This window comes from Puma concolor, chromosome B3 (assembly GCF_028749965.1).
Source record: "Puma concolor isolate L17-30 chromosome B3, mPumCon1.1.hap2, whole genome shotgun sequence".
Lineage (NCBI taxonomy): Eukaryota > Metazoa > Chordata > Mammalia > Carnivora > Felidae > Puma > Puma concolor.
Window position 1 is genome coordinate 4,827,619 of NC_141672.1, and position 143,314 is coordinate 4,970,932.

The following is a 143,314-nucleotide window of genomic DNA, read 5'->3' on the forward strand; positions in this document are numbered from 1 at the left end:
CTGGGCCTCCCCGGCCTCTCCCACCCTCCAGCTTCCTCCATGAGAAAACCCACAAACAACAGAATTGGAGGGGCCTTTGGCACCTGCCATCCCCATGCCTCTTTTTATAGATCAGGAAACTGAGGTGCAAAACCCCAGCCCTGCGGCCGGCCCAGGACTCAGAGGCAAGGGGGGGGGGGCGCTGTTGCAAACATCCCTCTTCGTCCTCCTGAATCCCTGCCAGCTTGCACGACTACTTGGGGCTAAAGAGACACAGAAATGGAAAGACATGACCAGTGACCTCTAGAGGCTTGCAATCTGGGTGCTGGGGTGGGGACGAGGCGACAAAAGGTGGGGCACGATGGGGCCCGTGGCTCGGTGACCATAGGAGGGAGCAAAGGGCCCCAGAGGGCCAGGTGGGATGGAGACAGCAGGAAGAGCACAGGGAACAGCGTCTGCAAAGCCACGGACATGGCTGAGCTTGGTGGTTGCGGCCCGAACCCTTTCAGGCAGATGATGAGACCAGGCACGTGAATGTCCTCAGCAGTGTGCTGAATGTCCATCTTTCCCAGCGAGTTGCCTTGTCCCCCTGGAGGCTGTCTCCTCACCCGGCGGTGCCACTTTCACTGGAAACAGGTTTGCAGCCTCTCTTCTGGAACCTTCTCTAGGCCAGTAATGGTGCAGGGGAAGATGGGCTTCGTTGTTTTGTGGTCACTCGGATGGATGACCTGGGTTGGCCCGGCAGCAGCCCCGCTGGGCTTGGCTCAGAATGGCATCTGGCTGTTTCCACGAGTTGCCGGCTCTCTGAGGTCAGAGCCGGACCTGCTGAGGAGGCCACACAACGGGCTGTCTCCACAGGCACCCCCTCCCCCGAAAGGGGCCGAGGCGGGCGTCCCAGCCAGCCCCGGGGCTGCAGAGGGAAAAGCTGGCTGATAATGTCCCGGCCAAAAGGCCGGCATTCATTCTATCAAATGTCCTGGGAGACGAATACCAGGCAGGGCCTGAGGGTCACCGAGGAACCGGCTGCCGCTGTGGCTCCTGCCCCTCCCCCGGGGTCCCTGAGACGTCCCTCAGCCCTGGAGCCCACTCCCCGTCTCTGTGTCTCTGCCGCATCACTGTGGCTCTGTGGTCCCGCGATGCCTCGCCAGGCTGTCCCCGAGGTGGCGACCTCGGGCCAGACTGGAAACTGCCCAGACCACAGCGGTCCCAGGGCTAGTGGGTTTTCGGAGATGGGACGTTCATCCTCGTCGATGGAAGTGTAAATCCGGCCAAACCGAAAATGCGTACACAGCTTGGGCCGGAATCGACACTTCTAGGCCTCTAACTCCCCTGTGCCGTGGTATCGGTGACCGGGGGAGGGCGGGCCCGTGGATCCGAAGGCTCCTAATCAAGAGGGAGGTATGTCTGCCCGCATGCGCTGGGATGGACGGAGCTCTAAAATAAACAAGGCAAAGAAAGCGAGACGCCAAAGTCTGATACATCTTGCGTTTAAAAAAGGGTTAGAAATAGACGGTGATGCGCTCCGTGGGCGAATTCGCCAGAACTGCTGGTACCTGTTGGGAGCCCTCCTCTGGGTGCGTGTGTGCCCATAACTCACCGGGTCCTTCGAAGGCCTGGGAGGTGGGTATTACCTTTTGGCCACCTTTGCGGATGAAGACACCAAGGCCTGGGGGGGGGGGGGGGGGCGGTGAAGGGCCTGTTCGGGGGTGTGGGGTGCGGGCCGCGAGCCCGAGCCCCTGCGTGTTCTGTGGCTGGCGGTGAGGACTCGGGCGGGGAGGGGGCCGGGGGCTGTCGGCTTTCACCGCTGACCTCTTCCTCTGCAGGTTCTTTCCGGCTGCGGGCGTGACTTCATTTCGGGAAATGTCAACAGGGGCATTCTGGAAGGGTAATCATCGCTTTGAATTCCTTTACTGTGTCTTCCTGTGTTAAAGAGAGAAACGCGGTCGTGTCGTTTAAAAAGCCCAACCCCCCTTCCCCCACAAAGAGAACACCGAGTCTCTAGGAAGAGAACTGAAGACAGCAATGGGATTCCAGAAGGGGAAGCCGGGTCTCCGGGGGGCCCACTGGTGCTTGCTTACAGGCCAGTTCTATCTCCCATGGTTTCCAGAACACGGGAGGTGGAAGGCCCTTGAGCGAGGTCTATTCCAATGCCTCATTTTATGGGTGAGCAAAGTGAGGCCAAGAGAGGGCCTGCCTTGTTCTAGGTGTCCCCTGGGCCCATGTGGCCCCCATGCCAGGTCCAGGCCCACTGGGGGGCTTCCTTCATCCTGGTGTCTGTCCACTTGCAGAAGGGGGGTCTTCTCTTCTACCCAGGGTCCGCCCTGATGCTCTGAAGCAGAAGCTGGGGAGGTGGACACCAATTATTTCTCTGCCGTAGCTGCTCGGTAGCCGAGTCAAAGCTCCCAAGGAGCTATGTTGAGTCCCAGACGGAATGTGAAGAGTACTGGGTCTCCTGTAGGCCTGGTCCCCCACCGGCTGCCTCCCTTGTACCACCCCGGCTCCAATCCAGCATATGCTTGAGCCAGCAGTCGCTTCCCTGCACCTCGCGTGGCTGTTGCGAGGGTGACGTTGCCATCGGTGACACAGGTATCCCGGCAGCCTGGAGCGGAAGGGCCACTTCAGGCTCTCACGAGGGCCAAATTGCCGTGGGCGGCGGTGGGATGGGAGGCGACCGGCTCTGCCCTCGGCGAGCTCCGCGCCCCTGCCAGGGGACTCCTCCTCCCCCTCGGTTTCCCCATCTGTAGAACAACGGGGGTGGTGTGGACGACGTCAGGCCTTGACAATGGTCTTGTTCCTGGGCTCGCTCCCGCTTCGGGTTAGGGGGAGGACAGACCAGTGCGTCTCGGGGACCCTGGTCCTGTCTCTGTGAAGACCAGCTCACCCGATCTCTGGCCAGTCTCCTGACGGTCACCTGGGAAACAGGGGGCTCCGGCCCCAGGCCTCCTACTGGTTGGTGACCTTGGCTTTTAGACCCTTGGAGAAACTCAGTCATGGAGGGTACTCGTAAAGACAAAGGTCTTCATTTTGCAGAGAGGAAATCAGACTGTGAAGGGCCGTGAAGGCAGCAGCGTCTGTCCAGCAGCCCCCCTGCAAGACCTGGTTCGCATCCCATGTGCTTCCCTCACAAGGCAGACCCCTCACCCCCGGGGGCTGGACTTAGGGCAGCAATATTGCCCCGTCCCCACTGGAACCTTCCTTCATTTTTGATGCCCGTCCCCTTGCAAAGGGGGTCTTCTCTCCTATGTGGGCCCCCAAGCTCGATCCCTCATTTCCCCGAACCAGTCCTTCTAGCAGCTGCCTAACAAGGGAGGGCGCAGGTGCAGGGGCTGGGGTGACCAAGGAGCCTAGACTCCTTGGGAAGTGTGTGCATAGCCTGGTTCTTCCACAGTGATGGTGGGACGGACCCGGTGGCCCAGGGTCTAGAACACAGACGTGGTCTTGGCCATCTGTATGGGGCACCTGGCCCCTAGCTCCTCCTGGTCTCATTTGGGACCTCGTCTCTGGCCTCCACCCCGCGCACAGCCATGACCCCTGGGGACTGAGTGCGGACAGGGCTTTGGGTGTAGACCCGGTACTGAGTCAGACACACCTCCTGGGAAACTTTGTCCTGCCCGTGGCCAGGGCTGGTGGGGGGCACAGGCGTGGCCGGTCAGTGTAAGAATGCTACTCAGGCTGGCTTAAATAGGTGAATGCGCTGGTTCCTGAGACTAAGGTGTCCAAAGTTCATCTGGACCCAACGGCTCAAATGATGCCACCGCATGCGTCTGTCTTTCTGCACTCAGCTTTCCTCCAGACCCTTTCACTGTGCGGCGGGGCTTCCCCCACAAGGTGGCAAGGTCACTCCACAGGTCATTCTGCCATTCAGCAATCTCAGTGCCCACGCAGTGCCCGATCTGACTCTGATTTGGCCCGACCCTGCCCTTGGGTCCACTCCTGAGTGGACAACCAGTGTGCAGAGAAGTGGCAGGTGACATTGGGCCAGCCCCGCTCAACCAGAAGGACCACAGTGGGGAAGGGAAACCTGGGGTTTGGGGCCAACAGAAGCACAGATGTCTATACAGCACGCAAACCAGCACCAGTGAAGAGAGGGCTCTGGAGGGATAGCCAGTCTGTGGGGAGGCCACACATCACGGGGACAGGAAGACAGGCTGGCAGCCGCTCTCTCCAAGGCCCCACCCCCTCCCCGTTTCCCTGCGGACCCTGGCTTGCCACGCAGCATCGCTGCCCTGACTTGAGACAACAGAAGGCAGTGTGGACACCCCTGGCCTGGCTCGTCAGGAAGTCCCCGGCCGCTCTGTTGAGGCCATCTCAGTCATGAAGCAAACTTTGTCTTCACACACCAGGGCCGCTCAAGTTGCACAGGGCGCTTCTTTCTTCAGAGCGTGTGGGGGTTGTACTGGGTCGAGTCGTGTCCCCTCCCAAATTTACATCCACCCAGAACCTCAGAATGTGCACTTATTTGGAAGTAGGGCCTTTGCAGAAGCAATGAGGTCATGTAAGCCCTAAACCCAATGGTGGTGTCCTCGTGAGGAGCAGAGAAGAGACACAGAGGCTCTGGGCATGTGTGTGTGTGTGTGTGTGTGTGTGTGTGTGTGTGTGTGTGTGTGTATGAGACAATGGAGGCAGGGTTTGGAGCAGTGCAGCTACAAGCCAACGACACCCAGGGCCACCAGAAGCTGGAAGAGGCCGGGAAGGATCCTCCCCTAAAGCTTTCAGAGGAAGCGTGTCCCTGCAGACACCTTGGTTTCAGACTCGTGGCCTCCAGAAATGTGACAGAGTATCTACTGTATGAAGTCCGCCAGCTTGCGGCCACTCGTTATGGGAGCGCTAGGAAGTGAATACAGGTGTCTGGGGGGATCTGGGTGGGGCGACAGGCCAGTGTGTCTGGGCTAGAGGGCGGTACCAGGGCCGGGGTCCTCACCCTATGCCATTTTGACATTCAGTGTCAGTCCCTTCCCGGTGCTGCTGGGGCCCCTGTCACCCTTTTAAGGATGTGGGACCCTGCATCCCATCGTCTGGAGCCTAGCCTGCCTCCCATGTACCCACCTCTTCCCCAGCCCTGGTCTCGTCCAGCCCCTGAAACCCCAGGGCCTCCCTTCAGTGTGGGCTGATGAAGGGACAATGAGAGGCCCCTGGGGGCACAGAGGATTACTGTGGGGCAGGGGACGTGACCGAAAACCTGCGGTTTAATGCATGGAGACATCCCCTCATCTGCATCTGTGGGATCTCGGGGCCCCAGGCTCAGGTCCGTCTGATTCAGTTGCTGTGCTTAGTTCAACTTCTTGAAAGACTCCAACGGCTGGGGCTGGGCTGGAGCGTGGAGCTCTGTGCACGGAGCGTGGCCTGGAAGGCATCCTTGCTGGGTACCCACTGAGCCAACTGGGCTGGGGAAGGGGGCTTCTTCAGACAAGGTGAGGCATGACGGTACTAACACACAGCAAATGCTTAGCTCAGATTGCTGTGCTCCGCTGGATGCTCAGAATGGCGTGTAAATCACACCCTTCATGACTATCTGGGTTACATTCTCCAGTTTGCAGCCAAAGACACGGGCTTGCGTTAAACGCTTGCCATGTTTAACCAGCCAGAACAGAAGCCAAGAAACTTTCCGCCAGGTCTTACCAGGCTTATCAACTGGCTGTGTGACCTTGGGCCAGTCCTGTCCCTCTCTGAACCACTATGGTCTTCTCTTAAAACAAGGGGCTCAGGCCAGATGCTATCCGAGGGATTTCCTACTTCCGTAGGTCCATGACTGTAGTAGACTCCAAACTAGGTGTGCTTCGAACTAAAGTTCGGGGGCACGCTTTGAGCGTCTTGCTCGGAGTTGTAATTCAGCAAGCTCTGGGCAGGGTGGACAGGCAGACCTGGCCACAGGGTCCCAATTTCCCCTGGCACCTGCCGCTGTTGGGCGTTCTTTTGCTTTGGGGTTTTTGTGTCCTTAAGGATACGAACATTAATACACACTAAAGTAGAACATTGGAGGTTTACACTGGCAGAAAACTTCAGATGAAAATATATTGGGGGAGGTGCTGGGTAGAGGGCAGTGACCAGGGTGACAGGTTGGCGAGAAGGGAAAAAAAATAAAATGCATCCAAAGTCCAGTGAGCAGGGGGGCAGAAAGCAAGGGTGAAGGGAACACGAGGTGAGCGGGGCATGTGTGACAGCAAAGCGGGCCAGCAGCAGGATGGGAGGGCGGGGTCCCCACCCCTCCGAGGAACCCGCTCACCTCTGTGCAACCTGTCTGTCTGCCTTGCGAGGCCAGCCTCATCATCTCTGATTATCCAGGGCCCGACGGCCAATGGAGCTCAAAGAACTTTCTAGAATGCTTGCACACCTAGTGAAGAGCTGTCCAGCAGAAGCAATGCCCGGATGAGGCAGGTGGACAGATGGGAGCGCTCACTCATGGATGCTGAAGGAGAAGCACACACCTAAGCCGACCATCACGGGGGACCAGAAGCCCGGGTCTGTGGCACCTGCTTTCCAGCGCCCAGGTCCCCGGGGTCAGAACGAGCCTCAGAAGGCGTCTTGCACTGGCCCTAAGGGTGGCTTGGAGGGCGACGCTGGGTCAGCCGGTGCCGGGAAGCTCACTCCTGTATGTGGACAGTTTTCTTCACGGGACAACAGGCGTATGTGTGTGTGTGTGTGTGTGCACCTGCATGCATGGGGAGTGGGGGTGCAGGCGCCTCCCCACTGTGCGGTTCGAAGCCTCTGGCTGGAGCAAGCTTGGAGAACGACCCTGAGCCCCGTCAGCGCTTTAGGTTTCAGCTCCAGGGCCCGGGGGCTCTGCCGCGCAGGCAGATGGGCAGTGGAGGCCACAAGGAAGCTGTGGTGGGGTGTCCGCCGCTCTCAGTCTCCCCCGTGAGGCCCGAGAGGGAGGAAAACAGTAGGCCAGAACAGCTGGATCGTACAAGAGCAGCTTCAAAGCGATAAAAAGCTGTCAGATGAACCAAACAAGTAAAAGGGAAAATCCTTACAAGGGAAAGTTGACTCCGAAGGACAGATTGCAAAAGCCAGAGACGGGGCTGGCCCCGCAGAGCAGCCGTGGACGTGCAGGTCCCTCGGACACTCTGAACTGCCGCGACCTGCTGCAGCCCTGAGAGGCGGGGCGGAGGGGGCCGGGGTGGGAGAGGGGCCCCGCAGCGCCCGTGGACTCCTGGGTAGACAAGGCTGCAGGGCCAGAGACACCCCACCATTCTTTTTCAGTTCGTCTGCCACTTGCCCCTTGCTGTAGCCAGACCAGCTCCTTCCTGCTCCCCTGTACTGCACCGGGTCCCGGATCAGGCCTCTGCATGCACAGGTGCCAGAACATTCCTCCAGAGCTTTGCTGCCACCTTCGTTTTTGACACCACCTTCCCTGGCCACCTGGTCCACAGCTGCCTGCTCCCAGACGGCCCATCCCTGCCACAGCCCCCACACTGCCTGTCTGTCTCCCGCTAGATCACTGGCTGTGGGCGGGGATCTGGGTGTCTGGAGAAGGGCTCGGTCCCACAGAAGGTCTCTGTCTGTTTCAGGGGACAGGGAGCTTCCCTGCACGGCATCCTCCCACCTTAAGGCCATGGAAGATTCAGAAAGCCTGAAAAAAACTTGAGGGGAAGAGCCTTTCACAGACAACTTCCATCGGTTTCCAGTCTCTGTGTTTCCAGAAAATTCTATTACCTGGCTCAAGTGTAAGTGAGCCATCTGTTTCCTGATGTCCGTATACTGATTACAGGAAGGCTGCAGTGGTTAATGTGTGTGAAAGTAAGTTGCAAGTGTGTGTGTGTATGCATGAGTGTGTGTAAGTGTGTGCACGCATGAGGGTGTGTGTGTGTGTGTGTGTATGTACATGCGTGCGTATGTGCAGAAGATGTGAGGGCAGCTACTCCTGGTCTCACGTCTGACTTCATCACTGAAGTGGCGAGCGGCCCGATGGGGGGGTGCGGGAAGACTGTGGTTCTGCCCCCAAGGAGGTGGCTGTTCAAGGGAAAATGAAGTCAGCCCTCCCAGGACTGAGGAGGTGAAGGTGGACGGGGAATGATCGTCCTCCCTGCTGCCTGGGGGCCGTGGAAGACAGGAGCTCCGTGTCCCTCCCCCAGGGAGCAAGCCCCACACCCCAGGAGAGGAGCCATCCCTCGAGGGTGGTTGGGGAGAGAGCCTGAGGCCAGGGTCATCTCTGCCTGTCTGCAGGGAGGACGCTGGGCATGGACCCAGGGGCTGCGCATCAGGGGGAGTGTGACAGTGTTCCAAGGCCAGGAGAGCTGGCCTAACCCCAGCTCTACCCTTACTAATTGTGTGACGCCCCTCTGGTCCCCAGATACTCGATCAGCAACACGAGAAGAGCAGCATCCCCATCCCACAACGTACTCTTGTTGGGGTCAGTGCCAAAGCAACCAGCAGCCAGCGGAAGGTCCACGGGGGTGTGACCTATGACTTAATCAGGGCTCGGTCAGGGGCACCTGGGGGGCTCAGTCTGCTGAGTGTCCGACTTCGGCTCAGGTCATGATCTCATGGTGTGTGAATTCGAGCCCCACGTTGGGCTCTGTGCTGACAGCTCAGAGCCTGGAGCCTGCTTTGGATTCTGTGTCTCCCTCTCTCTGCCCCTCCCCTGCTCATCAATGTCCCTCTCTCTCTCTCTCAAAAATAAATAAACATTAAAATTTTTTTTTTAAAAATCAGGGCTCAATGGACACAGAGCTGGACTATACAGATCTGTGAGCCCTGAAGCCTGCAGTGGGGACCACAGAGGTGGCCCAAAGGGCAGCGGCAGGGGGAGAGTCCCACTGAGAGGCAGACTGGGGCCGGCATCCTGGCAGACAGACGGAAGAGACGGATGCTTGGGCACTTGGAGTCAGGCCCTCATTTTGTGCACGATCTCATTTGATTGTCCCCAGGAGCCTTGGAGGTGGGCACTGTCACCCCCATTCTAAGAGAAGGAAACTCAGCGGGGGGGGGGGGGGGGAGGGGAATTCCCCAGTGTCATGGCTCTGGGAATCCCAGCAAGACAGTCTGACTCCAGGGCTGGAATAGGGAAGCAAAAATAGCAGGCAGGGGCTGTGGGTGCCCCAGATCGAGTCCCACGCTCCCGCACCCCACAGACCCTCAGCTCTGAAGACAGTGGCTTGCAAACTCCGAGCTGCTGCCCTCTGGGAGCATGGGACCATTTTAGCAGGTGGCTGCCGCCACCGGGAAGAAACAAAACAGGATAACAAACGTCAGGGCTCACGATGCACGGAAAGAGAAGTATTCTTTTGCGAAAACGTTTGGTTACGCGTGCATGAAAAGTTCATCACTTATTTCATACGTAGCCATTATGCGTGTACTGAGTTGAGACGCACGATGCATTTCTTACCCCGGCCACGGTCAGCAAACTTTGAAAGCCACTGCTTCCAGCCTCTCTCTGTTCTGCAGGGGCCTCCGGGCCTTTGTTCTCCGAACAAGAACGCCAGTGCTGGGCGCAGGACAGGAGCCAGGATGTGCTAGAGGACTTCCGCAATGTGCCTCTGCCCGCACACCAATGTGGCTGGCTCGGCAGGGTGGCGGCACCACCGTGTGGGGTCTGACAGGTTGGGGTGTTGGTATTTGACTGCGATCCCACGGGGTTCCTCACCTGCAGGCTAGGGATGCTGCTGAGCTCCCCAAAGCTAGGCCTTCGAGGGCCCACACCAGGCTGGCCGGCTCTGAGAGGCGCTGTACCCCATGTGGTCACGGGGAACAGGCAGAGTGAGAGCTTCTCCTGTCGCTGAGCCATGTTAGTGGCAGGGGAGACTGTCTTGGGGGGGGGGGGTGGTGGCAAAAGAATGTCAGGGTAATGATGTTGGCAGGGCCAAGAAAGGCCAGGCTGGTTGGGACGCCTGCTGGGGAAGGAAGGGGTCTGTGTTCCCTCCTGCTGGTGGTGGGCACGTGGAGGAAAGCTTTGGGGTTGTCAGATTTGTTTTTCAATCAGGTAACTCACCCTGGCTGGGGGGTGGGCTGGCCCCACGTATCTGTTAGGCCTTGTCTGAATGGGTCTATTCCCACCACAGAGACTCAGACACGGGGCATAAACCCCGGCTGGCCGGCCCCAGTGCTGCAAAAGGGACCGTAGCTTCCCTGCGAAAACAGAACAAAACGAGGATGGAAACAATAAAAAAAAAAAAAAAAATCTCCAACACTCTCACACACCTAAATGTAGCTGCGTCTGGAATCAGGCGTGAGGTTGCACACGCGGTCGCCTGGCCTTTGTGGGGTGTGAATAAAGATGTCCCATGGTTGGCCTGTTCTCTGGGCTGTTGAGGTGACAAAGGAGCCTGGCGGGGGCAGGGGGGAGGCTTCTCTGGTCCAGACTTTGGTTAACTTTTTGCTTTGTGAGCGAAAATGACAAATGGGTCCCCGGTAATGCTGCTGAGTGGGCCAGCAGGGTGTGTTTAAAGGAGAGAAAACATCCTAAAAAGGGAGAGGGTCCTCCAGATGGGACTGAAACGTGGACATGGGGGCGGCAGGACGGGAGCTGGCCAGGCTGCAGGGGGTAAGGGGGTGGTGGTGGAGGGGGGCTAGGTTCTGTCTGCACAGCTGACCTGTCTGCTTCATTACCTCACCGCACCTGTCACAACTGTCAGGGGGCCCCTGTGTCTTCACAGGTGACCAAGCACCTGAAGCCTCACCTTGAGATTCACCCTCCTGTTGAGCGGCACCTGCCCTAACAGAGCAAAGCTGACTGCACCTCGACTATCCTCCAGTTTTCCAAGGGTCAATGAAACTGTATTTCCTGCACCACCCCCTCCCGTCCAGTTTACAAGGTATTCCTAAAAAGCAACAGGCAACGTGTTTTTGATTTTTTGAAGCTCAAAAAATTATTTGCCAGGAACACACAAATCGTTTGTTTTACTCTCTGGTACTTGCTTATCGACACAAGATCGCTGGAAAAGAACAAGGGCAACATTAGTTTAAACACTGATTTTTTTTTTTTTTCTTTTTTACGGCCATGGGGTTCCTGACCTCAGAACTTGTAGTTGGTTACATACTAGTTAAATATTACCATTTTGAACAAAACAAAACAAAAAAACCCCCAGATATTCCTTCGGCTAAAAAACCTGGTGACTCTTCCTGAGCGACGTTTATGTCAAGTGGAAGACGGTTCTAATTTTATCTGCGTTCAATAAGCAGATTAAAACAAATCATGAGGCTGAAGCTGTTTACAATTCTCTGAGCGGCTGAGGGAGAGAAAATCACCTTGAATCTAGCATTTTCTGGGCACACTGCAACAGCCAGGTCCCTCAGACCATCTGGGAAGGAATTAATTCCATCTATGTGTTAGTTTAATATGAAATTGTTTTATTTTGACTATATCTTCCTTCAGGCTATTAGGGAGGGGAAGAAAAAAACAGGAGAGCTGGAGAGAGACCACTTCCTTCCCAGCCTCTTCTTGGTTTGTGCTTTTGCCTTTTAAAGGTTTTACTTCTTCTGGTTGAAAAATGTATAAAATGTGTACTTGAAGTACCCCCCCCCCAAATTATATATTTTGAACACGACAAAATTTTATATCCACGGCACATTTTGACAAAAATATTATTAAAAAAAATACCGTTTGCTTTCGCCCCACTTAAATTGAAATGTCATTCTGTTTATTTCATATCTTCTCATCAGTTCAGTCTGCCATTTGTTAGATGTGAGAAAGTTCTGCAGACTATTCCAGAAAATATTTGAAAAGAGTAAACAACCGATCTGTAAAATTTCCACGGAAGCACGCTTGCTTAGGTGACGGGCTCCCGGGGGACGGGCCGCGCGGCGGGGGCGCCCATGGCCTCTCCTGGCCCGTCCGAGGCCGGCTCCTCCCGAAGCGCCGGGCGCCCTCCCGCCGTCCCCGCCGCCCCGGCCCCGCGCGGCCTTCCAGCTGGCGAGCCGTCTCCCTCTCTGCGGCGCATGGGGGGCCGTGGGGAGACCCCCGCGGGGGCCGGACGGGGGCGCGCGGCCTGCGGCGTGGGTCAGGCCGCGTCCCACCTGCTCCGCCGGGGCTCCGCGCGCCCGCAGCCGCCGCCGCCGCCGCCCGAGCGCACGGCCAGGGCCACCTGGCGGACCGTCCTGAGCTCACTCTGCCGCCGGGCTTCCGTTTGGCTTCCATCTGCCTCCCCCATCCTAACTGGTTCCAGATTTGCCACTTGAGAGGCGCGGGGACTCAGCCGAGCCTCGCTCTTGGCCTCTCGGGGACTCCAGAGCGATGAACCCGCGCGAGCGCAAGGCCGGGCCCGCTGGGGGACCGGCGGGGAGCGGGCCGTGCGGCCGGGGCTCCGAGCGCTGACTCCGCGGCCCCGGGCACCGGCCTGGCCTTCCCGGCGCGGGGCGCAGCGGAGCAGTCCGGGGGCCGCACAGCCTCCACCGGGTCGGGCAGCCTCGGGGAGGGGTCTTCAGGGCCTCCGGCCGCCATCGGGAGCCGGCGCAGCGGGCAGCGCTGCGCGCACCCTGGCTCCGAGGCCCTGCGCCCCCAGCAGCCACGACGCCCAGCCCTCCCGGGAGGGCGAGACCACCCACGCCGCCGCCGCCGCCGACGTGGGGACCCGGTTGTCGCCTAGGTCTGGGGGCGCTGCGGGTTGGGGGCTCCGCCTGGCCCCCGCAGCACCACCATCTGACACACTGTCCTCGGTGGGGAGATCCCACGGAGAACAGCTCCGAGCCTGCCAGACCCTCAGCGCCCCGCGCCCCCAGGCCTGCCTCCGCGGCTGGGCCCCGCAGGCGCCGGGCACCGGAGGGGGAGGGCCCCGAGGGCCCGGGGCGCTGTTCCAAAGGCCAGAAAATGGAAACTGTGCGAAAAGAATCCCCAAATCCGGCCGGGCCCCAAGCCCACCAGCTTACATAAAGCCCCAGGAGCCCGCCCGCGGCCTCCCCGCCTCGGGGTGAACAATCGGCGGGCGCCCGGCCAGGCTGCCCTGGGACTGGCACCACCACCGGCCCCCTGACCACGGGCCCGGCGTGACCCCGGGAGGGGGCAGGGGTCCCGGCCTCTTCCCACCATCTGCCCCGAGAAACATTTAACTGGCCTTTAATCACATTAGCAGCCGGCCCCAATTAGGGCCGCGGGAGGGGGAGGCAGGAGGAAACCGCCGCCGTGTCACTCGAGGATAAAGATCCTTTCATGCCCTGGGCCTGGCCGTGGGCAACGCGGCGGGCGCCATCCCCAGCCTTTGATTGCCGGCGCCTGGGCCTCGCCGACGCCGCCATCTCTTTACCCGCCCCCCCCTCCCCAGCCCCCAGTGTGCCCTCACCCTCGGGTGACCGCGTGGGGACGCAGGGCAGCGTCCGAGGCCCCGGCCCACGCCCGCGCGCCCACGCCCACGCGCCCACGCGGCGGAAGTCTGGCCCCCTGCGCCCAGCGCCTGCGCACCGGAGCGCTCCCAGGGGGCGGCGGGGGCTCGCAGAGGGCCCCGGGGACGCCAGCGCCCGGGCCGGGACCCTGGTAAGGCCACCGCCCACGGAGTAGTTCGGAGGGAGGGTGACCCCGCCACGGGCGCCCTGGGCAGGTCACCTGTGCTCTCGTGGGCCCCCTCCCGCGAGGGCCGAGCCGGCCCCGAGGCGGCTCCGGCCTCCTGGGCCCGGAGCGAGGCGCAACGGGCTCAGCAGGCCAGGCCCAGGCCCAGGCCCCGGGCGCGGGCCGGGCGCCGCGGTGGCCGGGCTCCTGGGGGTCCAGGCTGGGCGTCCGGTCCCAGGAGCGCGGGGACCGCGGAGCTCGGGGAGGCGGGGCCCGAGCCTGGGCCTCCCGTGCGCCCTGTCGAGGGGTGAGGGGCCCTGGCGCGCGGAGCTTACCCGAGGGTCGTAGCGGGGCGCGCTCTGGACGGGCCGGGGTCGTGCGAGGACAGCGGCCGCCCGCGCCGCCGGAATGCCGATGCCGCCGGGCCGAGACGCCCGGGGGGCCGCCCGGGACCCCCGCCCCACGGCGGCAGCTGCAGCCCGGAGCCGCGTGACCCCGGCCCCGACCTCCGGCGCTCGGCTGTTTGTCCGCACACAAAGGAGAACACTCATATTTTTCTTTCCCGGGCGCGGACTTCACACCCGCCCCACCTCCCCTCCCCCGAGCCGCCCCCCACCTCACCCAAGCCTCGCTGAGAACCGCTTTCTCTCCGCACCCCCCCCCCTCCGGTCCCCACTGTCGAATTCCATAGTTGTATTCGAGGATGTCAGCACAGCTTAGAAAGTTTCATAGAAAGTCAGAGAGCAATTAGGCCCTTTTATTGGAGTTTCGTTGGTGCCATGGGATCTTTTAAAGGAGCGCCTGAAGCACCGAACACAATCCCATTAAGCCGCCCAAACTCCCACAGTCCTCAACGGGGTCTCCGTACTTGGGCAGACTTTGGCTGGCTCGCCGGGGTGAGCCGCGGGGGCTCGGCTGCGAGCGGCCTGCAAGCGGCCCTCTCGCCGGGGCGCGCGGGGGACCCGGTGGTGCAGGGCCGCCGAGCGCCAGGCAGTGTCCCCGGCGCCCTGAGGCCTCCGCTCCCCCAGCTGCACCGAGCGCGGTGGAGACCCGAGGCGCTTTGGTGCCCTGACCCCGCAGTGCGAGTGTTTGAATGTTTCGAGCTCCCCGGCCGGCTTCTAGACGCGGAAACTTTTACTTCCCTCCGCTCCCAAATGGATCCGCTAACGTTTGGAAAACCGGCCGGAGACATGAACGCGTTGCCGAGAAAAAGACCACGTATGAGCAACGTTGGGGCTTAATTGAATTTTAGTGCCAAATTATAACTCCCTGAATGACCGCCCTGGGGTGAAGGGGGTGGGGGAAAAGGCAGTGAATGAAGGCAAGGCGATTCTAATGGAAATCCTGCCGTCCAGAAATGTGGTTCTGAGGCCACCCTCGCGTAGTGAGAATTGCAGCCTCCAAAGGCAGCCTAATTCCAAAGGGGTGAGGTTATCAGGCTGCCGGCTTTCATGTGGGAAAGCGGGGTTGACCCCAGCTTGAGTTGTGGTTTTGCGCTGATGTTCTTGTGTGTCATTTCACGAAGCAGGCAGCTCTTAACCTGGAGCATGGCTTTTCCTTTGTGATAGTAGAGGGTGATTTCTCTTCTTGCCAGTGAAAATTAATCTCTTCCTTTAGAAGTCAAAAAGGAAAGAAAGCAGGTGTTTTAAAGGAAGAAAGCATTTTCTTCTTAAAAAAAGTTAGGTAGTTGGTTGTCAAAGCAAAGTGCCAGTTTTAGAACAATTAGGAGTTTGCTGCTGGTGTATCATCACAGATGTTTATTCTATTAAATAGAAGTTCGTACCCGGTGGTTTCTGGATTCACTTTGGGAAGGGAGACTAGGTGACAGGCTCACAATTAAGGCATTATAATTCAGATGGCAATGAAATGGGCCTCCCTCCGTCACAGGGAAAACGGGCGGTCCAGTGGATCCACGAGGGGAACATTAAAAATGAGTGTGCAGGGGCGCCTGGGTGGCGCAGTCGGTTAAGCGTCCGACTTCAGCCAGGTCACGATCTCGCGATCTCGCGGGATCTCGCGATCTCGCGGTCCGTGAGTTCGAGCCCCGCGTCAGGCTCTGGGCTGATGGCTCAGAGCCTGGAGCCTGTTTCCGATTCTGTGTCTCCCTCTCTCTCTGCCCCTCCCCCGTTCACGCTCTGTCTCTCTCTGTCCCAAAAATAAATAAACGTTGAAAAAAAAAATTAAAAAAAAAATGAGTGTGCAAAATCGAATATTTGATTTTTGAGTGGTTTGTGTTAGTCATCAATCGTTTTGAAAATTTTCTCGAAGTTGCCCCTCTTTTCTCGTATTTCGTTGCCCCTCCTGGCCCTGCGGCTGCCAGCATCAGCGACACAACCTCTGCCCTCTCGTTCTGTGCGCACACCGCACGGTGGGCCAGCCGGCTGTCTGTCCGCATTTCCATTGCGTGACCGCATCCGGGACTCTCGTGGCCTGGGCGGGAAGGAACAGACAGCGGGCTTCAGGACCTGCGGGTCCCAGCCTCAGTCACTTCCAGCCTTGCCTTGAAAACCTTCTGCGTCGGCCACGTTGGTTTCTTCAGCGACTCTTTCTCTGGTTCTTGCCTCTCGGTTTCCCTCGCGCCCTCTGCTTCCCTGAAACCCTCTCCACCTGTCCAGACGGCACCTGTCAGACCCGGTTTCCATCTCAGACCCTCGTTGACCTGGCCTGCCTTGGGCTCCAGCGGGAGCCGTCTCCACCACCGGGTTCTCACGGAGGGCCTGGTGACACCATCTGTCTTTCATTGTCCTGTGTTGCTTTCTCATATTGTGGCTTTGGGAATGTTTCTGGTTGAGGAGAAAACAATGAAGGCCCCTTGAGAGCAGGTATCACTTTACACATGTCTTGGGGCTCCGTCAGGAGCCAGCGCCCAGAAAGTAGGCCACCCATCAGTCAATGGGGTGTCGATGTAGAAATCAGAATCACATTTCAGCCGGCAGGGAGGAGGAGCACAATTACAAATGCGCCCGTGCAGTTCGCCGAAGGCGCCGGAGAAAACGGACTTCTTCGTCGAACTCACAGGACCCGTCACTGGACTTTTTCAACCAACATCAAACTATTTAAATTAGATGGAATCTTGAGTTGTTTAAAAAATGAATATGACTCAGTCGGACTGCAGTAGAAAGCGGGGGAAAAACAAACAAAAGCAAATCCAGAAATCCAAACAGTTCAGTCTGCTTTGGATATTCTTTGATTTTCCCAAGAAAAGGAGCAGATTCCTGAGAAACAGGCGAGAAATTCGAAAAGTGCCTGTCATTGTCTCGGCGAAGGCACACGAGAACACCATGCCTCTAGCAGGTTACCTGCAGGCTGGGCTGTACAGGAACCCCCTCTCGGAGGCGGCCCCCACACCACCGCAGGTCCTACGTACTTCTGGAAAAGAAACAAAGTACCTTTCCGGTGCTGTCCCTGTGTCCCCGGAGGGGCTCAAGACACGCACCTTCTTCGGCGGCATCGGGGCTTAACGCCCATCGTGCTGGAACACCATCGATGGGGCTGGCTCTGAAGAAGTTGAAAAATCCCACCCTGGTCAATAGTGCATGATGAAATTAACAAGATAAAAATGACACATGAACAAACGCACTTGTGAAACTCTTCAGGGAACAAAGAGATTAGCATTTGCGGTGGTACAGGAAGAAATGGAAATGATGAAAATAACTCTCTCAGGGTTTTGAAGGGGGAGCATTTAGCATTTCAAGTTCAGTGAAAATGTGTTCACCGTTCTTGTATGAGCAAGGTATCACGTCCCGCCACTTAATCAAGTTAACTGAATCAGAAGCATGAGCGTTTAGGGGAGTGCTGTGGTTCTAAAGGGGGCCATCCCGAGAGCCTTCACCTTCAGCTGAGGAACTGGAAACTTCATTCCGGAGGATCAGCTTCTCAGCTCATACGTGCAAGTGCCAGTAAAACAATCCAAGGAAGAAGCAGGTGTACTGAACACAGAGGTGCATTTGGAGCACCGCCGGGGTGAAACCTACACGTGAGATTATTTTCGAGCTGTTTTAAAACTTGAAGACCTTCCTCCCTTTCTCCCCCAGGAAAAGTTTTAACAAGTGGATGGGGTGGTCTAAGCCCTTCCCAGCCGTGAAATCGTCTGACCTTCTTCTCGCTGTGTCTCTTCGACCAGGGACTTAGACTGGATGAGACACTGATCCTGTTTGTGTTATTTTCGGAGAGCGTTTTGATGTTCTGACATTACTCCCATTCAATAGTTTAAGAAAACATGTAGATGCAGGTTCGGTTTAAACTGGTTCCCTTGGTGTCTTTCTGGGGGAAAAAAGAGAAACGGAACAAAACTACCTACTTGAGACTTACGGTTCAATACAGAATTAATGCTGGGCTTTGGGCCAGTGACCTGGGGACCAGTGCTGTGTGTTTGGGTGTTTGTGAGAGATAGCTTTGGGTCAAGGCCAGGTTTCCAGTTTTAACCCCAAGTGCTGACCTCCTTTTTAAAATTAAAAAAAAATTTTTTTTTTTTTTTTTTTTTTTTTACCAGTTTAGGTGTTTCTCTATCTTAATTCTATGCCGGGTCCCTTCTTACATCAGACTTTGGCAACACTGCTCCACAAAACGTTTGGGACTGGATAGTTTCCAGAATTTGGACTTTTCCCCCCCCAGATGTTAGGAAGAGAATGAGTGTGTTATGTATAATGTATATAATGGAGTGTTCCGCAGCCCGGGACCACTCCCTTATCAGAGACACGGATGTTTTCACAGCAAACATATGAATATTCACCCTAAGCGGGAACAGAGACTCTAAGCAGCTTCACGTCAGGGTCGTGTGCTAAGTGTATGAAATCAACTTTCGTTTTCGGAGCTCTTTGGAGTTTTGGACGTTTGTGTGAAGGATCATGGATTTGGATTATGGCAGGACGCCCCTGCCCCCCACTCTTTTCCTTTAAACAGAAAAGGCACCAGTTCCAGGGTCCTTCAAACCCCTCTCCCATCGGTCAGTTTTCATCGTAGCTGGTGCCTCAGTGTTGTTTTAAGAATGCTTACATATTTTTAAATAGTTCACACACACACACACACACAATGGACTAAGGCCCTTGATTTAGTGGATTAAAAGCTCCCTGCACTAACACCCAAGGCTAATTTTCATGTCCTACCCTACGTAAGGACTGTCCACAGCGCCAGGGACAGTGCTGACCCACTGATGTCCGCGTCTCACCCCTCCCCATCAGAAAAGCCTCCCTTGCTTAAAAACACTGCACACGCCTTCATTTGCCTCTGACCCTTCGAACAAAAATAAACTGCTCATAACTAATAGAACCTAGGGTCCTAAGAGGTCCTTAAAATGATGACAGTTAGCCCTCAGCATGCGGACGGGACTCCTGCACGGGGTAGAGGGTTGGGTTACACAGCCTCTACCATCGCATCCGGCTTTGACTCAGTGAGTCTGTGTGACCTAGATCAGGGCTAATAATAAACGTCTGCTGTTTGAAGAGACGTTTTGCGCAGAAATAGTGAGCATTCTCATTTAGGTGGGAATGTGATGTATATTTTAATTAGTCCTCGTTTATTTTATAAGAAAGGTCCCAAGCTGTTTGTGAATTCGAGTTGTTTGTGAATTCGCATTTGGGGCCTCTATGCGCAAATTCAACGCACACGGGGGCCGTGTGCCCTCGGGAAGTGTCACGGTCCTCCGTCGGATGTCACACTGCTGGACACGAGGGTCCGACCTATAGGAAGTCGAGTGGCAGTCATGGGACCGACCGAGGACCCCAGTGCCAGCGTTCTGTTTGCACTGCCTCTTCAGGGTTCCATCTGGTGCTCAGAGCAAAGTGCTCCTGTTTTAGTAATGCACACTTTTGGGGTTCAGTATGTGTGGATTCCAGAGGTACAGGCTTCAAGGAGCTGGCAGCTTATGCTAGTAAGAGGGGAGAGACTTTGAAGGCCAGCATCCCCTGTGTCTAAAGGGCTGGGGGGGCGCCCGAGGGAAGAAGCAGGTATGTTCTGAAGCCCACACCCAAGGGAGAGGCCTGGCCACAGGGAGGTTTAAACCCCCTGCAGGTGAACTTCACCCGCAGCAGGGGACAGAGGCCTGTGGCAGCGTCCCATCTGAGCATTTCTCGTTCTTGCTCCTCTTCCCCCTGGAGACCTCAGGATGTTTGCACAACTTTTCACGTGTGGAGGAACCCTGCTTCTCCAGGACACGCCGATGGGGTGATCTCTGTCCCTAATACCTCGCCGGATTGCCGCAGATGAGTTCAAGTTCTGCGCACTTGGGTGGGCCTCCACAAAAGAGAAAGGCCGAGGGACAACCTTCCAACGTTTCCTATGCGGGGATGTTGGAAGGTTTTGCTTCACACCTTCAGGATCTCTGTGTTAGTACTGTCTTTAGCTCCTTCACTCAGTAAACGTTTACTGAGCATCCAATAGGCCCGAAGAGCTGACCCAGGCACTGCGGTAAATGAGGGGCTGACGGGCGGGGCTTCTGCCCCCCCCCCCCCCACAGGGGTTTACTGTCGGGGCCGGGGAAGACTTTTAACAACAGCAGCGTGCAACCCAGGCGTCTTTTTAATGCCTGCTGCTGTGTTTGCTGCTCGGAAAGGAAAGGAGCCTTCGGCAAACGTCTCCCGGAACTCTGCCATGTGCCGGGCGCCCTGTGAGGTGCTGGAGAGTGAGGGAGGGGGTCCCCATCTCCAGCGAGTTCAGGGCCTGGTAGGGAAAGATGGCAAGGCCGTATGAGTGTTGTCACTGGTAGGAGTCCTGGGTGGGGGGGGGGGACGCCTGCTGGGGGCGGTCAGTGCTGTGCACGGGGCGGGGGGGGGGGGGGACGCCAGGAGGAGGGAAGGCTCGCCAACAGCTGGTCTCTCCGGGGGGGACAGTAAACCCTCACTGGGGTTGGGGAGTGGGTGTGATGGCAGTGGAGAGGGGCGGTGGGGAGGTGGGGGGGCGTGCGGCCGGGCCGGTTCTCCACCCCTCCCCTCCGTTGGTCTGTCCTTGCTGAGTCACCTGCTCCCGCATGATGAGAATTCGGAAGGTTGAAGGTGTCCCGTCGAAGATGTTCTACTAAATTTAATTCCTATTTTATATGCAATGTTCCGCAACATGAGGTATAATTTGACATCTCTTAAAGAACAGTCTGATTTCCCAAATGTAGCCTGGGTGGCTGCTTCGGTGTCACATTAGCTTCCTGTTGAATAAAGATTTCGAGCGTGGAGTGCCAAGAAGCCGTAGGGACACGGGTCCCTTTTCCAGGACACCGGTGACCCGAGCCGCGGATTCGCAGTGCAGCTTGAATCTCCCCAAAGGCGAGCAGTCAGACAGCTAAGCTTGGGAGCCCCTTCCCTGGCCGGTTGCAAGGGCAGACCTCCCCTCCCGCTGCTCCCGCGTCTGGTCGGGGCCGGAGGGCTGGCCTGGCCTGCTGGTGCTCTCACGTTGGATTCCATTTCTGTGATTCGGAGGGAGGGGCGAGCGTGTGGACACGGCTGCTCCCTGGAGTCAGCGGGCCAGCTGTCCCCGAGGGGGATCAAGTGACTGCAGCCCCTGAAGCCGGTGTTCGGAAAGTTTCCTTATCCCCACCCCCCCCCACCTCTCGCTGGAGCTGTGGGTGCCCTCGGTGGCCGAGCAGCTGGTCAGGAGGCTGTGACCTCTGGCAGGCCTCATGCTTGGGCTCCAGGAGATGCCTGCCTATACGGTGACATGGATTTCTGGGCTCAGCCAAATGCATTTTTCTCTTTCTGTCTGTCTGTCTGTCCTTTTTTTTTTTTTAAATAGAGCAATGAGTTAGAAATGAGCTGTTCAATTCAACTGTTTTTTTTTTTTTTGCCTTCTCTTAAATTATTATTTTTTTAAAATGTGATAGAAAAAAATTTTTTTTTTCTTCTGGGCAAATTCTTAGGATTTAATTGCACTTAAAATTACGGAGCCTGTCAGAGCAAATTGCAGCTAGCATAGTTTTACCCGAGGAAACCAGTCCTGTGATTGTCACCACCGCCAGGCTTCTGAGAGAAAAGTTGTGGGAAGGACGATTTAAGTCTGCACGGTGAACCACACCTCAAATCAGTATTCAGCACCCAGCTCCTCGCGCTGAAAGGCAGGCCCAGGTTAGCAGCCATGATGTTGGAGGAACCAGGCTGGGATTCTTAAGGGAATCCAGAATTCCCCTCCTGGAAGAAGAAGGAGAGATGTCTACCCCACTGGTTTTTAAGTTAAAGCGGTGTGAGTTAATCTGTAATTTCCCGCCCCCCCCCCAAAAAAAAGAGCAGTCAGATGGCTTATTAAACACAGGAGAGCAGAAACAGTATTACCAGCTTCATGTAAAGTTGGATATGCTCTTGGCTCAGTGGGCTCCTGCTGATTCCCGGGGAGCAAACAGAATCGCTGCGCATCACATATGAGCACAGCCTTTTCTTTGACCTTGAGATAAGGGACCACCCTCGGGGTCTGCAAAGCTCACGTGTCCTCTCCCTCCCCCGAAACACTTCCTTCTTTCCTCCATTTTTTTTAAACATGGAGTTTTAAGATTTGATTGATTGATTTTAAATTTTATTTTAATTCCAGTGTTGTTAACATTCAGTGTTATATTAGGTCTTCCTTCCTCCACTTTCGATGAGTGAGCGTCTAGTGCTGAACAGATTTAATCTTGTGAAAGGCAGAACTTTCTGGAAGATACAAATTCACCTGACTTCGATCAGATAAAAGATAAGGTGAGACCGGACTTTGGTCTCTGGGGACAAGAGAGGACATAGTTTATATTTTTCCTTCCTTCCTTCCTTCCTTCCTTCCTTCCTTCCTTCCTTCCTTCCTTCCTCAGCACTCACACTGACCAATAATAAATCTCAACCAGATGATTATGTTTGGATTAATTAATTTTGCTTCAGAGAGAGAATGAGAGCAGGTGGGGGAGGGGCAGAGGGAGAGAGAGAATCCCAAGCAGGCTCCACGCTCAGCACAGAGCTCGATGAGGGGCTCGATCCCATGACCCTGGGATCGTGACCTAAACCCAGATTAAGTGTCGGACGCTCAACAGACTGAGCCGCCCACCTCAATCAAGCCACCGTTGAATCTGTAAAGGATGGGATGTTGTCTCTCTGTCATTTGGAATCATTTTTAAGTGGACTGTATTGCGTCCAGCAATCATTAATATAGAATTCATCTGTATTTTTTATGTAGGTCCCTATAGTTCAGCGTGGGTGAGGAAGAGCTCCCACCTTATGTGAAAAGTGCGGACTCGTTTCTGCCCTCTGCCATCGTGGTGAAGGTTTGTTGAGCAACGGACTGTTCCCTAAGGAGCAGGGTGCTCGCCGAGAACCTACGAAGAGCATGGGCGTGGAGGCTGACCGCCTCAGGTCCAGCCCCGGGATTCAGCTTGGAGCTGGGATGCGCAGGTCACTGGGCGCCTGCACCTGCGTTCCCTCATCTGCAGTGGCTGTGGGCATCAGCGTCCTCATCCGAGCTGTTGTAGGGACGAACCCGCGGACCCAGGTAAGGTCCTTCGCGCGGCGCCTGACACGTCGTAGAGGGTGTGATGTTGTGATCAGTTGTCATGGAGAAGACAGGATTTTACAAAAACAAAATTAGAAACGCTGAGGACTCTGGATATCTGTCTTGAAAGTGATGTGTACTTTGCTCTACTGCCATATTAAGAATATTAGCCTGGGGGCGCCTTGGGGGGCTCAGTCGGTTGAGTGTCTGACTTGGGCTCAGGTCATGATCTCGCGGTGCGTGGGTTCGAGCCCCACGTCGGGCTCTGTGCTGACGGCTCGGAGCCTGGAGCCTGTTTTGGATTCTGTGTCTCCCTCTCTCTCTACCCCTCCCCTGCACATGCTCTGTCTCTCTCTCTCTCTCTCTTTAAAGTGAATAAAATTTTTAAAAAATTAGAAAAAATCTTTTAAGAATATTAGCCTGTTATCTGTCGTTCATGTGATTATGTACAACCTCAACACGTGAGTCCTGATGACGTTTAAACATCTGTTGCCCGTGAACGCCGTGGGGTCACTAGTACGTGTGTGCTCGGAGTGCATACGCCTCAGGCGTTCTGCAGGCTGTTGGGTGGCAACAGTAGGGCTGGTATCAGCCTCGTGTCCCTACAGCTAACGTGAGCCGCAACACGACCACATACACCGCCAGTGAAGTCGGAAGGCTGTGTGCGCGAATGGGCCTCTCCGTTGGGTCCCTGCTGCGGCCACTGTGTACTCCACAGCGGAAAATGGGGACCTCAGAGGCTTGTTCTCCTCTGGCGCCATTGGGAATGTGGGAGGAAGGCTTCCTTCCTCTTCTTCCTGGCAGAAAGGGGCATCCAGGGCCCCCGAGCTGGCCAGTCCCGCCGCTGCACCTGGCAGGCGGAGTGCCAGGGTCAGGCTGGTCCCTTGCACCGGAAGGCACGAGCGAGGTGTGAGGGAAAGGACCAGAGACGACCTCGTCCTGGGGCCTCGGGCACGCCTCAGAAGCTTCTAAGGCTCCCGTTCCTTCTGTTGTGTGAAGGCTAGCTGATGTCACCAAGATGAGCTGCAGGGACCTGCCCTCCCTCTTCACAGGCAGGGCGGGTGACAGACGTCACTTGGTGTCATAAGAGCACGTCCCAGCTGAGAAAGAGGCAATCGCTTTCTGGAGCGGTTTTCTTTTATAAATGCCTCCAGCTTTTACAAAATGCAGCAGGACCTCCGATGTCAGTCGGTGATCATGTGAGCAGGCGTGTTTTGTCCAGTCCTGCCTTTCACAGATCTGTGTTTCTGGGTGTGTGGTTTTTCACAAATAGCTTCTCCCACCGTGCAGCTCCGTTCAGAGAAAGGGAAAGCGGGTTACACCCTGAGTCGTTGCCCCACATAAAGGCCCTTCCAACTTATATTAAATAACGGCAAGAGAGAAAAAAAAGACAGAGGATTCCCTACCCAATTCAGTCTGGAAAACAGAGCTAGACCATATAGTGAATGTGGTGGGTCTTTATTTGTTGAGCTTCGAATAGGCTCAGTATTAAAATATCTTGGGGCTCCTGGGTGGCTCAGTCGGTTAGGCGTCCGACTTCAGCTCAGGTCATGATCTCTCAGTCTGTGAGTTCGAGTCCCGCATCGGGCTCTGTGCTGACAGCTTGGAGCCTGGAGCCTGCTCCGGATTCTGTGTCTCCCTCTCTCTCCGCCCCTCCCCTGCTCATGCTCATGCTCTGTCTCTGTCTCAAAAATAAATAAATACATTAAAAGAATAAAAAAATAATAAAAAAATACAATCTCTTATCCCTACTATTTTAGAAAGTGCACACAGTATACTCCTATAGTATGCCATTGATTTACTTTCAGACTGTAAAATTAGGTTCAAATCTGTCCACTAAAAACCTTTCTGATGACCGACTTAAGGTAACCTGGTGAAAAATAGTGGCGATTCAGTCCGCAGAGGTAAACCGGCTTGCGTAAAATACTGTTAATGATCAGCTGTTTGATCTTGTCCTGGTATCCTTGAACGCTGGTTCGCTGTCTGATTTCATTCAACCTTTAAAACTGGTTTGTGGTGGGTACACATGTGAGTCTTGTTTATGAAAAGACAGCATTTTCGGTTGGGGCTCCGAGTAGGGATTGTGGAATAATACATCGTTACAGAATGCATTTTTAAAACGGCTTATAGATTTTTTTTTTTTCTCCTGGAGAGAACCTCGTGCTGGCATCTTGCACGGGGCTGTGAGCGTCCTCGATTCCTTCGTCTCGAAGCCGAAGGGACTGAAGCGATAATATCTTCGTTACCTGCTGACTCTCCCCGACGCCGCTCGGAAGGCTTCCCCTGCTGACTCCCTGGTTCCCACTATCAGTCTGGAGAGTTGGGTGCCCTTGTCATGTCCATCTTATCGGTGAGGGGACCTCCGCCCCGTGAGGCCAGATACCTCATCCGAGGCCCAGGGGGGACCCCATCAGAGTTCAGGAATGTGTGTGCTCAGTGATGGTATGGCACTGCTTGTCAGGACTGAAGAGTCTGGGAGTCCTTCATCTCCAGGGACAGCCTGTAGTGTTGCAGACTATGCAATAATAAACACGAACGGGAGTAGATTAGGACTATTGGGCTGATTTCACAATGGCAGGTGTTTTGAACTTCTGCTTGAAATACTTGTCCGTAGCAGGCGGCCTGTTCCTGCGGTGGGATTTAGGAACACTTGCCCAGTTTGGACACCGTCCCTGTGTGATGATCAGAGGACGTTTCCGAATTGAATTCGTCCTGTGGAAATTTAAGAAAGAGCTAATGTTATAATTATAGTACAGACTCTACGTACAATGCAAACTGTTAGCTTAATAGTGAAGAGGGGAGAGCTAAAAATACAGTTTTATTTTACTTTATGAAATTAAAATTTTAAATGTTTATTCATTTTTGAGAGAGAGAGAGAGAAAGAGAGAGAGGCAGAGAGAGAGGGAGACACAGAATCCGAAGCAGGCTGAGCTGTCAGCACAGAGCCCGATGCGGGGCTTGAACCCACAAACCACAAGATCATGATCTGAGCCAAAATCGGATGCTTAATCGACTGAGCCACCCAAGCGCCCCCAAATATTTTTAAATTTAAAGTTTATTTATTTATTTTGAGAGTGAATGTGCATGGGGTAGGGAGAGAGGGAGAGGGAGAGAGAGAGAGAGAGAGAGAGAGAGAATCCTAAGCACTGATATGGGGCTCGATCTCACAAACCGTGGGATCGTGACCTGAGCTGAAATCAAGAGTCAGACGCTTAACTGACAGAGCCACCCAGGTGCCCCTGGATCATATGGTATTTCTGTTTTTAATTTTTTGAGAAAGCTCCGTACTGTTTTCTGCAGTGGCTGTGATCTTTGACCAAGGAGGCAGGAATAGCCAGTGGGAAAAAGACAGTCTCTTTGATAAATTATCCTGGGAAAACTGAACAGCCACATGCGAAAGAATGAAACCAGACCACTTTCTTACACCGTACACAAAATTAACTCTAAGTGGATTAAAGACCTAAATGTGAGGCCTGAAACCGTAAAATGTATAGAAGAGAGCCCAGGCAGTAATCTGACATGGACCATAGCAACACTTTTCTAGATATGTCTCCTAAAAACATGATTTTAATTAAAAAAATCATTCTGTGTATTGAGCGTCTCTCCCAAGCCGGCGCCTTCTCTCGGGAGCTCCCGGACTGGTCTGGCAGGAGAGAGACCCACAGGCGGAGAGGACAAAAGCATCCTGGATGGACACGAAGAGGCTTGCCAATGTAAAAGGGATATCACGGAGGTATAAAAAGCAAATGTTTTCCAAGTACAGTCTCCGATCCTCAAGAATACCAGTAGTTTCAAAAGTAACTGTTAAACATCAACTAGGGGAATACTAGTGCAGGGGAGTGGCGCTTAATGAAACGTTGATTGGTGACTGCATTCTTTCGAAACCGGAATGGCTCCCAAGGGCTTCATTGCACAACCCGGGACCCAGGCAGACCAACAGACCGTTCAGTGACTAGCAGGGTACTGCATTTCCGACATCTGTGTATCTCAGCACGTTTGATTTATTGGGTAAGTGAGTCACGGATGATCAAATGTCCTTGAAGGGACCCCACCCCCCATTCCTCTGCACTGGAGGATCCCAGGAGTTTGTGAGGGTGGAGGGCGAAGGCTCAGTGATGTTTAGAGTCTGGGTCGGTCTCATTAGGGGACCAAATGTGTCTGTGCTTGTTTCGAAGCAGAAGAAACACACTTTTAGAGGAAGGAGAGAAACCCAGCTGTAATCCTGCCCACTGGAGCCCATGGCATAACTTCCAGATGGTGATATTCAGATTCTTTTGATATTCCTCCAGCTAGGAATATGAAATACGTACGAGAAAAAAAAAAAAAAAACACAACACCCAAACTTATGCCCTGGAAAACACGATAAGCGCGTCCTAACTCCTGACAATCTCTGGCCTGTATTTAATGAGATGGTCACCTTCCGCTGTGAACGTGGTGAAGTCAACTGTGGGTGATATTAAAGTATAAACCTCCTGCGGTCACTCGTGGATCTATGATTTCATCTGCCGGCTGGCTCAGCATTGCTATGCCCCGAAGAAGTTCTGGGGGGTTGTAGATGCTCGGAAATACTGATGACCCAGTGTCCTCACGGTTGCCAGGGGCAAACGTAAAGTGGAAGGCATCCGATGAAGTGCCTTTGGGGCAATAATTTAAAATACACCATTGAGCACTTCACGGTGGTGTTTGATGGTGCAATCTTCTCGAACCTTTGCCTGGTTCTCAAACAACTGAAGAAGAATAAGGAAGCCCAGGGGAGGAATAAACAAGAGGGAGACAGAATGGTGGAGAAATCCAGTAGCGGTGGAGACCGCGGGGGGTGGGGAGCCTGAAAACAAATTGGAAAGTGGGCTCGCTGGCGAGCACAAGCAGCATCCGTATTTCAGGAGTAATTGTCGAGAGTTAATTTTGAGAGGGAAGGAGGATTTTCCTTCACTTTTTTACACAAGACGGCTCTCCATCATGGACTGTTGTAGCAACGAAAGAATCTGTTTGGCGCTTGGCTGAAAACTCAAAGGCAAAAAAAAAAAAAAAAAAAAAAAAAAAAAAAAAAAAAGCAAAGTCCCCTTAAGGATGTCAGCCCCAGACTACAGGAGTCCGTTGGAAACATCTTAGTTTTAAGAAGGTGGCAGAATTACATAATTATTCACAACTCATAAGAAATTAAAATACCTCTTCCAAATATGAAGTTGTAAGATAACACAAACCACAAATTCTAGACTTGCGGACTGTGTGCATCTTTAACTCTCCCACACAGAAACCCACAGCAAAATGTCTGGGCTGAGAACACATGACTGCGTGTCCCTTATGTCCCTTGGAACCTCGCGCAGGAGGGGGTCTCTGGGAGCGGCTCCTTCCAGCCCCGACTTGGAGGAGTTGGGTCAGCCGCGATGCTGCGGAGAAGCAGGTGGCCCCCACGAGGTGCCGGGGACCACAGACGCACCTTCTCTCCCCCTCACAGCAAAGCTGCGCGAGGTGAGGAATGACCGAGAAGGTTCTGGAACAAAGGGGCAGCCAGATGGGAGGAACATGGGGAATATGGAGAAACGGTCCAATGGGCCCAGGCAGTGTGGGATTCCGGGCCGGAGACCGTGCACGTTCCTCCCGTTTGGGAATATCTTTGGAAAATCACAGCATTTCATTCAACCAGACTTATTTTGAAAGCAAGTGAGTGTTACCTGTTAAAAATCCAAGGGAGTTGTTTTGGTCTATACAGTAAGCATCTCTCAGTCCCGTTTTCAGGGCCTAACCTGCTCCCCACCCTGCACAAGGCCCTGGGGGTTCTCAAGCAGAGAGGGTGGCTTCCTGCCCACAGGGTATTCATCACGAGTAGGGCAGCTGAGCGCGTGAACCTGGTCGGTACGGTGCACAGTGCCAAGGAGGAGAGGAAATGCAGGTGGGGTGGGCGCCCTGGAGCAGGAGGTGGTGAGCCCCAGAGCAGGAGTGGGCGTGAGCCCAGGGCTTGAGGAAGCATCCTGAGAAGGGATGGGTGCATTCGGCGGGGGAGTGATCGAGGGTGCAAGGCTGCGGAGGTTGGGGGGCACCTCATGACCTGGGGGGCTTTGTGTGCCGCGTCGAGCTGGCGCTGGCCGCGGGGAGGGGCGAGGACCCAGGATGCCTCCTAGGCTCCCCTCTGGGAGCCACAGGTGCCTGGCAGCTCAGGGTGGGTCCCGCCTACTGGGGAGGGAGGGATGGGCACTTGGGAGCAAGCGCGGGCGGGAGCAGAGTCTGTGGAACTCTCTCCATCGGGAGGACCTGGGAGCCACTGCCGAAGCCGAAGCCGTTGGTTGGAAACACGAACTTACTGCCTTGGGCAGAGTGAGTCGGGGTGCAGGGGGTAGGTTCTCCAGGGCAGAGCTGTGACTTACGCATCTCGGGGTCCACTGTAGTGCACACAGTCGGGGCCCAGTCAATATATTTTAACTGGAAATACTTGCCCCTGTTTCTAGAGACCATCATAGGCGATGCTCTTTCCGCAAACTTCTCTTACTGAATTTTTATAAAAGCGCATCATCTTGACAGAGGAAACAGGCTTAGGAACATGACACAGGATGTGCCCCAGGTCTGTCCGGTTTGTGTCTTCTCCATTTTCCTAGCTGTTCTTTGCCGAGTCACCCCCCCCACCCCCCACCCCCCAAAGAGTAGTATCTTTGAACCACACGTTAGCCGCCTAGACGCTAAATTCAAGGAATGATTAATGCCGCGTTCTACTGCGTACCTACCATCTACCAAAGCACATGGACGGTGTGTGGCTGTTGCCCTTTGGGAAGTCATGGTCTAGTTTCTTGGCTTAAGGTGGTGGAAATGGGACGTGATTGACTTCTCGGAAGAAGTGAGACCCACAGAAGGGTTGGGGGCCGAGCAGCCTCAGTGGTCCTCTGTTTGGAAACCCTGTGGCAGGACCCCCACTGCCAGGAGCCCAGGAGAGCCATCTCCGGTAGCGCGCCCCCTCCCCCCCACGCCCCATGCAGAGTTCGCTAGCCTCGCCCGCCCGGAACTGACAGCGAAGGGGTTAAAATAACAAATAAATGACTTTATTTAGACTTGAGCATTTCTGGCAGTTTTTCTGGATTTTTTTTTTTCCCCGCAGTATTTGATGTGACAGCTTTTGTTTGCTTGCGCTTGTCTCTTTCGAATTTCTCATATCAGCGGTAAAAGCTATTTCTTTTTCCTGTAACATCTTGAGCTTGGTATCCAATGAAGGGAGAAATTGCTCTTACATTACTTGAAATTATAATATTATACCTAATTTTGGGGGGAGAAAAATTAGAGTAATTTAGATCTCCAGGCACTGAGGATTTTGCAGACAGGTCATTTGCAGCACTGTTGCTGATTATTCATCCATAAAAGTGTTTTTACCGCGGGGGAGGCTCCATCATTTCTGGTGTTCTTTAGAAACGCTGATTTTCGAGGCCCATCCAGGCAGGAGAAGGACGGTCATCATCCATCTCGAGCCAATGGTCTGGCTTTGATGGGGCTCGGGCCGGGGAGCCGCCGGGTCTATCAGCGGGATAATTTGTTTGAGTGGCTAATGAGAAATCTTAAGTGACATGTCTCAGGGGTGGGGAGAGGATGAAGTGCAGAGGGGCCGGTCCCCGGATCTGCGTGGCTGCCAGCCGGTGTCTCCTAAACTTTTCTGTGTATATGGCGGAAAGCACAGCCTCCCCCTGCAAAGAAGGACACGGAGGAGCCACATGCCAGTGGGATTCTGTAATGTGGGCTGCGGTGTAAACAGTGGTACAGTTGAACTGGGGGCTGTTTGCGAAAAACCCGTAAGTAATTCAGCGCTCCCTCCAGCAAGGTAAGAGCCGAGGCTGAAGTATATTAGTACAAAGAAAGAAAGAAAGAAAGAAAGAAAGAAAGAAAGAAAGAAAGAAAGAAAAGAGTGAAACCTTTGTTGGTGGTTGTACACTCCCTTTTTCCTTTCTAAATGTAAATAAATAAGGAATTCTGGTGAGACCAAAAACCTCTCGGATCCCGTTACTGACCTAAGGAGAAGAAAACAAAGGATGCAACCATTGTTGGCTGCGTGTTTTAAATTGCCGAGGTCAGAACAAAACTTAGATTACCCAGCCTCAGCAGGCCTCGCGCCGTGCTCCAGGGATAGAGGATACTTCTTGGGGAAGGGGAGGAAGATTCCACGGTGCACTCAGTTTGGGGAACCCCGCATGGCACTTCCCCTCCTCTGGGGTCCCGGCGCACCTCAGCGAGTTAACAGAATGCCGCGTTTCTTTGCATGACCCAGCGACCTGTGGTCCCGGGTGACCAGCGACCCGGCTAGCGCCTGCTCTGCCGACCACCTTCCCTGTCCTCCGAGCTCGCCCCACGGCACTCCCTCTGTGTCGCTGTCACCCCCGGCCTGCTGTGCTGTGTGTGGCCAGGTCTAGAGACGGACTCCACGCTCGTCTGGTCTCACCTGTGCGTTTGCAAAGCGCCCGGTGCAAGGAGCGGGATCCCCTCGCTGTTGAGACCTCGACCCGCGGTGGGCCCCTGAGGGACCTGGGCTCGCTTCGGACCTGCCGATGGTGAGGAAGGTTAGAAGTAAGAGCTTGCGGAGCGGGGAGCGGGGGCAGTGGAAGTGAGAGACGCGGAGCCTCCCACCTCGAGTTCTCCCGCGGCTTGCATCCCGCTTCAGCGGACACGGCAGATACCTTCGCTGGAGTCTTTGTCTACACTCGCAAGTCTACACTACACTTTGTCTACACTACACTTGGCGCTCGCAAGAATGAGAACATACAGAAGACATTTTGTTGTGCAGTTAGGAAGAGAAATAATCTGGCGGACTGAGGCCCAACTTAACTGGCGAGGCTGGGTGGGTAACGTCAGGTTTTCCTAAAGGGCTCCGGGCAGAGCGCAGGGCTTAGAAAAGAAGCGTTGGGAACTTGGGTCTTCTAGGCGCAATCGGAATGGGTGACAGGAGATTGCTGTCACCCTGTGAGGAGATGCAGGGCCGTCACCAAGGGGGACGCAGCGAGACGGCGCGGTGACCGTGGCTCGGCATCTCGGGAAGAGCGTGGGCTTTGTGAGCCAGCGGTCCTGGATCCAAGTACCTGCAGCTTCGTTTCCTACTCACGTGATCTTGAACCAGAGGCCCCGAGTCTTTATTTTTAAATATTTAAAAATACTTACCTTCAATTTTATTAACTGCCTATAAATGAAAGACATATGCAATATAAATTTTTAACATTGATAACACCCGCGCCCTAAGTAGCTTGCATAGATACTTTATGTATCTATTTGAACAAAATATACAAGGTTGTTAACACAAGTGATCTGGGGGGATGGCCTCCTCGTTGAGGGTCAATGTTGGGGAGGGCCTGTGGCCAGCCTCGCCTGCGACGTTCATGCCTTGGTGCAGCCCCCGCTCACAGTGAGCAGACCTGACCCGGGTAACCAGGAGAATAGCACTTTCAAGGCGAGCTCATACGAGACGTTGCAGCTTCCACCATGCTGTCTGCTTTTGCTGAGAGAAAAGCCAGCTGCCATGTTGTGAGGACGCTAAAGCAGCTTTCTAGAAAGGCCCGTGCAGTGAGGGACACAGGACTGGCCGGCACCTTCCTGCCAACCATGTGGGCTCTTAGAGCTCCCAGCCCCAGTCGAGCCTTCTGATGATGGCCGCCCCGCCCAACTGCGACCTGATGAGAGACCCTCCACTGAGAACCACCCAGCTGAGGGCTCCCCAACTTCTGACCTCCCAAAGCTCCAAGACAGTGAATGTGCATGGTTGCTTTTGGCTGCTGGGGTCTGAGTTATCCTGTAACGTAGTGACGGGTGACTGAGACAAGTCAGGGAGGTGAGGAGGCAGACGAGAGGGGAAGGCTGTGCCGAAGCGCCGTGACGTGCGTGATGTGAGTTCATTCACATACACTTTTACATAAGTGCATATAAACGAACTAGAAAAATATGTAGTCACAGACTTGTAGGAATGTCTGTGTTACAGAGTCAATTGCCAAGTGACAAATATAAATTATGGAATAATGTGTGTAGAATGATTCTATTTTGGTATAAAGCAAGCAAGAAATCCACCCTCGTGTGTTTGTAGAAGTAAGGGGAAGGGGGTGGTGGGTTTCTTCAGGGCGTAGAAGGTGAGGGGCATGGAGGAGGTGACCGCATCTGCTTTTGTGGGATCTTTTTGCCTTGTTTCACTTGTTAGCATAAGCTTACATTATTTTTGTAATTTAGTATATGTAAATTAAAAGAAAAATTAAAAGGGGGCACTTGGATGGCTTAGACATTCCTCCCCTTCCCCAAATGAGAGTCCGACTCTTGATTTTGGCTCAGGTCATGATCTCAGGGTTCATGGGATCGAGCCGCATCTTGGGCTCTGCGCTGACATTGCAGAGCCTGCTTGGGATTCTCTCTCTCTCCCTCTCTCTCTGCCCCTCCCTGCTCGTGCTCTGTCTCTCTCAAAAACAAATAAACATCTTAAAAGAAATAAAAAATTTTAAAGAAGAGAGTGATTGAAAATGAAAAACAGTAAGAAATAAGGAAACCTGCTTGGCGTAGAGAGGCGCTCATGAAAGGTCCTCGTCTGTGCCGTGGGCCTGTCTGCTGGTCAACGTCAGTGATCTCGTGAAGCCTACAGACCTAGGTCACACTAATGAACTAACATACACGGGCTTGCAAAGGAAACCTGTTCTATGGAAACAGTTACAATATATTAAAAGGCAAACTTGCGATATAGTAATATATGTGCTTCTTTTTAATTAATTTTTTAAATGTTTATTCATTTTTGAAAGAGGGAGAGAAAGAGAGAGAGAGAGCATGAATGGGGGAGGGGTGGAGAGAGAGAGGGAGACGCAGAATCTGAAGCAGGTTCCAGGCTCTGAACCGTCAGCACAGAGCCGGATGCGGGGCTCTAACCCACACACTGCGAGATCGTGACCTGAGCCGAAGTCGGACGCTCAACCGACTGAGTCACCCAGGCGCCCTGTAATATGTGTGCTTCTTATTTTAAGTAAGATATAGTGGTGAATGTAGCAACTAGCATCATTTCAAAGCAGTGATGAGCGTAAGTGGTGTTTTAAGATCCCCGCAATGATGTGAATGTGGTTAAGAGCACATTTGTGATTTCTGTGGATGACAGGGTCCTAGGAACTGTTAATACTATGGAGATTTGCTGCCTCCGTTCGTAGTGGAAGGGAGCATACTAATGTCTGAAAGAGAGTAGAGAACATAAAGATCTAATTATTTTCCCATGCAAGTTCACAGACTCCTTTGCAGTGAACTGTAGTTACAAATAAGTCAGAGTCCAAGCTGCATCATTTTGGGAACATGACTTGAAAACACGGGACATGATGTCTTTGTGGGTAATGGGGTCACGGAAAGGCAAGCCCAGAGGCACTCAGGTATGTCGACAGGGCAGGACCCAGATGGGGGTGCAGCGGGGTGCCAGTGGGGTAGCCGGCCGGGCTGAGCAGGACAAAGGACAGCGGCCACCGTGTGCACCCCCTGGCGTGGTGCGTCTGCGGGGCCCGGCACACAGCTCTCATGCTGCCCTTCTGTGCTGTTTTTCTTTATTCTTCCTTCTTTTTGAAAGAAGCTTTGAAAAGCAGCACAGCTGGAAAAAAAGCACACCGGCCTTATTGTTTCATGTTTGATAGGACCCCAGTCTCCTCTTTCCGCCCTGATCCAGGAGCCTGGACTTGGGAGGGATTACGCACTGGCCCAGCTAATAACCAAGGAGTTCCTTTCCCCATTGTTTTCTTTTTCTTTCTCTCTTTCTTTTTCTTTCTCTTTCTTTCTTTCTTTCTTTCTTTCTTTCTTTCTTTCTTTCTCTTTCTTTCTTCTTTCTTTCTTTCTTCTTTCTTTCTTTCTTTCTTTCTCTCTTTCTCTCTGCCTCCCTCCCTCCCTCTCTCTCTCTTTTGTCTGTCTTTCTTTCTTTCTTTCTTTCTTTCTTTCTTTCTTTCTTTCTTTCTTTCCTTTTTTTTTAACGTGTGTTCATCTTCTTCAGGAACCCACAGAGAGAAAGAGTACTCTGCAGGTTACGGCTTGGGTGGCCTGACATCCTGTAGTAACCATACCAAATGCTCTTTGCTGCTTTACATTTTTATGATTTTTAATTTTTCTGCTTTCATTCTTGATTCCCATTTTATTCTTGGTAGCTTTTTGGGGGCAGTTGTTTTATGGAGGTAATACTTTGAGCTAATTTCTGGTCATTGCTGGCTTTCTTGAATTTCTTATTTAACTATTTCTAAAATTATAGGGTTTGTTTAGGAGCTTAGGGACTTGGGTCAACACACCAACAAGGGCCCCTTTGGATTGATACCCCTCCCTCCTAGGGCCCCCTTGACGGGGCCTCACCATCTGGGGAGGTAAATCATGTAACTTGCCAGCAAGCTTAACAAATTGGAAAGATCCAGAGACCCAGAGCCAAAGGTCAAGGCCTTTCCAGACTGTTAGTTGGATATTCTCATAACCAGCCAATCGCTTAATCATTCATAAAATATTTATGGAGTACTTCTTATGTGTGAGTCACTTTGCTAAGAGTTGCAGGCAGTGTTCTTCAAACTGTGTGTCACACACATTAGTGGATTAGTAAAATTAACTTAGGGAGTCGTGACCAACATTTAAAAAATGAAATAGAAAACAATAGGCTCCGTAGTAGTCAGGGTAAATATTGTATCGTGAAACGTATGTCTGAGATCTACACACATCCACATGCATGCGTGGGTATACCAGATTACAACGTATAGCATATTAATTTCATATTTTGGGTCATTGCCAAAAAACTGGGAAGTCCTAGCTAGGGATATTCAGCAGACCTTAAAGATTAGAGTTCTCCAGTCGTTGAAGTTGTGGCTCAGTGCAATAATATGTTTTTCATGGCTACATGAAAAGCCAAGAGCACAGGGCAGCCGTGTGATTCTACAGAACGCCTAGGGGAGCACCTGCCCTAGGTGAGCATGAGCCCAACCTCGGAGGTGGTCTTCCCTGGAGGCAAGGGGAGGAGTCTCTTGAATTCAGGAGTTGGCCTACCTTTGGACGGCCTCTGGGGAGAGGCATCACCTCTCGGGGGTGTGGCTCCTGCGTGGTGGACAGAGGAGACCCTGGAGGGAAGGGGGCATCCAGGAGTACCCCACACTCACAGCTGGGGGGGGTGGGCACACCAAGGAGGTAGGTGAATCTGGGCGGGTCACCAGCAGGATCTGCTGCATGGAGCTCAGACTTCGTAACGGAGGTCCGAGCTCCCTCGGAGGTTGGATGAGGCCTCATCGATCCCTAAATGAATTCCAATGGAAGATCCAAGGATTTGGAGTATGTTATCCGGGCGGGGGGTGCTCCCTACTTCTGCTTACGTAGTTACATGCTGCCGGCATTTCAGCTTTCCATAGGCCGTATGTGACATAGCGCCACACACACGGCACCTCTTATGTGTCATCTGACACGGAGGCATGTTTGTTGTCCGCTGTCTGATAGGATTCCAGGCTTCTTTCTTGGAATAGGTTGTGTCCTCGTTAAGCCAAACGGGGCTGTCACTTGGTGCCTCCCGGTGGCGTTGAGGAGGGCCGTCCCGGGCCTCTGGTTGGTTGGCACACATTCTTGGCCAGCAGGTGTTGTCAGAACATTGAGGTCACTGTGGCTCATGAACTTGCCTTTGTTAAATATTTGCGGGCTCCGTGCGTTTGAAGCCGTCTTGCCTCCCCAGGACCTACGGGAGGTGGCGGCATTCCAGGGAAGATTTCTGCTAGAAAGGGAATGTGAACAGAAATGGCTTTTGACGTTTGGAGTGGTTGCAGAGGGGCTCTCCTGAATGAAAACACCCGGATTCTCTGCGCGCCCGGCCTCTCCCCCCGAGACCCTGTGCCCTCTGAGCATACACGTCCACTAATTTTCACTAGGATTTGTACCCAGTCTTGCTGTGCGTACCATAACCCGTGATTATACAGCAAGTGTATCAGAAAAAGCAAGGCCAGCCTAGGAAACTCTGGGTCCAGACAGTCTGTCCCTTCGGAGGATTTGGGAGTTCCGTGGTGCGGAGCCCAGCACACGCCGTCCCAAACGTTCTCGGGCCAGCCTGGTCGGTACCATCCCTTGGGTCATGTTCCGTGTTCATTGACGAGACTCTTTGGTGCCCGGGGTGCCAGGGTCTTGCCGTCTCTAATGTGGGGACACTGTCAGTTGAATGTCAGGGTCAAGTCTGTGTAGTACCCAGGGCAGCGCAAGTGTGTCCTCTGTCTGATTAATCTAATTAATTTTTCAGCCATCCAATAACGAAGACCCCTTACGTGAACATTCACTACAGGGGCTCCTGGTGGCTCAGTCAGTTAAGCATCTGACTTTGGCTCAGTTCTCGATCTCACGGCTTGTGAGTTCCAGCCCCGCATTGGGCTCTGCACTGACAGTGCTGAGCCTGCTTGGGATTCTCTCTCCCTCCGTCTGTGTCCCCTCCCCACTTATGCATGCTCTCTCTCTCTCTCTCTCCCTCTCAAAATAATCAAACTTTTGAAAAAGGAAACCTCAAAAAGAAAAAGAAAATTCACCACAGGTTATCAGTGTTCTGGTTCCTCTCTTTCTAGAAAAACAAAGAGCAAGGAAAGGGTAATTACAAAATCCTTGTTTTACTTTACTTCCGCTGGATGGTGTAAGGAGTGCCTAGGAAAGACTGCTAACCACTGCAGGCAACCACGGTCCTGTCGCTTAGCAAGCTGGAGAATAGACCTTCGCCATCTGTCTGTGCAGGGGAAACTCTTTTGAGTAAACAGAGGATTTTTCCTGATGAGTTTGCGCGAGAAATGGAGAAAGGAAGGACACTCCTTGAGACAGGCGACAGGTGAAAGGGAGAGAATCGTGTTTACAGCAGCGGTTCTCAATCCTGTCTGACCTGATGTCCCTTTTGGTAATGTGTATTTGTGATGCTCTGTGATTAATCACCAAATATGGGTTCTGTGGGACTCCCTTCGCTGCTCCTCTCATCAAGAAGTGGTGTCTGTGTCTCTACCTCCTTGAATCCGGGCTAGCTCTCTGATTAACGGGAACCAATAAAATGGAATAGAGGTGATGTGGAGTTTCAGAGCCGAGGTCTCAAAGGGCTTTGCGGCTTCTACCGTCTCCCTCTTGGAAACAAATCACCACGTGAGGAAGCCTGAACCCACCACCTGGAGAGGCCACATGAAGGAGAACCGAGCCACTGTGGCTGGGGGTCCTAGCCACCCACCAGGCACGTGGCTCTCCGGGACTAGCCAGTCCAGGGGTAACCAGCCGACTCACCCCAAGGGCAAAGTGCACTCAGCCGGCATGCGGTGGCTGAGCCTTGCCCACGTTGCCAGTTCACGGAGCCGGGAGCTAAGAAATGATGATTGCTTTAAGCCACTAAGTTTCGGGTAGTTTGTTACCCACCGACAGAAGATTGATACTGACCCTTCATTTTCTTTGAAAGTCATAGGTTACATAAGCGACCACACGTATAATGAAAGAGAAAAATGTAATACCTTAATAGTGACACAAAAGGAAAACATAGGGAAGTAATTTATGATGAATCGCATGCAAATGCCAGAACACAAGGGCACAGAAGTCATAAGGAAGCAGCAGAGGTACCAGGGGTCGCACAAACCCGTCTGCTCCAGGCGCACCGCCGCGCAGGTAGGAGTCAGATACCGCGAGTGGCGTTGCCATCAGTGATGGGACTTTTGGAAATGGTCAGTTCTTGGCTGAGTCCAGGAACACACAAAAATAACATTTCACCTCTGTTGACAACAGCCATCAGATTCCTAGAGAATTAATTTTATATCAAAGCTGTATCCCCAAATCCCCTTTGTGTTTATACACAAAATGAAGTTACGTTCTAGACTCAGATAAGTATAAACACAACCAAAAGCTGAAAGAATTCATCGCCAATAGACCTGCACCATAAGAAAGGTCATAGGAAGTCCTTCAGGCAGAAGGTCATTGACACCATCTAGAAATACAGATTACGCACAGGAATGAGTGGCAGTGGATATGAGAACCACATGGGCAGATATTTAAGATATAAGATATATTTTTTAAATTATTTGGATCTCTTTGAAAGATAGTTGACTATTTTAAAAAATAAGAATGTAGCATGAGGTTTGTAACAAATGTAAATGTAGAACGCATGACCACAAGAGCATAACGGTCAGTGGCAGTATACCATTTTAAGGCTCCTATCCTGAATGCAAAGTGATATAATATCTGTTGAAGGCAGACAGTGTGAAGTTAGAAATGTGTGCTATAAATCCGAAAGCCACCACTGAAATAGCAAAACAAAGACATATTGCTCATAAGCTAACAAAAAAAAAAAAATAGAATTATGAAAAAAAGTATACAATCAATTCAAAAGAAGAGAAAAAAGAAGAAAAAAGAACAGATGGAATGAATAGGAAACAAAGAATGGGTTTATAGATTTAAACCTACCCATACCGATAATCACATCAAATGTAAATATAAAATACCCCAATTAAAAGTTAGAGATTGTTAAGAGATAAAAAAAGCAATACTCAACTCTATGCTGCCTACAAAAAATAAAGCAAAACAAAATGCACCTTAACTATGAAGACACAGAGAGATGGGAAAAGATTTACTGTGATAATAATAATCCAAAGAAAATTGGAGTGGTTGTGTTAATATCAGACAAAGAAGATACCAGAGTAAAGTTTACTACCAGGGAGAAAGAAGGTCACTTTGTAATAATGTTGAAGTCAATTCAGCAAGAGGATATGTTAACAATTTATGCACCTAATAAAAGAACTTTAAGACAAATAAAGCAAAATAGGATAGACTCCGCAAGGAGAAATGGAAAACTCCACCATTATGCGTGGGGGTTTCAATACCCTCTCTTCGTAATCGACAAGACTTGAATGACTTGATCTGATTGACATTTGGGGAACATTCCATCCAGCAACATAATGCACATTCAATTCTACCAAAGCAGATCAGGTCCTGAGCCATAAAACGAGGCTCAGTACAGTAAAGAGGTTTCAGGTTATGTGAAGAGTATTCTCTGACCACGGTGGAATCAAATTAGAAATCAACAACCGAAGGATATCTGGACAATCCCCAAGCGTTTGGGAACTAAACAATACACCTGTAAATAACCCACGGGTCAAAGAAGAAATCAGAAGAGAGATTTGAAAGTATTGTGAATAGAACTAAAACCAAAATACTACACATCAGAATTTGTGGGAGCGCCTTGATGGAGAACTCCAGGGACCGAGCTGCATGCAACTCCTATGTTAGAGGAGAAGATCGATCTCAAATCAATGACCTCAGTCTCTACTGTAAGAAGCATGAAAAGAAGGGTAGAGTAAACCCAAATTAAGTAGAAGAAAGGAAAAAGAAAAGAGCAGAGTAGAAATCCATTAAAAAAAAAAAAAGACGATAGAGAAAATCCCTGAAACCAAAAGCTTTAAAATAGGTCAATAATACTGATAAACCTCTATACACTGAGGCAGAAAGAGGGGAGCAACAAATAACGGGTATCAGAAACAAGCGAGGTGACATCACTATAGATCACACAGTTGTTTAAAATATAATGAGGAGATAATATGGAAACTTTATACCAATAAATTTGCACCTTGGTGACAAATACTTTGAAAGACACCAATGCTCACTCGTTACAAATTAAATAGCCTAGGGACGCCTGGGTGGCTCAGTCAGTTAAGCGGCTGACTCTTGGTTTCAGCTCAGGTCATGATCTCACGGTTGGTGCAGTCGAGCCCCATGTCAGGCTCTATGCTGACAGCATGGAGCCTACTTGGTCTTCTCTTTCTCCCTCTCTCCCTGCCCCTCCCTGACACATGCATGTTTTCTCTGTCTCTCAAAATGAATAAATAAACATTAAAAAATTAAAAAAGGGGCACCTGGGTGGCGCAGTTGGTTAAGCGTCCGACTTCAGCCAGGTCACGATCTCGCGTGGGTTCGAGCCCCGCGTCGGGCTCTGGGCTGATGGCTTGGAGCCTGGAGCCTGTTTCCGATTCTGTGTCTCTCTCTCTCTCTGCCCCTCCCCCGTTCATGCTCTGTCTCTCTCTGTCCCAAAAATAAATAAATTAAAAAAAACGTTGGAAAAAAAAAATTAAAAAAAAAAATTAAAAAAAATTAAATAGCCTAAATAACCCTTTATCCATTATAAAGATTAAGTTTCTGGTGAAATATCTTTTTCCAAAGAAAATGTTAGCTTAAATGACTTTGCTGGTCAATCCTAGCAGACATTTAAAGAGGAAATAATACCAATTCTGTACAACCATTAAAAAAATTTTTTTTAAACAATTTAAAATTTGTTTACAAACAAGACAAAGACATTACAAAAAAGCGTTCTAGACCAACGTCCTTCATGACCATAGGTACAAAAATTCTAAACAAGATTTTAGCAAATTGTTCAAACAATGTATAAAAAGGACTATACATCATGACCATGTGTGGTTTATCTCGGGAGTGCGTAGTTGATTTAATATTAGAAAATGAATCAATGCAATGCATTATATTAAACAGAAAGGGGAACCACGAGGTCATTCCAATAGAGGGCCTCTTCCTCTACCTTCAAGAAGCATTGAACAAAATCCAATATCCATTCCTAACAAATAGTTATTGGCAAACCAGGAATTGAAAGGATTTTCACAATGTCCTACAGGGCATCTGCAAAACACCCTCAGCTAACATCAAAGGCTGCTATTCCTCTAAGACCAGGACAAGGACGTCCCTCACCACTTTTGTTCTTGTACTGGGAGTTCTAGCCAGGGCCATCAGGAAAGAAATAGAGATAAAAGGCAACTAGTTTGGAAAAGAAGTAAAACTCACCTTATTCGCAAATGATGGGATTGTCTATAATAAAAATCTGACGGAATCTATGAAAATGTTGCCAGAACTGATAAGTTAGCTTAACAAAGTTGTAAGAGACAAAACCAATGAAGAAATAGTCATTGTATTTCTATATATTGATCCTGAAAAGAAACAACAGAATGTTATCCATAGGCGAATGGGTAAACTGTCATATATCCATTCAATGGAATAAATAAGTCATAAATAAAAAGAAATTATTGGGGCACCCGGGTGGCTCAGTCGGTTAAGCATCCGACTTCGGCTCAGGTCACGATCTCACAGTTCGTGGGTTCAAGCCCCACGTCGGGCTCTGTGCTGACAGCTCGGAGCCTGGAGCCTGCTTCCGATTCTGTGTCTCCAGCTATCTCTGACCCTCCCCTGCTCATGCTCATGCTCTGTCTCAAAAATAAATAAAAACATTAAAAAAATTATTAACATGTGCTACAATATGGATAAATTTCAGATTCATTATACTGAGTGAAAGAAGCCAGACAGGTAGAGTACATATAGCATGAGCTCATTTTCATGAAGCTCTAGAAAATAGAAACTAATCTGTAGTGACAGCAGCAGATTGGTACTTGCTTAAGGAGGGTGGGGGCTGGGCGGAGAACAAAGGAACACAGGAGACTTTCAGGGATGGGTGGGGGTGAGGAATCACTGTATTATCTTGATCTTGGTGATGCCTTCAATGGTTTGTATACCTATAAACTTATCAACTTGTACACTTTATGCAGGTTTTTGTATTTCCTTTTTATTTCAGTAGGGTTGCTAAAATTCAGATAGCATCTCCCAAACAAAATTGTTTGCAGAGTTTGCCAGCAAAATTGTTCCCCCTGATTTTTCACAGTGCCCCTAAAACTTTCCCCGAGAACACTCGTTGAGAATAGTATAGAAATCATTGCTGATGGTTGACTTATTTGTTTGTCCTTTTTAAAAATTTATTTATTTAATTTAAATCCAAGTTAACATACAGTGTAATAATAATTTCAATATAAAATTTAGTGATTCATACTTCCATATAGCACCCAGTGCTCATCCCAACAAGTGCCCTCCTTAATGACCCATCACTCCTTTAGGCCTTCCCCCCCCACCCAGCACCCTGCCAGCAACTGTCAGTTCGTTCTCTGTATTTGAGAGTCTCTTATCGTTTGTCCCCTTCCCTGTTTTTATATTATTTTTGTTTTCCTTCCCTATGTTCATCTGTTTTTGTCTCTTAAAGTCTTCATATGAGTGAAGTCATATGATTTTTGTCTTTCTCTGACTGACTCATTTCACTTACCATAATACCCTCCAGTTCCATCCACGTAGTTGCAATGGCAAGATTTCATTATTTTTGACTGCCGAGTAATACTCCCTTGTATATATAGACCACATCTTCTTTGTCCATTCATCCATCGATGGACATTTGGGCTCTTTCCATACTTTGGCTGTTGTTGATAGTGCTGCTGAAACATGGGGGTGCACGTGTCCCTTCGAAACAGCATTTTTGTATCCTTGGGATAAATACCTAGTAGTGTAATTGCTAGGTCATAGGGTAGTTCTATTTTTAATTTTTTGAGGAACCTCCATACTATTTTCCAGAGCGGCTGCACCAGTTTGCATTCCCACCAGCAGTGCAAAAGGGTTCCTCTCTCTCCACATCCTCACCAACATCTATTGTTGCCCGACTTGTTAATTTTAGTCATTCTGACAGGTGTGAGGTGGTATCTTATTGTGGTTTCGATTTGTATTTCCCTGATGATGAGTGATATAGTGCCTTTTTTCATGTGTCTGTTAGCCCTCTGGATGTCTTCTTTGGAGAAGTGTCTACTCATGTCTTCTGCCCATTTCTTCACTGGATTATTTGTTTTTCGGGTGTGGAGTTTGGTGAGTTCTTTATAGATTTTGGATACTAACCCTTTATCTGATGTATCATTTGCAAATATCTTCTCTTATTCCGTTGGTTGCCTTTTAGTTTTGCTGATTGTTTCCTTCACCGTGAAGAAGTTTTTTATCTTGATGAGGTCCCAATAGTTCATTTTTGCTTTTGTTTCCCTTGCCTCTGGAGACGTGTTGAGTAAGAAGTTGCTGCGGCCAAGATCGAAGAGGTTTTTGCCTGCTTTCTCCTCGAGGATTTTGATGGCTTCCTGCCTTGTGTTTAGGTCTTTCATCCATTTTGAGTTTATTTTTGTGTCTGGTGTAAGAAAGAGGTCCAGGTTCATTCTTCTGCATGTCGCTGTCCTGTTTTCCCAACACCATTTGCTAAGGAGACTGTCTTTATTCCATTGGATATTCTTTCCTGCTTTGTCAAAGATTAGTTGGCCGTATGTTTGTGGGTCCATTTCTGGGTTCTCTACTCCGTTCCATTGATCTGAGTGTCTGTTTTTGTGCCAGTACCATACTGTCTTGATTACAGCTTTATAATACAGCCTGAGGTAAGGAACTGTGATGCCTACAGCTTTGGTTTTCTTTTTCAGGATTGCTTTGGCTATTCGGGGTCTTTTCTGATTCCATACAAATTTTAGGATTGTTTGTTGTAGCTCTGTGAAGAATGCTGGTGTTACTTTGATAGGGATTTCTATTTGTCCTTTATCCTTAGTATATTTTCTGTGTCCTAAGAAACATTTTCTCCCTAAAACTCCATGCTATTGGTTGAGTTTGTTCTCTATCTCGGGAGCAGTCAGATTATTGTTATCAAATAATATTGTTGTCATTACTCTTGGTTTATGCTTAAATGAAAGATGACATTTAAGCCTACGCCTTTGTTTTCCTCATGCCATTGCAAAACCAACCCATCATTAAAGGGGCTTAGCTTTGTTGCCCGTGAGTTTTTACCATCTCTGTAAATTCGTTGACTTTTCTAGTCTGTTTTAGTGTGGCAGATAGTTATCAAGGACCTCAGTCTCAGCTCCGTGCTGCTTAGCACCATGAGCTCTTTAAGGCAGGGATAATAACTTACTTTTGTGCTTCCCATGTCTAGCTTAACAAATGCTGAATTAAATTGTTAGTTATTCTAGTATGTTATATAGGTACTGCATTGTTTGCTAATGACTTTGTGTATTCACTCTCTTTTTCTCTATTCTTGCCTCTAGCACAGACTTAACACAGAGGAAATGACTAATGCTTACAGATCAAATGATTTTGCGGGGAGCATAGATAATCCACTAACAGCCAGCAAGTAGCCTTAGAACTTTCTTCCATATGTCAGAACCCACTTATTAAATGTGAATGCCTTAATAATGTGCTTGGCTGGACAGAATCATTTCCTCTTGTAAAAAAAAGAAAATGAAAAAGGTAACGTCTACTAGGCCTGTATACACCAATGACTTCATTCCCCAAACATCTGTTGTTTTTATTGGCTGTGATATGACATGTTTTAAATAAATGCAGGCTAATTAATTTACCTACAACAGCATCACACTAATAGGCCCTCCTAGGTATGTGGCTTATGGGTCCTAAGCACTCCAGATTTACACAGTTGTTTTTATGATAGAATCTGAATCGCTAAGATTAGCTGGATTTTGATTTGTTTACCAAATTCAGAGCTATTAGAATCAGAGAGAAGAACTGAGATCGTTTTAGGATATGTGAAAAGAACGGCTCTGCCTTGCCTGTGGTGCTCTTCTGCAACTGTTATGCCCAAGAGATGATACATTCTAAAAACGGGAGATTTCAGAGAGCTTAGGTGAGTTTATGAATGATCCATCCATAGCCGGGTAGTAGGGAAATGCAAGAATGTTCGAGATCATGTCCTGATCTCTCAGAGAATGATGCCTGGGAAGGCAGCGATGATCTTGGAGACCAGTGCTGGGCTGGAGAGCTCTTTAGCTTGATATATTAGCTCCTCTATCAACGAAACAGGATTTCTCAACTCCCCATTGTACAAAATTCATGCTTATTTCAGTCAGGTGAGAAAGTGCCAACAAGTATAAAGAAATAGAAAAGAGGGGCGCCTGGGTGGCGCAGTCGGTTAAGCGTCCGACTTCAGCCAGGTCACGATCTCGCGGTCCGTGAGTTCGAGCCCCGCGTCAGGCTCTGGGCTGATGGCTCAGAGCCTGGAGCCTGTTTCCGATTCTGTGTCTCCCTCTCTCTCTGCCCCTCCCCCGTTCATGCTCTGTCTCTCTCTGTCCCAAAAATAAATAAACGTTGAAAAAAAAAAAAAAAAGAAATAGAAAAGATTCATTCTCGTGACTCGATGATTGCCATGTCTCTGCTCTTTAACAGGTGCACATTTATTTTTCCACTATTTTATTAAGAAAAATTTCAAATGTATAGCAGAAATTTTTGGTGAACACTCATATACCCACACTAGATTTTGCCATTGACATTTTGCTATACTTTCTTTATCATCTATCCATTTATCCCTCTATCCTTCCCTCCCATCCCTCTATCAATACGTCTTTTTTTATTGATGTTTTTCAACAATTCAGCATGCATATCTAGAGCTCATTCTATTTCTCCTTTTGATGTCAAATGCCCAGATCTTAAGTGTTCACTTCCTGAGTGTGTTGGGTGTCCTCTAAGGTGACCCCGAATGATACCTGGCATTCACACCCTGCATAGTCCCCTGAAAACTTGCTTGTAAGCAACAGCTTATGGCAAAGATGTTAAGATGTCATTCCTGTGATTATGTTGTATTGTTTAAGAGTCCATCATGCTGGTAGACTGGTGCTAGACTTCTTGTGGGCTGGCTAAAGTAGGAACCCATATTGGAGGAGCTCACATCACCAGGGGCTGTGGGAGGCATCTGGGGTCCGAGGGTCGTCTCTATCAAGAGCAAACAGACGGCTTGGCCCTCAGCCATAAGGTGAGAGCAAGCTTAGAAGTGGATTCTTCTCCAGCTGGGCCTCCAGATGAGAACATGGCCTTGCAGGACCCTGAACAGAGGACCTAGAGAAGTCATAAGCCATGCCCAAGCTTCTGACCTACAGAAGCTGTGAATAATGAATGTGTGTTATTTTTTTAAGTTTATTTATTTCCTTATTTTGAGAGAGAGAGAGAGCGAGAGCATGAGCCAGGGAGTGGCAGAGAGAGAGGGAGAGAGAATCCCAAGCACCCTGTACACTGTCAGTGTGGAGTCTGATGTGGATTTGAACCCATGAACAGTGAGACCATGACCTGAACTGAGGCCAAGAGTTGGACGCTTAACCAGCTGAGCCACCCAGCTCTGTGTGTTGTTTTAAATTGCTAAGTTTAGGGGCACCTGGGTGGCTCAGTCGGTTGACTGTCCGACTTCAGCTCAGATCATGATCTCATGGTTTGTGAGTTCGAGCCCCACCTCGGGCTCTGTGCTGATAGCTCAGTGCCTGGTGCCTGCTTTGGATTCTGTGTCTCCCTCCCTCTCTGCCCCTCCCCCACGCTTGCTGTCTGTATCTCTCATAAATAAATAAAAGCCTACAAAAAATTTAAATCGCTAAGTTGATGGGGATCTGTTATGCAGCAATATAAAACGAGGTATTGGTACCGAGAAACAGGGTGCTGTTGTAACACATACCTGAAAATGCGGAGTGGTTTTGGAGCTCACTAGTGGCCAGAGAATCATGATAGAGAAAGCCTACATCTTCCTGAAAAGACTGTTTAATAATACAAACCTGGATGTTAAGCGTGCTGCTGGTGAAGCTCATAAGGAAGTGAGAAAAGTCCACTTGGAAACTGGAGGAAGGGAACCCTTGACAGGCAGTGGCGGGAAGTTAAGTGACACTGCTTCCTGAGTATGGAAAACAGGACTTGTAGATCAGGAACTCGGTTGTACAGCTAAGGAATACCAAGCAAAGTTCTGAAGGCCTCCCCTGGTTTCTTCTGGCTGCTTACAGGAAAATGTGGGCGGAAAGAGAATTGATGGGCAAACTGTCAAACAGACAGGAAGCAGGACTGGATGATTTTTGAAAATTCTGAGCCTCTCCGGATGGCAGCAGGGGCTGAGATTCAGACAGCATGGGGTGTAGAGAAATCCGAGGGTGTGACTGTACCACCACTTGCTAAAACCCAAAAGATCAAAAGGCCAGAATGTTCAGTCAAAGAGACTTTGAGAGGGTATGCCCCACAGATCCACTCAGTCAGACCGGAAAACCTCTGGAAGGTGTGAGTGCATGGACCCCTGACATCTCCCTCTTGATAGCAGATGGAACCAGAGCCTCTTTGCGTGGGCTTGTTGAAATAAGGGGCCATGCTGCAGAGTCCCACATGACAAGGGACCCAGGGCAACCCAGGGCGGCCCAAGAACTGCGCAGGGGCTGTAGGACCTCAGGCAGTCTCCAGGCGGTAGCCAGCTAAAGCTAACCTCAGTCTGAGAGCTGCCAGGACACGAAATTCTCTCAACTTGGCGGATGGTAGAAGCAGATGCTTCCCCAGGCAACCTTCGCATGAGAACACAGCCCGGCTGTCGCATCCACTGCAGCTTTGTGAGACCCCGAGAAGAAAACCCAGTGAAGTTGTGGGTGGACTTCCGGCCAGCCAAAGCTACGAGGTCATACATGTGTGTGGTTTTAAGCTTCTGTGTGGTTTGTGGTAATTTGTTATGCAGCATTACAAACCGAATACACTGGGTTTTGACAAATCCGTACCCTGCAACCCAGATTTCTGCCCAGATAGAGAACATTACCATCACCCTAGAAAGTTTCCTGCTGCCACTTTCAGGTCACTCCCTACCGTCAAACCCCGAGAGGCGGAAACCCTTCTGACGAGTTTCTACCCTATGGATTAATTTTGCCTGTTCTACAGTTTCATATAAATAGAACCACACTGTGTGTATGCTTATGTTGTTTCTCTAATCGCACTTCACATAATAACGTTTGCAACTTATCCATGTTGTGTGTATCAGTGGTTTGTTGTTGCCGTGGAATATTATCCTGTGATGTGAATATATCACAAGTTGTCCTTTTTGTTGTTGTTGTTGTTGATGAGCATAGGGGCAGTTTCTGGTTATAGGCCATTATGAATAAACCTGCTGTAAGCATTTTTTTGGTTTGTTTTGCAGAAGTCTTTTTGTGAATGAATATGTATTTTTATTTCCTTAGGTAAACATCCACTTGTGGAATTGCTAAGCCATAGGATAGGTATATGATTAATTTATAGGAAACTTACAGGAACTTTTCCAGAGTGGCTACATCATTATACATTCTTCCCAACAATGTGTGAACGTTCCAGCTGCATTGCCTTCTCACCAGCTTTGGTGTTTCCATCTTTTAAAATTGTAGCTGTTCTAATAGATGTGTAGTACTGTATCATTGTGATTTTTAAAATGTTTATTTATTTATTTGAGAGAGAGAGAGAGAGAGAGAGAGAGAGAATGAGTGCATGAGTGGGATAGGGGTGGAGAGATAGACACAGAATCCCAAGCAGGCTCTGTGCTAACACCCCAACAAGGGGCTCAATCCCACGAACCGTGAAATCATGACCTGAACCAAAACCAAGAGTCAGACGCTTAGCTGACTGAGCCACCCAGGTGCCCCTGGAAAATCTTTTTTTAAAACCTTTACCTCCTGCTCCCTTTTTGAGGAGAGGTGTTGTTTTTGCTTTACTATTATTGTTGAGTTATAGGGGCTCTTTATGTATCCTGGATACCAGTCCTGGGTCACATGTTTTGAAAATCTTTTCTCTCCTATGGTGGCTTGCCTATTAATTTTCCTGATGATGTCTTTTGATTGACAGAAACATTCATTTTTCATTAATTCTGATTTTTCAGTGTTTTCTTTTATGGTATTGCTTTATGTGACTTGTTAAAGAAAACTTTGCCTGTCCTTAAGCCATGAATATATTCTCCTATGTGTTCTTCTTTTATTTTTTAAAAAAAATTTAAAAATGTTCTTATTTATTTTTTAGACAGAGACAGAGCATGAGCAGGGGAGGGGCAGAGAAAGAGGGAGACACAGAATCCCAAGCAGGCTCCAGGCTCTGAGCTGTCAGCACAGAGCCTGATGCGGGGCTCCAACTCATGGACTGTGAGATCATGACCTGAGCTGAAGTCAGACGCCCAACCGACTGAGCCACCCAGGCGCCCCATCCTATGTTTTTTTTTTTAACGCAAATACCACAATTTCCAAATTACTATAACTATACAGTTAGTTTTGAAGTCAGGTAGTGTAAGTCCTCTAGTTTTGTTATTTTTTTTCAAGGTTGCTTCATATATTAAGACCATTGCTGTCCAAAAGAACTTTCTGCAGTGATAAAAATATTATATACCTGCACGGGTTAAGGAACAGCTACATGTGAATATTTTGCATTTGAAATGTGATTAGTGCAATTAAGGAAAAGAATTTCTAATTGTATTTAATTTTAATTTAATTTTAATTAATTTAAAGTAAATTTAAGTAGCCACATGTGGCTGGTGATTACTATAATATCCAGTGACGTTATTGGTTTTTTGAATTTCCATATACACCTTATTGTTTTATTTATTTTTAATTTTTATATTTATTAAAATTTTTTTTTAATGTTTATTTATTATTGAGAGACAGAGCGAGACAGAGCATGAGCATGGGAGGGGCAGAGAGAGGAGGAGACACAGAATTTGAAACAGGCTCCAGGCACTGAGGTGTCAGCACAGAGCCCGACGTGGGGCTTGAACCCACCAACTGTGAGATCATGACCTAAGCCAAAGTCGGATGCCCAACTGACTGAGCCACCCAGGTGCCCCTCCATATACACTTTAGAATAAACCTGTCCATTTCTACTGCCCCAAAAAGGCATTAGCATTATAATTGGGATCACATTGACTTTAGAGTTCAATTTGGGTAGAACTGACATCTTAGCAATGGTTAGTCTTTTTATCTATTATCATGGTATATTTTTCCACTTAGCCTTAGCCTTCTTTAAGTTCTCTCAATATGTTTTGTAGTTTTCAGTGTACTGGCCTAGCAGATATTTTGTAAAACATTAAATTAAATTAACTTGTTAAATTAAACATAAATGAAGTATTTTATGTTTTTTGGTGGTATTTTAAGTAGAACTGTTTTTAAAACTTTTTTTTCAATTGTTTGCTGCCATTAACTTTTGTATATATACCTTCTATCCTTTGACATTGCTAAATTCGCTAATGCATTCTAGTAGCAGTTTTGTTGATTCTTTTGGATTTTCTGGGTAAACAATCAGGTTATCTAAAATAGAGACAGTTCTACTTCTTTCTTTCCAATCTGGATGACATTTATTTGTTTAATTCTTTATTTATTTTTATTGGCTTATTGTATTGGCTAGAGCCTCCACAATGCTGAATAAGAATGGTGAGAATAGGGGCGCCTGGGTGGCGCAGTCGGTTGGCGTCCGACTTCAGCCAGGTCATGATCTCGCGGTCCGTGAGTTCGAGCCCCGCGTCGGGCTCTGGGCTGACAGCTCAGCCAGGAGCCTGTTTCCGATTCTGTGTCTCCCTCTCTCTCTGCCCCTCCCCCGTTCATGCTCTGTCTCTCTTTGTCCCAAAAATAAATAAACGTTGAAAAAAAAAATTTAAAAAAAAGAATGGTGAGAATAGACATTCTTGCCTTGTTCCCAACTTAGTGGGAAAAGTTTCACTCTTTCATCTTTAAATATGATATTGGTTGTATATACGATGTTATTTCTAGTTTTTATCATGAGTGAGTTTTGAGTTTTGCCAAATGCTTTCTTTCTTTTTTTTTTTTTTTTGCATTTGTTGAAATGGTCATATGGTTTATCTCCTTTAGTCTGTTAACACTATGAATTAAATTATTTTTAAATGTTAAGAAAACTTTAAATTTCCGGGATAACTTCTACTTGGTCATGATGTATTATTCTTTTCCTATTTTGCTGTATTCTACTTACTAATATTTTGTTAAGGACTTTTGCATTTATGTTCATGAGAGATATTGTTCATATTTTTATTTTGTAATGTCTGTCAGGCTTTGATTTTAAGGTTTCAGTAGCCTCACAAAATAAGTTGGGAAGTGTTTCCTCCTCTATTTTTAGAAAGAGTTTGTATGTTGTTGGTGCTTTTATTTCCTTAAATGCTGTGAACTAGTGAAGAAGATATCTAAGTATGCATTTGTGTGTGTGTGTGTGTGTGTGTGTGTGTGTGTCTGTGTCTGTGTTTGATAGAAAAACTAATTGTTTTTGTAGATATATGACAATTGAGATACTCTCTTATAAAGAATTTGTCCGTTTCATCTAAATTGTCATATTTGTTAAAGCTGACATAGTGTGTAACATCTGTAGGATCTGTGGTGATGTCCTTATGTCATTCTTTATGTTGTTATTTGTTCCTTCTCTCTTTATTTTCCTGACCAGAATATCTAGAAGTGTATCAATCATATTAATTTTTCCAAGAACAAGCTTTTGGTTCCATTGATTTTTCCTTGCCTTTTTTTGGTCTTATGTTGCATTGATTTCTGCTCTTATGTTTACTATTTCCCTCTGTGTACTTCCTTTGGGGTTTCTTTGCTCCTCTTTTCCTAGTGTCATAAGTTGGAACCTTGGGTTATTGGTTTTAGATTTTTCTTACTTTCAAATACAAGTATTTTAAGCTTTGATTGCCCTCTAAGCACCGCTCTAGATCACTTCCACTAATTTGGTATATTTCCATTAGCATTTGGTTAAAATATTTTTTTTAATGTTAATTTAATTTTGGGAGAGAATGAGAGCACAAGAGAGGTGCAGAGAGAGAGGGAGACAGAGGATCCAAAGCGGGCTCTGCGCTGACAGCAGAGAACCCATGTGGGGCTCAAGCTCAGGAACTGTGAGATCATGTCCTGAGCTGAAGTCAGAAGGTTAACCGACTGAGCCACCCAGGCGCCTCCAAAATATTTTCTAACTTCCTCTGTGACTTATTATTTGGCTCATGTCATTACTTAGCAGTGTGTCATCTAACTTTCAAATATTTGGGCTTTTCTAGATATTTTATTTCTAATTCCATTGTGGTCAGAGATCATACTTTGTATGATTCTAGTGTGACTTGTTGTATGTCTTGATGAATGTATCCTGTGCATTTGAAAAGAAAGTATATTCCATAGGTTTTGGGTGTAGCATTTTATAAATATCGAAAAGGTCAAGGTAGTTGACAGTATTGTTCAAATCATCTGTATCTTCACTGATTTCGTTTGTTTAGTTGCTTTATTAATAGTTGAGTGAGGGGTGTTAAAATCTCCAACTATGATTTTGGAGTTGTCTACTTCTTTTTAACTGTGTCAGTCAACATTTGTTTTACACACTTGAGGACCTGCTATTAGATGCATACACGTTTATGGGTTGTTATGCTCTTATGATGAATTATACTTTTATCATTATGAAGTATTCCTCTTTCACCTCTGTTAATATGCCGCTCTTGAAGTCTATTTTATCTGATTCCTAAGGATGAATTTATTAAAAAATTTTTTTTCAACGTTTATTTATTTTTGGGACAGAGAGAGACAGAGCATGAACGGGGAGGGGCAGAGAGAGAGGGAGACACAGAATCGGAAACAGGCTCCAGGCTCTGAGCCATCAGCCCAGAGCCTGATGCGGGGCTCGAACTCACGGATCACGAGATCGTGACCTGGCTGAAGTCGGACACTTAACCGACTACGCCACCCAGGCGCCCCCCTAAGGATGAATTTAAAATGAAAACAAAAACAAATAGGTGTACCCAACTATTTGCTGTCTACAGGAGAGAGACATTTTAAGATATGAAGATACAGATATATTGAAAGTAAATGAGTGTAAAAATATGTATCATGAAAAGAGTGAGCATAAGAAGGCTGGCAGGACTCTACTAATATCAGATAAAATAGAGTTTTTTAATTAGATATTTGGTCAATGAATATTTAATGTATTTTCTTGTATAGTTGGATTTACGTCGACCATTTTATTATTTGCTTTCTATTTGTCCCACATGTTTTTTTGTTCATCTTTGCATTTTTTTAGGTATGATAATGGCTATCAATTTTTTAAATTTATTTTATTAAAAAATGTTTTTTTTAATTTTATTTTTTATTTTTTAAAATTTACATCCAAATTAGTTAGCATATAGTGCAACAATGATTTCAGGAGTAGATTCCTTAGTGTCCCTTACCCGTTTAGCCTTTCCCCCCCACAACCCCTCCCACAACCCCTCCCATAACCCTCAGTTTGTTCTTCATATTTATGAGTCTCTTCTGTTTTGTCCCCGTCCCTGTTTTTATATTATTTTTGTTTCCCTTCCCTTATGTTCTTCTGTTTTGTCTCTTAAAGTCCTCATATGAGTGAAGTCATATGATATTTGTCTTTCTCCGACTAACTAATTTCACTTGGCATAATACCCTCCAGTTCCATCCACGTAGTTGCAAATGGCCAGATTTCATTCTTTTTGATTGCCAAGTAATACTCCATTGTGTGTGTGTGTGTGTGTGTGTGTGTGTGTGTGTGTGTATACACACACACCACATCTTCTTTATCCATTCATCCATCGATGGACATTTGGGCTCTTGCCATACTTTGGCTATTGTCGATAGGGCTGCTATAAACATGGGGGTGCATGTGTCCTCTGGAAACAGCACATCTGTATCCCTTGGATAAATGCTTAGTAGTGCAACTGCTGGGTGGTAGGGTAGTTCTATTTTTAGTTTTTTGAGGAACCTCCATACTGTTTTCCAGAGTGGCTACACCAGCTTGCATTCCCACATCTTTGCATTTTTTTAGTGGTTGCTCTAAACATTGCAATATGCATCCTTAACTTATCACAGTCTACTTAGTATTAAAATTGTAGCTCATCATGTAATACATATAAACTTTACAATTGCACAAGTTCATTTACACCTCCTTTTCTTCTATATTATAGTTATTATATGTATTACACTTGCATTATAAATCTATCCAGACAATGCTATAATTTTTCACTGAAGTAGTTATAAGTATTTTTAAACACACTGAGAAAATAGTTTTTTTTTATAGCTATCCAGAAGTTCATATAGTTGTCATTTTCCTCAGAAGATCTGAATTTCTATATGGTATCATTTCCCTTCAGAAAAAAGAGCTTCCTTTAGCATTTCTTAGTGCAGGTTTGTTGTCAGTGAGTTCTCAGTTATCTTTTATCTGAAATTGTTTTTATTTTGTCTTGATTCTTTTTTTCCCCCATTTGCTTGGCCCTCTTAATTTTTTTATATGAAATTTATTGTCAAATTTGTTTCCATACAAAAGATATATTCACTGAACATAGAATTTTGAGTGAACAGAGTTTTAATTTTTTTTTTTTAATTTAGGATTTTAAAGATGTTTTTCTAGTGTATTCTGGCCTGTAACAATAAACTGGAGGTCATTTGAATTGTTGTTCTGTATGTCATGTCTAACTTTTCTCTGATTGCTTTCATAATTTTTCTATCTTCGATTTGGAACTGTAGTCTCTGGGTACCCAGGTGTGGTATTCTGTGTAGTTTGTCTCCCTGAGGGTCTCTGATCTTCTTATCTGTAAGTGTACATCTTTTATCAAATATGGGACATTTTTGACAATTTTTTCCAAATGTTTTTCATCCTATTCTCTCACTCTTCATTCCACCAATTATGATAGACTTGTTGGCATTGTCCCACAGATTCTTGGACGCTATTAATATTTTCTAATGTTTTTCTTTAAATTTCTCAGGTTGGATAATTTCTGTTGGCATGTCTCCAAGCCCACTGACATTCCTCTCTCATGCCCATTGTGCTGTTGAGCATATACAATGAAAATCTTATTTCATATGTTGTATTTTGGTGCTTTAGAATTTCCATTTGATTATTATTTTTAAAATTTGTTTAATGTTTATTTTTGAGAGAGGGGGACAGAGAGAGAGAGAGAGAGGGAGAATATGAGTGAGGGAGCGGCAGAAAGAGAGTGAGATACAGAATCTGAAGCAGGCTCCAGGCTCTGAGCTGTCAGCACAGAGCCCAGCATGGGGCTGGAACTCATGAACTGTGAGATCGTAACCTGAGCTATAGTCGGATACTTAACCGACTGAGCCACCCAGGCACCCCACCATTTTATTATATTTTATAGTTTCTTTTTAAAAAAAATGTTTTTTATTCTTGAGAGAGAGAGAGAGAGAGAGAGAGAGAGGGAGTGAGACAGAGCATGATCAGGGGAGGGACAGAGAGAGAAGGAGACACAGAATCTGAAGCAGGCTTCAGGCTCTGAGCTGTCAGCACAGAGCTCAACATGGGGCTCGAACTTATGAACTGTGAAATCATGACCTGAGCCGAAGTTGGATGTTTAACCAACTGAGCCACCCAGGCACCCCTATTATTTTTTTACAGTTTCTATTTATCTGCTGGCATTTCCTATATTTACATGCTTATAGAACACATTTTCATTTCTGCCTTTGTTTTTAAATCATTGTCTTATAATTTTGACATTTAGATCATTTTGGAATTGGTCTCCATGTATTATGTTTTGAGAATAGGCCACATTTTTTTTTGTGTCTTCTGTGTTGCATAATTTTGGGATAATAATGGACATTGTGAATACCATCTGGAGTCTGTTATATTTCTCTGAAGAATGTTGATTTTTTTTTTTTTTAAAGCAGACTATTAACTTGATTGGACTCAACCTGCAAAGTCTTTCTCTTGGAAGAGCTAAAATCTTAGTTCAGTTCTTTATCCTTAGCTTAGCTGCTTTGAATCCACCTGTCACATAGATGGTTCAGGTGTCACTTAGAGAATCTGGAGCCCCTCTTCTCTGGGTCCCCCTTCTCTCAGAATTACCCCCTTACTCTCCAGTGACCCTAGTTGTCCTGAACTCTGTCCTTTTGTTCTTGAGGCCAGAGAAGCAGTTGATTTTCCTTCAGGCATTTAGCCACTTCTGTGATGACTCGTTTGAGTTGCCCTCAACCAGGCAACTGAAATAGACTGAAAGCTATTTTTAAAAACGTCATCTGATGCCATTTTTCTCCTTCCAAATGTTTACTCTCCCTAGAGTCTGCCTACCTTTTGTTCATCCTCCAGTAAACAAAAGTCTTGTTTTAGATTCTTATTCAGAACTGATAGTTGTTATCTGCAGGACAGTGGGGTCTAGGAGAAGCTTACTTGGCCATGCTAAGAGGAAAAAATGCCCCCCTCCTTTTATTGAAGTTAAATACATTTTACTAAAAAAATTTTTAAAAATATTTATTCATGTTTTGAGAGACAGAGAGAGAGTGGGGGAGGGGCAGAGAGAGAGGGAGACACAGAATCCAAAGCAGGTTCCAGGCTCTGAGCTGTCAGCACAGAGCCCAATGCAGGGCTTGAACTCACGAGCTGTGAGATCGTGACCTGATCTGAAGTCGGACCCTTAACCGACTGAGCCACCCAGGCGCCCAAATACATTTTATTTTTAGACAGCCTACCTGACGTATGTGCTTTTCTTCAGGACAATGCCTAAGCTTCAAAGAAATCAAAGTCAGAATGGAAGATGAGCTCAAGATGACATTGGTCCCATTTGTCTAATCCCTGACCCGCTTTTAAATTTATAAAAAAGGTCCTGAGTACAAATTTTATTTCAAAGCTTATAAAATGCTCTATTGTTGAGTAAATATTGAACGAATCAACGTTATGATTATGTTATGAGCATTTTATATACCATAGAGTCATTTTTAAACTATCGCTTTTAATATCTACATACCCTTAGATCATATATATGGTATGTAAACATGTATATGTAGCATGTGTCTGTATACCTATGCACAGACACTCATCATGTGGATATATTTTGTGTTTCTGTGGTTTTGCCTGAGTTACTATTCTAGTAAACCTCTTTGTACCTAAATAAATGCTTGCTGACATATCTGACTATAGAAGAAATCTCTTAACCACCTCTCCACTTAATTGATTGGCTGGATTAATTGGCGTTTTCCACGTGTCTATGATGCTGACTGCGCAGGAACTTTTTTCTCCCGCTCCTACTGTTGGGGGTCTGTGCGTACCACCAGCTAATAGCATTTGTTCCCACGCCCATTCAATGCCCATTGTTGTGATTTAGCTGATTGGAAGACTAACCTAAGAAACACGAGTGCAAGAAAAGAAAGAGAGTGGTTGCTTCTACAAAAACTCTCCAAATGAACTTGTGTGCTTTGGAGAGACTCAACGAGGTGAAATAAGGAGATTGCTACCAAATAAGGTTATGGGCAAGGCCCTGTAATCAATCAATCAAAAAAAAAAAAAGTGAACTATTGAAGGAGTCTGTTTTCACGCCAATACCCAAATATCTTTCAATCGATGCCCCACCTCACAATTAAGAACATGAATTGTATGGGTTTGTGCAAGAACGGTATCACAAGATTCTCATCAGGGATCTGAACTCTGAGAATGGCCTTGGTCCTTCATTATAAGATTGATGAATGAATCCACATAGTATTATAACTTATTATAATATAGTAATATAACTTACTATAAAATCTCTTTGTGTATTTTTGCCATTGTTTATGATTCCCCTGTTTAACTGATTTTTTAATGAACTGACCAGACTAACTGCTGAGAAAAGCAGACTTTAGTTGTATTTCCTCAGGATAGATTTTTAGAACTGTAATTGCTGGGTATTTTTTAGTTCATCTGTACATATTACCTAATTGCCCTTTGGAGAGATTGTAGGGGTATGTGTTCCCATATAGGGCAGTGTCCTAGGGTTGAGACTTCAGTACAGTGAAACTGATGTCTTTTCTCCAGCAATGGTCAGCAGTCACATGGTGGACTTGAGTGCCTGTGGCCTGAAACGCCTCAAAAAATGTCCCATGATTGTCCTTTCCTATAAGAAAACAGACTGTGATTCCTTATTAATACCAGATTTTTGTGACTCCTAACCTCAAAATGCCATAAAAGCATTGGGATCGTGTGCCAAACACACCCAAAATTCCATCTATCGCTTTAGAATATTCAGACAATCACAATTTCCTTCTTTCTGATATTAGAAGGTTCACAAGGATCGGCTTATTAAACCCTTCCTTTGACAAATTGGGCCCTGGAACAGGCAACAGAGAAAGTGGCTGAAGCTCAGTGCTGTCTTCGCTGAGTTCGGAGCTCCGGTCTCTGGACTCCAGGTCTAATCCGGCTCTCCCAACACGCATCACTTGGCTTCTGACTGGGGAGGGAACTGGTGTAGAACTCTGCCACGCAGAATTCCACATTGTCAAGGGCGAGGCGTGCGGAGTGTCACCAGATTACGTCGGCAGTACGAGCTAACCTTTACCGAATGCTCGCAGTGCCAGATGCTGGCTCAAGTGCTTCAGTGGGGTCAAACCATCTTATTATCCCACGTGACTTCGCAGTGACGCTCCGAGGCCCCATTTTATAGATAAGGAAACAGCACAGAGCAGGGCCCGGGGTTTGACAGCTCGTAACTGGCGGAGTCCGAATTCGATTGCCTATAGTCTTGTTCCGGGGCCTGGGCTTCTGTGCATCTTGCTAAATTGCCTCTCTACAGGTCAAGAGAATGGGAGGAAAGTGGGGTTCACCAGATGTCTGCCCCCAGCCGGGCACATTTAGATATCTTACATACTTAAAAAGACCAATCTTCTACCGTTCCGTTTTCAGTTTGAAAAAGTAAATAGCGGGTACGTTACATGACATGTCTAAGGACACAGCTAGTAGGTAGCAAAGCCGGAAATCAAACCGAGACTTCACCGCCCCCGTAGCCCATGGTTTTGTTAGACAACCATGCCGCTTAAGTACTACATAGGTCAGTGATTCCTGTGACCTTAGCTGCACCTTGGAATTACCCAGGGAGCATCAGAAAACCCTGATGTGTTGGTCCCACATCCAGAATTTCTGATTTAAATGGGTTGGGGGACAGCTTGGGTAGGGGGATTTGTAGGAGATGGCGAGGGATTCTAATATGCAACCGAGGTAGGCCACACACCGCAGAAGATTCAGATGGTCCCGGTCATACCACACGATTTCATTTCTGTGTCCAAATATGGGAGTAGGGATAAATCACATCACTAAAAGACATGTTTCAACAGCGCGTTAGTTTCCTGGGGCTGCCGTGACAAATGACCACAAAGCGGGTGACTTACAACGAGAAGAACTTATTCTCTTATGGTTCTAGAGGCCAGAAGTCTGAAGTTAAAGGGTCCGCAGGGCTGTTCTCGCTCTGAGGGCTCCGGGGAAGCAGCCTTGCCTGCCTCTTCCGGCTTCTGCTGGTAGCAGTGACCCCTTCCATTCCTTGCCTCCTTGGTTTGGAGACACGTCTCTCCGACCTCGGCCTCCTTCCCCCCGCGGTCACATGGCTTCTCCCCTCTGTGTATCTGTGTTTCTGCATCTGTCTTCTTGTGAAATAATAGAAAATATGTACGTTGGTCTCTGCTCCTGGTTCCCGGCACAGAGCTTCTAAAACCCTTGGAATTTCCTAAGTGATAAGGGCCTTAGGAGCATCTTTTGTTCTAGTATTTGGTCTTTGACCCATCCCTGACCTAGGGCTCCTAAAACCCTTGGAATTTCCTGAGTGATAGGAAGGCATGTGTTTTGTTCTAGTGAGGCGGGTCTGTATGGGCCCTGGTTCACCAACCTGGAAGTTCTCCAAAGCCCATACTGTTGGGATCTTTATGGAGGCTCTCTCACGTAGGCACGAACACACACACACGTACTGGGAAGATGACGCACCCCAAGTCCATGGGAATAGAAGCACCTGCACTCAGGCCCCTCCCAGACCTTGCCCTAAGTGACTCCACAATCTGGATGCTCGCCTGCGTTCTTCATCACGTACCTTATTATTAATCGATCGGTAAACAGCCATTTCCCTGAGTTCCGAGAGCTGTTCTGGCCAACTATCGAATCCAAGGAGAGGGTCCGTGGAACCTCTGATTTGTAGCCAAGTTAGCTAGAAGTTGTGGGTGACCTTGAGAATCGTTACTTTTGACTGGCATCTGGAGTGGGGGACACTCGCGTGGGACTGTGCCTGTAAGTGGGGTCTGCTCTCTCTCTGGCTAGTGTCAGGATTGAACTGAATCTGGGACACCTAGCTGGTGCCTCAGAGAATTGCCTGGTGTGGGAAAAACCACCCACGCCCGGTGTCAGGAGTGTTACAAGTGTGGTAGTACTCTGAGGGCTCAAAGTGAGCTTTCCCAACTCACTTCTCCACTTACTAGGACCCACTCGAGTCCGTAGGACCTCATCTTAAATAATTGCATCTGCAAAGACGCTACTTCCAAGTCAGGTCACGTCCTGAGGTCCCAGATGGACATGAATTTGGTGGGACGGGACACGATTCAACCCAGTGCCCACAGAAAATGAACCAGCATCACATTCGTAAGAAAATGTGTCTCTAGGATGGCAAATGAAATTCTGTGGCTTTTGGATCGAAGTTTTTTTAAGGATATTTTTTACTGTCTGAAATTTAATTTTTTAAAAACATTTTTAAATGTCTTAAATACCTTCCCTTCCCCCACCCCCCCCTCCAAAAAGCACCCAGTAGGTGTGTCACTGAATTATAGAAAGATCTGTATAGGCTGACACCCTTTCTGCTCCTGGGTCCACATAGCATGTTTAGGAATATAGGGACGTCAGAAGTATACAGCTGTTTGTCCAGTTGTGGGTGAATATGCACAAAAATTTCTAGAAAAGGTTGTTCCCAGCAGGATCTTCCTTCTACTGTAAGCTGACAGAAGAAATTTACAGCACTCTGTAAGGTACCAAAGAGCTAGCCACCGCCTTTTCAAATGTTCATGACATGTTATGGACCAAAGCAACGAGACTTTGGAGTTTTGTCCTGAGACCATTATTTTATTCAAATATTTCCTTTCTTTTTCCATCACAAAAACTTGATAACAATTAGGAAGTACCGTCATTGAAAACTGACAATCACATTCTTAAAGGACATTTATAGGTCAAAATTGTATATTAATCCCCCCCACCCCCACTGCCCGAGCTTGGAAATACATACCTGCTACCAATAACACCATTGTTTGTTTACATTCTTGCTTTCCGTCGAGAAGACCAGCTACCCAATTATTTCTGTCTTGGGTTGATCTTGTTAGCCGGGCTCTGTGACATTTTGACAAAATCAGAGTTTTCATTTTAGAAGTAACAGAAGGGATTTGGTTGTAAGAAGAGGCGAATTTCCCTCTGAGGTGATGGCTGAAATCCCCCTACCCGCCCCCTCCCCCCCCACCATGAGCACACTAAAAGCTTTTTCCAGATCCTGCTTAATTTGTGATGTTTCTCTTGACCCTGGGCAGGGCGGTGTAGACAGATATGACTCATAGATTGGTAATTTACCCAGGATAAACATAATAATTGGTGCAGAGTCCGTGGACCAGCTTTCTTCCCCCCCTCCCCCCCCCCGCCGTGAGACTTTATAAAGCCTCTCAATGGCAACATTAAGCCAATTTTTTTTTAATTTATTTTTGAGACAGAGAGACACACAGCATGAGCAGGGGAGGGTTAGAGAAAGAGGGAGACACAGGATCCGAAGCAGGCTCGAGGCTCCCAGCTGTCAGCACAGAGCCCGACGGCGGGGCTCAAACTCACAAACCGCGAGATCATGACCTGAGCCGGAAGTCAGATGCTTAGCCGCATGAGCCACCCAGACGCCCCCAAGGCAATTTCTTAAACAATAAATCTCCATTTCCACTTGGAGAAAAATCCCAGCCTTTCTGTCTCAAGCTAGCCTCCCTTAAAAGGGTTATACTTGGCTCTGACTTGTTTTCGGCCGTGTCCTTAGGCAAAAATTCAAGGTAAGTCAACAACTTAGTTTTCAATAAGCGCCACACAATCAAATCCTTAAAGGCTACCGGGTGATGTTCTTGAGAACAACTCTGTTTTGTGTGCCATACTACGGGGATGGGGACTGGCTTCTGCGTTTATGAACTGGTACCGAGGGTGCGCTTGTTGGCTCTTTGCCCCGGGAAGGCGGAGGTGCTAATGTCACGGACGGCATGCCTCTTCTTGATATCGTGCAGCTCTCTATTCAGTGTACATGAATTACTTATTAAGAGTAACCATAAATACCTAAGAAGCCACACTTTATGGCAGAGTTTCAAATTGCTTACCCATTTAAAAATGACATCGCATCAGGGTTGTGGGGCATTCTCCTTCTGTGCCTCTGAAAACTCATGAAACAAACACCCATTCATTGCGTAGAGAAATAATCAGCCAATGTGATGTGTAATAAAAAAAAAACACCCAGAAAAATATATTTGCGTAGTTTTTTATTTAGTGAGTTCATTAGAGACCTATGCTTGAACTGGAGAAATGAAATAGCGTTCTGTGTCTAAAATGTGACTCCTCCAATTCTCTGGGGGCTCAGCCCGTATCGAGCCCCCCTCATGCGTACGTGCACGTACACACACGTGTGCCCGCACGCACAGCGTTAGGAAAACAGACGGTGGCACAAAGTGGATTGAAATCGGGCTCATTCCAGCCAACTCACGGTCATTACTGGTCAGCGGAATTGGTGAATACTAACATCCTGGCATCTGCTAACGTGGTTTTGATGAAGTCCTAGGATGACCCTCAGAGGTGGTCACTTGAACACCTGCACAACAGGCGAACACGTGAAACCAAGGCAGCTGGCATGGGCAGCCGTCCCAGGCCTGACCCGGGCAGACTTGGGGTGCTTTGAGAACACAGAGCCTGGACCCCAGAATACCAGTCTGCGTGAAAGTCTGGCTCTTTCTCCCTGACTGCGAAAAATCACGTCCTCTGGGGGCTGGGTGTCACCCAGCTAAATGGTGGCCAATAAGCCCATTTGCCACTTGGAAAACTTTTGCTCTTCAAGGTGAATTGCAGTAACAGGTGCGGCCAGCTGGGGAGGCCTCGTGGGGGCTGTGGCTTCAGGACTGTCACTGTTTGCTTGTAAGCTCTTCCTTTGTCCCCAGGCTCAGTGGGACTTTTAAGAAATGCTTATTAAGGGCTTCTGGGTGGCTCAGTTGGTTAAGCATCTGACCTCGGCTCAGGTCATGATCTCACGGTTCGTGGGTTCGAGCCCCGCGTTGGGGTCTGTGCTGATGTCTCAGAGCCTGGAGCCTGCTTCAGATTCTGTGTCTCCCTCTCTTCCTGCCCCTCCCCTGCTGGCACTCTGTCTGTCTGTCTCTCTCTCAAAAATGAATAAACATTAAAAAAAAAAAAAAAAAGAAACACTTATTTGATTTGTTTTCTCTACAACTCACAGAACAGGGGCAGGGGCCACGGTAGGCACCTGTGCCACTTTGTCACACGCCCTGTCCCATCCACCTTGGCCGACTAAACCCCAGGCCTTCCCACTGGGCCTGGCCCACGGTACGGGGCTGTGAGCACTAGGAAGGTTGCCTCCTTCCCAAGGGAACTGGCCCCCAAGAAGGGGCTCCACCACTTTGATAGAACTGGCCTTCCTAACCTTGGTTTTGGTGACACCGTGGGGTGACTTTGGTCAAATCAGAGAGGCTTGCAAAGTTAATTTTGATTTACTTGTGAAAACACCTGCTTTTCTGAGGAAGGCTGCCTGTCCTAAAGTCAGACAGACAGCATCAGGGTGGCTTTAGGGGGTAGTGAGGGTGAATTCGAGGAACATCCGTCGCATGACAACTTCACTGAGGGCAGCTTGGGATTATGGGACGACCGGGGGCTCAGACGTGAGTTCGAACCCTGGTCCTGTCGCTGCTTGTGATGTGGGCGAGTCCCTCCACATCTCTGTGCTTCTGTTGCCTCCCTGTCAAGTGCATTACCATGCGTAGCCGTCGGAGTCTGGACGATGGAATGAAGGCTAACTAACACGGGGGTTCCCAGGCACGCGCTCCGTAAATGCCGACCTTTGTCTCTGTGGCTACCGATGAACTTTCACCGGCCCTGTCGCCTGCCTGTATTTAGTCCGAAATAGCTTGTGAGGATTCTGAACATATTCTGTCCTATTCTCAACCAAGTGGATAAGAATGCGGCCAGCTGAACAAAGGAGAATCAGGCCTGCAAACATAAGGCCCACAGACTGTGTGCCCAAACGGTACAGGGGAAGTCTTCCAAGATGGCCCCGATCCCCCTCAACTTCATAACAAACAGTGCCGGCTCCGCGGGGAGGAGGGGGCCCTTTGGAGAAGGAGCAGGCCTCAGACAGAAAGTTAAGTGGATTTAAATGTAAGCAGGTCTAAAAAGAGAACAGAATTCCCTTTGAAAGACGTAGGAAAACGACTTGAAACAAACGAGGCCAGAAATCAGAGTGTATCACAAGACGATGGAGGAACCCGTCCACTTAGTGGATGCAGGAGCGAGGGCAAGGACAGAAACCCCACCAGAGTCACCCCGACGCTGCATTCGAACCTCTCACCGGCTCCACATCCTTCCTCCTGGGGGATTTTATAGTCACCACTCCACGGAAATGCTTGTTCGTCACGGAGCGAAAGGTCCTTTCTCTGGTGGCCAGAGTGGGCCGGGGCCACTCCCTGTCTCAGCGGCTCCGTAGGGACGCCAGGCCAGGAGGCTCCTGGCGCGCCTCCTGAGCAGGCTTCCGACCCTTCAGGGAAATGTGTTCCTTCCCTTTAAGCAGAAAGGGTGCATGGTGCTCTCCTCTGCAGCAGGGATATCACTTTTGAGTCCTGAGGGTCTACGGCACGTTAACAATTGGGGTGCCTGTCAACCACTATGGGAGCGTCACTATGGGGGCTCTGCTCTCGGGGGACACACACACGGCAGGAAGAAGAAAGACATGATGGAGAGTGCCTGCTTCTCTCTTTGGGGAGGCCCTGTTTCTTGGTGGTGTTTGTTGGGTGGATTCAGGCCCTCTCCCTCTGGGTCCCAGGGCCCTTGACTCGGCCACTCAAGGACACGGCGGTCACGTGCTGGCCTCCCTGGAGCATCATTCTTGGTGTCAGTCATTGGAGGTTGAGCACCTTGAAGACGGGCACTATGTTTCAGGCACCGGCCCTGGCCCCGAGTAGAAGCTCAGTCATGATTCCCGCCCGAATGCTAGAGGAATCTGGCCTCTCATTTCAGGGGTTAGGAAAATGACCTTCTAGAAACTTCTGAGCAGTCTGAGAAGCAAAGGCGAGTTGGTTTCTCACCATATTCTCTTCTTGCCTTGTCCGTGTTTGTGGCCGTGGCTTTGATGGCCATGCCAAGAGTGGCCTCCGGAGGTTGGCGGAGGCCCTGGTGCCCTGGCCAGCTCCGTGTTGCTGAGCAAAGTGTGTCTTCTTCAGCCTCCCATGAGTTCCCCGAGCACCATCCATTCCACGGACCTTGGCTCGTGGCCTCCCTGGCCGATCCTGTCCTCTGTGCTGCTCCTTACCCCGTGGAGCCGAGCTGTGTCAACAAGGAGAGGGCGGGCGACTGAGACGGCCGTGCCTGCCCTCGACTGTCTGCCGTCCGGAGGTCACCCCAGGGTCTTCCACCTGAGGGTGGCGAAGCATTCTGCAAACACCTATTGCCAACTCGACGCGACGCAGCAGAGATCACGACACAGGCAGAGGCATGGCTGCTGGGTGGGGAGCGGCCTCGCAAATAGGCCAGTGGGAAAATTGATGTCCGCGGCCCTCCGCTCGGGACTTCTGGCACCGCTCTGTGCTCCAGAGAAGGCAGCGAGCCGCACAGCACCGTTCACCAATCCAAGATGGCTTTGTGGGACTGCCGGCCCGTGACCCCTGACAAATGGATGTATTCATTACACCGAAGACTGGAAGGAACCACAAAATGGGATACATATTTGAGGAAATATGCACACCACCCGGTTTATTTTTCTTATCTGATTTTTTTTTTTTTTTTTTTTTTTTCTGGTGCAATCTGAGCACTGTTGAATACTTGGCAGCTGCCTTTCCATACTTGAGTTGTTTGTCATTTCTGGGGCTGCTGATGCTGTTATGATTTCCCTTTTGGGAGGAATTTACAGGCACATGTTGACCCAGCTGAATGGGGACAGGAGCAGCGGGAATCTTATGAACGAGGACCGTCGTGGACCGGAGGCTTTTCTTGACCACGCCACGGACTCGGGCTACTCCCCACGTGGCGGGCTGGCCGTCCGATGCGCCACAACTCCGGTTTTTGAACACCCAGGTCCTCTCCTGGCTTGGCCTTGACGTAAACCTGCTTTCCTTTCAACGCTCTCTGGGAGTGGTAGGCAGTTTGCGCTTCATTGTTGGAGTATCTGGAAGGCGCCCTCCTTAGCGGCTGTTGCTAGGTGAGGCGTGGTTTCCCAGAGACCAGCACGGCGAGGTTTGCTGGCAGAAGGCCCACCGGGGACACAGAGGCCACGCTGTGGGACAGGATGGGAGGCAGGCCTGGTGGCCGCCCCCCCCCCCCCCACTGCCCTACCTCCTCCTGGCTCTCCCAACTCCCCTCTGGCCTCCCTCTCCCCCCAAAACCTAGCCCGTGTCTCATTCCCACAGACCCTGTGTGCACACTCACCAAGCTTTCTGGACATTTCCAACCTGCCAGGCACTGGGAGATAGGACATAAACTGGCAGCAGTCTCTGCGTTCCGGGAGCTCGGAGTCCTGCGGACAAGGCCGGCCCCGTGGACGGTGAACCACAAACCCACCTGGGTGGCTGGTGCCTTTATAGTCGCAGTGGATGCTGCTGGCACCTTTCCTGTGTCCCTCTGGTCGGCCGCAGGGGTCACCTGCCGGGCGCGGTGATGGCCTCCTCTTTGGACCTGAGAATGTTTTCCGGCCATGGGAGTTAAGACCCCAGGAAGGACCTTCGACCCTTAAAGTTTAGGAGTCGATGGGACAGTTCCTGAAATCAGTAAAGACAGTAAGATGCGTGCCCTGTACGTCCTACCATGGCTAAGCGTCGGGGGCGAGGGAGAGAGGGAGGGTAACGGCTCTTGGAGGAGGCTGGGCGCACAGGCCCCGGCCCGCAGCCCGAGTTCCAGTCCTGCCTGCTGACAGCTAGCCAGCCGCTCCACCTGTCGGGCCCCCTTCCCCCTACCCCGTGAGAGAGCCCTGTGCGGTGCCCCCTGCGTGGAGCTGCCTCGCGTGGCTGGAGCTGGCGCGGTGCACAGCGCCTGTAAGCTTTGGGGAACGCGTTTGTGTTCTTAGCGGGTTCCAGACGTGTCCCTTCCTGTCCACGCTGTTGGTTCCCACGTGCACCCCCCACCCCCCGCCCCGACCTGCCCGCCGTGGCCACAGGTGTCCCCAGGCCTCTAAGCCCCTCCACGGCCAACGACCTCCGCCATCGGTGTTGCCTGATGAGGAGGGAAGCACTCTCCGAATTTGAGCAAAGCTTTAATCGGACAGGGCAGCCGCACGGCACAGCAGACTGCTGAGCAGTGTGGTCACAGCGCCTCTTCCTCCGGGTTCCCGTGTGCCCTGCAAATCCCCCCACCTGTGGCCTCTTGGTCCCCTTGGATAGGCGGCTAGTTGCTCACAGCTGCTCTTGTAAGACAGTGAGGGTGATTGCTGGTATTTTGTGGTGGCTTTTCCTGAACTTTCTCCTACTCGTCTTCCCTAAATGCATTATTTTCGGGAAATCCATGTTGTAAGACAGGAGTCGACAAAGTACAGTCCTAGGGCCAAGTCCCTCCCACGGCTTGTTCTTGTAAATAAAGTTTTATTGGCACACAGCCAAGCCCATTCATTTGTGAATCGCCCGGGGCGGCTCTGAGCTAACACGGCAGAGTCCGGTGGTTGCGACAGGCGTCGTGTGACCCGCAAAGCCAAAAATATTTACTATCTGACCCTTTGCAGAAAACCTTTGCCAACATCCTGTTATAGGAGGTGCTCGAATGAAATTCTTTATTTTTTTTTAAGTTTATTTATTTTGGGAGAGGGAGAAAAAGAGAGGGTGTTCGAAAACGAGGGAGGGCCAGAGAGAGAGAAGGAGAGAGAGAATTCCAAGCAGGCTCTGCACTGTCAGCACAGAGCCCAACTTGGAGCTCGATCCCATGACTGTGAGATCATGACCTGAGCTGAAACCAACAGTCAGACGCTTAACTGACTAAGCCACCTAGGCACCCCTCAAATGAAATTCTTTGAGGATTGGGGCACATAATTCAGTTGCTTTTTTTTTTTCACTCCAATGGGTTGATTTTTTTTTTTTTTGGTAACATTTATTTTATGAGATTGAGAGAGAGAGAGAGAGAGAGAGAGAGAGCACGCTCAGGGGAGAGGCAGAGAGAGAAGGAGACACAGAATCTGAAGTGGGCTCCAGGCTCTGAGCTGTCTGCACAGAGCCTGACGCGGGGCTCGAACTCACAACCCATGAGATCATGACCTGAGCTGAAGTCAGACGCTCAACCGACTGAGCCCCCCAGGCGCCCCTCACTCCAACATGTTAAAAGAAAGAAAAATTGATTTGCTGCAAAATGCTCTGTAATAGCCATGAAATAGTCTCATGGAATATTGTCTCCTAAAGTACTTATTGATATTTCAATGAGTACCGGTCACACTTTAGCAAAGCCTAAGAGAGCATCTAGAAAGAAGGCTGTCACATATTCCGTCCGATTTCTCCTGCCCTAACAGCCGGGATATAGACTAGTAGGTGAAGAAATCGCATCAGAAGGCATTTGGTGATATTATCTGTGGCCCCGAAAGTCTGTGTGTATACCTGTTGGGGGAGAGGTCTTTCTGTTTGGGAATTCTCACTCGATTCAGACACACAGCTATAATTGCACAGTTTCTGCCTGAAACGACATCACGAATGTGGAGCATCGTGAGGAACGAAGAAGGCCACCGGTCCTTCCGTGCACTTACCTCCTATTGGGCATCCGGGGCGGGAGAGGATTCGATTGTACCCCTCCACCCCCTGCGGTTACGTATTAAACATCTCATGTGATTTGTGATCCACTAGACCAGGGCTCTCGTCTGCAGAACGGCTGACATGTGGGGACAATTCTTTGTCCTGGGGGCCTGTCCTGTGTATCGTAGCAAACGGAGCAGCCCCCCTGGCCTCACCCACTAGATGCCAGTAGTAAACTCTACCTCTCCCCACCTCCCCCGGTCGTGACGACCCAAACCGTCTCCAGACATTGCTAAATGTCCCCTAGGTGGCCGCGTCACCCCCAGTGGGGAACCACAGAATTATTCCAGGGAGAAGCAGTGTGGGTGCTGTTTCCAGATGAAAGAAATGCTTTTGCAGGTAATTCTGAGGGAGGAGCCTGAGGAGCACCTCTGTTTGATGGCTCTGTACCTGACACACCTGCGGGCCGCCGAGGTCTGGCTCGGGGCTCTTACCTGCTCTGAGCGAATTCCTCCCTCTGCTGGGGAAGCAGACATTCCCTTCCCCAGTTGTGGCCCCATCCACAGCTCTTGGGAATGAATGAGCTCCTCTGTTCAAAGCCAGTGCCCTCAAGTATTCTTTCTGTAGATGTGTGCATGACTTCCACGGCGTAGCACCCCCCTCCCCAACTAGCCCAGCACACACACGCGTATCTAAAATCATGGAGATTTAAAAAAAATTTTTTTTAACGTTTACTTATTTTTGAGACAGAGACAGAGCATGAGCAGGGGAGGGGCAGAGAGAGAGGGAGACACAGACTCGGAAGCAGGCTCCAGGCTCTGAGCCGTCAGCCCAGAGCCCGACGCGGGGCTCGAACCCATGGACCGTGAGATCGTGACCTGAGCCGAAGTCGGACGCTCACCCGACTGAGCCACCCAGGCGCCCCTAAAATCACGGATATTTTAAAGTTGGAGGGACTTTCACAAGGAAGCCGTGCGTCCGCGGTACAACGCTCATCAGCTCCGGGGTAAAATATTTAACCAGACAGGTAACGGCAGAAAGGCTGGAACGCCTCGCTGCCGAGGGCGCTGACAAGTGGCTCCCCGCAACTTCGTCTCCCTCCGCGTGCCATTTTATGTAATTTTCTGCCACCACCACAACAGCTCTTCTCTTTGTTAGGAAGGAAGAAAGAAAAAAATCGGTCCCACCTCACAATCAACAGAAGCACGGTTTTGACTAATCTCTATAATCAGAAGCTGATGTGCCTAAAGAATAATCACAGTAAGAAGATGCCCGTTGTGAAAGAACGTGCTTTTCTCATTTTATTTGCCTGCGATTATGTAAATTCCAGATATAGGGTGAAGGAAGAGAAGCGGTGGGAGCCAGGGGGAGGTGCCGAGAAGGGCCTTCTGCTAACGAAGGGAGCCAGCTCTCACCCCCTGTGGAAGCAATGTATTTTCTGCAGATGGGCTGGAGCGTTTGAGGTTGGAGTACAGTGTGTTGAAAACAGTGCAGAGCGGAGAACATTCTCCTGCTTTCTGACTGGGGGCAACTCCGGGCTTCTCCCCAGCAGGGTGCCCGGCGGGGTCTCGGGCCTTCGGGCAGCCCCCAGCTGGTGGTTCTCGGGGACCTCGACCTCTGCTCTCTCCGGGCCTCAGTGCGTCAGCCCCAGAGGGAAGAGATGGGGCGCTGTCCCCGAGGCCACCTCGCCTGAGTACCTGGAGGGCGAGCCCCGGGGCCCGGCCCCTGCTCTGGCCAGGGCACGCACCACCGCCGGGCTCTGGGAGACGCCGTGTCCGTCAGCACAGACGTGTGGCGGTCTGTGGTCAGGACAGCGGGGCTCCGGACAGGTGAACCTTTGCGTTTTGGCTCAGTTGCTCTGGCCGTGCAGGCAAATCACTGAACACCCTTGTGCCTCCATTTGCTCTCCTGGGACGTGGGAACAGTTGCCCTATTTAATGGGAGGGTTGTGGGGGAAGACCTCCATAAATGCTGGCAAATGTCACTGCACCAGGTCACGCCCAGGACCAGGGGCCTGTGCGCCTGGCTGAGGGGATCCCAGTCTCACCCGCCTTCATACTGCCCAATTCTAGGTCAATGGAAGCTCTGAGATCATACTAAAGATTGACTGGCAGCGGGATTTCACCTGAGGTTGTATGGATCCTAGGGTATAAATGAGTGTTTTCTGCACACCTGCCAGGGTTCCCCGCACTTTGCAGGTATTGACTGGCTTGGTCCTTGACAAAGAGCCGGTACGATGTCATTGGCTCCATTTTACAGATGTGCAAACAGAGGCCCAGGCACGGGGAGGTTAAGTGGCTGCCCAGTGTCAACACGGTCCTTCGAGGCAGGCAGAGCCAGATTCCAAATGCAGGCCATCTGGCTTGGGGGCCTCCCTCTCCACCGCCCCCCCCCCCCACCCCGGGGTGTCAGCCACGGTTGTCGTTGGGTCCGTGTTGTTAAGCTTTAGGTTAGGTAGGCAAAAAGGCTGGTTTCTTACGTTTTCCGTAACTCCTTTCTATTTGGAGCCACTCTTCGATCCAGTGACAGAAAATTCTGGGTTTAGTGACATCAGAAGTACTTCTAACTATCCCAACGCAGCTTTTTTCCCCCTCCCCAATCTGATTTTAAATCTCTTGGGCTAGGTACCCTTTCGTCCCCTTCTTCTCTGTCCTTGGTACCGCGCATGCCCGTCCTGGAGGGCTCTTATCCTTTGCCAATCTATGGCTCTGTCTCGGAAAAAAAAAAAAAAAAAAAGCCTCTATGCTTCCCTTTATTTGTTTGTTGGGCAATTTCCACTGGTCCCTAAAATAGCTGAAGAACCAGATCATTCTTAGGACCTAGAAGTGAGGGCCCTAGGAATTCACTCTTGGCTTGGGTGTGTTTGAGGGCAGAGCTCAGCTGGCCGACTCTCCCAGCTGCTAGGAAACATTTCATGGAAACAGTTATCTGCTGAACTGTAACATTTCACCAAAGAAGGCTCCAGCTGTCAAGACCGTTTTCTTTGCTATGGCCGAAAACCACAGGTTCCCAAAACAGACTCCCATGAAGGTAAACCAAAGAAGTCCTGCTTTTGTTCCACACTTGGCTTTAGGGTATAATCTCGAAGTTTGGAGGAGTTTTAGAGTGTTTGAAAACATTTCTAATTACAGAAAACAGCATAGGCGCAGAGGAAAATTTGCACAAACCCGGACCGACGAGCAATTGGGTCACACCCCCAAAGCCAAAAGTTGCTCAAGGCTGCTGCGTCTCTCGGTGCGTTTTATCTCCGGGGGGAGATTTTAGAGTTGCTCAGTTGTCAGATGGCTCGCCTGGTCTCTGCCCGCTTATCTCGGCGGCCCCTCTGAGGCAGGACGCCATCTACTAAGGGGATAAAGGGTGTCCGCTGGCTGTTTGGGGGTGACCCACGATGGGAAACGCAGACAGAGATTTCTCGCAGACCTCGGCGAAACGGCTGGCTTCTGACGTTTCCTCTTGCGCGCGGAGAGGCATAGGGGACGTGGCAGGGAGATGGGAGTGCCGAGGGCCGCTCACGTTGCCTTCAAGATGCTGCCAGGCGCTGCTCCGCAGTTCTGGAGTGTTCCCGAAGCTGGGCCTGGTTGGGAGAGAGCTGGGTTGCAAAGCAACAAGATCATGAGGCACAACTGAGTTAGCCAGAGGATACATGTCAGCCGTGGCTGCCGCCCTCCTCACTTGAGTGCACTCGACTCTGGAAGGTCTTTGGTTCGGTTCCATGAAATCATTTCTCCGCAGCCCCAAACCGGCAAGAGGACGGTCCGAGAGTGAACATAAGCGGGCAGCGTGAATACTCCGTTAGCTCTACCTGGAGGCTGTTTAACTGGATCAGCCCCACGCCGACACGGGCTGGTTTCGTTACGTGCAGTTCACACCCCGCGATTACGGCCTGTGCACGCGCACATGTCCTCTTGTTCTCTGTGCCTCCGTTTGAAGTCTGATTTGCTGGAGGCGCAAAGCACGAGCAGAGGAGATCGTCTGCGAAGCGTGGACGCCCGCGTCCCAGGGCCCCTTCTGGTGTTTGAGCCTCTGGTGGAGACAGGAGCCGGACTCGGAGGGGGCACGGATGTGTGACCTGTGCGCACGGGTGCCTGACTGAGAGGCAGACAGGGGCTGAACCCCCAGCTCCGTTCCCCTCGCCAGGCCGTGGGCTGGGCCCAGGGAGGAAGGGAGGGCATGTTGTGGTCTCGGTGGCTCAAGTCAAGGACTTTGTCTGTGTAATGACCCCTGTGTCTGGGAGCCACGTCCGCCCAAAGAGGACACCATTTACTAATTCCCATGCAGGTGCCGCAAGGGCTCACAGGGGCCCAGGGCAAGCAGCGTGATTCAGTGAGCACTTGCTGAACGGGTTCCTGAGCCCCTGTGGGTGGGCGGGGATTTTCAGGGTATTCAGTCAAGATGAGGTCCCATGCTCTCTCCTCTCTCCCCTCCCTCCCTCTCCTTTTCTCCCTCCCTCTCCTTTTCTCCCTTCTCTCCCTTCCTTCCTCCCATTCCTCCCTTCCTCCCTCCTTCCCTCTTCCCTCCCCTCCCCTCCCCTCCCCTCCCTGCCCCTCCCTGCCCCTCTCCCCCCTTCCCTTCCCTTCCTCACATTCAATTCTGTTTAAGGAACATTCATCAAGGTCTTTGAACCAGGTCCTATACTGGTTGTCGGGAAATAGAGTCAGACACAACGAGGCCCAACTCTCTGGAGTCTGAAAAGCCAAGTGATGTAGAATGGGGATGTCCATGGAGACTGCAGCTTTATTTGGAAGCAGGCTCAGTAGACCCAGCAAACCAGTCTTCTTTGAGAGTCTGTGGTGAGCAGGGAGCTGTGGGCGAAACAGACCTTGTCCTGACACATCTTCCTTTGGATTTCCAGTATTATCTGGGGAGCAATCTCCGGTTTCCCTGCAGGTATTGGCCTTACAAGTTTCTCAGTGACTTTGATTTTTCAATACTTACCCTTTCATGTATTGTCTGGCAGGATGATGGCCCCGCCTTTGAGGCAGGGTTGATACACGTGGCAAAACAAACAACATTAAAATAATAACACCCTCCCCCCAGGATGCCTGGTTAAATTTGAATGTGAAATAAGCAATAAATAATTCTCTTTAATTGTTTATTTCGTAAATAAGGAGGCCCCATGCAATATTTGGGACCCACCCCTACTAAAATTTTTTGTTGCTGTTGTTCTGCTATTTAAGCTGAACTGAACATCTGGTGGATGCAGATACTCACCTCTTCTCTGAGGCACTCAGTAGACCTGACTTAAAGCCACGCGTGGATTAAGAGATACTTAGGTCTTGGGGCGCCTGGGTGGCTCAGTTGGTTGAGTTTCCGCCTCTCGATTTCAGCTCAGGTCATGACCTCCCAGTTCATGGGTTCAAGCCCCGCATCGGGCTCTGCGCTGACGGGTGGAGCCTGCTTGGGATTCTCTCTCTCTCCCTCTCCCTCCCTCTCTGCCCCTTCCCTGCTCCTTTTCTCTCTCAAAATAAATAAACCAACATTATGAAAAGAGATACTTAGGTTTTATGCCTCAGCCTTTTAACTTTTTTTAAAAAAAGAGAGGCTAGAATACACCGTATTTAAACTTTTAGAATTAGAAGCAGTAACGTAACTGCAGAGTTTCTGTGTCCTAGTGGAAAGGACACGGGCTGTAAGATCAAATACACATAGGTCTCATTTCCGGCTCTGAGACACCTGCTGTCTAATGTGGTGTCCTGGCGCTCGCTCGCGCTCTCTCTCTCGGCACACGGCGGGATCTCCTTCTCTGCCCACTGTTAGTTGCTTGGCTGTGCCCGGTGCGATGGGGGCGACACCGGTCATTTCCAGGTGGCAGCAGGAAGAGCCAGGGCACCACCGGCCAGGCTTTGTCCCTGCCACCGTGACCCCAGTGCTCCACGTGGGGGGCTGCCCTCTCTGTCCTAGGTCCGTGCTCTGGAGACAAGGTGATGCCAACCCAGAGCAAAGCTCCCAGGCCAGCTGGGGCAGCCACGTAGAGTGAAGGAAAGCGCATGTACGTTGTTGTCGTCGCTGAGGTGGGGGGTTATTCTTGTGCAGCCCGATCGAGGTTTTCCTGCCTGATACACGGTGTCCGGGTACCTGGGACAAGCCCTCCACCTTCCGTGACACTTGATGTCCATATTTGCAAGGACAAGGAGAGGGCGCCTGGGTGGCACAGTCCGTTGAGCGTCCAACTTCAGCTCAGGTCATGTCCTCGCAGGTTGTGAGTTCGAGCCCCGCGTCGGGCTCTGCGCTGACCGCTCAGAACCTGGAGCCTGCTTCCGATTCCGTGTGTGCGTGTCTCTCTCTCGGCCCCTCCCCTGCTTGCATTCTCTCTCTCTCTCTCTCAAAAAATAAATAAACATTAAAAGTTTTTTTTTAAAAGGTAAGGATAATGTAACCAATCCTTTTATGTACAAACCTTTCATTTAAGTCATCTTAAACGACTGTTTAAGACTCACAAGAAGTTTGCAAAAATAGTACCATGTGGGCCGAAACTCCCGCAAAGAGCACTTAAACATAGTTCGTGGAAAATCCTGCTTTGGTCACCTGAGGCATAGACGCTCCCGGTGAGGACGGGAGACTCTTTAAAACCAAATGGCTGCAAGCAGATTCTCAGCGACATCCACATAGTGACACTGGGGTGACAGGCCCCTCTCGGCGCGGGTCACCAGCCCGCTGCCCGGCCCCACCGTCCCGCGTCCGGCCGCTTACAGAAGGGCCCGCTCTTTGTGAGCTGCGGGCCGACAGTGAAGTTTTCTTCTTTCCTTAGGGAACTGGTCCAGAGGGTTATGTAAGCTTTCTCTCTCACACACATTCAAAAAAACATGTTAAAACAATACAAAATGCCTACTGTAACCACATGAGAGCTAAAAAAACAGGCAGGAGCTCATCTTTCCATTTATAACGCGTCCTCCACGGGCCAAGGTTTTTGGCTACGTCTCTTTAGAAAGTTTTGTCCTGTTTCTGGGGCTGCCTGATGGCAACTCATCCTGTGCCGTGTTTCGGCCAAATGGGATTTGCCGGTTCTCCTCCTGGTAAGAGGTGCCGTTAAGAGAGGGACAGTTCAGCAGGGTCCCGGTGAGTTCGAGGACAGAGCTTTAGAGAGGGATGAGACGGTTCGTGTTTTCACCAGTACCCACATCCAGGGGACACCGTCCTTGTCACCACACATTTATGAGGCATCTCTGACTCTTTAGACTTTGAAGTGAAAGGGTGGGATGCTTTTCTTTCCAAGCTTCCTTCTAATTCAGGAGCTCTGCGTTTGCAGAAAGCCGTCCCCGGTCCCTCCCACCAAACCGGGTCTCTCTGACTGTGTACAAAGCCCTGTCAGGAATTGATGGCCTCCGAAGGAGGCCCTTGGGGAAGATTCTGGCTCTCTTAGGACCTGATGATCTGATGGGTCTGACTTCACCAGCATTTAACTATCATTTCAGTATTTGAGCTGTTTTTGTTATTTAAAGATTAGGCTAGACCCTGGAACAAGAAAGGTGGAGTGACACGGAGAGGAAAATCATTTTGACTGGGAGCCGTGTGCTTAAAGTGACAAACGCAGCCCATGACAGTGCTGGTTTACCTTTTAGCCAAATTTCAACGCCTGTAATGGATGTGTCGGTTCCCAGGCTTGTGCGGTATGTAACTAGGTTCCCACGGCACGGGAGACCATAGCCCGTTTCTTGGACTAATTTCCATGTATTATATAATTTTTTTTTCTGGATACACTTATTTAATGCCATGTCTTCATTCAGAGCTTGGTCTCTGAAGCTGCCAACGGTTGCTTCTTCTGCTCTTGGACTGATTTCAAGTTGCTGAGAGCAGGAGTCCTGAGCGCACATGAGGATTCATTCCTACACAGGTCGTGGAGAGGGAGGGCAGAACGGGTGGGGCCTGGAAACAAACCTTCTGCGTGAAACCCGCCTGGTATTTAAGGAGATCCAATTAACAATCCGATGAGCCGGGGGCACGATGAAAGACAAGCTGATGGACGGTCACGTCGTTCCTCAGGATCTTGGAATTGTACACTTAGATGTGCTTACGCAGCCCCCACCCTCACCTCCTGGCAAGTTTTCATGGCAGCCCCGCACGCCGAATGGCATTTTCTTCCTGTCTTAGTCAGCTCGGGCTGCTATAACAAAATACCGTAGACCGTGTGGCTTGAAAAAAGAAAAAAAAGAAACCACACATTTGTTTCTCAGCGTTCTGGAGGCTAGGAAGTCCACGATCGGGGTACCAGCATGGTCGGGTTCTGATGAGGGCTCTCCTCCTGGCTTGCACAGGGCTCCTTTCTTGCCATGTCCTCATATGATGGAGAGGGGGAGAGAGAGAGAGAGAGAGAGAGAGAGAGAGAGAGAGAGAGCAAGCTCCGGTCTTCTCATCCCCTTAGAAGGATACCAGTCCCAGCATGGGGGTTGCACCCTCACGACCTCATCTAGACCTCATCACCTTCCAAAGGCCCAGCCTGCAAACACTGTCACACTAGGGATTAGGGCTGGGACATACCTTTAGGGCCCTCCTAAGACACACGTTCTAGTAGGGACAGCTGGTAAACCAGTCTTCACGAATCAGTGCAGCAAGGGCTGGGCTGGAGGTGTGTGCTGATTGCTGGTGGTCCAATTGGTGGCATGAGGGGGGCCCTCGAGTTCTCTAGAAAGCAAAAAAGTTAAGGGGGCCTCAGCAAGACCATAGCAGTGTTCAGGGAAACACGGTGTTGGGTTACGGAGAAGTGGCAGCAGACGGACCGGGACAGGTTAGCTGGGGTTTGCTCATGGTGGACCTTGGATGGTGAACTTGGTCTGGTAGGCAAGAGGCAACCTGCTGGGTTTTTCTTTGTACGTTGTTTTGCAAATGTCGGAGGAGCGCGTGTTTAGTTACATCTTAGGATGAGCGCCTCGGTGTGTTGGGCTGCTGAAGAAGGGAGGAGGTCGGCATAGCGTTACCTGAGACGAGCAGGGACATGCTGTCCCCCCCCCGCCCCCCACCCCCCACCCCCCACCCCCCACCAGGAAGAGGCTCTAGTTGATTCAGCTTCTGACCAGCTTCCCAGGAGAGACGCGCTCTTTGGCCGTAGCACAAATATCTTGGGGGGCCGTTCGAACCCATTCTTGCCCATTCTGTTACGTGAGCATCTTTTTTTTTTTTTTTTTTTTTTAATTTTTTTTTCCAACGTTTTTATTTATTTTTGGGACAGAGAGAGACAGAGCATGAACGGGGGAGGGGCAGAGAGAGAGGGAGACACAGAATCGGAAACAGGCTCCAGGCTCCGAGCCATCAGCCCAGAGCCTGACGCGGGGCTCGAACTCACGGACCGCGAGATCGTGACCTGGCTGAAGTCGGATGCTTAACCGACTGCGCCACCCAGGCGCCCCAACGTGAGCATCTTTGATGGGATGCTCACGCTCCCCTGTGTTATGGGAGAGGTAGATACAGTTCTGTCTTGTTTTAGCCACTGTTGGCCTGGGGTGGTGGGGAGTGGCCGACCTCGTATCCCAAAATTAACTCTCGGCTGGTTGGCTCCGCCCTTCACAGCCAGCCTTCTCCTGGGGACCTTTCTGAAGCATCTGTCCGCCTCCGTCCAACCAGCCTCCTCAGCTTCCCCAGGTGTGCTCTCTCTTCTCTAGCCATCCATCGTTGGCCAAGCTTACAAGGTGCAGCTCGCATCACCTCTGGTTTCGGGACGGAAATTCCATCTGTGGGGCTTGGCCAGGTTACCTGACCTGTCCAAGACTGACTTTTCCCCTTGTATAATGGGAATAACAATAATGTGATGTTTGGGCACTGGGTGAAGTGATTGGCAGGTATTAACACATTACACTTAATCCCCATAGCAACTCTATGGGTTAGATCTTATTCTTATCCCCATTTCACAGATGAGGAAACTGAAGCACAGAGAGGTGTAGTAAGGAGAAAACAGCTTTACTGAGGTGTGGAGAGGAAAAAGAGGTGAAAAAGAAGAAAAAATCCTGGGACATTCTAGAGATAGCAAAAATGCCTAATATTGGGGTAATTTTCAGCGGAGAAGGAGAAGAGAGGGGTAGAATGAGGGAAGAGCGATACTTGAAGTTTTACCAGCGACACACTTACTGACAAATGATGAAACACATCAGACTCAGGAATGACTGTGACCTCCACAAAATACACCTACAGCGAAGACTAAATCAAAGCACGGTAAAACTGCTGAAAAACAATGCCGATGAGAAAACTCCAGAGGAGGCAGGGGCATACGGCACATTCCCTTCCAAGGAGCGATGATACTATTTGAGGATTTCATAAGATTTAATAAGAGAGTTATTTTCAGAATTGAGTGTGAAGGTGAGCATTCCTTGTAGACGGCAAAATGCCACATGCTTATTTATATTGTGCGTTTATACAGAAGGATACATATCTGTGCCCCCGATGGCTCCGGACGTAATTCCGAGCACACAGAAAAAGCTCGCCTTCTGATCGAAATGACACGTTCTCTGTTTTCCTTCCCAAAGTCTAATTCACATCTTGTGTTGCTTTAAAGTTTCTGACATCAGACTTCTATCTCTGGCCGTGAGGGAGTGATGTGTCAGAGCTTAGATTCAATACGTGAAACGACTTCTCCACTCATTAGACATTAGTAAGTATAGGACGATGATCCTGGGAGAATGGGGGCCCATGGAATGATTCACCCAGTGACTGCCCTGGCTTCCTGCCTGGAGGCAATTCGGGGTCATGGTGCAGAGAGGGAGAATCTAGACGGTACCAGGTGGTCATACTAAGTTGAGAGAGAGAAAGATAACTGAGTGGGATCGAATCTGCAAGGAAGAGCACCAGGGAGGAGGGAGTTACACAGAGAAAGACTTCCAGAAATGGGATTGGGGCTCCCCGCATATTTGGCTAACTACTATTCTGCACTTACGTAAGGCTAATCACTGTGAGGCTGGGCTGGGAATGGCTTCCGGGGAAAGGACAATTACTAGGGAGCTAGAAGATGAATAGTCCCCAGATCTTACCCAGGATCAGGAATGATAAAAGATTCTGTCAACCAGAGGAGAGAGATGTCATTGGATAAAGGTGACATTTCATAAAGAACCAGAAGGGTCTGGCTATATCATGAAGGTAAAATGGTCCTTGAAGAAGGGGATAGTCTACACCCGCCCATAGGAATACAAACAAAGCCCAACATACGAAGACATAAAATTCACAGTTCTAGCATCTGCTCGAAATGTACCATGCCAACAAGCAGGAAAACATGGCCCCCAACAGGGGAAAAGTCAAGCAGTGGAGGCAGACCCAGAAGTGACAAAGATGATGATAGTAGTATAGAAGGACATTAAAACGGTCATTATAAACATGGACAATGTGCTTTAGGATGTGAAAGAAAGCATGAGTGTAATGGGACTGAAGAGGAAGATATGTCTGTATATATATGTCTGTATATATATATATATATATATATATATATACACATGTATATATATGTGTGTGTGTGTATATATATATATATATATACACACACACACACACACACACACACACACACATACATACATACACACACCCAATGAAAGTTCCAGATATGGAAAATACAATCATACAGTATTGGGGATAAAAAAATTCACTGGGTAGAATTAACAGTAGATTTAACATGACAGAGGAGACAAAAAAAAAAAAAGAAAAAAAAGAAAAGATCCATATGCTTGAATTTTAGCAACAGAAGCCACCCCAAAGGAAAGACTGAAAGAAAAATAAACAGAGTATCAGTGACCTATGGAAAAGAAGCAGCTGGGTTGGCGTACCTCTAATTAACATTCTAGGAAGAGAAGAGACAGAACAGAAAAACAGTTGCGGTAAGGACCATTAAAAATTATCAGCTTCGATAAAAACTATAAACCCATAGATCCAAGGACCTCCACAAAAGATCCTGGTTTATTCAACCAGGATAAACGCATACACAAACAAAATCCGTAATCAAACTGCTGATAACCAGTGTAAAGAAAACATCTTAAGAACAGCTCAAGAGTAAGGACCCTTTACTTATCAAGGAACAAGATAAGGATATTGAAGACTTCTTATCAGAAATTATGCAAGTTAGAGACAGTGGAAGGGCATCTTTGAAGTTTCGAAAGACAAACAAGCAAGCAAAATCCTGTCCATCCAGAACCGCATAAGCCGAAGAAAATAGATCTCCAAAATGAACATGAAATCTGTACTTTCACAGAAGAACAAAACCTGTGTGAACTTGCCGTAAGCGGACCTGCTGTATAAAAAATATTAAAAGAGGTTCTTCCAGCAGGTGGAAGATGGTTCCAGATGCAATGGTAGAAGTGGTAAATGTGTTTTTACATTTCTTTGTGGGCAGTTTAATTACTGACATGTTTGCTGTTAGTCACCAATGGGGCCACCTGAATGGAGTTTTTGTGGGAAAGCGTGGTATTATAAATTCAGCTTCAGTAATAGATACAGAGCTGAGCAGTCATTCTGTTTCTTCTTCAGTCGGTTTTTTTTTTTAATTTTTTTTTTTTAACGTTTATTTATTTTTGGGACAGAGAGAGACAGAGCATGAACGGGGGAGGGGCAGAGAGAGAGGGAGACACAGAATCGGAAACAGGCCCCAGGCTCTGAGCCATCAGCCCAGAGCCCAACGCGGAACCCACGTCGAACCCACGGACCGCGAGATCGTGACCTGGCTGAAGTCGGATGCTTAACCGACTGCGCCACCCAGGCGCCCCTTCTTCAGTCAGTTTTGATTGTTTGTGTTTTTCAAAAAAAAAAAAATGTGTCCATTTCATCCAGGTTGTAGAATGTTCGGCCTAAACTGGTTCATCATGTTGTCTTGCTGTCCTTTTAATGTCTTTAAAATTTGTAGTAATTTCCCCTCTTTCACTTCTAATATTAGAGATGTGGGGGCGCCTGGGTGGCTCAGTCGGTTAAGCGTCTGACTCTTGATTTTGGCTCAGGTCATGATCTCACGGTTCTCAGGATTGAGCCCTGAGCTGGATTCTGTCCTGACTGTGTGGAACACGCTTGAGATTCTCTCTTCTTCCTCTCTTTCTCTGTCCCTCCCCTGCTTGTGTGCACTTTCTCTCTCTCTCAAAATCAATCAATAAAAAGAAATCTGTACCTTTTCTTTATCAGTCTTGTCAGATGTTTATTAATTGTATTGATCTTTTCAAAGAACTAGCTTTTGGTAACATGGATTTTCTCTACTGTTTTTTTTTTTTTTTATTCCTATTTCACTTATTTCTGCTTTGTACTTTCTTATTTTCTTCTTTCTACTTACTTTGGCTTCAATTTGCATTTTCCCTCTAGCTCAGAGTGGTAATTGATTTAACATCTTTCTTCTTGTCTAATATGAACATTTAAAGTGGGAACATTCCCCTAGTCAGTACTTTAGCTGAGCCTCAGGTATTAGAATGCATTGGGGTCATATTTTCACTCAGTCCAAAATATTTTTTAATTGTCCCCGTGATTTTCCTTTATTATTTTTTTGTATCCTATAGGTTATTTAAAACTGTGGATTATATTTAAAATTCCGACATTTTGGAGATTTTAAAGATCTCTTTCTGTTACCGATTTATAATATAATCTCATTTTGGTCAGAAAACTTATTCTGTATGTTTTCCTCCCCCCTGCCCTTTTCTTTCAATTTAATGAGATTTGCTTTATGATCCTGGATACAGCGTATCTTGCTCAATGTTCTGTGTGTGCTTCATGAGAGTATGTTCCACGGACCCAGGGTAGAATTAATAGAAATATTAATTAGGTCAAGTTGGTTGATAGTGTTCTTTTTAAAAATTTTTTTAACGTTTCTATTTATTTTTGAGACAGAAACAGAGCATGAGCAGGGGAGGGGCAGAGAGAGGGGGAGACACAGAATCCGAAGCAGGCTCCAGGCTCTGCTCTGTCAGCACAGGGCCCGACACGGGGCTTGAACCCACAAACTGTGAGATCATGACCCGAGCCCGAAGTCAGACGCTCAACCGACGGAGCCACCCCGGCGCCCTGATTGATAGTGTTTTTCAAGTCTTCTCTATCCCTATTAATTTTCTGTATACGCCATCAATACTGACAGAAGACTGTGGAACTCTTCAACAAGTTGTGAATGTGTTTATCTTCCCAATCCTTTCAGGGTTTGCTTCATTTATGTTAAAGTTTTGTTCAGTTTTGAAGAAGGATAACTATATTGGAGGACTTGAGCTACCGGATTTTAAGATGTTAAGGTAAACAATAGGGATAGAGCGAGCGTAGCTTGAGTGGGAGGAGAGACACCCAGGTCAATAGACCAGAATGGAGAATAGGACCTGGCATACCCAGTCACTTGAGTTTTTATGAAAGTGCCGCCGTTCAACGGGGAAAGGAACAACTTTTCAACAAATGGTGCTCAAGCAACTGGTATCCACATGGGAAAATGGGAAACTTGACTCTTGTCTCCTGCCTTATGAAAAAAGGTTAACTCCGAGTGGGGCATAGACCTACCCCTAAAACCTGAAGGAATAAAACCTCTAGAAGAAAACGTTGGAAAGATCTTTTTGCCTTGGAGTAGGCAAAGTTTTCTTAGGACACGTGTGCCCAAACCAGTAACCTGGTGTGTCAACTTTACCAAAAGCGTAAACTTGCTCTTTAGAGAATGTTTATCATACACATCTTATAAAACTCTGTACCTAGAATATATGAAGTACTTTATTAAAAATGAGATAATACGGAGGCAAATCCCACTAATATTGGGGAAGCTTATTTGGAAAATTAGAATGGGCTTATTTTATTGTATGTAAGTTATACTTTTAACCCCCAGAGGGGACGCACATATTTTTTTTTTTTTCTTGACAGTTCTGCTTCCATCTAAGATGGGGTCCTGGGGGCTGGATTTACCCGCATGCCTGAAGCAGCCATAACACTGCCAAATAAAAACCATCTCTGAGACAGGAGACGTGTAATAACAATCTTCAAGACACTGGGTACTAAGCAACAGAGGGCTTGGTTCCCTGAAAATGGGAAATGACGGAGTGAACCCGAGGCTTGCTCCGGCTTACTTATGCTTTGACAAATCTCTGGGCTGCACAAGGAAGGCGAACCCTGATGGAGCCTGGCTGGCTTGCCCCGTTGAGGCCACGGAGCTGAGAGTCCAGGGGGACCAACATGGCTGAGGTTAGAAGTGTGGAAGAGTGGGGAGAAGAGGGCTATACGGAGATGAGTCCAGAGAACCGCAGAAGTACCTTCTGGGCTATTCTGTACAGCACAGTCAACACATACGAGGAATTGCCTGAAGTCGGGGGACGATCCATCCAACAGGCACAGGATCAGAAATGGTGCCTGTTCACTCCTGAGAGCCTGGCCAAACTCATAACTCACAGACATTGGTGGAATTCTCAGGAGGGTCTTGCCACACTAGTGGGGAGTAGACTGAGTGGTGTTCTAGATCCACCTAATAACTCGTAGCAAACCATGCCTGAAAAATCAACTTTTTCCAAGTAACTTACTGTTGTCCTTCAGTTATGCCAAGAAAGCCCCCCCCTCCCCAACTATTTATAGAATTACCAGAAATCCAGCACCCCACAAAGTAAAAGTCACAATGTTTGGTATATAACCACGAATTACCACACATGTAAAGAAGGGGGGATATATGACCCCAAATGAGGAGAATAATCAATCAATGACAGTTGACCTAGAACTAGCACAGAGGCCATATTTAGCAAAGACACTGACGTGGTTAATATAACTATTCTGTATGTTAAAAAGTCAAGTAGAGACATGGAAGATATAAAAATGACCCAAATTAAATGTATAGAGATGGATATTTCACCATGTGAGATGAAAAATATTCTGGGTTCGATGAACAGGAGACTAGACATTGCAGAAGAAAAGATTAGGGAACTTGAAGACACGAAGTCATAACAATAGAAACTATCCCAAAAGAAGTACACAGAGACAAAAGAATTAAAAAAAAAAAAGAAGAAGAAGAAGAACAGAGCCTCTCAGTAATCTGTGGGAAAACTTCACATGGCCTAATAGAAGTGCAACGGGAAACCCTGAAAATGAAGGCGGGGGAGGGGACAGGAAGGCCATACCCAGACATAGTGGCCCCCAAATTTCCAAATTCTGTGACACTACTAACGTATAGATCTAGGAAGCTCAATGAGCCTTAAAGACAAGAAAATATGATGAGAACCGTATCAGAGTACGTCATCATCAAGTTAGTCAAACCAGTAAAGTGTTACACAGAACTGGAGAAGAAAGACACATTATACACAGAAAGACGATGGTCTCAACCCAGTGTTCTCTACCTAGAGAAAATATTTTTCAAACGTGAAGGAGATTCCAGACATACAAAATCCAAAAGAATGTATCGTCAGCAGGAAATGTGCCAGAAAGTCCTTTCAGCAAATGGAAAATGATACCAGATGAAATAGGGGTCCGCACAAGGGGATGAAGAGCGTCAGAAATGCACACTACGGGGGTAAACACAGAGGGTATCTTCTCATTATTTCCACCGCTTTGGAAGAGAGCTGGCCGTTTGAACCAAAATTGTCCCAATGCTTTTGGGGGATTGTGACGTGTGTGTAAGTTAAATGTAGGAAGCGGTAGTGTAAAGATTCCGTTGGGAGAAACGGAAGTGATGTTCTTCTGTGTGAAGTAGCTACCTCTTGAAGGCGATAATATGATATGAGAAAGGTGTATACCACCGACCCTAAAACAACCATTAAAATAAAAGAGCAAAGACATGTAGCTAATAAGCCAGCGGTGAGGAGAACATGGAATTCCTTGCGTGAATCTCTGTAAAAGATCTAATGTAGAACGATAAATGTAAATACACTTGCTGCCTGGGGCTGTCATTGCCAGGAGAGAAGACCAGTTGGCTGGAAGCGGGTCTAAGGAAACTTATCAGAGTGATAGAAATATTCTGCACCCAGTTACTTGAGTGTATGCCTTTGTCCAGACTCATTGGGAGACTTGGAAGGAGTCCATTGTATTGTACGTGATCGATCCCTTTAATCCCCAGTGTGTCACGGAAAATTCTTGTGTCATCATTGTCGCCATCACCATCATCATCATCATCATCACCATTGCCACCATCACGACCATGGCACTAATCATGGTAACATCTATTCAGTACTTATTACAGGCCAGGAGCAGCGTTAAGTGATCTGTGCGTGTCAGGTCCTTTCCATTGTCATCGCAAAACCACATGAGTCAGGCGCTTTTACTATCGTCTATTTATTGGCGAGGAGACGTGGGTGTACAGAATTTCAAGCCTGGGATTTAATTTCTGGCAGCCCAACTCAAGAGGACAGTCGATTAATATCTGCACCTCCTTGCCTTCCCCTTTCCACATCATGCTTACGTTTCTACAGGAAAGAGGGTCATGGAGCTCAACCGACTATACACATGCAAATTGCCGATTTTGTCATTGTGATTCTCCCCTGTCGGTGCCAGTGACAACGTCCTGGGGGAGCTCATCTGGTTTGTACTTGACTGAGGATGGTCTCTCATCTGAAGCACTGTGATAAATTAAAGAAACGGGGACCGTCACAAAGGCCTTCACGGAGCCAATACCACTCAAGTGCAAGCCAGGGGATAGCTGTTGTGGTCAGAGGCTCAGAAGAGAAAAGCAAAAAGCATTCTCTTTGAAATGAGAGGGAGGATCAGTGGTTTCTTTAGTCAGTCAAAAGTACTTAGGGACTGTATATACAATAAAATCTCAGTTAAGTAGAAAAATCTTAAGTACAAACACACACATCAATGCAGGCTTACATGTTCGTAGAAAAAAGGATCAGAGAGAAAGGCACCGATTGATACAGCTGTGATTTTTACGAGTGGGAACGGTGCGTGCTCTCTACTTCCTTGTTCTTTGTACTTATCTGTGTTTTTCATATTTTCTGTGGAAACATATGTTACTGGGATAATCAGATTTTGCAAGGAAAAGAAAAGTGCCTTTCAAATGAAGGAACCGAGCGCTGTGGATACAGAATTCCAGTCCTAGATACGGGGCTTACATGGAACGAAGGCTTTCTGGGCGTGTAGACCTGCACAGTGTCTGACCCAGGCTTTCCAAAATCCCTGTTGGACCCCGCCGGGGATCCTGGGGGTCCGGGCGTGTCGTCTTGTTTCCGGCTGCCAGGGCTCGGTGTTCTTCTGAAGGGACACTTCAGGAGTTGGTGACTAAATATTTAGAGAAATCGCGACTCTCCCTACAAAGCTAACGGGCTAGTGACTCGCGGATTGCACTTTCTAGGCATCACGGGCCCTGGGACGTCTTAGGGTACCTCGCGCTTTTATTTTCTCTGTTCACTTTCCTCTTCAGTTCTGCTAGCTTGGCCTGTTGTTATTAAATGAGAAGATGCTTGTCAGCCATATAATTTCCCCTTTCTTTCCACCAAACGGCCCTTTCTCCTTTGAGAAACTCGCTAAGTGTATGGAATGGTGTGGAGGGGGGTGTGGCAGCCGGAAACCTTTGAATCCCTGCTCTGCCCCCTCTTCTGTCCGTGACCTTGAACCATTATGTAAACTCTCTGTGCCTTGGTTTCTTTTTCATCACTTTTTTCTTTTCTTTTTTTTAAATATTAAATATAATTTATTGTCAAATTGCAACACCCAGTGCTCATCCCAACAGGTGCCCTCCTCCATGCCCATCCCCCACTTTCCCCTCTCCCCCACTCCCCATCCACCCTCAGTTTGTATTTTAAGAGTCTCTTATGGTTTGCCTCCCTCGCTCTCTGTAACTCCCCCCCACCCCCATGGTCTTCTGTTAAGTTTCTCAGGATCCACCTATGAGTGAAAACATACGGTATCTGTCTTTCTCTGCCTGACTTATTTCACTCAGCATAATACCCTCCAGTTCCATCCACGTGGCTCATTACTTTTTTCTTTATCATCTCTTAAAACACAGAAATCCTACGAGAGACTATATAGACATATATTTAGGTCTAAAGCGTAGTGACCAACCACCCTTGACCCCGTAATTTGCATCCGCCTGTTTTCGTCCCTGCCTCCCTCAGAGATAACCGCCACCCTAAATCAGTTCCTTATACTCTCACTTTAAAAAAAGAAAAGAAAGAAAGAAAATCTCACTCAGGGGCGCCTGGGTGGCTCTGTCAGTTGAGTGTCGGACTCTTGGTTTCGGCTCAGGTCATGATCTCACGGTCTGTGAGTTCGAGCCCCGGGTCGGTGATTCTCCCCGGCTTGGGATTCTCTCTCTCCCTGCCCCCTCCCTGCCTCTCCCTCTCTCTCTCAAAATAAAGAAATACACTTAAAAAAAACCCCTCACTCATGTATTTCTGCCTAACCATATACTGTTTAATTTTACTTGCTTTTGGACTCAATAAAAATGTTATATTGCTACATGTGGCTATAGTTTATTTGTCTCCGTGGCTACATACTGTTCCGTTGTATGGGATGTTTGGGTCAGGTTCTCTCATGGATATACCGAGGGGTGGGGATTGTTGGGCCATTAAATGCATGAACGTTTAACTTCACAAAGAATGCCACGTTGTTTTCCAAAGTGTTTGTGTCTATTCACACTCTGTTTATCTGTATACTCCCCAACACTTGGTGTAGCCAGACTTAATTTTTGCCAATAAAGTGTAAAGTAATAGCTTATTGATGACCTTAATTTATATTTTTCTGGTTACTGAGGAAACGAGTCCACATACCTGTGTATACACATTCATCCCAATACACATGTATTCTGTAGAATCCCTATTTGTGTACTTTATTCATTTTTAAAATTTGATTCCTTCCCTTTTGATTTGGAGTTCCTTATATATTTTGGGTGCTAATCATTTATTTTTTACATATAAAATGGATTAATCTTTTATGTTATGTTTAACACTTTTTTTGTGTGTCGTATACCAAGATAAAAATATATTGTCTTATATTTTCTTCTAACAGTGCTTGCTTTGTTTTCCACATTTAAGACTTTAATTCATTTAGAAGTGATTTTGTTCATGGTTTGAGACAGAGATCTAATTCTTGTTTTCCCCCATATGAGTAGCTGTTAATACCGGAACCATTTGCTAAATGGTCCCTTCTGTCTTCACGGACCTTCTGTGCAACCTCTGCCATACGTTAAAGTGTCACATATGGGTGGATTTATTTTGAGGCCCTCTGTTCTGTTTTGGTGGCCGTCTTGCCCATCTCCAGAACAGTATCACACTATCTTATCTGCCCTAACTTTATGAAGAAGCCTTCATATTAGGACAAGTTTTTAACTTACCTCTTCTCTAAAAGTGCCTGAAATATTCTCGATATATAATATAAATATAAATATAAATATAAATATAAATATAAATATAAATATAAATATTTTATAATCCGTTTTCAATTCCATGAAAAACCCAGTTATAATTAAAAGAATTTTTTTTTTTAATTTGGGCATTTGAACTGGAGCCCTCCTTTCAGGAGAGATGGACATCTCTGTGATATTGATTGTTCCTATCCATGAACATGTGCTATCTCTCCATTTACTTAGACAGTCTTTGATACATTTTTAATAGAGTTCAATATCTCTAGAGTTCAGTGGAGCTTAAAGCATACAGACTATACCCATTTCCGATTAAATTCATTTCAGGATACCTTTGATTTTGGTTGCCATTATGAAGGGCGTCTGGCTTTTTACTAATGGACTCCCAAGTATTTGCTGATAGTGTAAAAAAGTGTACAGCCAGCCCCTTGCTAAAGTTATTAGCCCTAGTGATATATATGTAGATTCTTTTGAGACTCCATGTAAATAATCGTCTCATTTTCTTTTTTTTTTTTATTTTTTTTTAACATTTATTTATTTTTGAGACAGAGAGAGACAGAGCATGAACGGGGGAGGGTCAGAGAGAGAGGGAGACACAGAATCCGAAACAGGCTCCAGGCTCTGAGCGGTCAGCACAGAGCCTGATGCGGGGCTTGAACTCACGGACGGGACCGCGAGATCATGACCTGAGCCGAAGTTGGACGCTCAACCGACTGAGCCACCCAGGCGCCCCATCGTCTCATTTTCTTTACTGTAAAAGAGATACAGGGGCGCCTGGGTGGCTCAGTCGGTTGAGCATCTGACTTCGGCTCAGGTCATGATCTCGTGGTCCGTGAGTTCAAGCCCCGCGTCGGGTTCTGTGCTGACAGCTTGGAGCCTGGAGCCTGTTTCCGATTCTGTGTCTCCCTCTCTCTCTCTCTGCCCCTTCCCCACTCATGCTCCGTCTCTCTCTCTGTCAAAAATAAACATTAAAAAAATAAAATAGATATAATAGGAATAACAATAAAAGTAATTCACCTTCTTATGACTTATAAAGGATTTATACATACAAAGCGCTTAGAAATCTGAGCTACGTTAAGTGTCATTATAATTATCATTTAAAAATTTTTCTTTTTCGACGTTTATTTATTTTTGGGACAGAGAGAGACAGAGCATGAACAGGGGAGGGTCAGAGAGAGAGGGAGACACAGAATCGGAAACAGGCTCCAGGCTCTGAGCCATCAGCCCAGAGCCCGACGCGGGGCTCGAACTCACGGACCGCGAGATCGTGACCTGGCTGAAGTCGGCCGCTTAACCGACTGCGCCACCCAGGCGCCCCTATAATTATCATTTTAAAGGAATGGCTTTATCGCTTTTATAAATGTTTTACATGCCATTATAAAAACTGAAGCAATACAGAGATGTGCAAACAGAAAGCCAACAAACTGCCCACTGCCCAGAAACAAATAGGGTTAACATTTGGTGAACGTTCTGCCAGACTCCTCTCTAGTGATAAATAAAAACCAAGAATAGAGAGATAGACAAGACGAAATTATTTCTACAAAAGTAGTGTTATATTTTATGGGATTAAAAATATGAAATTGAAGTTTTATTTGAGTTTAAAAACAGAAGAGGAGTAAACGCTGAACTTGGGACTAATCCCCTCACCACAAGAGACATCTTTAAAGACCTGACAGAGGCCAAGGAAAACAACCTTACAAACCATTACGCAGACGAGTCGTAGGTTTTAAGGTTTTGTAGCCGATCTCTGCTCCCCACCACGCGAGACGGGCGAGTGGTTGGCACCCTGCTCTGTGATTCCTCCTTTGTCCACCTGCTTTTGTTGTCGGCTTGGGCTCTTCTCGACCAGATAGCAAAGCCAAAGGTGTGCGTGGGACTGACACCTGACGAGGAGAAGGGCAGGGGGAGGCGTCAGTCTCTGGTGCTGACCTAGCAAACCCTCTCCCAGTCCTGAGGAGCCCCGGAGCATGGGCTTCCCTTCCAGGCCATTCTTTCCTTCTTTTAAAAAATTTTTTTAGGGGCGCCTGGGTGGCGCAGTCGGTTAAGCGTCTGACTTCAGCCAGGTCACGATCTCGCGGTCCGTGGGTTCGAGCCCCGCGTCGGGCTCTGGGCTGATGGCTCAGAGCCTGGAGCCTGTTTCCGATTCTGTGTCTCCCTCTCTCTCTGCCCCTCCCCCGTTCATGCTCTGTCTCTCTCTGTCCCAAAAATAAATTTAAAAAGTTGAAAAAAAAATTTAAAAAAAATAAAAAGTTTTTTTAAGTGTTTATTTATTTTTGAGAAAGAGAGAGAGACAGACAGAGAGCAAATCAGGGGAGGGGCAGAGAGAGAGGGGGACACAGAATCCGAAGCAGGCTCCAGGCTCCGAGCTGTCAGCACAGAGCCCGACGCGGGGCTCGAACCCACAAACCGTGAGATCATGACCCGACTTGAAGTCGGATGCTCAACCTACTGAGCCACCCAGGCGCCCCCATTCTTTCATTCTTTTTACCACGTGTGATGGGGCAGCCCAGTCCAGTCTCTCTATTTGTGTGACGTGTTCTATGCGAAAGCGTCGTTTTCCCCATCTTACCTGGGGCAACCTTGTCTTTCTCTTTTCTGAGCCGTACTTCGGAGGCTGCATGTTGCGGGCAGTCAGGCTGCCTGTGCTCTGTGGGAGGGAGCAGGTAGCCTCGCTAGGCTGAGGACTGCTGGCCCTGGGGGCCACAGCTGTGACAGCTGAGTGTTCTGTCCCAGAGCCCCGTCAGCCCAGCTGAGGGTGCGTTCTCCCTCCCACGGGCATCAGATTGCTGTTCCCACTCACCATGGGGCCCAGGTAGGGGTGCCAGGGAAAATACAAGATGCCCGGTTACATTTGAATTTCAGATAAACAACCAATAATTGTTTAGGATGAGTATATCCCAAACAGGACATTTTTGGCACTTTTTTTTTTTTTAAGAGAAAGAGAGCGAATGTGAGCGGCGGAGGGGGCAGAGGGAGAGGCAGAGGGAGTCCTAAGCAGGCTCCAGTGCAGAGTCTGATGTGGGGCTGGATCCCACAGCTGCAAGATCGTGCCCTGAGCCAAAATCAAGAGTGGGACGCTTGACCGACGGTGGCACCCAGGCGCCCCAGCACATTTTTACGTGCTAAATCTGGTACCCTCATGCCCTGGAGAATGGCAGGCACTTTTTCCCTCTGCCGAGCTGCCTCTGGAACACGCAGAGGCTTCTAGAGGTTTTCACTTCACTTTCGCCAGGCTGCCCATGCGCACCAGCCGTCGCGGGAGCTTTGTGGCAATTCTCAGTATTAATTTCTTTCCTCAGAAAATCCCCCAGGATTATTCCTGCGACTTAGTCATTCCACACCTGGGGGGCCTGTACCTTCCTGTCCCCCTTCACCCGTTTTGCCCATCCCCCCCCCATCCTCTCCCCGACAGCCATCGGTTTGTTCTCTGTTTCCGCTTTGCTTATTCATTTGTCTTGTTTTGTAGACTCCACACGTGAGTGAAATCATGCAATATTTGTCTGACTTCTTTCCCTCAGCACAGTACCCTCTAGGTCCGTCCATATTGTCACAAATGGCAAGATCTCATCTTTTTTTATGGCTGAGTGATACCCCATTTTATGGATATGCCGCAGCATTTTTGTCCCTTCATCCATCAGGGGACACCGGGGCTGCTTCCGTATCCTGGCTGTCGTAAATAATGCCGCAGTAAGCACACGGGGGCTTATAACTTTTCATATTAGCGTTTTTGTTTTCTTTGGGTAAATACCCAGTTGTGCAACCCCTGGATCCTATGGTTTCTCGATTTTTAATTTTTTTTTAAATTTTTTTTTTTCTTTTTTTTCAACGTTTTTTTTATTTATTTTTGGAACAGAGAGAGACAGAGCATGAATGGGGGAGGGGCAGAGAGAGAGGGAGACACAGAATCGGAAACAGGCTCCAGGCTCCGAGCCATCAGCCCAGAGCCCGACGCGGGGCTCGAACTCACGGACCGCGAGATCGTGACCTGGCTGAAGTCGGACGCTCAACCGACTGCGCCACCCAGGCGCCCCTCGATTTTTAATTTTTTAAGGAGCCTCCGTAGTATTTGCCACAGCGGCTGCACCGATTTACCTTCCCACCGACAGTGGAAGTGCGCCTTTTATTTGCTTATTTATTGACCGACTACTTAGTGAGCACCAGCCGGGCGGTCTTGGCTGCTAAGGTCATTTTGGTTTCTCCCCCTGGGTTCTTTTTTTTTTTAATTTTTTTTTTCAACGTTTATTTATTTTTGGGACAGAGAGAGACAGAGCATGAACGGGGGAGGGGCAGAGAGAGAGGGAGACACAGAATCGGAAACAGGCTCCAGGCTCTGAGCCGTCAGCCCAGAGCCCGACGCGGGGCTCGAACTCACGGACCGCGAGATCGTGACCTGGCTGAAGTTGGACGCTTAACCGACTACGCCACCCAGGCGCCCCAGTGAGCACCAGCCAGGCGGTCTTGGCTGCTAACGTCATTTTGGTTTCTCCCCCTGGGTTCTTATCTCCCCGTTAGGCTGACGGTTCCTTAGAGGCAGGAATGGGGGGGGGGCTGGGCTTTTCCCTCCCCCATGCAAAGGGCTCACAGACGTCTGCTGCACGGGTGATTGAAGAATGAGATACGGAGCTGCAGGGGCTGAGGAGAAGGAGGGGTCTCCGGGTATAGTAGGGCCGGGGGGACACGGACATTAGAGCCCTGGTCCCTCCCACCGCCCACGCAGGCTGGGCACACAAAGACAGAGCCACTCACTGATGGAACAGGGCGGCACAAACCACTAACTGAACTCCAGGTCTGGCTTAGCCTCTGTTACCTTAGACCAATGGTAGGTAGGTTGAAGGAACCCAGAAACCAACCATCAATGCAAAGATTTAAAGGCAAGGAAAATTAACCAAGCAGCGGGGGCTCAGGGGTCAGTGAGACCCGCAATTCAGGGCAGTGTGGCTGAGCTCCTGAGCAGCGGGGACTGTTCCCCATGTGCTTCTGAGGCGGAACAGGGAGGAGAAGGGAGGTCAGCCATCTCTGGAACACCTTAGCCACTTATCTTGGCCACGCCATCTGTGACCTTGCTGCTGCCGTGACTCAGTGGGTAGAAGTGGCTAGTCCGTTTTCAGGCGTCCACTTTACCCTTTCGGTTCTGGGTGATCCCAGAATCATTCCCGAATCATAGCTTTCCCCTCCACTTGTAGCAAACTGGAAATACGTTTTCAGAATCTTCTTTTGTGCATACTCATAAGATGGCATGATTCTCCAAAGGGGTGCTCCGGGAGGAAAGCTCGTGGGCCTTACCCCCTCCTCTGGGCGAGCTCCACCCTGAGGAGTCACGTGCGGACATGCCAGGGTCACACGCGGGTCTAAGTGAGTGGTGTCGAAGGGTTCGGTGCACGTTTGCGACAGGCGTCTACGCCAGGTGGACAAGCATCCGGTGAGGACCTCCTGCTCTGGGTGCTGTGCTGAGTCAGGACACAGAGGGGTCATGCGGTATTGGGGGGCAGAGCCCGTGGAACAGGGCCAGCACACTTTCTCTGTAAGGCCCAGATGGTCGGTAAGTATCTTTGGCTCTGGGGGTCTGTCTTAGCCAGACTTATGAACAGGAGAATTTGCTCCCAGTTGCGGAGGCTGGAAACCTGAGGTCAAGATCCTGGCAGATTTGATGTCTGATGAGAGCCCACTTTCTGGTTCATCGATGGCCATCTTTTCGCTGCGCCCTCACCTGGCGGCAGGGGTAAAGGAACTTCTGGGCTTTCTTTTTATAAGGGCAGTAATCCCAATCATGAGGGCTCTGCCCTCGTGTCCTAATCGCTTCGCAAGGGCCCACATCCAAATACCGTCACTCTGGGGGGTGGGTAGGATTTCAGCACACGAATGGTCGGGGGACACAACCCTTCAGACCAAGGCACTGTCACAGTCAACATGCCAACTCTACCAACGCAGTGTGAAAGCCGCCAGAGACAATATGCCAAGAAATGGATGCGGCCGCGTGTCAATAAAACTTTATTTACAAGACCAGGCATCGGGTTGGATTCGGTCCTTGGGCTGTAGCTTGTTAAGTTGTATTTTTTGGAGAAGTTTGATTTGTGAGGTTTTGGTCATTAGGTTAAGTCACCAGGAAGATGTAATTTGCTAACTTGGGATGGACTCTTCACTGACGAACGTGTCTTCTGAAGGGCCACCCGTGTCGGCGTCCCATTCATTCCCGCGGCGCAAGTCATTTGGCTCAGGGAGACGGGAAAGGGAAATTTAACACCAACAGTGTGTTCTTAAAGAGGCGGCCACAGTGGACTCTGGAGTCCTGCCCGCCTGGTCCTCGGCCCTCGTTCCTGTGCGTATTGCCGCGTGGGGGCTGTCGGCACTTCCCTCTCTGTGCCCGGTCGAGCCCGTGGGCCCCTGTGTCTGCTCCTCACGTCCAGGGTTCCCAGGGAGTCTGTGCCTCTCGGTGCCCAGTACTGTGCCTGGGCGGGGGGCACAGAGAGAGAGAATCCCAAGCAGGCTCCACACTGTCAACACAGAGCCCGACGTGGGGCTCGAATCCACTCACCGGGAGATCACGACCCAAGCCGAAAACAAGAGTCGGATGCCCAACCGACCGAGCCCCCCCAGGCGCCCCGTTGTAACTATTTCTAAATGCCTGGTTTAGTGGTCATGAGTAACAGCACAGCCGTCCGTCCCCAGGATGTGTCCACCTTCCCAAACTGAGACCTTGCGTCCACGTGGGACACTAACTGCCCATCCCCCTCTCGTTTTTGGGTGACCCGCTTTTTGGGTGACCTGGTGAACGGGTTGGAGTGACCCACACGGGGACTGTTTTCTCCAAACTCCGAGGAAGCGCGCACGGTGTTGTAGGAGGTCAGGTGTGCCAGCTTCCTCTCCCCCTTGGAAGGGCGTCTCAGCACGCCCGCGCCGCTGGGCCCCCGGGGTGGCACTGCCCATGAACGTGTTTTCAGAAAATCGTTTCGTTGTGGTAAAATACCCGTGACATAAAATTCGCCATCCTAACCGTTTTTCAGTGCACGGTTCAGGGGCTCAAAGCACGTTCCCGCTTTTGTGCGGCCGTCAGCACCACCCACCTCCAGAACTTTCCATCTCCCCACACTGAAACTGTCCCCATCCACCCCTGCCCACCCCCCCACCCCCCGCCCCAGCCCCTGGAGGCCTCTGTCCCCGTCTCTCCGAGTCTGACTCCTCCAGGAAACTCTTACATAGGGGATCATACGGGATCTGCTCTTTTTTCTTCTTTTAATGTTTTTATTTATTTTTGAGACAGAGAGAGACAGGGCATGAGCAGGGGAGGGGCAGAGAGAGAGGGAGACGCAGAATCCGAAGCAGGCTCCAGGCTCCGAGCTGTCAGCACAGAGCCCGACGCGGGGCTCGAACTCATGGAGTGTGAGATCATGACCTCAACCGACTGAGCCACCCAGGCGCCCCCGGGATCTGCTCTTTAATTCACTCCCCGCGCTCCCTGCTACCTGAGACAACTGTGTGTGCCCCGTGTCACCCAGCGACCAGGCCAGCACTGGGGGTCACAGGCCGGCCGTTCTGGCTCCACAATTCCTCTGCACTTCCATTGTCCTTGGCCGTCTGGGCGTGAACAGGGCTGGGACCTAAGAGATAGGTGCCGTTGGGGAAGTCCCCGTCTCACAGAGAGACCCGTGGCTTGCAGGGCGTGTCACAGGGGGCGGCTCCGTCCCGCCTGTCCCCTGTGGCCTCCGTGAGGAGGGTGCCGTCGGAACAGGCCCCCAAGTCCCGGCCTTCCCTCCCGGCGGCTTCAGGGGCCAGGGAGGCAGGCAGAGCAACTCGAGGATCTGGTAGCTCAGGCCTGTGTTTGCGGGAAGTCTCCTTGTTTATATGCCACTTTCACCATTTCTCCTGGCAGAGACCTTCGCCAGCCAAGGCCAGAGTCATTCTGGGACAGCTGGCCCCCGAGCCCTGCTGAGGAGCCTGGACGCAGCCCTCTGCTCCGAGGAGCCGTATTCCTGGCCGGACATGAAAGGAAAGATCATAACAGCCCGTTCTCTGCCGGCTGCTTATCCCAAGCGGGAGCCCAGCGAAATCCACGCCGCGAGCCCTCATCCTTCCCGTCTCGTCCCGCCAACCGCCGCATCCTGACGGGGTCTGATGAGACCTGGGGGTCTCGGGGTACACGGAGCCTGCGCCGCACCCCGTGGGCCGCTTGTGCCCATTCTGCGGAGGCGGCCGCTGGGGCTGAGGGAGGTGGCCGGTCCTCGAGTGATGGGTGACGAGTGACGGGGGTCGGGCTGCGGTGGGATCCGCCCGTTGCAGCGCCCGGGTCCCTTCCTCCTTCCTATTTGTCTTCTGCAGGCCGAGGGGCTGGGCCTCGCCTGTACAGGGTGTTCCCTGCAGCTTCGGGATGGTGTTGTGTAATCCTGTGGCTGCGTGTGGTGTGTGGGACGCTGAGCGTGGGGGCCTCTGCGGGGTCAGGCAAGGTTAAGCCGAGGCCCGAGCCCGTGGCGTCGGATGGGAGCGGCCGACAGCACCCCCTCGCCCTGGGGTGAGCAGGAGCGGGAAACTCCCGGTCAGGACGCCAGGGCCCGGGGCGATTTATGGAGGGGGGGAGCCTTCGGGGATGCCACCGATACAGCGCTGTGAGACTCCTGCTCCCAGGGCTGCGGGACCTCGGGCTGGCCCTCCTGCCCTCGAGCCAAAACCACACCTATGCTGAGCGCTTTTAATATTTTCCTAGGGACCGTGGGGGCAGATGATTTACGGCCGTCTCCTCCCTTGGTGCCACGGCAGATGCATCCGGAGACGACGTGAGGACACACAGATGGGCGAGAAGAGTCTCTCCCACGAGGCGGCCCCGTCCCACTCGCCTGAATCAGAGGGTCCGGCCGCGCCCGGTGGGGGCCCCGGGTGGGAGCCGGGCTTCCTTGGCTTTCCATGACTTTACAAAAGCATCGTGTTGTTAGCGCAGAGCTTTGGCACACCTGGGCCCGGCGTGCGAGGCTGCTCTGGAACAGAAGTGGTTCAAAGGGCAGGGCCGTTTGGCTGGCGCGTGGGCCACCCCAGCGCTCTCCGGCCTCTCTGTGTGAGAGCAGTAACTCTCCAGTGAGACAGAAACGATTCTGAGATAACCGGAGAACACTGGCTTTCCACGCACACAAACAAAGCAGTTCAATTTTTTTTTATTAGTTTATTATTTATTTATTTTTAGAGAGAGAGAGAGAGAGAGCAAGAGAGCAGGGGAAGGGCAGAGAGAGAGGGTGGGGGACAGAGATAATCCCAAGCAGGCTCCAATCTCAGCACAGCACCCGGCTCGGGGCTCGATCCCAGGACCCAGGGATCATGACCCGAGCTGAAATCAAGAGTCGGACTCTCAACCGACTGAGCCTCCCAGGCGCCCCAACAAGGCAATTTTTGAAGGCGAGGTTGTCCTGGGCCTGGAACCAGCCACGGCAGCACGCTCGGCTGGCACACGGAGACCCAGGCTGAGCCTCAGCTAAGAGGGGCCCTCGGGTGTGGTCGTGTCCTGGTGTGGCATGGGGGGGAAAGACACGCCGGGGATCGAGACGCATGCACGTTCTAGAAAGGCCGGCAGATACAGACCGTGGACCTCGACCTAACCACCGCGGCCGTGGGCCTGGCTCGGCCAAGGCTGGCGGGGACCCTTGTGGGAGCAAGGGCGGGGGAGGGCCCCTCCACGGAGGTCGGCAAAGCTGCCGGAGAGAAGGGACCCCTGGGGGGTGAGGGATGACGGGACAGTGACAGGGGAGGCGAGGGCGGATGTAAGGGGCAGAAGGAGCTGTATGAACACAGCCTGGAAGCAGAGAGTGGTGCTCGAAGTTAAGAGTCCGGGGTGGCTGAGACACATAGGGTCTGGGTCAAGGACTGGTCGGGGGGACAGCTGCCAGGTTACCGACAGCTTCTGAAGCCACCCGGATGACCACATCCTCAGGGCAACGGAGGAGCCGTGGTGTCTAAGAAGAGGAAGGGCTACGATCCACTCAGCAGATGCTCCCACGTGGTCCATACTGACCACGCGCTGCGCTCTGACCCCGGCTCAGGCACCGTGCTAGGGGATGCCGAGAAAGCATTCGAGAAGGACCGCTCGGCACTGGTGTGCGGGGTCTCTTGGGGGATTGGAAGACCAGAGGCTTTGCGGCCCTCCTGATAGGAGAGTGGGGGGTGGAAGGAAGGATCCCCCTGGGTGGTGGAAAGGGCGAGGTGGCCTGGGAATTACAGGAGCGGAGGGAGCTGGCCTGGCGGCCACGTGGATGGGGCTGTGATGGGTGGGATGAGGTGGGGAGGGAGGGCGGATGTAGAGGCTACTACTCTTGGACTTAGGTGGTCATCACCGAGCCGGCCGCGGTGCTCGTGGGCTGTGGGAGGGACGGTGCTCTGGAGACCTCAGTGGTTTCAGCTCCTCCCGGGCGCGCTGTGCTTTTAGCCTCAGAAGGGGTACGACAAACACGACAAACACAGGCAAGCAGAACAAATTCTATGCTTTTGTGAGTCCTCTCTACGCGTGTGAGCACACTGCTGTTGGGGCAGGGACAGGAGACTCTCAGGGCCCCTGGGAGGGGGTGGGGTGCCCTACTGGTGAGAATGGACTTTGTGAGCCCGAAGATCAGATCCCTGCTTAAAAATGTGTTTCGAACGCTCAGGAGATTTGGAAGAGATTCACCAACGGGAGGGCTAGCTGAGGTTGATGTGGGAGGACTTCCTGGGGAGCACAGGGCCAAAGAGACTTGGAGACCCAAGAAGACTTAGTGCGGAGCCAGCACAGAGACCGAGGGCGCCACGGGCCCGCCATCGGGCCAGCACGTGGATTCAAATACACGGGGGAGCTCAGGAGCCGGGAGCGTCACCTCCGTGTCCCTGTGACAGAAGTTCGTGGCCCCAGGGTGGAATTTTGTGGTGCCATGGGAACACTTGGAACGGCAGATGGGTGGGAAGGAACAGTACAGAATGCTGCATTGACCTGGCCGGAGATGAGCTCACGTCGTGCCAAAGTCTGGTCATTTGCGGTGGTTGACAGCCTCGGGGCTGGCAGAGTGTGGGGACTCAAGTTCCTCAGTGTCTCCCAGGGGCTCGGGAGGGCAGCAGAAGTGTCCACAGACCACCCACCGTGTGTGTAAAGGACTGGAAAGTCGGACGACGGCCAGTCCGGCACCCCATTTTATAGACAAGGAGAACGAGCCACTGCGACGAGAGTCACAGCTTCGTTTCATGCTCTTCTCAAACTGGCATCTGCCGTGCAAGGTTTCCAGGAACGTCCTCTTTCCAGAGGGATGTGGGAACTCAGGTCTGGGTCGCTCAGGGTTTGTCAGAGACTTCTAGGCCCCCTCGGTAGATGGCAGTGGGGCAGCCTTACCTGGTTAGGTGTCTCGTCAGCATCTTCCTTACCGACTACCGTTAGAAGCTCTATCTCCGATTCCCACAACATGAAGCTTCCATTAGCCAGGTGGCCGTCGGGCTGGCTTTGGCAGTAGGACTCCATTTCTTCTCTGGCCTTTACTTTCATGGTGATAGTGTGTGTGTGCGTGTGCGTGTGCGTGTGTTTCTCCAGTACTGTGAGCTTTTCCAAGGCCGGCCACTTTTGTAACAGGTGAGCCTGAGCTGCTGACCCAAGTGGCCTGGCCCGGGGACCCAGCCCTGCCCCACACCGTTGCTGCCCCTGCGCAGGGCTGCAAACGGCCTGGGCTCCAGAGATCCAGCCACGAGCCAGCTCTATTCCCCAGGCCCCCAAGGAACTTCTGACCTTAATCCACCTCCGTGGTAAGATTTGTTAATTACCGCGCTCCAGACCGCTCTGTGCCAAGAAGTTCAAAGCGTCTTCCGGTATTAACCCGTCTGTCCCATTGGCATCCCAGGGAGAGCCGAAGGGGCCGCCGTCCTGCGACTGCCATTCATCCGTAGGCTACCGGGCACGTCAGGAGGGGGCTGGGCCGACCCTAGAGCAGGGCTTGGCCTCAGAGCCCTGCTGAGTCAACGGCAGGCCTGGAAAAGAAGCTGAGTTTCCCAGCCTGGGCCTGGGGCCACGTTGCCAGTTCAGGCTTCTTTCCTTACAAAACGGCCATTGTCCACAGCTCCAAAGGCGCACCCCCCTCCCAGCACGCCGCGTAAGTGGTTGTCACAAGCTAGGTGCCAGCGGCACCAGGGCGGTGTGCGCGGAGCTCGGAACACGGGCGCTTGGTCATCGGGGGCAGCAAAACACGGCCCTCGCCCTCCGTGAGCATCCGTTCAGAGCCCGCCCTCCCCCACACAAGGGTTTGGCCTCAGAGAGGAGCCGGCCACCTGTGTGGGGAGCACCGCAGCTGCGTGCTCCCCAGGGCTACCTACCAGGGCGGGGCTTCTCCCCGGGGGCGCTCGGGAGGGGGCCGGGGTCCGAGGCAGCTGGACGAGGAAGAAACAAGATGTTCTTTCTCCTGCCTGTATTGCCTCCGTGCTCCCAAGGTTCCACATTGTTTTTCATGATCAGCCTAATTTTCGTCCAAGAACTTGGTAAAACTGGAGAAGACTCTTAAACCTTTTTTTTTTTTTTTTTTTTTTTCGTAAACAAGTGCGCTTTTCTGGCCAGATGTTTCTTTTTTCCTGGTTCTTACGGGGCTGTGCCATTGAGCTGTCCGGCTGAAACTGAATAAATCTTTGTTTTACGTCTTCTTTGGTCCTTTACAACTAAGGACCTCAGGAAGGAGTCAGATCTTTTAATCCTTCTGGTCTTTGCCTTGAATGACCTCGCAAATGCACCATTAGCTAAAAAATCTTAAGAGATATTTTTGTCACTGACCTGAGAGCACATTCCCAAAGCCCAGGACCCTAATACTGGAAGGGGTAAATCGTGCCCGGAATGTAATACCCGGGCATGGCGTGCCCCAGCAGGTGCCATTAAGAAGAGAAAGCATTTCTTTTTCACGAACGGCGGGTCTTGCGTGGTTAGGCGCACTTCAGCAGCGACCAAGACGGCGACGGCCTGTGTCCAGCTGAACCCCCCCCCCCCTCCATTTAAAGCTGAGCCCTAAGTTGCACGGGCCTCAGAACGGCCCCTCAGGGTCCCACGGCCTGGTGTCACAGGAGTGAGTCTGCTAATGGGGGTGTAGAAGGATGCGGCAGTAGGTGAAAGCTTGAGGTATGGTGAAATGTTTTCACGGTTCCGGGAGAGCAGGCTTATTTCAGCTATTTTTACTTCTAAAAGGACCCTGGCAGGAGGCCAGCCTTGTAAAATCTGTTGTGAGTGAGGCAGCTGCAGCCAACCGCCGAGCACTCCAAGTGTAGGAGAGAGCAGGGAAGGATCTGGGCCTGGGTTTTGGACAGGTTTTCATCTGGGAGGAGGAGAAGCTATTGCTCAATCTTGGAAGTCGGGTTTTAGACCCCAGCGGCACATCAGACCGCAGGGCTGGCCTCGGGCCGGCCGCGGGCGAGATTGCAAAGCGGGGCAGCGCCCCTGGCTCCCCCACGCCCCTCCGCCCGCGGGCCCGCCCCGCCAGCCTAGCCCCCCCCCCCCCCCCCCGCCCATGGCAGGAGCACCCCATGCTCTGGGTGTCTCCTTGAAACATTCAGCAGAACTTACCCGACCCTGTTTCCTGCTCTCTGGAAATGCCCCGTGCCTTCTCCTGTCCCCCTTTCCATGTGTGCGGCGCCCCTGCCCTCCCCGTCATGCAGCCCTCCCCCTCCACTCCTTCCCGTCCTCCCGCATTGAAGCTGTTGTCAGATCACATCAGCTGTCTCCATCACCCAGACGCTGTCAGCGGCCTCCTACTGGCTGGTGCGTCCCACCTGGGAGCTCTTGGAACATCATGTGTCTGCCCATGCTGCAGACGGCTTTTCCTAAACCCGGCCCTGACCGTGGCACTCCACGCTCGTCAGTGGCTCCCGATTACCACAGACAGGAAGTCTGACGGGAAGTCCAGTCACCTCCCTCATGGCACTTAAGTCACCATTCTGGACAAGAAGTCTGCCTCGTACGCCCCGGGCCCAGGCGACACGGGACAGAGGCTCCTCCTGTCCCCAGCCCTGTCTTTGCTCATTCTGTTGCTTCCACCTGGAGGGGACCCCCGCCCCACCCCGCTGAACGTCTAGAGGCCTCGAGAGCTGCTGAGAGAGGAGTTTCTGCACGCAGATGGAAGAAAGTGGATGACAGGCCCATGTAGTTCTATAGCCAAAAGAACTATAGTCGTAAGAAAAACCCAGGAAGATATTTTGATACGGCCCCTCTAATGCATGTGTCCGGTATAAGGGCCATGAGCCTGGGCTGCAAGACGTTACATTTCAGCTCGTTCTTTGAGTGACCCACAAGGGGAACACCCTGACCTCCTGTCTGAGCCATGCCCTCTCTAGCCCACCTAGAGGAAGAAGCACGGTGTCCGCGGGGATCGCCTGGACTTGGGCACTGTCTGGGAAACGCGCGGCAGAAACCGGGCACCCGGGGTCTTCATTTCAGGGGCGCGGTGCCGGGGCCGAGAGCCACACCTTCTCAGCACCTCCTGTTATCGGAAACCGGGGTCTATTCCCCCTTCGCCCCCCTACGCCTGGATCTGGGCGACCTGACCTGGTCTGACCAGTAGGGTGTGGCTGAAGGGAGGCTGTGTACTTGGAGCCCTGGCCTCCAGAGACGTGTGCACCTGCCCCGGGCATCCTCCCCAGCATCCCCTTCACCCCTGCGCTGGGGACGAGAGACCGCATGGAGCAGAGACCAGCCCTTCCGGCTGAGACTCCCCAACCAGCAGGTTCCCAACATCCATGCGAGGGGGTGAGGCCCCAGGAGATCCTGCAGCCTCCAGCGGCTGACCATGGACATGTGAGGGAGCCCGGACCAGAAGTGCACAGCCGGCCCACACATTGGCGAGCTTAGTTGTTTCAAGCCACTAAATGCCGAAGTGGTTTGTTAAATAACAAAGCTAATTGTACAAGCAAAGCGTGTGCCCGTGATCTGCATCGTGAACAGTCTCGTGCCACCCTCGGTGTTCCAGGGACCCTCAGGGGATGGACCTCTGTACCTTCTTTTTAGATGGCAAAGTACTTGAGGTTAGGTAAAAAAAAAAAAAACAACCTGCAACTTTACCGTTTTAACTATTTTAGAATGTACGGTTCAGTGGCATTAAGCACGTTCACGATGTACAGCCATCGCTCTTTGTTCCAGACCTTTTTCATCGTCCACAGAGGAGACCCCAGACTCACCGAGCACTCCCCACCAGTGTTTGCTGTTGCCTCCACCCTCCAGCCCCTGGCAACTGCTCATCTACTTTCTGTGTCTATACATCTGCCTCTTCTGAAATTTCATAGGCGCGGAACTGTGCAACACGTGGTCTTTTGTGACTGGCGGCTTTCGCTGAACACGATTTCAAGGCTCGTCCGTGTTGTAGCACGAATCAATACTTTATTCCTTTTTATGACTAAAGGGTCACTGTTCCCGGGCACCTGAGGAGCTCAGGCTCATTTTTTTTTTTAGCTTCATTCATTTACTTTTGAGAGAGAGAGGGAGCAGGGGAGGGGGAGAGAGAGGGAGAGCAAGAATCCCAAGCAGGCTCCAAGCTGCCAGCACAGAGCCTGATGCGGTGCTCCAACTCACGAACCATGAGATCACGACCCGAGCTGAAATCAAGAGTCGGATGCTTAACCGATGGAGCCACCCAGGTGGTCCTAGCCCAGGCTCGTTCTTGTCTGCACTTGACCAAACACATGGCATCTGAGAGATGGAGATGTTAGCTACCTGACCAAAGTCACACAGCTGGCAAAAGGCGGCTCTGAGGTTCTAATGGAAGGAGTCTCATTCCCACACTGGGGCCATCCCGCTCACAAGTTTGCAGATCGTGGAGGGTGTTGGGTGACAGGACACCTCTCATTCTTAGCCTCCCACCACGCAGAACAATCTCCACTGAACTCCCAAAAACCCATTACGCATTTGCAGCAACACAGTTGTGTTATTTATTTTGGTATCTTTTCTGATTATAAAAATATTACCCAAGACCCAGCAATTGCACTGCTAGGTATTTACCCAAAGAGTACAAAAATTCAAAGGGATACATGCACCCCGATGTTTATAGCAGCATGATGTACGATAGCCAGATTATGGAAGCAGTCCAAGTGTCAATTAAGTGATGAATGGATAAAGAAGATGTGGTATATATACACATACACAATGGAATATTACTCAGCCATAAAAAAGAACGAAATCTTGCCATTCACAAGGACGTGGGTGGAGCTAGGGAATGTTATGCTAAGCAAAATAAGTCTGAGAAAGACAGATACCACCTGATTTCACTCATATGTAGAATTTCAGAAACAAAACAAACAAGCAAAGAGGAAAAAAAAGGAGAAACAAACTAAGAAACAGACTCTTCCTAACTATAGAGAATGCACTGGTGGTTACCAGAGGAGAGGAGGGTGGGCGATGGGGGAAATAGGTGATGGGGATTAAGGAGTGCACCTGTCGTGATGGGCACCAGGTGATGTATGGAATTGCTGAATCACCAAATTGTACATCTGGAACTAATATTACACCATATGTGAACTACAGGAACTTAGGTAAAAGCTAAAAAAAACAAAAAAAAAAACCCCAAAACCCCCATGGTAGCTACTCATAAGAATTCAGACAAACCAAATGTAAAGAAAGTGAGCACTTCTGATGGAAAGAAGGGGTGTAGGAGGCGGCATTGGACACCAAAGGGGCAAATCTCTCATGATGGAATTGGAAGGGGTGATGGGATAGCATAAGGGTCCGGAGATCCGTTGTGAATATTACTCAATAAAAAAAGGAGTGACTTAAAATAATTGACAAGTCCATTCTTTTAAAAAAAATTTTTTTTTAACGTTTTATTTATTTTTGAGACAGGGAGAGACAGAGCATGAACAGGGGAGGGTCAGAGAGAGGGAGACACAGAATCTGAAACAGGCTCCAGGCTCTGAGCTGTCAGCACAGAGCCTGACGTGGGGCTCGAACTCGAGATCATGACGTGAGCCGAAGTCGGCCGCTTAACCCACTGAGCCACCCAGGCGCCCTGGCAAGTCCATTCTGATGTCAGTGGCTTCACAGCAGCCTTATAAGAGCCACTGGGTTGGAATGACCACACCAGATGGGCCCGTAGCAGGGAAGGAAGACCCAAACAGCGAGAGCCGTCCTCCAGCTCCTGCAGGGCTCAGAAAGAGGAAACTGAACCAAATGGTACTTTCAGTTTCTAGGGTCTAGGTGCCTTGCTCGATGCTTTTACAGGGAGCATCTCATGGAATCTTCCCAGCCATCGTCTGAGGTGGGTGTTTCCAGCTGCAGCAGGTAGGTGAGGCTTAGCGGTAAGATGCTCTCCATCGTCATGAAGGCTGGGGTCGCATCCAGTTTGCTGACGCTCCAACCTTTGCTGTTCCGGCAGCTCTTCAGCGTGCTCCCCAGTGAACCCCTTCTTGGCCGGAGCAAAAGGTTGCATTCAGATTGGTCCTCATCGCTCATGAGAAGTAGAAAACCTACTCGAAGATCATGCCCTGCTCATGGTCTCTGCAACATTAGCTTTACTTGGTGCTCAGTGAACATGAGCATCTTGTTGTCACTGTCTGATATTCAGTGGTCTTAAAATGATATCCAGTCCAGGGGCACCTGGGGGGCTGAGTCAGTTAAGCGTCCGACTTCCGCTCAGGTCATGATCTCGCGGTTCATGGGTTTGAGCCCCGCGTGGGGCTCTGTGCTGACAGCTCAGAGCCTGGAGCCTGCTTTGGATTCTGTGTCTCCTTCTCTCTCTGCCCCTACCCCACTTGTGCTCTGTCTCATTCTGTCTCTCAAAAATAAATAAATGTAATTTTTTAAGAAATTAAAAAAAAAAGATATCCAGTCTTGGGGCTCCTGGGTGGCTCAGTTGGTTAAGCGTCTGACTTCAGCTCAGGTCATGATCTCACAGTTCATGAGTTCCAGTCCTGTGTTGGGCTCTGTGCTGATGTCTTGGAGCCTCTGTGGGATTCTGTTTCTCCCTCTCTCTGCCCCTCCTCTGCTCACATGTGTGCATGCACTCTCTCTCTCAACATAAATAAAGTTGAAACAAAAGAGAAACATTTCTAGAAATAAAAGGAAGACCCGAGTCTACAGAATGAAAGGAAATATTATGCCTCAAGGGAAATATATATACTTGTCAACAGTAAGGCATTCCTGAATAAAGTCACTAAATTTCAAAAACACAACAGGAATCAAGGAAAGGTGATCAGGTTAGGTGAAAAACCTAGAAGGGGTAAGACATCCATGCAGTGTGCTCAAGAAGGTCATTTTATACCTAACCAAACTGTCCCGCAAGTATAAAGGCAATAGACACTGCTGAATAGGTGAGGACCCAGGAAGTATGGCTCACATAAGCCTTTCTTGAAGAAGCTACTAGAGCTAAAATACTAGCTAGCCAAGGGAAGAAAGGAAAGAATTGGCTCTGGGTGTTGAATTCACTTACCTCTAGGGTTAAGTCATAAGAAGGTGATGAAAATACTCCAGTGGAGAGAGAAGGTGGGTAGTGTGGGAGAGGAACTGAGAATGTCTGGAGCAGTGGCCTTCAGGGGATGTAGAGAGACGGTTCTGGAACACAGGTGGACTTGCCTTCAGGTTGGGGCATGAAAAGTTCATCACTAGAAGTAGGGATGGAGACTGAATGTGTGGGCGTGGTGCCAGCACGCAGTGGAGGTGAGCACGGCTGGGGTGGAAGATTTCTTCTGGCTGCCGCTGCTCAGCCAGCACTGTCCGTGGAGCTGGAGGGAGAAGGGAGTGGGGCTGGCATTGGAGGAAATAAAGGGGAAGACCTGAGACCATCATTTCAGGTTGTGGTGTCTAATTTCTTGTTTGATCCATCCACTGAGTTACTTATTTCCAAATTTATCTCTTTCATTTCCAGAAGTTCCATTTGGTTCTTTTTAAGCTCTGCATGGTCATTCCTCACACAGGCCCTTGTTTGCTTATCTTTAGGAATTGGTCCTTGTTTTCTTTCAACGTGCCCTACATACCTCCCCTGTATTCTGTTTCTGCAAATTCTAGTGACCACAGGCCTCAGCATCTACACCATTTTGCCAGCCCACTGACTCTCTCACATGCCTTCAGGACAACTTCTCCCCCATTTGCCCTTGGTTCTCAACTGTCCTGGGTTCATTGCATGCTGGTTCCCTTTTTAGTGTGTGTGTGTATGTGTGTGTGTGTGTGTGTGTGTGTGTGTGTGTGTGTGTGCGCGCGCTTGGGGGTGGGCATTGGTCTTTCGAGATTTCACTCACTTCCTGTGAGTCCAACAATGCATCAAAAAGGGTTTCTCCCTCTTTCTTCTGCAGATCCAGGATCTGCGTGTTTCACGGTGTTCCCCAGAGTCTTACAGAAATGAAAGAAGAAAGCCAGTTTTCACGTTCTACCCTTTGAACCTTGTACCGTGGCTGTGTACCACCTACCAAGGCAGATGAATAGAATATGCTATTCAGAAAGGTGCATCTCAGCAATTGTGCAGTCAGTTGACAGAATACCAAATCCTTCGTCTAGGCTGTGGGGTACTTGAACCCACAGCCCCCTACCCCCCATCATCACACCACACTGTTTACATTTTTTTAAGTTTATTTATTTATTTTGAGAAAGAGACAGAGACAGCGTGAGTGGGGGAGGGGTAGAGGGAGAGGGAGAAAGAGAATCCCAAGCAGGCTCCGCACTGTCAGCACGGAGCCCGACACTGGGCTCGAACTCACAAAATCGTGAGACTGTGTGACCCAAACCAAAACCAAGAGCCGGATGCTTAACCGACTGAGCCACCCAGGCACCCCCACACCACACTGTTTACATGTACACCTTGTTCCTCTGCGTCTGTGCCTTCACCTGCCCTGATGTTTTCCTGAAACAGGCCTTCTGTGGTCCGGCCTTGTCTAGGGTAGCCCGCTTCTTAAAACCTCACCTTAGCTCACCTCCTCCGGAAGCTTTCCTGACCCCCTCCCCTCTTTGCCCTCATCTCGTCTCTGCTCTCTGTGGTCTCCTCCACCCGCTGTGGGCTCCCGGGGGGGGGGGAGGGGGCAGGATGGGGCTGCCTCTCCTCGTTCATCCTCCGGCCGTGGAGGACTCCACGCAGGGCACACACGCATCTTTCTGGGATGAATGAATTGGAGTGTCTAACGGGCCTCCAGTTCCTGTTCGGTTTTGCCCACCTAAGATCCTCTCTGGCATTTATGAAACATCAGCCTGTAAGAGCAAAGCGCTGAATCCAGAGAGGCATGCATTCTGGAACATGCCCGGCCCGGGGAGCCTGGGTTCCTGGCATCGAGAAGGGTGTTGGCAGGTGGTGTGAGCCAGATTCCCATGAGGGTTCCTTTGGCGATGCTGATCTGGGGACTGATGGGAATGTGGGGGAGAGAAAGGAATGCTCGCTTAGGACTGACTTGTGGTTACTGGGGGCAGGGTCAGACGGGGCTGTGCTCAGCCTTTCTGGAACCTACTGAGGGACCCCATCCAAAAGAGGAGATACTGCATGAGTCAGCTCAGTTCTGGTCAAAAGCTTGGACCCATTGACGTGGACTTTTATCCCCTGTTTGGCATCTCAGGGAGCAAACAAGAGGTTATTACAATCGCATCTGCCTCTCCTTGTAGATGTTCCTTACCGTGAAGGCTGATGCTGGCCTAGCCTGTTCTGCACCCTCTCCCTGTGGGTCCTTGGAAGGCCAGAGATGACCATGGCTACCCCAGAAGACCTCTTCTTGGGCCCCAGTTCACTCCTGAGCCGGAAGGAGGAAGCGGGACCAGGGTTCACTTGGAGACACTAGCTGTCCACTGCTCTGTTCCCTTTTCCGAGCAGCCAGAGAGGTGACATCTGGAAGAGATGGGGGTCATGCTCTCATGCTCCTGAATCTTTAACGTCAGCTGTTTCTGCCTCTTTCCAGAAGAAAGCCTTGTTCCTGCCCTTTTTGAGACCTATGCCTACCCCTGTGCTTGTTATTTCTTCTCCAAGTGTGTTTCTGGGGCCAGGGATTATGCTGTGAACAGAGGCTGTGGGATGAGTTGTCCTCAGTGCCCTGGGAGTGACCCACACGACGCGGTTTAGACTAGTCTGATCATGAGTGTCTGATCAGAGAGCGCAGGCAGGCATCCCAGATCCTGCCCTGTGTCCCAGGAAGGTGTCTAGGAGGAGCTGACTTTTTCCTTGTTTAGTTTTTTATGTTCATTTATATTGGAGAGAGAGACAGACAGAGAGAGAGAGAGAGAGAGTGCACGAGCAATGAAAGGGCAGAGAGAGAGGGAGACACAGAACCTGAAGCAGGCTCCAGGCTCTGAGCTGTCAGCACAGAGCCTGACGTGGGGTTCGAACTCAAGAACCGCGAGATCACGACCTGAGCCGAAGTCAGAGGCTCAACCGACTGAGCCACGCAGGCTCCCCTGGTTTAATTTTTTACGAAACTGTCAAACTGTTTTCCAAAGTGGCTTCTTTATTTTACAATCCCACCAGCTGCGTAGAGTTCCAGGCGCTTCCCATGCTCCCCAGCACTTGGTGTGGTCAGTCTTCTCTTGTCTTTCCTTTCTCTCTCTCCCTTTCTCTCCCTTTCTCTCTCTCTCTTTCTCTCCCTTTCTCTCTCTTTCTCTCAGCATGTGGCACGCTTGTTTATTTTAATTAGCCACTGCATTTTTTTCTCTCCTTTTTTTTAATTGAAGTAAAATGAACATACAGTGTTATATTAGTTTCAGGTGTACATGTAGTGATTCAACAATTCTGTACATTACTTGGTTCCCTGCAGTAAATGTAGTCACCATCTGTCACCAAACAATGTGATTATAATATTATCCACTGTATTCCCTATGCTGTACTTTTCACCTCCGTGACTTATTTATTTTACAAATGAAAGTTTGTACCTCTTAATCCCCTTCACCTATGTCACCCATCCCCCACCCACCCTCCCCTCTGGCTACCACCAGTTTCTTCCCTGTATTTATGAATCTGTTTGTTCTTTTTCTTTTTCTTTCTTTCTTTTTTTTTTTTTTTTTTGATTTCACGCATAAGTGAAATCATACGGTATTTGTCTTTCCCTGTCTGACTTGTCTCACTTAGCATTATACCTTCTAGGTCCACGTATGAGGAAATGCAAATCAAAACCACAATGAGATATTGTCACACCTGTCAGAATGGCTAGTAGCAAAATGACAAAAAGCAGCACGTAATGGTATGGATGTGGAGGAAAGGAACCCCTCGTGCATTGTTGGTGGGAATGCAAACTGGTGCAGCCACTGTGGGAAAGAGTATAGAGGTTCCTCAAAAACTTAAAAGCGGAATTATCAGGTGATTCAGTGGTTCCACTACTACTGAGTATTTACCCAAAGAAAACAAAAACGCTAGTTTGAAGGATTCGTGCTTCCCTATGTTTACTGCAGCATTATCTACACTAGCCAAGATACGGAAGCAACCCAAGCATCGATCTATGGCTGAGTGGATAAAGAAGATGTCACACACACACACACACACACACACACACACACACACACACACACCTTGATGGAATATTATTCAGCCACAAAAAAGGGATGAACTCTTGCCATTGGCAAAAGTATAGTAAGTTTTTAAAATTTAGTCCTTCTATGGGTATGCAGTGGTATGGTTTTCTGCTTTTATTTTGCATTTCCATAGTAACCAGTAATGATGAGCATCTTTCCATGTGCTTGTTTGCTATCTATATGTCTTCTTTTGATGAAGTGTGTAATCAAATCTTCTCCTTATTTGTTTATTGGCTTGTTTATCTTATTATTGAACTATAAGAGTTCTTCACACATTCTAGGTTCGAGTCCATTGATAGATCTATGCTTTCCAGATGGCTTCCCCAGTCTGTGGCTATTAACTAATACCTATTCATTTCGTAACACTCTTTTTTGAAGAGCAAATTGTTTTATTTCAATGTAGTCCAATTTGTTTTTTTCTTTTACATTTCACACTTTATATAGTATTGAAGAAATCTTTGCCAAACACAAGATCACTAGGATTCCCTCTTATATTTTCTTCTAGAAGGGTTATCGTTTTAGCTTTCACATTTAGGACCATGATCCATGTTGAGTTAATTTTTCATATGGTATGAAATACCAGAGTTCACTTGTTTTTTTAACTTTGTGTATGGTCATCTAATTTTTCCAGCACCAATTATTTTAAAAATTGTAATTTCTTCGCAGTCTTACTTTGGAACTTTTGTTGAAAGCCAATCAGTCGATTTCTGACAACTTTTTTTCTGTTGCACTGACCTGTATGTCTCTATATATGCTAACATGATACCATCTTGATTACAGTAACTTTGTAATAAATCTTAAAATGTATCAGTTTAGGTTAATCCCTCTGACTTTATTCTTTTTTTTTTCAAAGTTGTTGTTTTGTGTGTATGTGGCTATTCTTTTTTTTAAAAATGTTTATTTAGTTTTGAGACAGAAAGAGACAGAGTGTGAGCGAGGAAGGGGCAGAGAGGGAGGCAGATACAGAATCCAAAGCAGGCTTCAGACTCTGAGACATCAGCATTGAGCCCGATGCGGGGCTTGAACCCACAAATGGTGGGATCATGACCTGGGCTGAAGTGGGATGCTCAACTGACTGAGCCACCCAGGTGCCCCATGTATGTGGCTGTTCTTAGGTGTTTTGTATTTCAATATAAAATTTTAAATTAGGTAATCAGTTTCTACAGTAAACCTGATGAACTTTTGATTAGGATAATGTTGAATACTTACATTAATTTGGGGATGGTTGACATCTTAACAACGTTGGGTCTTCTGATCCCTGAATGTAGTACCCCTGCCAATTCAATAGGTCTTTATTTCTCTCAGAGATGTTTTATTGTCTTCAGTGGTATTTGCACATCTCTTGTCAAATCTAACCCCATGCATTATTTCACCTGTCTTGATAATATGGTAGATGATTTTATTTTTTAATTTCAATTTCTTTTTGTTTTCTTGCTAATATGTAGAAATGCAATATATATTTTATTGACCTGTATCTCGCAAACTTGGCAAACTCACTTATTAGTTCTAGTGGCTTTTTCCCCCTTCTGGTAGATTCCTTAGAATTTTCTATGTAGATGATCATGTCATGAGCAAATATGGCAATTTTGCTTCAACTTTTGCAATACATATGCCTTTTGTGTCTTCCCTTTGCCATATTGCTTTAGCTAGATTTCCAATACAACACCGAATCCAAGTGATGAGAACAGACATCCTCGCCTTGTTCTTGAACTTAGGGGAGAACGTTCAGGATTCCACCGTTAGTGACATTCCTTGTGGCTTTCCCGCAGGTGTTCTTTCACAGGTTGAGGAATTTCTTCTAATTTTGATCTACTGAGAATATTTGCAAGGAATGAGGTGTTAGATTTTGTGAAATGAGTCTCCTGCATTTATTTATGTGATCATATGTCTTTTCTCCTCTATTCTGCCAATATGGTAAATTACATTATTTGATTTTCAAATGTTAGATCAACTTTGCATTCCTTCATAAACCCCATTTAGCCATGATGTATTATCCTTTCTGCATATTGTTGGATTAGATATGCTTAATTCTTTTTAAAAGAAAATTTGCATCTATGTTCATGAGGGATAATACTTTGTAGTTATCTTATAATATCATTTTCTGATTTTGGTATCAGGGTAATGCTGGCTTCATAGAATGAGTTGGAAAATGTTCCCTCCTCTTTTGTTTTTTTGGAAGGGTTTCTGTAGAATTAATTTTGCTTCTGTCTTCGATGCTTGGTGGAATTCTCCAGTTAGGCCATATGGGCCTGGGATTTTCTCTGTGAGAAAGTTTTTAATTACAAATTCAGTTTCTTGAGCAGATAGAAGGCTGGGCCATTCAGATTATCTATTTATTTTTGAGTGAACTCTGAAAATTTTTGTGTCTTCTAAGTAATTTCCTTACTTTATCTAAGTTATTGAATTTAGTCTTATAAAGTCCTTCATAACAGTCTCTCATTATTACTTTTTGCCTGTAGGATTTGTAGTGATGTCTCTCCTCTCTCTTATTTATGATGTTGGTCATTTGTTTCTTCTATCTTTTTTTCCAGATCTATCTGGCTAGAGACTTGGCAACTTGATACATCTTTTGATGATACCTAACTTTTGATTTCATTCATCTTCTCTATCATTTTTCTTATCGCTATTTCACTTTTTTGTCATTATCTTTATTATTTCTTGTCTCGATTAGTTTGAGATAAATTTTCTTTTTCTCATTTCTTAAGGTGGAAGCTAAGGTCATTGTTTCAAGAACATTCTTATTTTCTTTTAAAAAAAATTTTTTTTTTTAACGTTTATTTATTTTTGGGACAGAGAGAGACAGAGCATGAACGGGGGAGGGGCAGAGAGAGAGGGAGACACAGAATCGGAAACAGGCTCTAGGCTCTGAGCCATCAGCCCAGAGCCTGACGCGGGGCTCGAACTCACAGACCGCGAGATCGTGACCTGGCTGAAGTCGGACGCTTAACCGACTGCGCCAGCCAGGCGCCCCTCTTATTTTCTAATTAGGTGGTTGGTGCTATAACTTTCATGGTAAGCACTATTTTCTCTGTGTTTACACACTTGGATATGTCATGTTTTAATTTTTCTTCATTTTGAAATACATTCTAAATTTTTTTTAATGTTTATTTATTTTTGAGAGAGACAGAGACAGAATGCAAGTGGGTTAGGGGCAGAGAGAGAGGGAGACACAGAATCCGAAGCAGGCTCTAGGCTCCGAGCCATCAGCACAGAGCCCAATGCAGGGCTCGAACTCACGAGCCACGAGATCATGACCTGAGCTGAAGTCGGACACTCAATCGACTGAGCCACCCAGGAGCCCCAAAATACATTCTAATATTCTTTGTGATTTCTTCTTTGGCGTGAGTTATTTAGAAGTGCATTATTTAGTTTCCAAATATTTAGGGGATTTTTTTCAGATCTCTTTCAGATATTGATTTCTAATTTAATTTCATTGTGGCCAGAGAATATTCCTTGTATGATTTGAATTTTTGTAAATTTATTCCTGTTTTTGGTCCCAGAATAAGATCTACCTTGGTAAATGTTTGTATGCGCTCAAAAAGAATGTATATTCTTCTGCAGTTAGGTCGCATATTCTAAAGACCTCAAATCAGGTCAACTTGGCTTATTGTTCAGGATTTCTTTATCTTAATGATTTTCTTTGTACTTGGTCTGTCAGTTATTAAGAGAAGTTTCTGAGATCTCCAGCTGTAATCATTATGTTGTGTCTTCTTAATGAATAGACTTTTTTTTATCATTATTAAATGATCCTCTTAATCCTTGTTAATACTCTTTGCTTTGATACCAACTTTGTCTGATATTAATATAGCCATTCCAGCTTCCTTCTGATGATTCTTAAGGTGTAGTCTTAGTACATCTTAGGATGTACTCTGTTTCCATCCTTTATTCTTAATTTCTCTATGTCTGTTTAATAAAGTGGGTTTATTTTAGACAATATGTAGTTTGTTCTTGCTCTTTTATGCTATCAATCTATGCCTTTTATTTGAGGTATTTAGAACATTTACATTTAATGTGGTTATTGATATAACTGAGTTTAAATCTATTATTTTGCTATTTTTTCTATGTGACCATTTGTTCTTTGTTCTTTTCTTCCTGACTTCCTTTGGATAAATTGAGTAATTTTTATTATTTCAGTTTATATTCTCTGTTGGCATATTCACTACCTCTCTTTTTTGAAATAGAAGTTGCTCTAGGGACTATAGGAGAGATGTTTTTAACTATAAGGAAACTACAGTCAATTACATTGCAGTTGCTTTCATTTTAAAGTTTATTCCCATTTTTGGATTATACATTGTATTTTTTATGTAATGAATGACACGCTGTCTCAAAATCTTGAAATATATGCATCTCACACTTTAAACGACTAATGGATTTTTTGAAAATTCACTTTTTAAAAAGTATAAATATACATGTTAAAGTTATCACAGTCTATCTTCAAGTAATAATAGAACACTTCACATATAGTGTAACAATCTTATGAGGCTGTACTTCTGTTTCTTCTTTTCCAGCCTTTCTGCTATTGGTGTCATGCCTTTATATTTACTTGTGTCTTATTTTATTTATTTATTTTTTAATATTTTAATTTTTTTAATGTTTATTTATTTTTGAGAGAGAGAGACAGAGAGAGAGAGAGCGAGAGAGAGAGCGCGCAAGTGGGGGAGGGGCAGAGAGAGAGGGAGACACAGAATCTGAAGCAGGCTCCAGGCTCTGAGCTGTCAGCAGAGAGCCCGACGTGGGGCTCGAACCCACGAACCGTGAGATCATGACCTGAGCCGAAGTTGGAAGCTTAACTGACTGAGCCACTGAAACACCCCTGTATTTACTTGTGTTTTAAACCCCATAATATATTGTTGCTCTGTTTGCTTGAAATAGTAATTTATTTTTTAAACGAATTTTTGGAGGTAAGAGAAAATGTCTTTTATATTAACAAAATAATTGTCATTCCTGATGCGCATCATTTTTTTTGGTATGCAACCCAATTTTTTTTATCATTTGTTTTACGCTCACAGGACTTACTTTATCATTTCTTATAGCAAAGGTCTGCTGGTGATGAATTTCTTCAGCTTTTGTATGTCTGAAAAAGCTCTTTTTTTTTTTTACCTTTATTTTTGAATGGCAGTTTTTAAGCTTTCAGATGTTGCTGTACTGTCCCCTGGCATGCATTGTTTCTAAGGAAAAATTGGCTCTCATATTTACATTTGTTTCCCTGTTCATAATGTGCCCTCCTTCTTCACTCCAGATGCTTTTAAAGTTTTCTCTTTTTTGTGGGGCACCTGAGTGGCTCAGTCGGGTAAGCATCCGGCTTCCACTCAGGTCACGATCTCACTGCTCATGGGTTTGAGCCCCATGTCAGGCTCTGTGCCGACAGCCTGGAGCCTGCTTTGGAGTCTGTGTCTCCCTCTCTCTCTCTCTCTCTGCCCCTCCCCCACTCACACTCTGTCTCTCTCTCTGTCTCTCAAAAAATAAAATGAAAACATTAAAAATTAAAAAAAATAAAGTTTTCTCTTTTTAAATTTAAATTTAAATTTAAATTTAATTTATTTGTATTTTAGAGAGAGAGAGTGAGAGTAGGATCGGGGAGAGGGGAAGAGGGAGGGAGAGAGAGATTCCCAAGCAGGCTCCATGCTCAGAGCAGAGGCCAACATGGGGCTTGATCCCACAACACTGGGATCATGACCTGAGCTGAAATCAAGAGTCGGATGCTCAACCAACTGAGTCACCCAGGGGCCTCTAAAGTTTCCTCTTTATCACTGGTTCTGGGCAATTTTATGATGTACTTTGCTCCAGTTTTATTTATACTTCTTGTGTTTGGGGTTAATTTTTCTTCTTTTCTTTGTGGGTTTATAGTTTTCACCAAATTTGGAAAACTTTCAACCATTATTTCTTCACATATTTTTCTTCCCCACCTGCCTCTCCTTCAGGGGCTCCAATTAACATACATTAGACTGTTTGAATTTCCCCCCATGTTCACTAATGCTTTTTGGTTTTTTCACATCTGTTTTGTTTTGCGTGGCTTCTATTGCCATTTAGTCTTCAAGTGAACTAAATTTTTGTTCTGTACTGTGTGACCCTAGACGTCATTTATTTTATTTTTGCCAATTCCATTTGTGTCTTTTTACTATATTCCACGTATCTTTTCAACACGTTTATGTCCTCCTCTACCCTCCTAACCTACAAAATCTGGTTACAATAACTCTTTAACACCTTTTCTACCAACTCTATTTTCTGTGTTATTTCTGGGTATGTTTCTGTTGATTGTTTTTTCCCCTGATTATGAGTCAGATTTTCCTGTTCCTTTGTATTCTTAATAATTTTTGATTGGATGATGGGTAGCTCAGTTGGGTAAGCATCCGACTCTTGATTTCAGCTCAGGTCACGATCTCATGGTTCATGAGATCGAGCCCCACGTTGGGCTCTGTGCTGACAGCATGGAAAAATGGAGCCTGCTTGGGATTCTGTCTCTCTCTCCCTCTCTCGCTGCTCCTCTCCCGCTCATGTGTGCATACACGTGTGCACACACTCTCTCAAAATAAATAAACTTAAAAAAAATAATTTTAGGTTGGATGAGAGAATTCTACATTTTTTTTGTTGAGCGTTGGCTATTTTTACATTCCTTTACACACTCTTGAACATCGTTCTTGGAAGCCATCGTGTTTCTTGAAAACGGCGCCATCCTTTTGAGCCTTACTTTTAAGTTTGGTTGGACAGACACAAGGCCAGAAGGGCCATTAGCATGGGGCTAACTTTCTTGAGGCGGTGTCCTTCTGAGTCTTCCTCCCGATGCCCCATGTATTACAGGGTTCCTCTCCTTTGGTGAGAACATTAGCTGTTTCTAGCCCTGTGTGAGCTTCAGAAATGGTTCTGCATGTTCTTTCTGGTGACTCCTTCCTGGCCTCCCATGCGCATGCTGACGGCACCCAGCTCCAGTCTCCAGGGGGCCCCTCTGAAGAACTCCAAGTCTCTCTCTTCCCATCACACGCTCCTCTTCAGTGCTCCTTCCTCTCTGAGATGCCGCCCTGAAGTTCTAGCCTCCTTGGCTTCTCTGGATCCTCAGCTCCATCTGTTCCCATGATGGAGAACCCCAGGCTTTCTTTGGGCTGCCCCTCCTGCAGTGTGGCCTGGAAATGCAGTGAATGAGGGCAACCAGCGGGCACACCTCCTCTGTTCCCGTCTCACAAGGATGCCCGTCCTGCACTACCTGTTGTCCTGCATCCAAAAATCATTGTGTCATCTTTGTGTGAAGTTGTGTTGTCTGGTTGTTTAAGGTGGGAGGGTCCGTCTGGGCCCTATGACTGTGTCACGGTCAGAAGCAGAAACTCCACATATTCGTTTGTTTCATCGTGGGAAGACATGTGTAGAATCTACCGCTGTAACCATTTTGGGTGCCCAGTTCAGTGGCACGGAGCGCATTCACACTGTCGTGCGTCTATGCCTGCCATCCGTCCCCAGAACTTTTTCATCTTCGCGAACGGAACTCTGTCTCCGCTAAACCCTAACTCCCCACTTACGCCCCTCCCCAGCCCCTGGTGCCCACCATCCTCCTTTCTGCCTGTGAGTTTCACTGTTCGACCTCATGTAAGTGGAATCATAAAATGTTTGTCCTTCTGTGACTGGTTCATTTCAGTCAGCCTAACGTCCTCTAGGTTCATCCATGTTGTATGGCATGAATCTCCTTCCTTTTTAAGTTCAAGCTGAATAATACTCGGTTGTATGACTAGACCACGGTTTGTTTATCCGTTCATCTGCTGAGGGACATTGGGTTGTTTCCATCTCTTGGCTGTTGTGAATATGGTGCACAAATATCTATTTGAGGCCCAGAGAGAGAGGGAGACACAGAATCGGAAACAGGCTCCAGGCTCTGAGCCGTCAGCACAGAGCCCGATGCGGGGCTCAAACTTGTCAGCCGCGAGATCATGACCTGAGCTGAAGTCAGACGCTCAACCGACTGAGGCGCCCCTCGGGTCTTTTGGGTGTAGGCCCAGAAGTGGACTTGCTGGACGACGTGCTAATTCTGGTTAATTTTTTGATGAAGCACCAGGCACGTTCTCAGCAGACAGCAGCTGCGCCATTTTAATTCCCCACGAGCCGTGCACGAAGGTTCTAGCTTCTGCACGCCCTTGCCAGCACGTTATTTCATGTGTGGTTTTTTACAGTAACTATCACAACGGGCGTGAGGTGCATCATACACGCACGTGGTCTGTAACCTTTCCCCTGCAAACACGAAGGAACGGCCTGTCGGTCAGGCAGGGCAGGAGGATGACGGTCCAGGTGCTCCCCTGGGGTCAGGATGACAGGAGCAGAGTCCAGCACCCCCGCTGGCTTTCGACTTAGTGACCCGCAAACTCTCTGTGGCTCCCGTCACAGAGCCCAGCAAACCCTAAGTACTCTGTACCTGTTGCTTGGTGGCAGGAGTGACAGCGAAAACAGCAGACAGCTTTGAGGACTGTGTCCTTGGTGCGTGGCCACAGCAAAGTGGGTGGACGGGGAAGGGGTGGCATGTCTCCGGAGGCCGTGCTTCCTGGGGCCTTCAGCGCAAAACTCGGGAGTTTGGTCTTTCCTCCCGGAACCAATGGAGGCTTTTAAGTAGGGGGCCATCCAGCCAGACTCGTGGGGCGCAGAAGTCACCCTGGCCTCAGCAGTTTGGAGGGCACCCGAGGAGAGACTCAGGAGATCAGTGAGCACACAGGACACAGAGAATCAGGTTGGCTCCGTGGCGATGAGGCCGAAGCCAGGAGAGCCTCTCGTATGTGGTGGCCAGGCCTTGGCCCCGGAGACCCCGTCTCTTCCTCACGCGCAGCAGGTGCGGGAAATGCAGTCCGTGTTTGGACACACACAGGTTATGCAAAAACAGACTAACACACGAGAGGGGAGAGGAGCCCGTCTCAGCCTGGGCAGAGAGCTCTGGTTTCTGGAATCTGTGAAGATGTTAAAAGGCATTTCTCGGGAAGTACCGTTGCTCATGTTGGGAGCTCAGCAAATGAGGACGAGTTGATCTCCGCCGCTGCAAATGTGCTTCCCGGGTTTCGGGCTTCCCTGTGTCCTTTCCCCCTATATGAAGATGACAGCTTGCCACCATAGCAAATGTGAGGTCAAAAGACAGAAGACGTGCACTTGTCTTTCATTGTGATGCTAATGCGTTCTTCGGTTCTCAGACTTGCGTCTGCCTCTGGGTAACTGGCAGAGAGGGATGTGCCGCGTATCACAAAAAATCAAAAACATTCAAAGTAAATGTGAGTCATGAGTATGTAATTATTATTTAAATGAAATAAGCCTTCAGATTTCAGAAACTGATAATTCTGTCTCCATTAAGCGACGCCTAACACATATAGCTTCAGGTTGGCGGAATGTTTTGTTTTGTTTTTTTTTTTTTTTTAACGGGATAGTCAAGTTCAAAGAGGAGCACTAGAAAAGATGGGAAAATTTGCTGTCCCCACTCTATTGGTTTCAGTTTCAGGGCATTTTACGTAATTAAATGGAGCCCTGTGACAAATTGTACCACACAGTACATCCGAGACAGACATCTCTAAACTGCCCCCGGGGGTGAGTCGGCTCCTCGGTGATGCGTACACGGCCCTGTTCCCTCCTTGTAGTTTTCCCTCCCACCCTTCCTCTCCCCCGTGACCCCCTTAAAAACCCACTCACCGATTACTTAATTCTTCTAGAATTATCACTACCACTTCTGAGGACTGGTAGTCATGTTCCGGTAGCAATGACAGATGTCTAAACCATTTCCTCCTTGGAGAATTCCTCTGGTTCCGAGGCAAGGCCTCTGGGTGTTTGGAGAAGGTTTCCGGGACTCTGTACACAACACCTTGGTACCTCCTGATGTTTTCATGACGTTCCCACTGGGAGGTGTGGAATTCTGAGAAGAAAAGAAAAGGCTTAAAGCAGTGCTGTTAATGTGGATGCAACCTTTTACCTAGAGTTGAACGAGCAGTCCTAATTTTATAAAATACAGTCATTAGAAACTCAGATTTGGAATCTCCTGTGTAATTGTGAAGCCTAGCTAATTAACCCCTCCCAAACAGGCAGAGGCCAGAAATTTCCGTGCAAAACGTTTACTGGGGTTGGGGGGGGGGGTGGGAATTGAATATCGGGATATGAGAATCAGGAGCAGCATTAAGAGGGCACGCGTGATTCCCATGTAGGAACCAAGGGCTGAGCCCTGGGCGTCTCCGGTGTGGGGACACGTACGTCTCTTAGGGAGCAGGCGTGGGACGGACGAGGGGGCTGGTGCCATATCCTGGAACCCAGGTCCCAGAAATGGGAAATTCTGGTTGTGGAGAGAAGGCACAACCACATGACAGGACGTCAAATGTCTCCGCGTGTGGGGCTTTTAACACAAAACATCTGCCCGCCACCAACCCTGCCTTTTGTGTGGTCGTTTCTTTGAACCAAAACGATGAACTGTTTATTTTAGTAAATTCTTCTAAATATATATATATATATATATATATATATATATATCCTTAAGTTTCTTTACTTATTTGAAGAGAGACAGAGACAGTGCGAGGGCAGGGGGTGGGGTGCAGAGAGAGGGAGAGAGAGAATCCCAAGCAGGCTCCACATTGTGAGTACAGAGCCCGACACGGGGCTCGAACTCACGAAACCGGGAGGTCATGACCTGAGCCGAAATCAAGAGGGGGACACTTAACCGACTGAGCCACCCGGGCGCCCCACTTATTCAGTAATTTGCCAAGTGTTTCCGGATGCTGCGTTAGCCTTGCCAGCAGCCTCGAGCAGGAGAGTGTGAGCCTGTCACGTGATGGGGTAACCTTCCAGTGGTAGAAACGCCTGGAGCACAACCCAGTAACAATGACTGACTGTCTCAGTTGTCAGTGGCCACCTGCGGAGAGGGCTGGGAAGGCCTGGATTGAGGGACTTGATGCCAGATGAGGGTCCGGGAAGGGAGCCTTCCCTGGGGAGTCCGCGTTTGGATTGGATGTGTTCCCGGCAGGTGGCAGGGCCCGTAGGGACCCTGATGCAAGGAGGGCGGTGCGGGGAGCCGGTGCCCCACGGCGGCAGCTGCCTTATTGTGCGGGCACAGCCCCTCCGATGGTTTTGTTGGAAGACTTGAGCGGTTTGCCTACAGGGTCAGGAAACACCTTGGAATAGGATCGCGTGGCCGAGGAGCACAGGACCCTCCCGCCAGCAGCAGCACGCCGGGGCACCTGTCCCCTGGCCGCTGCTTGCTCTGCTTTCCGCACGCTGGAGGTCTGTCTCCGCGAGGAGACACGGCAGCCGGCCAAGAGTCGGAGTGTCTCCTTCGTCCCCGGCATCTGTTCCCAAGGCACCATCTGCCCTACACAGCAAGCCCACGCCTTTCTTCTTGTTCCTCCTTCTCCACTTCTTGTTTGGACCGCGCGTGGAGGAGGTCACGGCTAGCCGGGGGTTGTGCAGAGCAAAGGGGACTCGGGGTGCCACTCCCTGGGCTCTTGTGTCTCCTCTCCCGGGCACTCTGCGCTCCAGATGCTCGTCTTTGCTTTCCGGACCCAGCTCTCCAGATGGCCAGAATGATGCATGAAGTCTGTCCTTCCCGACACACGGAGCGGGGAGGGGGCTCAGCGACACTCTTTCTGCACAGGTGAACTCTGCCCCTGTAGGCTGGAAATGTGGGTGAGATTTTATACAGACCCTGGGAATCACCTGACGTTACCTGATATTAAAAAAAAAAAAAATACATCCTACAAGCAAACTGGACAGAGATGCCGAGAAAACCTGTTTTCTTCTCAAAGCATTATCAGTGACATGCCATATGGTTTTTGCCAAACCATTTGGCTGCTGTAAGACTTTCTATTCCCAGTTGTAAAACTGAGCTAATAGAAATTTGCCACCCCACCGGGATATCACAAGCACTAATCAGAATATCTATAAATGCCTTTGAACTCCTTGGGAAAAACACTCATCCAGAATACCAAGTGAAATTTATATAAATGTCATCCTAAGCCCAGATCTTCGTTTTGAAAGCGGGAATGTAGGGCTTACGTGGACACATCTGACACAAGACTGGGTTACCTGAGTTTTCATTTTTTCTTTAAACAAGAGCATGAAATGTTCTAGGCTGAGGCTCAGAACATTTTCAAGCATAAGCCCAGTTACAAAACCCAGTTTGCATGTAGGAGGCTTTCCGTGAGCACCGGGGTCCGGCCCGTGTGCCACAGCCACCACGGTCCTGCCGTGGTCCTGGTTCCCTTGAGCCAAAGTCAAGACCACCTTGGTCTGTCATCCCTGCACCTTTGGGGTGTGCTGGAACGTATCCTCTTAATGCTCGGGCATTCCTTTTTCCTCTCCGTGGGGAGAATCAAGGAAAAATTCCTACCGACAGATCTGCAACAGTTCACCCTTTCGGAAAACCCGGGGCTGTTTATTTGAGTCCCTGATACAGCTTAATTATACTTAAGTCCATGTGTTTACTTCGGAGATCTCCAAAAAAGAGTAGAAGCGATCTAGCAACCCCAAATTAGTTTAGGAACCAGCATGTCCCTTGCTTTAAGGAACACAGTAAACATTTCAAAAGAGCATGCCAGCTCGTTATCCAACTCTCTCTCTCCAGTGACTTCAGAGAAAACAGCAGTAGTTAAGCAACGTTTGCCAAAAGCAAATCTGGGGACGGGTGTTGATTTTAAAAGAGAAGGAAGGAAGGGTTCGCTGCTGCCCTGAAGGCCTGCCCGGCTCGGCGGCCTGGAGGCGAAGGCCGTGTCTGCAGACTTCACGAGGGGCCACGGCCCCCTCCTGTCGCCCTCCCTGCTGTTGGGGGTCCCTGGTGGTCAAACAAGCTGAGGCATGATGTGTTAGGATCTTCCCTGAGAGATGAGACACAGCTCCCCAAGTCTGGACACGGACGGGGGGATGAAGTGGGTTCTCACCCTAGAACCTGGACGGCTGGCCCCGCGCTCAGGAGTTCAGGCCCCGTAAGGAGGGAGCACGGCTGTGCGTTTCCCCACGACATCCCCCTGCCCCACAACAGACCCTCTTTAATATTCTGGCAGAACACAATTAACACATCCTATGGCTGTTGGAGATTCTGGTTTGTTTGCCAAGAAATAGCTTGCTGGCACGCTAGACTCCAACGGCAAAGAAAATCTATTTTGTGATAGGCACCTGGAGATCCAGTGGGAAAAAAAAATGAGAATTAGCATCCCTCCCCCGCCAAATAAAAGACCCTACGACCAAAAAATTGTACAAAGGCTGTTCGAAGTCTGCCCCGTTTCTTTCTAGGGCTTCAGGTTTTTGTTCTTACTTCCACCCTGGGGAGTCAGAAGACTGGAACGGCCGGCCGGCCACCTCTCTCCCCACCTCCTGGTGATGTTTGAAAATCTTCACTTTGTTTTGTAGGTCACAGGTCAGCCCATCCATGTGGATTCTTGTAATTGCACAGGACGTGCTTTGTGTGGGCAGATTCCGTCTTTTCTTTCAGACCCAAAGGGAGCCGTTCATTAGTACAGCGCTTGAGCCTAAAGCTGACCCGAGCCGTCTGAAGGCAGATTGCCCGTGAAGGCCCCCGGCGTTACTTTATTCCTGGAATCTTAATTACAAGGCACGGCCAGGGCGGATGTATTAAGTAGCCTCAGCTCACCCCAGCCTGCCGCCCGATGCCATGGGCCTGGAAGGCTTTATGGCGGACAGCCATTGATGCGGCAGTGGGGGCGGAAGCCCATCCCTGGCCCCGAGACCTTTGAGATCTGCTTCCTGGGTCCTGTTTTCCTTTTCCGCCAAAGGTCAAAGGGACGGGAGGTCTGAGGTGTGCTCTGGACCCAGGTGCATCGCACCTTCCCCGCGTGCCGGACGACAAGGCCCTCCCGGTCGCCGGGCCTCGGTTTCCCCAGTGGGAGGGCCGGGTGGGGTGGGGAACGCGCAGTCGGCGCCACCTACATCTCACGTGGGGCTGTGGCCTGGAGGGGCAGCCCAGGACTGTAAGGAGGGAAGCGGCCCACGTCTCTTCAGTGACCTCTTCTGCACAGACGGTCACCTCGGAACAGGCGTTCTTGGTGTTGGCCTTTCGCTTTTGCCAAGTTCTTCGGTGTGTTAGCCAGACCCCCACTGCCTTGGGGGGAGCGACTCGGGGCCCCCCTGGTGTTCCGGAGGCCGCCCTCCTTTTTCCATGCTGGCTCGCAGAGAAAGTTCCGGGGGCAGGTGGGCACAGTCACACGGGAGCCCGGGCATCTGCCAGTAGGAACAGGGGTCGAGATGAGACCTTCCCCTTTGCTGCTCAGTGACGGACAGGCGGGCACGGTGCCCCCTCGGGCTGCTGACAGGCACAGGCACCGGCCCCGGCGATGCCCATGGAGAGGACTCAGGGGCAATGCCTGGGGCTCCGCTGGGGTGGGTGGCCCCGGCAGCATGTGCGGGACTGGAGGGGGGGCACTGGCCACCGCGCAGGGCGGACCAAAGGAGCTGCAATCTAGGAACCCACTGAGGGAGCATTGGTGTGATGACCCTGCAAGGGTGTCCTCATTCTTTGGACGGGTGCCCATCAGAGCAGGCAGAGCACGGGTGGTGCTCCCTTCGCCAGACGGCAGGCACGCTCCTGACATGGCTTCAGCGTGTGCGATTTTCTCCCCTTTCTCTGGGTCACCAGGGGGCTTAAGTGTGACTAGTTCTGGCTGGGATGTTGTGCCCAGGTTGGCGGGGGCAGTGCTGGCGTGGAGGGGCTGGGTGTGCCACGGAGACAGGGCGCCAAGCAAGCAGCCGCCCCACACCCTCTCCTGGAGTGCTTGGCTGGGCACCGTGTACCATCCTGGGCCAACCAGGGCGCCCTGGGGGATGGTGCAGGATCGGAGCCTGCCAGCTCGCTCGCCGTGGGCGACACTGTGTTTAATGTGGCAAAAGAGTCACCAGAAGCCAAATTTCCAGATCAGCAGAGCCAGGTCCCGAGAGCCGGGCCCAGACGTGGCTTTCTGGAGGTGACTGGCTGACACCACCCACCTCTGACCCCCGGACGGTGCTCCAAGGTTACGTTGAAATTTTGAGGAGTCAGAGGGAAGTCTCCTGGGGATTTCATTTGCATTTAGGAAAGACACGCGTTGGGCATGGGGGTTCTCTGACACCGTCCGTCTCCCGTCCAGCCTTCCCTTTCTCCCTTGGTGCTGGTCTGGAGGAACTGCTTTTACATGCTGGTGGCCCGCGTCCTCAGGCACCCCACCCTCATTACACCTTAACACGCTGAGCCTCACCGTTTAAAAAGCACGCTTTGGGGGCGCCGGGGTGGCTCAGCCGGTTGAGTGCCCAACCTCAGCTCAGGCCATGATCTCGCAGTTCGTGGGTTCGAGCCCCGAGTCGGGCTCTGTGCTGACAGCTTGGAGCCCGGAGCCTGCTTCGGATTCTGTGTGTCCCTCCCTCTCTGTCCCTCCCCCGCTCATGCTCTGTCTCTCTCTGTCTCTCAATAATAAATAAATGTTAAAAATAAAATAAAATAAAATAAAATAAAATAAAATAAAATACACGCCTTGGCAAAGAGGTGCGTCTGGACTGAGATGCCGGCTGTGAGATCGAATGGGAGCTGGGGATTATTTGTATTTTCCGATTGCTCTGGCCTCTAACGGTGGGTCAGATCCCACTTAACCAAAATGGATTTTAATCACTGTCCACCCCCTCAAATCTTTCTGGAACAAGAACGAATCAAGGGAATAAATCTCCAGCGCGGGCAGACATCCTTGCAAACACCTTCTTTCTTGACAACATCTGGAGCCCAGCTCCACTGAGGATGCTCCAAAGAGGAGTGCGGGCTCAGGGGAAAGAGCTGTGAGACAGCAGCCCACTGAGCCCCTCGACTTATGGTGTTTCGACGCGTAGCTTGCCTCTCAGTGGCTTTCCAGTCACGGCTGCTGGCGGGGAGTGCGGGAAGGGCTGTTTACACCTGCTGGGGAGAGGCACCACCTTCCAGCCTGAGCTCAAGGACACGCTGCCTGTCGGTGTTGGGGGCCACGCTCTCCATGCCTCCGGAGCCCACGCTGAGCCTCGCGGTGGAGGGCACACAACAGGGGCCGCGAGGCAGGTGAAGGAGGCGTGCCGTGGGCTGGTGCCGTGATGGTCTGTGCCCAGGGCAGGGAGGTGATGGAGTGGGGAGCTGGTCTTGTGTTCAGCAATTTTTCTTCCTCAACGTTTTCAAATTTTATTTTTGAGAGACAGAGAGAGAGCACAAGCAGGGGAGGGACAGAGAGAGAGAGGGAGACACGGAATCCCAAGCAGGCTCCAGGCTCTGAGCTGTCAGCACAGAGCCCAATGCAGGGCTTGAACCCACAAACCATGAGATCATGACCTGAGCCAAAGTCGGACGCTCAACTGACTGAGCCACTCAGGCGCCCCTTGTCTCCTCATTTTTTTTTACAATGTTTATTTATTTTTGAGAGAGAAAGAGAGAGAGAGCTTGCAAGCTGGGGAGGAGCAGAGAGGAGACACAGAATCCGAGGCAGGATCCAGGCTCCAAGCTGTCAGCACAGAGCCCGACGCGGGGCTCGAACCCACAAGCCGCGAGATCATGACCTGAGCTGAAGTCAGACATTTAACCGACCGAGCCACCCAGGTGCCCCCTGTGTTCAGCATTTTTATTAGTTGAATCGGGTCGCCCTGCAAATTCATACATTGAAATCCTACCCCTCCCCACTGCCTCAGAAGGGACCTTATTCAGAAACGGGGTCACAGCAGATGTAATGGGTCACAACGAAGTCATACAGGAGTTGGGTGGGACCCGAATCCAATGTGACTGCGTCCTTATCATAAGGGGAAGAAGCTTGGACACACGTAGGCACAAGGTGGAGATCGGGGGGTGGGGAGAGACTCTGCCACCAGCTGAAGAACGACAGAGGTCACGGGCAAACCCTGGAAGCTGGGGAGAGGCCCAGACAGACCCTCCCCCAGCCCCGAGAAGGATCCAACCCACCGGCACCTTGATCTCAGACCCGCAGCCTCCAGATCCCTGGCGGGTACACTTCTGCTGTGTAAGCGGCCCTAATAGGCTGGCACAGGTGTCAGACCTGGGCGCTCTGCACCCCGTCTCCCTGAGCCTTAGCCAGGTGACACGGAGACGTCTTGGGGGTGCCTTCACCGTTTCCGGGGCTGTGGGGAGAAAGGGAGCAGGTCTGCCGGGTGGGGTCCTGGCTGCAGGAGCAGACTCCCGATTGCCCCCCACCCCTACCCCCGTCCCCTCTGGCTGCTCCCCGAGGAAGCTGTTTCTGCCCCTGCACTTGGGCACTTGGGTTGAGTTTCTTCAAGAGGGGCCCTCCCTGGGGGCTGCCGGCCATGACCCCAGGCCGGGATGGGGACAGACAGCGGCCACACGTGGGGGGAAGTCCTGCACGAGTCGTTTCAGCGCACCCACCACGGGGCTCTGGAAAATAATGGGGGGTTTTTCCTCCACTCTCTCTTACTAGAACCAAGTCGACGAGACCTCCCCTTGGACTCCGGAGCCCTGGGTGGGCTCCGGAGGCTTGGGTGGGGCAGCGGGTGTGCAGGACGGGGTCTGCTGGGCTGCAGGTGTCCCTGTGGATCGAGGGCATGGGGGGTCACACAGGGAGCTTCTCAGAGACGGGTTTGAGTTCGGGCAAGCCGCCGATTTTCAGAGGAGAGGGCTGGTGTCATGGGGAGTGCCCACAAGGGCTTCGGGAGCCGAGGGGCTAAACTTGGACTGGCGCTTGACCCCCTACCCAGCAAACCCTCCTGTGTCACAGCCGCCCGACCTGTGCGCGGAGGCAGGCGTGCCTGTCCTGGTTTCCGGGGAGCTGGGCAGGAAGCCGCAGGACCAGGACCCTGCCGTGAACGTGAATGCTGTAATTTCCTCTCCCTTTGTCTCCCGGGTGGCCGTGGACCGGGCTGGGGGGTGGGGAGTGGGGGATGGGCCCAGGCCCAGTTTCCATCCTTGCCCTGTTGGGCTTCTCTCCGAGCCCTTGGACAAATTGCTTGCCTCTCTGGTCTTGATCCCCACCTTGCCGTGCAGTGACATCTGAGGTCCCTTCAGCAGGTCAGCTGGGAAATTATAGAGGTGCCCTCTGGAGGGGCAGCTGGCTCGGGGAAGTCGGGTCCAGGTGCTTCTGGATTTGAATGGAATCTCTGCTCGTAAGGATAGCACCCCCCCTGGAAAGAGACAGCGGCTCCCCGGCCAGGCTGGCCCGTGTGCGCTCATGGGCGCGTGCATACGCGTGCGTGCACGTGCACCCGTGTGTCTGTGTGTGCGGACAACCCTGAGCCCCTTCAAGCCACGGATGAGGACGGTGGTCACGCCCTCAGGTTGTTTATGACGCGGCTACGTGTTGGGACACTGTCAGTGTTTTCTTAGCTCAACTTAGTGGTGTCAGGACTTCTGACTGCTTCAGCCCGATGGACCGCTCACTTACAGATAAGGCAAGAGTCCAGGAGACGTCAGAAGTGCCCAAGTCACTGTTCTCCACCTGGAGTGGTGAGTCTGGGCTTTACCAGCGATAGTGTTGGGTATTTTCTTCTGCGGCAATAATGGGAATCTTTATGAAAACAACTAAATATTATTTAACATCATGATTCAAAGGTGAGTCGTGGCGCAACTCTAAGTTTATTTCTTTATTTTGAGAGAGAGAGAGAGAGAGAGAGAGAGCATAAGCAGGGGAGGGGCAGAGAGGGAGAAAGAGACAGAGCCCCCAGCAGGCTCCGCATGGCAGCGTGGTGCCCAACGCGGGGCTCCAACCCACGAACCGCGAGATCGTGACCTGAGCCGATGCCAAGAGTCAGACGCTCAAGAGCCACCTGGGTGCTTGGGACATATGTGGGAGTCCAGAGGTTGGGACGCATGAGTTTTCTCTACCCCCAGTCTCGGCTGATCGTATCAGAAGATCCAGGCCCGGCCGTCCCGTGTCCCCACTTCGGGCCCCCAGAACTTGGGGAAAGAGAGAGACAGAGGCAGAGATGCATTGAGAGAAGGGGCAGAAAAGCCACTTCTGGCCACAGGGTGTTTCTGTGCCTTTAAGAACGCGCATCCCTGCCGCTTTGCCCTGAGAGGACAGAGCAATTTGCCACTCTCAGAAAGAAGAAACAAGATTCCCTGCTCCCAGCAGGAGCTCGCGGGGGCTCAGTGCTGCTCTGGAAATTGCATGAAATGTCAGTGCTATAGACAGGCATATACGTTCTGTGCTTCCAGCTCATTCCCTGACAACCACCCTGGGGTCCGCAGCCTGCCTTAGCGACACGCGGCTCTAGCAGCACAGCCCAGGATGACGGTTTCCATAAGAGCTGCGTGCTCATGGCACAGGCCGGCTCCTGAGGCCACGGTGGGGGCATCTTGGTGGAATCCCTGGGACCACCTGACCTGAGCTCTACCACGCGGACGCAGTTGCCCGGTCCCTTGCACGGCTCAGCCTGGAGGGTGTGTCGGCCACGGGGTCCTCTTTATTCCCCAAGACTCGGGGCTCAGGAGGGCATGGCCTGAGCTGGGCTTCACCCTGAGCATCCTCCACACCCCTGGAACCTGGAGCTTAGGATGTATGGGGACTCCCCACTAGTGGCTTTGCTGTCATGTGTGTGGCTGTGGGGCGGGCAGGCAGGGTGACCCCATCTGCAGAAATGGGGTGCTTTGACTCTCACCGCACAGGGCTTTAGTCACATCCTTCCAGAAGAGCGCTGGCTTTCTCTCTTTTCCTAAACTCCCCCCTCCCCGCCTTTTTTTTAAGTTTATTTATTATCTTGAGAGACAGAGCGAGTGCAAGTGGGAGAGAGGCAGAGAGAAGCCCAAGCGGCCCCCGCGCTGTCAGCACAGAGCCCAACGCGGGGCTCGAACCCACAAACCGTGAGATCACGCCCTGAGCCGCAATCAAGAGTCAGACGCTTAACCGACCGAGCCCCCCGGGCGCCCCGCGTTTCCTAAACTCATATCGGAAGCGTGGTACACACACAGAGAGGTGCAAATGAGAGCCATGGAACAGCTGCCCAAAACTGCACCAACTGGGCACATCTGTGTGACCAGCTCAAGCGAGGGAGCGTCACAGAACCTCAGGCTCCCCCAGCTCCCGCCGAGGAAAGCCACCGGCCCGGCTTCTCAAGTGCAGAGGAGTTTCGCGTGTTCTCGCACTTCACATAAGTGAAATTACACAGTATGTCCCCTTCTGTCTTCCTTCTTCGGTCCCAGCATATTTACGTTTGTGACATTTGGCCGCGATCTGGCGCGTCGTGCTAGAGACCCCGTCCTTGTTTCCATACCGCGAGCCATCCCGTGGATGTGCCCCCAGCCTGTCTCTTCTGCCAATGACGAGCAGCAAGTAGGTTGTGCTTTGGGGCCATATGAATAGTGTTGCTGGGAACGTTCTAACTCGTGCCTTTGTGCAAACGTCGGTGAGCATTTCTGCTTGAGAACACAGTGGGGAGTGGCCGAGGACTTCTTTCATCTGGGAAAGATGGATTCGGCCAAAGAGGTCGGACCCACCGCACGCTGCCCGCGGGGAATGACAGGGTCTGTGGGTGTCACGGCTTAAGCGACATTTGGCATTTTCGTTTTAGATATTTCCATCGTGTTTGCCTTTTCTCTTCCTTCCCCCCTCTCTCTTCCTCTTGCTTTACCCCCACAAATAGGGCCATTTTGTTTTTGACAAAGGTGGAAAGGCGATTCAGCAAAGGAAGAATAGTCTGCTCCACAGACGGTGTCTGAACGATCGGGCGTCAATATGTGAGAAAATGAATCTCGACCTTAACTTTCCTCCTTGCGTGCTACCTGTGTGTATGCGTCCTTTTCAAACACCCTGGGATCATTATAAAAATTGTGTTAGCAACAAAACCTCAGCAGAGTCCCCAAAGCTACTTTCTCTGTTTTAGTGAAAAACAATCAGAAATTAGAAACTCGTCTAAAAAGAATGTGACCTCCAAGAGGCAGAGGGTCTCTTTGATGCTGTTCAGAGCTGTGTCCCCAGAGCTTAGAATAGCTCTTGAGACCTGGTTTTGAATTAATGAAAACCATGAGCAAGCATATCAGTTAGAAAGCATTCAATGAGGGGCGCCGGGGTGGCTCAGTCGATAAAGCGTCCGACTTCGGCTCAGGGCATGATCTCGTGGTTCGTGTGTTCGAGCCCCGCGTCGAACTCTATGCTGACAGCTGGAAGCCTGGAGCTGGCTTCGGATTTTGTGTCTCCCTCCCTCTCTGGCCCTCTCCCACTGGCACTCTCTCTCTCTCTCTCAAAAATAAATAAAATATGGGGCACCTGGGTGGCTCAGTCGGTTAAGCGTCCAACTTCAGCTCAGGTCATGATCTCACGGTTCGTGAGTTCAAGCCCCGCGTCGGGCTCTGTGCTGACAGCTCAGAGGCTAGAGCCTGTTTCAGATTCTGTGTCTCCTTCTCTCTCTGCCCCTCCCCCACTTATGCTGTCAATCTCAAAAATAAATAAACATTAAAAAAAAAAAGGATGCATTCAAAGAAAATTAGCAGAGGACTTAAGGAAGGACGTTTCTTGTTCCCTGAATGTCTACAGGTGGTTTCTCCAGGCTCTGTTCAACATCCTCATCAACGGTCCAAGCCCTTTCTTTCTTTCTGCTCTGTGTTTTCTTTCTGTTGGCTATTTGGCCTCGTGGGCCCAGGATGACAGCAATGATTATTTTAATACTGATAGCGTTAATCATGATAATGGCTATATTGATGTAATATATATCATATATTATAAATAATAATTGTTCTAATGATAACGGTACTTTGTAGGACTTGGTGGCAACCATTGTTCTAATCCCCTTGTATATTTTCACTCATTAAATGATCGTATCCAGCCATAAGGTAGGTACTGCTATTCCTCACTTAAATATGGGAAACTGAGGCAGAGAGAGCTTCGGTAACTTGTCCAAAGTTGTAGAGCCAATAATCGATAGCACCAGGAGCTGAGCCCAGGCTTAGCACATAGTCTGGGCTCACCTTCTAAGCTGTGCTGTGGCTCCAGCTGCTTACTGTCACAGCCAATGCAGGAGGACGAGGGCTGGATGGGGTCTTGTGGCTACCCTGGTCGCAAAGCAGGCTGGGAAAGTGAGTAACTGGCGGTGGGAAACAAGAGTTCCAGGATTGCTCTAGACAAGCCATGGTTCCTGCCTCAGAGGTGGGCATATTGCCACCCTGAACCAGACGTGGGTTCCCAAAGCGAGGGAGAAGTAGGGAACTGCAGTCGGCACTGGAGAATAATATTTCTGTCACCTTAAGAAAGACTCCGTCCACCTGCAAATTACAAAACAATTTCCCAGATAACTTTGGTTAAAGAGAAAATCAAAACCAAATTAAAAATTATTTAGGAATAACTGAGAACGGATGCACTGAAGTAGAACGCCAGCAAGGAAAAACCTGAAGCGAACAATAACCCACAGAAAACACGGAGGACGTAATCCAAAGACTTCCTGTGTAAACAAGATAACAACAACAACGGAAAACAGACCCAGGCCACTTGGCAGGAGTGCTCCAAATTTTCCAGGACTAGGTGACACCTGTAATGTACTTACTCTGCTCCACCGGATAGAAAAGGACGATTTCCAACTCGTTCGATGAAGTTGGCATAACGCTGACTCCGAATCCAGACAAGACCAGTACAAAAAAATATTTTGGCCACGCCAGTTACAAAAAATTCTGACTGAAACCCGTGAGAGACAAAACGCGGCCATGAAAGATGGCAGGGATGAAAGATGGTTCCAGTCTGGGGAATCCATTCTTGTAACCCCCTATCGTAACAGGCAGAAGAGGAACACCATGTGACCATCCCTCTCCCTGACCTTCCGAGGTCTTCCCTACAGCGCAGCGGCTGGAAGTCTGGAAGCTGTATTTCCCAGACTTCCTTGCAGCAGGGTCCCAGTTTCATTTCTGCCAAGTCCCTAGTTTGGCAAACAGAAGAAGCGGCCGGCGGGGCAGGGCCAGTGAGCGCTGTTGAGCAGGTCACAGACTGCCTGACCCCAGTGCCACACCGCTGCGGGGAGACTGCGATGTGGGTGGACGCCTGGCTCTGTGTGACACAGAGACCCTGCTCTGGGCGTGACGCAGCATAGAGCAGAATCCAAATTCCTGGGTGCTGAGGGTTCCCTCCAAAAGATATACCTCCCTTCTGTCAACTGAATAACCGAGAAGTGTAGGAAGTCCCCTTTCAAAGAATTCTAATTTAGATACTGTTTGTATTTGTGTGTGCGTGTGCATGCTAAACAGGGCTCATGTTTTTCTGTGCATTGTTACAATAAATTCACATTTTCATATTTTTGTTTGCCTTTTGACTTTATAATGATTCCCCCCCACACAAGGATGATTTACATTTTCAAGGAATCAAAGTTATTTTTTCCTTCACGGTACTAGATTTTGTGTTTTATTTAGAAAGTTCTTTCTCGTAATAGGTTTACATGCTATTTAGTTGTATATTTTTCTAGCACCATTATGGCTTTGTTTCGTCTACTTACATTCACCTAGGACCTTTGTGGCCTTATTGCTTCCGTTCAGATCCATCTAGGATCTGGGGACAGAGTAAGAAAGATGTCTGTCTACCTTTCTCCCCCTAAATGGCTAGCCACCATGATTTACTGAAAACCTGTCTTCTCCTTCACTGATCTGAAATACCACCCACATCATGTTTTAAATTCTCATTTGCATATGGGATAAACTCAGATTTTCTTGGAGCTTACGGATAACATTTTGGGAGAGGCGCCTCATTTACTTGAACAGGTTAGTGACCTGTGGGAGCCTCTAGCTCTGTTTTGAATGCTTCTGTGTGAAGCACTTGGAATAGAAAGGAGACAGACACACACGCTTCAGGTCTCTAGGTAACAATAGACAGTATCATTCATTGATATTGAACATCTTTCCACTATGCTGGTTGCTTTACAAACATCATTTAATTTAGTCTTCCCTGTTAATGGATTTATTCAGTGAATTTTATTTTATTTTATTTTTTAAATGTTTATTTATTTTTGGGAGACAGAGCATGAGCGGGGGAGCAGCAGAGGACACACAGAATCCGAAGCAGGCTCCGGGCTCCGGGCTGTCAGCACAGAGCCCGACGTGGGGCTCCAACTCGTGAACCTCGAGATCATGACCTGAGCCGAAGTCGGACGCTTGACTGACTGAGCCACCCAGGCGCCTCTATTCAGTGAATTTTAGAGGAGGAAGGGCCACATGAAAAACACTGAGCCCAGGCAGGGGTCGGGGGGAGCGATTAATGAGCTAGCCCCAGCCTCTGCCCTCATGGAACCCGCGGTGTGCCAGGGAACACAACCGGGGCCCAGACGGAGTAAGCACGCGCCAGTTTGTCCCCCATTGATGGACGCTGAATCCCTGGAAGGATGCGTGCATCAGCTCTCTGAGGACCCCTCAAAGAAATGGCAGCAGGCTGATGGGGAAAGCCCCCCACCGGCCAATGCCAAGCCCCCCCACCTTCTTCCTTTCAGTTCCAGCATACCCTCCTTTGGACTCAGAGGCAGCTGGGACCTTGGAACTACACACTGAGTGTGAGGAGGAAAAGTCCCAAGGGAAGCCCTCTGTTCCTGGCCCCAGGGACGGCAGCGTCAGAGTGACGGAAATCCTCCCCTCCTGTTTGTGGCTCTTGGTTGGCCAGCTTGAGAACTGCAGCTCGATGACTGCAGACCATTCCCACAGAAACCATGAAGGTCAAGGGTGGTGGAACGTCTTTAAATTGCTGAGAAAAAAAGGAACATAGAATTCCACATCCGCTGAACATAACCTTGAGGAATGAACACGAAATAAAGGCATTCTTCGGTAAAGGAAAGCCGAGAGAAGCTCCTCCCAGCACACCTCTTGTTTATTCGATCCCCATACCCCCTGCTGACGCTCGTAGATGAAATCAACAATGACCACATCATGGCAGCTGTTGGTTTCATCCTTGTGTGTGAGAGCAGCATCGCGTCTTTCAGACCCAGAAGGCTGCGAATCTGACGAGCCGGCATTAACCCACTGGCATGATGCTACACATCCAGCTGGCGACAGAGGGAGATTCGGACTTTGAGTTTCGAACGTGTTCACCCAGAGACGTTGCCATATGGCGGCGTGACCTGGCCAGCACCACAGCTGCAGACAGTGCGGTCAGGGTCCCATTTTCTTAGACAGGCATTTGTCATTCATTGATTACTTTTTACGATCAACTTGAGGCTTTTATGTTTAATTTTTATGCTTTTGGTCGCTCCTCTACTTTGGCTCTATTGCAGCAGGTGCCGTAGCGAAGGGTCTAACTGCAAGCGTAATTATTTGTAAACAGTAAGGGACAGAGTTTATTAACTCACTTTGGAGATACCCTATCCCTTTCGAAAGTAAACCGTGTATTATATATGTGTCTGAAGTTTTTATTATTTTTATAAGTGTGAAATTTAAAGCCTTATTTACTTGTTTGTTTGTTGTTTGTTTAAATTTATTTATTTGTATTCAAGTTAGTTAACATACAGTGTAGACTTGGCTTCAGGAATAGAATCCAGTGATTCATCTCTTGCCTATAACACCCAGTGCTCATCCTGAAAAGTGCCCTCCTTAATACCCATCACCCGTTTAACCCACTTCCCCATGTACACCCCCTTCTAGTAACCCTCAGTTTGTTCTCTGCATCTAAGAACCTCTTATGGTTTGCCTCCCTATCTGTTTTTATCTTATTTTTCTTTCCCTTCCTCTATGTTCATCTGCTGAGTTTCTCAAATTCCACGTATGAGTGAAATCATATGATATTTGTCTTTCTCTGCCTGACTTATTTCTCTCAGCATAATACCCTCCAGTTCCATCCACGTTGCTGCAAATGGCAGGATTTCATTCTTTCTCATCGCCAAGTAGTATTCCATGGTATGTATAAACCACATATTCTTAATCCATTCATCAGTTGATGGACACTTGGGCTCTTTCCATAATTTGGTTATTGTTGGTAGTGCTGCTATAAACATTGGGGTGCATATGCCCCTTCGAATCAGCATTTTTGCATCCTTTGGATAAATCCCTAGTGGTGCAATTGCTGGGTTCTAGGATAATTCTGTTTTTAATTTTCTGAGGAACCTCCATACCATTTTCACAGTGGCGACACCAGTTTGCATTCCCACCAACAGTGTAAAGAGATCCTCTTTCTCCGCATCCTTGCCAACATCTGTTGTTTCCTGAGTTGTTCATTTTAGCCACTCTGACCGGTGTGAGGTGATATCTCAGTGTGGTTTTGATTTGTATTTCCCTGATGATGAATGACATTAAGCAACTTTTCATGTGTCTATTAGCCTGTCTTCTTTGGAAAAGTGTCTATTCATGTCTTCTGCCCATTTCTTCACTGGATTATTTGTTTTTTTGGGTGTTGAGTTTGGTAACTTCTTTATAGATTTTCTGTACTAACTCTTTATCTGATGTGTCATTTGCAAATATCTTCTCCAATTCCGTTGGTTGCCTTTTAGTTTTGTTGATTGTTTCCTTTGCTGTGCAGAAGCTTTTTATTTTGATGAGGTCCCAATAGTTCATTTTTGCTTTTATTTCCCTTGCCTCCAAGACATGTCAAGTAAGAAATTGCTGTGACTGAGGTCAAAGAGGTTGTTGCCTGTTTTCTCCTGTAGGATTTTGATGTTTTTTTGGTCTCACATTTAGGCCTTTCATCCATTTTGAATTTATTTTTGTGTATGGTATAAGAAAGTGGTCCAGCTTCATTCTTCTGCATGTTGCTGTCCAGTTCTCCCAGCACGATTTGCTGAAGTGACTGTCTTTTTTCCACTGGATGCTCTTTCCTGATTTGTCAGAGATTAGTTGGCCGTGCATATATTTGTGGGTCCATTTCTGGGTTCTCTAATCTATTCCATTGATCTGTGCATCTCTTTTTGTGCTGATGTTATTAATATTTTTTAAGGTACAGTTCCATGAGGCTTGACACATGTGACCTGTGGTAGCCACCACCACAATCAAGGTAGAATATTTTCCCTCCATAGGTCTCTCGTGTCCCCTCCACCTCTCACCATAATAGTCACTCACCTGCTTCTTGTGAAAAGATGGAATCACAGGTCATATACTCTTTCAGGTAGCTGATTACATTGAGCATAGTATTTTTGATATGTACCCACTTGTTTTTTGTTTTATTGCTAAGTGTATTCCAAGCATGGATATGCCACAACTTGTTTATTCATCTGCAAACAGACATTGGGGTTGTTTTGAGTTTAGGGTTATTGTGGATGAACGTGCTTCCAATCTTTGTGTCTAAGTTATTTTGTGGACGTGTATTTCCCTTTCTCTTGGGTAAATATCTATATGTGCAATTTCTAGGTCATAGGCTAACTGTGTATTTAACTATGAAAAAATGGTCAAACTGCCTTCTGAACTGCTTGCGCCATTTGACATGTGCAACAGCATGGACACGGCTTTTCATTTTGTTTTGTTTTTGGTGGTTTTGGCTTGTCCACATCCTCTCCAACACATGGTGTTCTGTAGTAGTGTCTCCTTGGGGTTTTCACCTGCATTTCACCTAGGACTCAGGATGTTGAGTGTCTTTTTTTTTTTTTTTTTAATTTTAGAGAGAGAGTGCACCTGAGTGAGAGCAGGAGGAAGGGGCAGAGGGAAAGACAGAGAGAATCTTAAGGAGGCTCCATGCTCAGTGCTGAGTCTGATGAAGAGCTTGATCCTATAACCCTTGGATCATGACCTGAACTGGAATCACGAGTAGGATGCTTGGACACTCAACCAACTGAACTACCCAGGGGCCCCCTATTGAGTGCCTTTTCACTTCCTCATTAGCCACAGGTATATCTTCTTTTGTTAATGGTCTGTTAAAATCTTTCATCCATCTATAAAATTAGCTTGCGTGTTTTAAATTTTTAAAAGCCACAAGAATAGAGCTGACACCAAGCTTAAGAGGCCACTGAGAGACAGACCCACGGACAGGCACACCCAAGGTCAGAGGCGAGACACCACACGGCACTTTGACCCTCACAGGGAGCGCGTGTGCACATATGGACACGCAGGGACGCAGAGGTTCACACTGTGGGTACAGACGGCACGCCCCCACGTACAGATGCACACGCTCGCACGTGGACGCGGCGAGGGGTCCCCTCGTGACGACATGAGACCACCTCCTGTGCTTTTGCCACCTGTGCGGGGAGAAGAGGGGGGCAGGTGTGCAGGTGGGGAAGGATGGGGCAAGACTTCTCACCCTCCCGACCCACAGACCAGCAGCCCCAGAGTCCTTTGTGCGGGCCTCCAGCAGGCAAGCAGGAACATGGTAACAGGAACAACAGAGGAGGAACCGCAGAGACGCGGAAACACCTCCTTCTGGAAGTGAGAAGCAAGCCTGGAAGAGAGGGGGTGGAAAGGGGGGTGTTCCAGGGGGTGGGGCCCAGAGAGAACCGGGTGGGGGCAGCCACCTCCAGCCTGCCACCTGCCACCACTCCCTGGACACCCCCAGGGCCGGGAGCCGGTGGGGACGATCCTTCGGGGACAGCATAGACAATGTCACGCACACGGGACAGTCTCTCTGGCACTGTGGGTACCACACAGCTGGAGTCAGGCAGGGCTGAGGTTGTGAGGGGCCTTGCTGCCAGGCCCTGGGCTGGGGCTGAAACTTTGAGGCTTTTGTTTCTTTAATTAGTAGACTGTATGTATTTTAGAACAGTTTTGAATTTACGGATACACTGATTGGAAAGTACAGAGTTCCTACACACTCCCTCTATCTGGCTCACGGCTTCCCTATGATTTCCATCTTTCATGAGTTACAGCTGACGAGCCAGTCTTAGTACCTCGTGATTAAGCAAAGCCCATAGTTTACGCGAAGGTTCCCTCTTGCCGTTGTGCATTCTATGGGTTCTGACAAGTGCGTAATGTCACGTAGCCACCATCACGGTGTCAAATGCAGAATAGCCTCGGTGTCCTGGACATGCTGTGCTTCTCCTATTCATCCCCACAAACCCCAGCAACAGCTGATCCCTTTGCTGTCTCCGTATTTTTGCCTCTTCCAGAATGTCATATAGTTGGAATCCTACCGTATGGAGCCTTTCCAGACTGGCTTCTCTCACTGAGCAACACTCATTTCAGGTTCCTCCGTGTCTTTTTAGGGCTTGATAGCTCATTTCTTTTTTTTTCTTTTCAGTTCTATTGAGGAATAATTGGCATGCGCCACTCAGTAAGTTCAAGGCATACGGCACGATGGTCTGATTTATCTACATGGTGAAATGGTTACCACAGTACGTGCCACTAACACCATCTTCTCAGAGATACAATAAAAAGAAAAGAATACAGGGGAAAATTCTCTTTGTGATGAGGACTGTCAGGATTTACTCTGTTCCTTATTTCTTTAAAAAAATTTTTTTTAACATTTATTTATCTTTGAGAGAGAGAGAGAGAGAGCATGAGCGTGGGAGGGGCAGAGAGAGAGGGAGACGCAGAATCCGAAGCAGGCTTCAGCCTCTGAGCTGTCAGCACAGAGCCCGACGCGGGGCTCGAACCCACGAACCGTGAGATCATGACCTGAGCCGAAGTCCAATGCTTAACCAACTGAGCCACTCAGGTGCCCTGACTTACTTCCTTTTAATTGGTGAATAATATCACATTGTCTGGATATACTACAGTTTAGTTATCTGTATCATCTTTGTGTATCTTCTTTGGCGAGGTGTCTGTTCAGATCTCTTGTCCATTTTTAATTGAATTTTTTTAAGGTTGATTTTAGGAGTTCTATGTATATTTTGGATACAAGTTCTTTATCAGATGTCCATTTTGCAAATATTTTCTCCCAGTCTGTAGCTCATCTTTTTACCTTTTAATGGTGTCTCTTTCACACACCAGAAATTTTTAATTTTAGTTAAGTCCACCTTATGGTTTTGTTTTGCTTTGTTTTGTTTTCCTTTCATGGCTTGTGCTTTTGGTATCGTATCTAAAAAGTCATCACCTTACCCAAGGATATATGTGTTATCTCCTGTGTTGTCTTCTGGAAGTCGTATAGTTTCGTTGTTTACATTTGGGTCTGTGATTCATCTTCAGTTCATTTTAGCGAGGGGTGTAAGTCTGTATATACATTTATTTATTTATTTATATTTATTTATTTATTTATTTATTTATTATTTATTTTTGCATGAAGATGCCCAGTTTTCTAGCACTGTTTGTTGAAAAGACAGTCTTCCTTCATTGATTTATCTTTGCTCCTTTGTCAAAAATCAGTTAACTGCATTTGTGGGGTCTGTTTCTGGGCTCTCTGTTCTGTTCCCTTGGTCTATTTGTCTGTTCTTTTACCCATGCTGTACCGTCTTGAATACTGTAGCTTTATAATAGGTGTTGAAGTCCTCTGACTTTGATCTCCTTGAATGTTGAGTTGGCTAGTCTGAGTCCATTGTCTCTACAGATAAACTTTAGAATTAAATCGTCAATATTCACACAGTAACCTGCTGGGGGTTGTGTTGCATCTGTAGACCAAGTTGTGAAGAATTGACAGTTTAATTGTCTTCCTATCCATGAACATGCAATCGTTCTCCACTTATTCAGATCTTTTGTTTCTTTCATTAGAGTTTTGCTGCTTTTCCCCATATAGATCTTCAAAATATTTGGTTGGGTTTATACCTAAGTGTTCCCACCCTCCACACCCTGGTGCTACTGTAAATGGTATTGGGTTTTTAATATCACATTCCAATTGTTCATTGCTGGTATCTAAGAAAGCGATAACTTTTGTATATTAACTCTGCGTCCTGTATACTTGCTATAATTGTTTCTTAGTTCCGAAAGGCTTTTGTTGACTCTTTCAGATTTTTTACATAGACAATCATGTCATCTTCAACTAAAGTTTCATTTCTTCCTTCCGCCTCTATGACCCTTGTATTTCCTTTTCTTGTCTTACTATGTTACTAGGACTCCTGGCACAATGTTGGAAGCGAGTGGTGAGGGGAGAGACCCTTGTCGGATGCCTCATCTTGCGGAAACTTCTAGTCTCTCACCAGTAAGTCTGATGTTAGCTCTTCATTTTTGGTGCTTGTCCTTTATCAAGTTACAGCAGTTCCCGTCTATTCCTAGCCCACTGAGAACTTGTATCATGAATGGGGGTTGGATTTTTCCCAATGGTTTTTCTGCATCTACTGATGTAATCATAAGATTTGTCTTCTTTAGCCTGTTGATGTGATGGCATGCCATTAATTGATTTCCAAATACTGAAACAGCACTGCATTCTGGAATGAATCCCAGTGGGTCATGCTGTGTACATCTTTTTCCTGGTTGGATATGATATGCTAACATTTTGTTGAGGATTTTCCCATCTATGGTCATGATTTATATTAGTCTGTCGTTTTCTTTGTCGGGAGTGTCTCTGTCTAGTTTTTGCATCAGGGTAATACTGGCCTCATAGAATGAGTTAGCAAGTATTCTTCCTTCTTCTGTTTTCTGGAGGACACTGCAGAGAAGTGGTCTTATTTCTTCCTTAATTGTTTGGGAGAATTCATCAGTGAAACCATCTGGATCTGGCACTTTCTGTTTTGAAGATTATTATTGAGTGCATGGGTACACAGATACTTGTGTCAATGAAAGAAAACTCTTGTATGAATTTTGGTGAAGGGTGGAGTCATCACGTTTATCGAATTTGTGGGAACAGAGTTGTTCATAATATTTAATATCTTTTCAGTGTTCACGGAATCAACAGTGATGGCCTGCCTCTATTTCATTTCTGATGTTAGTAATTTGTCTCTTCTTTCTTTTTCTTAATTATCTTAGCTGGAGTTTAATAAGTGCGATGGATCTTTTCAAAGAAGCAGATTTTGGTTTTGTTGATTTTCTCTACTGATTTCCTGTTTTAAGTTGTATTGAT

The 143,314-nt window shown here is 49.1% G+C and overlaps 3 long non-coding RNA genes across 5 annotated transcripts in view; 2 read left to right on the forward strand and 1 right to left on the reverse strand.

Annotated features, from left to right (window-relative positions):
* LOC147579688 (uncharacterized) overlaps nucleotides 1-1,934 on the reverse strand; it is an 18,613-nt gene extending 16,679 nt beyond the window's left edge. Inside the window, exons 1-2 of one of the 3 annotated variants that reach the window (XR_015252021.1) lie at nucleotides 1,789-1,934; nucleotides 588-804 (exon numbers count right to left, since the gene is read on the reverse strand). This is a non-coding gene — a long non-coding RNA (uncharacterized LOC147579688). Of the gene's footprint in view, nucleotides 805-1,788 lie in introns of all 3 variants that reach the window. The other 2 variants (XR_015252020.1, XR_015252019.1) reach the window with 2 other exon arrangements.
* Nucleotides 1,935-2,096: 162 nt separating this feature from the next.
* On the forward strand, nucleotides 2,097-7,705 carry LOC147579689 (uncharacterized). The gene is made up of 2 exons (XR_015251791.1): nucleotides 2,097-2,142; nucleotides 7,488-7,705. It is a non-coding gene; the product is annotated as an uncharacterized LOC147579689 (long non-coding RNA).
* An 18,261-nt stretch (nucleotides 7,706-25,966) lies between these two features.
* On the forward strand, nucleotides 25,967-98,359 carry LOC147579690 (uncharacterized). Its single transcript, XR_015252022.1, has 3 exons — nucleotides 25,967-26,830; nucleotides 97,092-97,727; nucleotides 97,920-98,359. It is a non-coding gene; the product is annotated as an uncharacterized LOC147579690 (long non-coding RNA).
* The last annotated feature ends 44,955 nt before the right edge of the window (nucleotides 98,360-143,314 follow it).